This window comes from Pezoporus occidentalis, unplaced genomic scaffold, assembly GCF_034315485.1.
Source record: "Pezoporus occidentalis ecotype Australia unplaced genomic scaffold, CSIRO_AGI_Poc_V1 ctg57, whole genome shotgun sequence".
In the NCBI taxonomy this organism is placed as follows: domain Eukaryota; kingdom Metazoa; phylum Chordata; class Aves; order Psittaciformes; family Psittacidae; genus Pezoporus; species Pezoporus occidentalis.
In genome coordinates, this window is record NW_026915910.1 from 2,478,707 (window position 1) to 2,620,848 (window position 142,142).

Genomic DNA, 142,142 nt, shown 5'->3' on the forward strand with positions numbered 1-142,142 from the left:
ATCTCGCCCAGTTACGCTGCTTGACTCGTTGTGGAAATCACTTGGCCTCACCACTACCAGAACGTGCCAAGGTAACTACAGTACAGCAACAGAAACTTAGAGCAAAACAAGTATTACAGCAGCAAGTCACTGTCACTTCAGGGAAAAAAAATGGATTTACTGACATAAGGCCATGTGGAAGCATATACAGCTATTTCTCTCCCTCCAGAACTATCATCCTCCCTCTAATCATAAACTACTGCCATTGATGTCTCCATTTTTAAAAAGCTGTAAACACATTACTCCTCTCTCCCAGAGATTTTTGTTCTATCAGGACACAGGCAGATAAGCAGCTGAGTTGTCAAAACCCTCTCACGTGGAAGGCACTTTCTAGCAAGAGAACACTTCCATACCCTCAGATATCTTCCACTCAATTCAGAAGACTGTCACCAGCTGCCCATCCTCCTTCCGCAGCTCATTTCATTTGGCCACAGCCCCCCAGGGGGGCAAAGCCCTCAACAAGCGTGAAAGTGAGGAGTGAGGCAGTGCGGCTAGGCAGTGTGAGGAGAGAAAGAGAGAAAAAGCCTCATAAACCAGTAAGAAATAGGAAAAAGATCATGTATGTGAAAAGTAATCCTAATGTTGGTTAACATATCACAGCCTTAAATTCAGAGACCTTACTCCATGACTTCTGTTGGTTTAAAAGCAAAGTGCTTTGTATCACACCACAAAACTATCCCTCCTTTTCCTCTACCTTAAGCACTTTATTGTCTTTATTCCCAGTTTAATTCACAGTTCTGAGAGCAGAGTGATCTTTACAGTAACTTTAGCTATATGAAAATTTCACATTTTCTTACAAGTGACAACACCGTCATTAGAGACCAATTACAAAATGACAAGCAAAAAGATCAGAGGATAATTAAGATAGCTAGTTATTTCCACAGACAAAAGAATATAAAACTGAAAAAATAAATGCAAAGTAAATACAACCTAAGTAATTAAGTACATTTCACATTATGAATAAATCAGTTTCACAAAGCACTGATATATTTCAAGCTGTTCTGGGAGAATGTTGTTTTGGGATAGTACTCACTGTTTTGAGAAGTCTGGGTTCTACTGTAAGCAAAATTAACACAGCCGGAGATTCTCAAGATATCCCCTGCAAGCGTCTAACCATTCACCCGTTGCCATTATGCTCCAGCCTCAGTCTCACGGTCTTACCCAGTGTTGCTTGGGTGCTCTGATTCATTTAATTTTCCCATGAAGAAATAACCTTGGGCATCAGCCTACTTCTTTTCTTGCCTGACTGGATTAACACTGAGGAACCTTCATATGACAATATAGGTATTGCACTGCAAAATGACAAAACAAGTTACAAACACACCCACAAAGCTGCCAAATCACTGTCTTTGCCAGGAGTCCACACAGATTAATCACACCTGTGTGGTTTGTACCCTTCCTCCTGGTGGAGGCCGCACCTTCTGCTCTTCTGTATTTAACAGATCATAGAATCACGCAATGGTTTGGGTTGAAAGGGACCTTAGAGATCATCTAGTTCCAATCCTCCTGCCACTGAGGAAGGGACACCTACTAGACCTGGTTGCTCCAAGCCCCATCCAACCTGGCCTTGAACACCTCAAAGGATGGAGCAGCCACAGCTTCTCTGAGCAACCCTTTGCATTGTCTCACCACCCTCACAGTAAAGAACTTCCTAATATCTAATCTAAATCTCTCCTCTTTCAGTTTAATGCCATTCCCCCTTGCCCCGTCACTACTTGTTCTCATAAAAAGTCCCTTTCCTTCTAAAGGCCAAAAAAATTTCATTATCAAAATCTGATCAACTTAACATATTACCCTTCATAAACCAAAGATGACATTACTGACAATATCTTGCCCAGCTGAAAAGCTCAATGAGCAAGTAATTTTGTTCAGGGGCTGCACCCATCAAAAGAAGCAAAAGCTGTCTGCTGAACCTTGTGCTATGTTTGCTGTCAGCTTATTCAATACTGACTCACCTCTAATAGGCACACTTCCAATTACCAGGAATTTACAACAAATTGTTTATCCTAACAGAAGAGCAATTCTGAACATCTTTCTACTCATAGGGCTGCTTTGAAAGAGCTTTGGTCACTTATCTTTCCACAGTCCTGAAATGCATTTGTCATGAGCTTACAGGATTTCCTGAGATAATTCCCACCAGTCCTCAGACACAAAGTAGGTCTCCACTGTCAGCCCAAAGGCAGATATTTACTGTTCTGTTTTGATACAGCCAGAAACAAGATTTCTTTTCTGCATCGCACATTGGTATCAAGTAGGAATTAAGCCAAGCACAATTAGGCACAGCCAACACAACCTGGAAAGGATATATGATCTGCACTTGAAACAATACTGGGTAGAGGTGAATTAAAAGGTGGCATCTTAGTAATTTTTTAAGGGTGAAACACCAGATCATGTCAAGGTATAGATACCTGTTTAAACGGCTTCTTCCCTAAACACCTGGGTTTGTGCTTCTACACAGTCCCTGAACCTTTGCTACAATGGCAAGACTGAATACCCCTCTATTCTCAAACAACTCCTCAACCTAAGCAATAGTTCCCTGAAGGACATGAAGGCTGGCATGCTTCAACACTAAGAGCATCCCAGAAGGAAGAGGTGTGAATCTGTGCTCCCCAGGGGGCTTAGAAAGAGATTCAAACCATGACTTCCAACAAGCAAGAAGTGTACTCTAAACCCTGAACCCAGCACCAGCACTCTCATACTTTACGAGCTGTAGAGGAAGTTTGCAATGTTTAAGGTGGGAGGTATCTGCCTGAGCACCCAAAAGAAGTGGTATGTCTTCAGCTCTTGCAAAATCCAGTTACCCAAGATATATGACCAGCTGCTTTGTCACTGCTCTGAGAAAACACTCAGCAAGCAGGAACATCCCAGATAATTTTAATAGCGGCTAAAAGTAAGGCAGTTGTGACTGAATTTATCATTTCCTTTGAAAAGCACTAACAGACTCCTGCTAATTTATGACTTTAATGAATACAAGTTATTTATTTACAAGTTCAACAGTTACTTTCCTACACAGCTTACAGTCAAATCTTGCTATATGTGCTACAGGTTTCCATCAGAAACTTCATTCCCCTGAAGCAACATTAATGTAATGAAAAATGTTATCTGTGTGGTGACTTTAAATAAAAAAAAAAAAAGTAGACCTGTAGGATGGGGATTTTTTTTCCCCAAAAAGCAAAACAAAACAAAAAAATGTACTTTATATGCAAACAAAAGCTTTTTAGGGAATGTTATAAAGATTGAATAAAAACCTTGCAGTTTATAGATGCTCCATTGTTCTATTCTTCATTTTTCATTTCCTTCACCCATACCCCTTTTAAATATGCCTAAGAGTCTTCAGTTCTTCACCCCATATTTAAGAGGTGAATCAAACACGCATTTATCCATGTTAGTCAGTGGAAATGAGGATCTTAAAAACAGGCTCTGAAGATGCAGAGTAAGGGTAGTTCAGTAACACCAACAATGGAAAAGAAGTAAAAAAGGAATAAAGAAATAGTTAACGGAGTTAACTAAGACATTAAGATTCCCAGTTACATTTGTGAAGAAAACCAGGAAGCGTGCCAGGATCCTAAGCCATCCTGACAGTAAAGAGCATTCCAGTGAATAAATTAAAACTGAAAGCCTCAAAGGGGGACTATCTAAATCATAATACACTTTGATTCTATCCTCCAAACTCCTGCAAAGAATTTAACAGCATAAGAAAGATTCCTGAACAGAACTGAGCAGACATTTCAACAGGTTTTTAAACTTGTTTTATTTGCTGAGTTTGGATAGCATGCATTATTTTACAGCACTGGTAAACAAGTCAGTGAAGCATACTGCTTTTAGGAACTTGTCCTGTGGAATGTCTTCAAAACCGTTACCCTTTACCCCTCCACTCTAGTACATAACACTAGCTGAAGACAAGACAGACATATATCAGAGCAACTTCCTTATGGCTGAAAATACTCATAGCAGCGACTTTTAAAGGAGGGTTTTATTAAATCAAGTCATTGCACTTGGGTCATTTATTGCTATAGCGAACAAAGGCCATTAAATAATGAACATCTTTCATTTATGGTTTTAACTGATTGTCTTGCTGTGTTTATCTGCTAGAAGCTTACACATAGACACAATCTCTGTAGAGCAATCCATTCCAAGATTTATTTCATGCTCTAAGCAATCACAGTGAAGAGCTTGTATAACAGAAATGGCTATTCCATTAGGCCAAATTCTTGCTTTTCATCACTTGACTTAGAGGCATGAATTCTAAGAGTTTAGAGTCTGACAAGAAGCATTACTGCTGCACATCATTCCTCAATACAAAAGATCTGGCTCAAGTCTTCATTTATGATGCATTGCTGCAATTAAAAGTTAAAAGCATTAATCAGCTTATTAGCAATGTGACTAGCAAATATTACTTAATACCTGCATAGTATATGAAACAAATTTTATGAATAATTTAAATTAGTAACTGACAAACATGATTCAATTGCCTTTTTGATGTTTGTATTTTAGGATGCATCAACTGTGGGAAAATATACTCTCAAGTAATAATACTTCCATGTCACAGCTCAAGTGACATGCTAAATAATTACTATATTTATGACTATTCCCATGAATAGAAACATAATTACTTCTTTTACTGGTGAATTTGTCAAAATATGTCACATGTTTTTGTCGTTTAAATTCTAGTAGACTAGAAAGAGATAAGGTGATTATTACCCAAAGTAATGCATTTGACTGGCTTTCTAAAGCTGTATGCTTTTTTATTCTTTAATGAAATGAATGCAGCAATAAATATTATTGTCCTCCATCACCTGGTTTGGTTTTTTTTTCAGTATAGTTCTGGTGCACTGTGTTAAGCTCAGGGGTTAAAGATAATGACAATCCACAAGATTTCAACAGTTTTCCATAAAACATGAAAGACACTGTCTTCGACACTAGCACAATGCCGTCAAAGCAATTGTTCCAGTCACTCATTAAAATACAAAGATGTTATTAAATTTAGAGGTACACAATATACGGCAAAAGTTTGTGGCATAAATATATAAATATTGAGACATTTTGAGAGTATCAAAGTTCCAAAGGGATTTATTTGGAGACATATTATAAACAAAACCTGACTATTGTAAAAACAGATCATGATACATATTTAACCACTAGAAAGACTGATCACTTCAGTTTAGACATACAGAAGCACAGACATAACTTAAGGTTAACTTTCATGCTGTATGCTGCAATATTTTAGGCACAACAGGTTGAGTTAAGACTGGATTCTAGCCTTGTTTCTGTATTTCTTGTATTTTTATGATTTTAAAAGTTAGTTTTGTCATAACTTCATGATTCAGTTCTAAATCCCTTTTCAATCCAATAGTGCAAGTGACAAAATGTTCTGTTAAACTACTCAGATTATATTATTCGTTCTTACTACAATGCATAGGAGTTTCACCTGCTTAATTGCATTAATTCCTATTTCATTACTCAACATATAAACAGCATATTATTTATATTTCCACTGCAGACAGGCACAACAGCATAACCCTGGGTAAGACTGCCAAAATTATACAAACATCATTTATTCCCTTTTGCATGTAGGGGAAAAGTAGTGACTACAATTACGATACAGTTATTCAATCCCTTCCAATAGACTATTTTACAGATTAGTTGTAAAGATAGATCACCCTATTTATCGCATAGATCTCTTTAAAAATTAAGATACAGGTATTCAATAAAAATCTATTAAGAATTCCCTCTCCTTTCTATACAGATTCAGTAGTATTTTCAAGCAAACCAAAAAATAAGGTCTGCAATTCCAGCACAGTAAGAAATAAGGCCTCTTTTATATTGGCAAAAAAATTACACCATTATTCTTCTTTGTTTTCTTAATCTCTCTGAATAAAAGACTATAGTCCTTTTCTTACTATGTTTTTTTTCTTGAAGACTATAAAACATCAGCATTCATTATTATGAAATAAGAGTCAGTTCTCCTTGTGTTCAGCTTTGAATTCCTGGTGAGTTAAAAACATTGAGTCCATAGCTGTCTCACGTAGACATCATTGCTTTCTTCAATTTTTCTATTTCAAGCTGGAAAATGGACATTTTGAAAAGAGAGAGACATATTAAAGTAATAATAATCTAAAGTTTTCAGAGCTTTCAATAAAATTACAACCTTTACATTTCAAGGACACTTAAGCAAATAAAATTGTAACACAAACGCATTCGACAGGTTGATATTCCCAGCTGATTTTATATTATTGTGTTGTTAAATAGACAAGATTTAAAATCATTCAAAGTTCGCCTATAGTTCTAGTTCATCTCATCAGATAAAGTCACTTTGAATATACCTGTGAAAGCTAGGTTGTGGAATCACTTGACATAACCCCATGTATTGTGGCATCATCACCTCAGACTAATCTCCTAAAGCAGCCTTCATGCAAAATACCATGCTACGATTAATTTGTATTTCTTCAAACAGATTTAGAGGATACGTAGAAGCTACCTCTTCTCCATTTCCAGTATGTATTTAAAGCAACTTCATCAATTGCTTCAGAGATGCATTAAAAAGAAGACTCAGCAGAAGTTCTTTGGCAAGTTTAGAAAGTAACTTTGTAGTCAACAGGAACTACTATTTCACAAATAAAATACCTTTTTTTACCAAACTGAACTAGTTTTCTACAAGGAGCTCATCCTACTAACTACTTAATGGCATTATATTGCAATGCAGGTAGCCTTCTTCATCAATAAATTGAGAGGAGTGGTACTCATTCACAAAGAAATTTTTCAGATGCATTCTGTTCTTTTGACAAATTATCCACTTAACAGTTAAATACTTCATAAAAAAATAAAAAAAAAAAATCAGGAAAGTTAACTTTTGCCCTGTTTTTCTTTTATTACATAAACTAAATTTGCCCTTCAATTCTACAAAAGTATTGTATTAATCTTCTCTCTTGGAACATGTCCAGGTCTACATGTATCTAACAAAGGGCAAAATCTAGCAACAGTAAACTGAACTCCCATTGCAACACCCATACACATATTGTCACAAATAATTTTCCAGATAAAAAAAGTTGAACTAAAATGAACTATGAATCTCCTGGATACATCCAACTGGCTCATGAGGCATTCATTTGACCACACACTAACAAAGCAATACAAACACATTGAGCAGGCTGGTTAAGACTGTCCTGTGAACCAAATTCCAGAACACTGCCTACCTACTTCTAAATCTCTTTTCCCACCCACTCTCCAAATTGCTAACATTACCTCCAGATTACTTCGCAACTGCTTCTCTTCTTCCAAATCCTTCTTTAGTTTTTCCAGGTCTCTCCTAACAGTAAAGGCAACAGAAATACAATTAGAGGGGGGAAAAAACTTTCACAAGCACAGGCCTTGTATGAATTCCACTTGTAAAAATCAAACAACTCTCTGATGCTTCATCTTATAAATAAGACCTACATATAAGTACATGCCCACTAATAAACTAGTACGCTGATGTATTGGACCACAAGCTTCCACCAACTCTCAACACTTCTTGCCTATTACTATGCACCTATCCTTAATTTATAATCACAGTTTTAAGTAGGCTACTTAAAAATTTGTATTGTCATTTTACTTGGAGTATTGAATTTAAGCTAAAATAACCTGACAACTTCCACACAATGAACAGAACTTCTTTAGAAGAGAAGATTCCTAAAAATTCCTAAAATGTTTTATTTCATAACTATATTCAGTCAAGAAAGTGCTAACAATTATCATCAAGTCACTGAAGAAAATGCAGAACACAAAATTTACTAGTTTGCTTTAGAGACCAACTGATTCTGGCTTTTATAACCTCTAAAGAGGTATGTATCTCTAAAAGCTGGCTGGTTAGCACTAGTTATCATTTCAATAACAAAATGAATGTCTGTGCTGTAAAACTAAAATCAGAAAAGGGAAAATTTCCCCCAGATTGGTCTTTGCTGTTTTCTCAAACACCAATTACATTTTTATTCTACAAACAACCCAACACACACACAAAGATGTTGATGCTGCCAAGATCACAAGACAGAAAAGCTCAGTAATATCTTTCCGTACTACCAGTCATGTCAATACTGCAATTACTTATGAACAGTGTTACATAAGGCCAGCACATGTACTTTTATTTTATACCACAAAAATTATCTACTTTTCTCTACAGTGAAACTAATACTGTTTAAGAAATATTTTCAAAAAGCTGTAATGAATGCAGGAGCACAAAGTAGGAAGGCAAAAATGTATGCAAATTCCAAAAATAATCTGACATCAAATTTGTACTTATTTAGGACATTTAGTTGGATCAACTTCTAAAGAAAGAAGAATTAACATTAACATGGAATAGTTTTTTATTATGAAGAAGTTTGGCATTAAAGACATTTAGATTTCTATATATCCCTTTGCAGATTAAGAAGAAAATATTTACCCATGTTCTTTCCTCAGTACATCTACTAAACCCATCAATTCATTAATCTGAGTCCTGAGCTCTTCCACAGAAATTTTTTCATCATCTGTTTCTCCTTTAAGTTGCATGTCTCCAGGACAAAAGCTGAGTATAGCAGAACTTGGTCTCCGAGATGAAGATGGAGTTGGTGAACTGAATGCAGATGGCTGAAAACATAAATCAGTAGAAGGCTAAGAACATAAATCTTTATGAACTGAACACTTACAGTGTACAGATCGTACTGGTATGGGAGCTATGTGTGCACAAATTTAGCTCATTTTCCACCCAAAAGGTAAAAAAGAATGTCCAGTTCCAATGGGCTACTGTGGCGTAAGAGAGCTATTTTATACAGCTCTCCATTAAGCATTTTATGAAGGTTCCTGTAGCCACACTGCAGTTCTTTATGCTTTCAAACACTCTGTGATTTAATGGAGCCCATTAGTTCATTATGAACATTATTTGGTGTAACTTTCTTACCTGCCCAGTTGTTCTGTCTGTCACGAGACTCAAGGCTGAGCTGATATAAAGCTTATTTGAGAAATACCACCATAGTTTCATGGTATTCTATACAATCATTCTCATAAGAACTGATGTACTGTAATGATAAATGAGCTTTATACTAAAATTTCTATTACAAACTTTAGACTAAATGATATGGCTCACTTGCATTTAAAGACAATCATTTGTATTTAGATGCTTGCATCAATCTAATCTGGAAATACAAGCAAGATGAACAGAACAACCACTTGTCTGGTACTTCTCTAGCTCCTTGGTATCATACCTTTTTTGTTTCAACTGGCTTTGGTTTGGCACTTTCTTCTTCTTTCTGCACCTTCAAATTTTTTTCTGGACTCACATTTTGACTTGCCTGGTAAACCATTCATAAAAAATGAAAAGGTTTTCAGACATTTAAAAAAAAGTAAATAAAAAAAAAAAAAACACCTTGTCAGATGTTTCTAAAGATGCAATAGTTTAAAAGCAAACAAACCTCACAAACAAAAACAAAACCACCCCAAAACAAAACAAAAAAGCCCCCTCCAAAATAAAACCAAACTTAAGTTGCTAGACTATCAGTCTTTGTTCCCTGAAAGCCAGCACTTTTCTTCCCTGCAATACTAATTCAGCTGAATTTAAATCTAACATAGGAATCCTGGGTAGGATTTCAAGCATCTCTGCAGTACTTAAGTTCTTGATGCTTTTGCGAGTCTGTAGGTGCTTCCATAAAACATTAACACTGTTAATTAAGTGGCATGACTGAACTATATAACATCCCATGACATAAACTAATTTCAAGGACTCTGCACTACCTGGTTCTCATGGTCTGACAATCTCACATCTTAGCACGTGAGAACATAAGTCCCACATTACAGCAACATTAAATTACAAATTTGTAGTGGCCAAAGACTATCCGTTGTTAGGCTTGTAAGGTACTGAAGGTACTTTCAGAGCTGTATGTACACAAAACACCTGTTTCATCATCTGTGATGCTAAAAGAACTGAGTACTTACTGCAGCAATACCCCACAGAACAGAAAAAACTCTTTCAGCTGCAACACAGCCACATTATTTCTCTTTGGTACACCTCCCTCCTGAGAATGGATATTCCTGTAGACAAAGTCTAAAGGAACTGAACCTCATTTTTCACTCAGGCAAATGGCTCATAAGACTTTCCCAGTGCAATCCTGTCTCCTGGGAAGTTAGTTTTCAGTTCACTACTAGGAAAACCCACCCATTATACTCACAGGACTACTGCAATTGAACCGTGAAGGTAGCCTCCTACCAGGCATCTTGGGTCGGTTTGCAGTAGGGTGTGATAGATTATTTGAGGTAGCTATTACATCATCAAAGCTTAGCAGATCTAGAAAAAGATGAAAATACAGACCACCGTCAAGACCAGACGGTTTTGTGGAGTTCTTCTTTATCCCTTTGTTTCTTAATAAAAAAAAATAAAAAGCAATCTGAATTCTAACACAATCAGAACTGTTTCAAATATTCTTACTGGTTCTAATTGATTCGGCATACTCAGCATGAGCCATATGAAACAACTGCATGACTTTTACATGTCTGGGAAACCATATCTTCCCCCTTGAAAACAATTCCCTTGAAAAAAGGTTTAAATTCACATTCTCACAGAAGAATGCTGTAGTAACATGGCAGCATAAAACAGACCTAACAAATACATGCAGAAAAATATGACTGAGAGATGCTGTAGTCAACTATTTAAGAGAGCTTATGTTCTTGTCGCTAAACTTGCATGAAAAGCATGAAAATCCAAGTTTTGGCTAAGACGAAAGCAACATGGTAAAATACATGTTCACACATTGGTGAAAGTAAGTTAACAAGACATGAACAGCAAATATTCCTGTGCAGGGTAGTTTTTCTACATTCAGTACTTAGTCTAAAGAAAATACATGACTTCATAAATTTTATAATAAATATTTCCAAACTCCATTCTCATACTGTATAAAAACAAAGAGAGCTCTTTGCTCATAGCTCTAGGTAAAAATCTCTCTTACATCAGTAGAAGGTTTTTATGTTATACGGGAAGAGGTAACATTAGGAAAAAACCTATTAATAGGAAGAATAGAACGCACCTATTTAACAGAAGTACTTCATCTAGTTAACAACTGGACTTAACTGTTTCTCCACAAAAATAATACTTACCTGCCAGCAGTTTTGTAATGAGATAGGTTATTTTATTTACGCATCAAGATTATGATTATTATATCTCATTTTAAGACATAAATTCATTAGATTTGCTCTAGAGACTCTACATGTTTAACTACAATGCCACGCAGCATTTACTATGGGCATCAAAAATGACATTGAAGGGTTTTGGTTTTGTCTTGGGGTTGGGTTTTTTTGATGACCCTTTATTTTTCAGGACATTATGATTTATAAAATAGAACCTAAGACACTTCTTTCTCTGTTTTCACATTTATTTTGAAGCTATAGCAAGAGGTCAGGTAAGTAACAAAAAAAAAGAAGCAGCCCTAAGAACACTGAGCAAGATCATATCACTTCAGTGTTTGGATGATTTAAAATCATCTGATTAATCCAAGTTTTAATCATGCATTGTTAAAGCTGTATTTATACCTGTAGGAACTAAGTTTTCCACTGAATCATAAAATGTTAACTGATTTTATGTCTTCTATTCTGCCATACTATCCTTGAAGTCCTTAACATGTTCACATCTTTCCTATGTCCCTAAACATACCTACTTTGTCATGTTGCCTTACTGAAGTGCAAGCATTTATAACACTATCCGCTAACAAGTTAACAGTTTTGCTGCTTTTTAATCTTATTGCAGAGAATGCAAAGACAGTCTTTTGTAAACATGCAATCATATTTGCAATTAAAAAAAAAAGCAGGGAAGGAAAACAAAGGAAGTAACAAAGAGTGAATGAGTGGCAAGCGGCTGACGGAAAAAGAGGATGAGGGAGAAATAGCTATGAAGATATTTCTGTTGTAGCCTGTGCCGAAAATATTTAACTTATTAGAAGCCAAGCGATAGTGACCACGGGGTATATTTTCATGTTCTTTACTCAATCATCAGTAATCCTATAGCACTAACCCATGCTAAAGTATACAACAGGATTTACATTAGTTAGTTACTATTGAAAGGTTAACAAGAAGGCAGGAAATGTGCCTTTTCCCCCACCTCAGTAAATCTGGCCTGAAAACAACCCTCCTTTTGTCATTCTGGAGAAACGGCAAATCATTTGGCATTACATTTAAATAAGAATTGTAAGTGTAGTTGCTATTATGACTGTAATGCCAGTCCTGCCTCCAAGAACAAAGTAAACATCAGGCATGTTAAGAATATTAAGAATATATTAAGAATACCACGTACTTCTGAAAAAAAAAAAACAACCAAAAAACAAAAACAAAACCACAGAATTTTACAAGGCTTGAAGATGAAGACTTCTACAGTCTCGAATTGGATAAGATTTAAATATAGATAGTGGGATGACACTAAACTCAGGGTTTGCATTTATTATCTGTAAGAGCTTCTAAAGGAAATTGCTACTGCACCTGAGACAATTGCTCAGCTTTAAAATATTACCACCCCATTACAGCCAGAGGGAATTCTAACTGAACTTGCATTTTCCTTTTTACCTTTCCATTTTGTTGCTTTGGTATAAGGAAGAAATTAAAAGCAGGCTGGTGGGGATTAGGGCTTGTGGATTTGGTGGTGGTTTTGTTTGTGGGTTTAGGGGGCTTGTCTCTCTTTTTAAACAGCTTTTTTTGTTATTTTAGGAGAAAGCTTGGCCTCACTGAAACCAAACAGAAATACTGACAAAACCCACTGAAAGCTTACAGTTTGCACCCATTTCAATCAGTAAAAGTGATTTATCAATTCACTTTCTTACAGACAGCCTGTGAGTAATTGTCAAAGGAAATCCCACCATGGTGCCAAAAGAGCAATACCATACACCTGGGGATTAATTCCAGTCAAAACTCTTTTGAGGCTGAGCAAAAGCATTTTTCTAGGAAGATGAGCAAAGTTTAAATGGTTACTTAGGACAGACTATTAGAAATGTCTCCTCTGCAAGCTTAACACTGATCCATAACAGAACTGTTAGGAGCTTTAACAGACACAATTAGGTGAGAGGTTTTGTCAAGATTTGTGAATGCTTCACATATATTCACAGCAGTTTGGCTTAAAAAAATCTTCACGAAAAGAAGCAAAGCTGAAGGGGTGTCTAAAGAAATTGTGGTTCCAACAACTGATGTGGCTGGGGTTTAAAAACCCATGATAGAAATGAAACATATCCAATATTTTAGAAGACAAGACTTTCAATTACTTTGCAGAGTAAGAGAAGATGGCAGTTCTTTTTCGTATTACTCATCTTGCTGAGATTGCACCCCAAAAAATTAGGGGACAGATATAAGCTTTAGAATATTTAAATTTGCAGTTAAGCTATAGTAAGGTATTTGCTACAATTAAGCACACGCTTAACAATGTAATTTTCAAGAATACTGTTTTTCAAGACTCATGATACTAAATAGTCGATGCTGGATACAGTGCCAAAATATTTCTTAAGAGCATAATTTGTATGTACAGAAAGATAAAGCCATTCAACCTCCATACACCAGAAGTGCTATTGAACACATTTCCCTATAAACATTAGGTTTGGCTTATCAATAGCTGGACTGTAAAGTTTTTCTTCCTTATTTTATCCCCACAAGTTCCAAATTGAAAAGCATACTTAAAGTAACTTCTTCTGTAACAGCTAAGGAAAACAGGCATTCAAACAAGCAAACAAACAACAAAAAAAGGCATTTTACATTGAAAACCAAAAATTGTAGTATCAATCATTGCAACTGAAAACTATGCTTACGAAGTTAAGAAGAGGCTATGTGTATGGCATAAAGCGTTTGGATTTCCTTATAGATTGTTATCTTACCAAAATGGAGAAGGGTAGGGTAATTTCCTGACACGTAAGAAGGGAAACATGGCAAACAGGATAGGAAACAAAATCTGGAAAGAAAAGTCAAGGAGAGGAATGTCTAGAAAAAGATTCTGAACAAAAAAAACTATTTTACAAAGCAGGAAAAAGAAACATTTGTAGAAGAAACAGAATCGCTTTACATGTTCAGCATGCCAGTAGTACAGCTTTAGTCTTTTACAGTACCTTCATTCTAATTGAACAGAGAAACATTTATTCAACTTTTCAAATAAAACTTCAAGAGGAGGTATTTCAACATTATCAATATTTTGGAATGGTTTTGAGTATTTGTCCTTATCTGATGGCTGAGTGCCTAATTTTGGTGTGGGGTGGGTGTTTTATTTTCCTATACAGAATAGGTATGTCAACTCCTTTGGCTAAATTGCAAGTGGTTCAACCTACACCACACTTCATTGGCCAGGTAAGCTAAAAAAAAAAAAACAAAAAAAAACACCCTGAAAATTAAAAAAATAAATAAATAAATAAAAAGAAAAAAAAGAAATTTGTTTTTCAAAAATTCATTCAGTTCAGGATCTCAACCTAAAGGGAGGTGTGGAGGGATAAGACAGGCAATACAGTTGCCATACATTTTCCCCCATGTTTTAATATCTACCCTAGTTCTTGTAAGATTAAGCAATCTTGAACTTTATATAAGGACTCAATATCTATGGAACTTTACACAGCTGCTGCATGGAATATTACATCTTTAGCAGCAAAATGCATACAGAGACATAATCATTACATTTTATTGGCAGGAGTTTGGGCTAGTCTCTTTTCATAAGAGCAGTAAAACTACAAGTGACTCAGATTGTTTTAAACAAGGGCAGTTTTGTGTAACAGAATTTTTGAAGTTTTCTGTAAAAAGCAGCTCCTTGACACTGGCAGTGCTGCATCCCTGCATGGACTGCCTGAGCCTCCTTTACTGCTTTGCACCAAACAAAGACCCCTGAACAGACCTCACCCACTTTCTTGTTATGCACCCCTGCCCCATCTAGGCATCAAAATACTGAATTTCTCCATAAGCCTGTAAAATCTTATGTTAGCAAATCAGAATTCATATTTACTTTTTTTCTAGATCTGTAGAAAATTAGGGGGCGCATATATATATATATATATATGGATACCAAATATCACAGCTACTATGTTGTTACTCAGGTTATTAAAAGTTGCCAAGATTATTGCATCTAAAAGAGGAAAAAAGCAGTTACATCTGTTTTCATGGGGAGTGTTTTCCTGTAGATAAATGATACAGTGCTATAATGAAATATACCTAGCACAATCACAGAGAAACATCTTGGTAGCAGGACAAGGCTGACATTTTTAATGCTAGGTTGTGCACTGCCCTTTAATCTCTCAGCTTACTTTGGCCTCAAAGTGTTTCTTTAGCACCTTCATTCAAACTCATCTTTAAATAGAGGCCAAAGTTAAACTGCCAATTCAAAAACTTTTAAAAAGGCATTTCAAGCACATGCATAGATTTTACTGGGGAATAATAAAGGAAAAAAAAAAAAACAAACGTATAAACACTTTAGGAAAACACTGATGGTATTTGTAGCATTCCCAGGATATTTTAATACCTGCTGAAGTCCTGCTTTTTGTGGCTCAGAAAAATATAATTCCATATTAAAGCCATATGTGAAGTAACCTTTCCTTAAACAAAGTATTTAAGCTTAGAAGCACATTTAACAATGCTTAATGGAAGAATTAGGAGTATTCTTTTATATTCAGAAACTGCTTTAATTTTTTAATGCATTATTTTTATCTCCCAGATTTTACTACACTTTAGGACCAACTATTCTACAAACTGGAAATCATAATTGGCATAAAATACTAAACTAAGTTAAACTATTTCAAAATCTATTCTTACCAAAACCTTTCCTGAGATGAAAGGGTTGCATTTGAGATTTGCAAGCTGAACACTGCACATGAAGTTCACTAAAGCTTTTTCTACAGTGGTTAATCATACAAGGAAAATAATTTAGAGTTTAATAAAAATATGCCCACAACAGATGATTTCTGCATAAAAGGGGCACACACAGGACTAAAACCAGTTGTGCTGTCAGTAAAGGACAACAGATAACCATGTAATAGTTCAGAGAACCTGACCACCGTTGCGGGTAGGTCAAACTGTATCAAGGTTTCCACTGGACAAATTTAGATTCAAAAAGATGCTAGATTTGGATCAAGGTTCATTAAGCAAAGCCATAAGCATGAAATTCCCATGTACAACGCTCCATGCTGGCTCAATTTTAAGGCATGATAAAGTTGCAACCTAGAATAACTATAAACTTAATCACAGAACGCTGAAGGTAATGGCATTACTAAAAATACGCAAGTTAGCTAGAAAAGCAAAAGTTATCTGAAATGCAAGAGCAGAACGGAACCAGTCAGTAAGGAAAACAACTTCATAAAAATGCAAGATAAAAGTGGCAGCAAAAAACATGCTTTCAAATCAGAAGAACAAACCATTACCTACATTTCTCCCTTCCTGTCATCTATTACAGCACAGAGATCATTGACTACCTCCCAACAGCCTACTTACATCTGCTCATTGCTTGCTGACTCTTACCTTCAGCTACCTACAGAAGTTCTCAAACCTCTACTTTCCACTGAACAGGCATAATTTCACTCTGTGTCATTTTAAGTAAATTACTTAAAAGGCTTATTCTAACCTTGTAAAACACTGCAATCCAAAACAGAAAGGCCAAAAAAAGTATTGGGTTTGTTTTTTTTCTTTTCTTACCTGATTCTTTAGAGCTCTTTGCCACAAGTGAATCTACCTCTACTGATTTTGGTCTAAGTGGTAAGGGTTCAGACTCTAACTTTGGTTTTCCTACTGGCTCAACTTCAGATTTCGGTCGAAGACAAACAACTTCTCCATTAGATCTGTAGTAAGAAAAAAAAGCCAACATATACCTAGTCGATGGATTAAATAGTTACAACTGAAATATATCAAGAATTAGAAATAAACTAAAAACTTTCAGTGTATCTTATCATATTGTAAAGATTTACTTAAAGTCTTCTGGAGACCAACTCTAATTTTTTAAAAGCCAATTCTTCTGTTCTAGCTATTCCAGACTTGTCCAACATGCACAATCCCCTTGTAAAACCAGTCCAAAACTTTTACTACAGGGCACATTTTGGCACTTAAATCTAAACTAGTACACTACAGTGCACCAGAAATATAGTATCTTTTGAAACGTTAGGAATATTACTCAAGATTTTTTGACATCAAAATCTTCCTGTAAAGAAAAAAAGCTGCCAAGTTATTTCTTCCTAGGTATAGAAGAAAGTAGCTTGTACACTTGGCTTTTATTCTACTGTTCATTCTATGTGTATCTGGCCACATCATCCAGGGACAAATAAACCCACCAAAACATACATATAAGAAAAGATTATCTTTTTCTTGGCGCAATATATGCTACAGAATGAAAAAAAAAAAAAAAGACAAAATCTCTAAATCTTTACTTAGGAAACTCCAAAATGCCAAGTGACAAAACACAATTACATACTGAAAACCTAAACAGAAGTAATGTGGAAATGGTCTATTTCTTCAGTCAGGCATCCAGTGTTCCCAGGGCTATGCAGATAGGATCAGAGGCAGCTAAGCCCTGTTGGAGTCAACCATCCAAAGTGTGTGCCTTACCCACGCTCCCTTTCTCTACTGCCCTCCTCCTCACTCTTTTATCTCTTTAAATATTCTTCCTTACGGTTCAGCTATACAGGACCTGCTGTTAAAAAAAGATAAACCCTGACAAACGCTTGGTGCCATCCTGTATCTTGGTTGGTATTTAAGGTGCAAGCTCTTTGATGTAGCAGCTATCTGCTCCTTTATTTGAACAAGGGCAAGTGCATCGTGACATTACTTTTTCATGGTTCTCTCAAGTTAACTAAGCATCCCAAAGGGACAGTTAACCATCAGCAGTTTATTTACAGTTTGGGGTAAAGATCTAGCAATTACTTTGATGGAGACAGAAAGTAGAACTCTGTGTGGGGGATTGTACTGATGCAAAATTAGTCTTCATGAAACACCATAAGTAAATTGTTTCAAACTTATGAGAAAAAAAATGAGAAGTGGATCTAAAAGAAATGGTGAGCCATTAGTTGCTATTACCCTCCCTGCTTGCCCAGTAACTCAATTGAGAATACTCAAGACAGTATGGAGACTGGATGTGGTTCTGTGTAAGTGCTTTCTTCCCAAGAAGAGCACATAAGCAACATAGGGTGCCTCTAGCAAGGGTACTAACTGTGCTCAAACTCTTCCTTTCCATCTATCTTACTCTATTTGAAGGGTGAAACACTGAATATTGATGTAGCTCAAATCTTCATGTTTTCTTCCAACACAATAATAATTCTGAGGTGCCATGTCCACAACTTCTTTTACACCACACAACTGCTGTAGCTACAACTTCTTCATTATGGGGCAGGCTTAAAGCAAAACAGCCCACAGATAACTTAATCTGCCTCACAGTTAGTTATACTGAAATATTCACCGAGATGGATTTAATGTCTCAAATAATTAGAAAGTGATAAGTGCACACTGATAGACTTGGAGAACCAAGACACAGGTTGGTGTAGGGCAAAACTTAACCTTGCATCCTTTTCACCTTTAAAATATAAGTTTCTTCCCACCCTGTCCATGAGGAAAGACTGAACAAACCAAATAAAATATACTCAATGTATACAACATAAATTATACTGACTTGGATACAGATGATGGCAAAAGAGGCTTATCTGGACGTTTTGGGTGCAAAAGCCCTCCTCTCAGTAACCTGTTAGTCTTGCTTGGAGGAACAGGCTTCTTGGGTGGTACTTGAGGAGCTTGTGGCTTCAAAGGCTTCTGATCCAAAGCTCCTCTTTCATCTGATAAAATAAGTCACCACAACACTTTAAAACCCCACGTTATCTAGAATTCTCACAATGCTAACAGATTATAAAGCAACTGTTGTCAGAAATACCTTCTTTGAAGATCAATGTGAAAAATAGATTTGCTAGTGTCTTAAGTGATGCCTTATCAAAACACACAAACTACTTACCTGAACTTAAAAAAGAAAAAATCACATTAAAGCAAGATGTCTTTCTACTGACATGAAATAGCACATAAGAAATTATTGATTCACATTATTGCACTACAAAAGACAGCTAAGAACCAAGAATCTCTCTATACTGCTACTGCTTTCTCTTTTCTATGAATCAAACTTATCTCGGAAAGATAGTTGTGGTTTTTTTTATTTTATTTTATTGTAACTAGAGCTCTTCCATATACACAAGCAGCATAATTTACCTATGCAAAAAGGAGGCAGATAGGGGAGAATATTTATCTGAATAACTGAAATTTTTTAGATAAAGTCCACCTTCCTACAAATTCAGGATACAAATTAAGTACAGGCAATCAAACAAACAAGTTAAATTTATTGCTTAATGACTGCTTGACCTAATCAAATACTGTCCAGAAGAGCTGGAGCTTTATAACTAATGCGACATGGAAAAATTCAAGCTGTTTCACAAATATTAATTAAATAGTCTTCAATCTACATTCCCTAATCACAGCCTTTGGGATACCCGGAGTAAACCTTCTACTTTTCCTTGTAAAACTATGCTATAGCCCCTTGGGCATACATAAAGCACTGAGGATTTAAAAGATTTTTGTTAGGTTGCTGTAAGGAGTTAGTCTTTTACAGTTACTACAGTAAATCAGTTAACTGGGACGGAAGGACCGACCTTCAGCTTTGATTCTCCCCATGTTTCCCTCCTATGACTTTTCTTTCAACGCAGTATTAGTCTAATGTAAAATATTTACACATGCTATGAATTTAAGGGTTGGATTGTAAATTTGCTTCAGCTCCATCCCAGCTAAGTGCCTGATCTGCCAGTTCTATGCCTGACTTCCTTTGGAAAACTCCTCCAGATGCTGAGTGTCAAACCTCCAACTCTAAAATGGGAAAACACTGATTTTTATTCACAGGAATAATCAGAAATAAACAGACTGTAGAGATAATTCTAATTCTAATTCTAATTCTAAAAATAAAAATAAAAATAAAAATAAAAATAAAAATGATCAAGGTCAGATCACCTTTCTGCTTTGGGACATCTGAACATTAGGAGGAGATATGAACAAAACTCTCACCTGTTTGACATTCCCTTCTACTCTTTCAATATTGAGATTTAAAAAAAAGAACACTGAAGTAGTGGAAGAATTTTGCCACATGGTGGTGCTGACTGTCCGGTGTAGAACAACCTGTTAACAGTGCTAGACACTTCTGCCTAGGGATCCTATATGCAAGATTTTAAATGCCCGGTAGGAGTTAACATTAATTGAAGTTCAATTAACTTTATTTTAGCTATGCTGAACACAAGCTGAGAATTATGCCTTTTGTTTTTAAGAATAAGTGAGTTCATTAACAAGACAGAAAAACTGCTGTCATGAAATCTTATTCCTGAATTGTCATCTGTCAGTTTTCCCTTCAATTACTCCCACTCAGAATCTGAATATAAAAACCCTCCACAGCTATGTAGAAAAAGTTAATACCAAAGTTCAAGATACACCATGAGCTCAGAAACTGAACAATTTTGCTGGACAAAATGGCGTGTCTCTTTTTTGGATTTTGCTCTGCAATGAGAGATGAGGTTTGGCTAAAAATAAGCAGTTTAGTAATGGAGATAAAAAATACTAATCTGAAGACATATACACTGAAAAAAATTCTACTAAGTGCCCTCCGCTATAAACAAACACAGGAGTATTGCTTGCAATTTTTGATCACAATTCAAGGCAGGTATCTTAGTTTCCCAAAAGGCATTAAAAAAATTACATATTTGGGTTTTTTGTGATTAGAGCCACTCAATTATTTTTCTTTTTGAAAATTACAGTACAATTTCATAGTTAATAGGTTTAATCACTAGTATCAACATAGTTATCTTTCCATAAGTAAAACTTCACTGATAAATGGGCAATTCTAGTAAAACTCTACTGCTATCTATATATGCAACATGTAAGACCTGACCATCAACTGAATGCAAGACAAACTCTTCCACCATCATTTCCTCATCACAGTAAATGACAGTTCTCTGCCTTACTTATTCAAAAGCTTTCATGTTCCTAAGCATTTTGGATGATGTTCTCAGTAGGTCTTTTTTTTTTCCCATATTCCTTCAAGAACTGTTGAACTCAGCTATGCAAAGGTTAACACCATAATACAAACAGAATCAATCTAAAATTAAACTTACTTCAGGTTAAGTAAACTTAAACTTATTAAGATCCAAGTGATCAAAATTTCTAGAACCATACAGCTGATCTCAAATCACATCTGAAGATACTGTTCGAGCAGCTAAAAATAATTTGCTTGCTCACATGCAGAGGAAACATAGCTGATTTCAGCAAGTATCCTTCAAATGAAACACCTGAAAACATGCTTTGTTTAAAACATGGTTTGCAAAATCTGCCCAAGGAAGCCATGTAACCCACTGAGCAGGCTTACTTGTCAAAAAGCCATGGTCAGCCACCTGTCGCTGTTCAGAGAACAGAGTTTGTTTTTGTAATATGGTTAAGCTGCAGTAACATCTGAATTTCTTCTTTAAGACCCAGCAAGCGTGTTTGTTTAAGCTTCTGACTTTTAAACACAATCAAAACAGTTTGATGGGGATTACCTCCAAATTCCATGGGGCAGGAAAACATGGAATATAGAAAGAATTAACAGGAAAGAAGTCTCATGAGCATTGCCACTGTTAACATCTGTCAAAGGAGTGCTATGATTGTTCTGTGTATTTCTTTCAAAAACATTTTCCATCAGAGACTGACTTTGGCCAAAACATTCAGATGCAGCAGCAAATGCTTCCATTTCTAGTAACTTACTATTGCTATTCAGAACTGCAAGAACTATCACAGAAATATCTTTACATCAATTCAATAGTAACTATGTCATTATGCAGTGCAATATATGTTTTTCAGAATATAATGCAGTTACAAGAAATTTAGTTCTTGTTCTAATCACTCTAAAGACATTTCCAGAACATCACAGACACAACAACTTCAGTAGATGGTATCAAGGGAATCTATATGTCATCTTCTAAACAGGTACCTATTGAACAGAGAAGTAAAGCTAAAAACTAACTCATTCACAAGACTTTGGTCTGAAATTCTCAATGAAGAAAATTGGTCTCACCTTTTTCTTCCGGCCTCAAAGAAGGTAATTTCTTCTCTCCAGTTGGCAATTCAGGCTTTGGAGCTGAATGCAAAAAGAAACCATAGACATTTCTCAAAAGGTTTAATTATCTACTTCACTAACTAAAAATATGACATAGACCAATTTGTGTTTATACTCTCTCCTTCGCAAGGAGTGAAATACTATTTATAAACACTCATTTCAGCCCAGAAAAGAGTAGGCCTGTCTTAAAGTGTTTCCAATGTAGGCTTCATCATGATTTCAAAAAATATATAGCAACAACATACTACATGAAGCATAAAAAGTAACCTCAAGCTGCGACTATGGGTGGTTGGATCGCTAGAAAATACAAAGTTACTTCTGAATTTTCTTTTGAAGTCATGCACTGCTTCCAATTTAATATTTCCTCAAATGTGTACCACTATTCATACACTACATACCTGGACTTTTAACTGGAGGTGGAGGTTTCTTTGGTTTCTAAAAAAAAAAAACCAAAACAAAGAATAAATAAAAATATTACTCAAACAAACAGATATTAACTATTGAAGACAGACTCAGTGTTTTGTTTTGCATACTGTAATGTCTAGCTTGTTTACTAGCTGATTTAAAAGTATTTCACAAAGGAGGCAATCAATTCACAGACAGGAAACAGAACTGGAGGAATTCCTCTCATATCTCCTAGCCAGCCAGTTGCAAAAACAAAATGCAAATCAGATCAAAATCTTCCAATCAGATCAGTGCTTCAGCAGTGTGTATAAGCAGTAGAAGCACAAAGAACTAAAACCTAAGAACTACATCTATTTTAGTCCAAAGAATTGTTCTGATGGCAACCATTTTAACTTCATTATGAAACCTCAGTCTTAGTACAATGCAATTTAAAAGAATAATCAGGTAAATTTTTGACCTAAAATTGGTCACTTTCACAGAAAAAAAAAAATCTAAAGTAAGCATCAGAAGAACTATTTCAATTAACTGACTCCTAAATTACAAGCACAAGGAAACAAATTAAAATAGCAGCCTTTGCAATATAAACACTGCAGGTTCTAAATACTGTTTTGAGCTTCCTTATCACTGTATATTTAAGTGGGAAAGGTGGACAAACTACATTAACTGTATTTGCTCAAAAACTGTACAAAGTATTACAGTGCCGTAGTCTTTGGCTTGCTTTCCCAGTGTGGTCATCACTACACTGTACACTGAAACTAACTTTATTTTAAAATGCAATCACTCATCACTTTCCTTAAGCTGGTAAAATTTAATTTAAACCTCTCCTGTTGAAGGAGAACTGGCATCTCTCAGGACCAGCATCTCAAACCACCTCATCCTTAGAATGCAATTAACAAAAATGCTCTAGAAGAGCTATCTTTGTGGCTGTACTAAGGACAAGACTCACTGATAAAGCAATCACAAAAGCCTGAAAAAAAAAAACAACTCATTCTTTATCCAAACACTGCTGAAACCGTATGGGCTTAGTCTAATAGAGCCCCTCCAAAACACCTTGTAGTAAGTATTTTTGAAACAGTTGCTATGGGTGGATTTCACTTCTGTGCCCCTACCACTATTGAATAAGGTACTCTTAATGCAGAAGGATTTTATTCTAATAGGCGAAATGTAACTAAGCAAGCATGAAAACCCATATTAAATTTCTTCCTCTAATTTCAGAGAACACAAGAGCTGGTGAACATAAGTAACAAGACCATATTTTCTTTCGTTCCCTCAAACATAGATACATTATCCAGCTGTGCAGCATTTCTGCCTATATCAAAACCAATTATGCTGAGAGCTCAGCATCACCCTGCCATTACATGATTCTGATCTGTGTTTTTTATCAAGTCAGGATCAAATAGCCGATTATAATAATCGGCTATCCAATGCTTTGAACTTCAAAGCTGCTCAGCGCCAGGTGAATCCCTGTACTAAGACACACTATACAATGAAAAATAAAGGATTAAAGCAGGGTTTGTCTACAGGAGACACTGTTTACGGTAAAAGAACAATTTCTCTTTCCTTTCTCAAAGAGTAATTCTGTATTGCAAAACAGTAATACTTCCCACCTACCCCTCAAATCATGTCAGCTGTATGTTACAGCATTTATGCCATTCTTGCAAAGCTGAGAATCAAGTTAAGAAGGAAATTCTGACTTGGAATAACTAGACTTTCTGTGTATGTTAAGTAACTGAGGCTAAATGCTAAATTAATAACTATCTATCAGGTTGTACTTAGCAATTCTCTGTGAATGTCTCCAATTCCATATGAAATGGCACTAAATTACTATGAAACTCACTGTTCTGCTGAGATACATGCTTCAGCATTTAGATTTTCTGACTTGGACCTGAATCCATCCCATCTGAAGATGATGTACATTTGTGAATTAATGCAGCCATCAACAAGAAAATTATAAAATAAGAACCAAAATTACAAGACCAAGAAGTACCACATGAAACCATGTATTTCTACAATTTAGCACATGAGATGGTGGGAGAAAGATATTTCTAGATCCTATCCAAAGACTCATGCACCGCTGCCTACAGGCAAGTCTGAGCATGGAAAAATCCCAGTCAGATTTACAGGGGCTATTCAGTATTTTCAATTATAGTTGCTTACAGGACTACAGATGAAGAAGACCAACTGCTTATATATCTTTTCAAAACAGTAAGGATTGAAGACAGTAATGAGTTACATATTACAGAATGTTATCAGAACCATATCCTTTTCTATATGACCTAATCATCCTCACTAATATAGTTAATATCAAAAAGCATGCCTCTTTTTAACAATTAAGAAGTTTAAAGACAAGCATTAGCTTTTAAATCTTTCTACTTTGATATAACTAATTCAAGATAAAGTTAAAATTGCTACAATTGTAATAACATTTTAAGCAGCTTAACATGCTATGAAGAATTTTATTGTTTGCATTTCCATCTATTTTTTTTTTGATACTAAATGATACACGTAAGAACTTACAGGGAAGTCTTTATCAGACTCTTGTATTTGAACAGCAAAATTATCTGGGAAGACTCCTTCTTTACCATTGAGTTCTCCTTTCCACCAGCCTGGCTCTCCAGTGTCCTAAAATAAACAACAGGACGTTTGAATCAGGATTTACTCCTTCCCCAGAAGAGATACGGTTACAGGAATATTATTGCTTTTATCCACAATATAAAATAATTTTTTTCTGAAATACCACATTTACCAGAGGAATACTTTGGCCACCTTTCCAAAGGGAAACAGCTACAGATCAGGTTTGGTCACTTTTTGTTTGTTTTCTAACAAGCAGGAGATGTATATTACATCATATATAAGATAAGGGTATAAGGATAAGATCTGCAAAGGGAAAAAAGTATGTAAACCCAGTATGACCCAACACACAGTATTCAATATACTCAACTTCCTTAGCTGGCAACTTATTCAATAAATACTTCAAGTGGTATTGGTGTAACACAGAATTTTACTCAGCAAAAGCGATTCTGATGTGATGAATCAGGTCCACTGGTCTGAAAAGGGTGAAGAAGCAAGAGGATATACCCATTATAACCACATTAAGGTATAAGTTAAAATTAAAGAGGGGCAGAGGGAGGGCGAATTAATTCAGTTGCGTAAAAATCCATGACATGATCTTACTGGATCAAGACCTTAGTTTATCCATAGCAGAAAGTACGATGTTATTTGAATATTTTGGCAGCATAAATAACAGCTTTCCTCTGTTCCTCAGATCCAAAATACTGCAGATGTCACCCCTGCATACAGCTCCAAGTGGATTACTGCTGACATGTGCCTCTGTTAGCAGCACCAAGTAGTTCCTTCCAAAGTTCAGTACACAACAAGAATAATTCGGTAATTGATTTGGCTGGGACATGGAATAGGTAGAGGACTGGGGGGAAAAAGGTTTTAAAAAAATCTCACCCCACATTAAACTGAAGGAGGAATCAGCAAGAAAGATGTGAATAGGCGATAAGTGCTGAAAATAAAAGTCTGGTAAAGTTTTTTCCTATTCCTCCCTCTGTCACCCTTTCAATTAAGTACTATAGAGTCCAGCTTCTGAGCAGTGAGCAGTCATGAATGGGAAAATGCATCTAGTGCTAAACTTCATTTAGCCAGTGCTGAGGGTATGCTAGGAAGTCAGAGACAACTTCATGGCAAATGATCATACGTAACACAACAGAAAGTAAATGGCCAATAGGGACAGGCTTTACAGATACTTACGTACTAGAAGAAAACTACCTTTACACATGGCAGATCAAAACCCCAGATTGGGGCAGCCAACTTAAACTTACATTAATATACTCAGACTTCAGAAGATGGTTTTAGAGGGAGAGCTCTGCTCTGTATAACTCTGCTTTGCTCCCATTTGGACCAGCATATGCTTTGGATAAACTTGGGGTAAATTTAAGAGGGACAGAGAGGTAAGAGTTTCACTGAAGATGAATCAAGAGCTGTCATGTTTGAAAAAGTGGTCTCCATAAATACTCTTTTCCACTGCAATTACAGTCAGTAATACCAATAACTTGTTAAGAAAAGCATTCAGCTTTTCCATAAACTTAAACTCCTCTACAAAAAAAAAAAAAAAACAAAACAGGTATTACTTTCCTTCTGCTGTGAAAGCTGAAAACAAACAAACAAAAAAAAAATAAGAATTTTCACTTTTCTTTAGCGAAGTCATTATTCCTTAATATAGAATCATAGAATAGTTAGGGTTGGAAAGGACCTTAAGATCATCCAGTTCCACACCCCTGCCATGGGCAGGGATGCCTTCCACTAAGACCAGGTTGCTCAAAGCCCTGTCCAGCCTGGCCTTGAACACTGCCAGGGATGGAGCATTCACAACTTTCTGGTGCCTCACCACCTTCGCAGTAAAGAACTTCTTCCGTATATCTAACCTGAACTTACCCTGTTTAAGTTTTAACCCATTACCCCTTATCCTAGCACTACAGTCCCTAATGAAGGGTCCCTCGCCAGCATCCCTAGAGCCCCCCCCTTCAGATACTGGAAGGGTGCTATGAGGTCTCCAACCAGCCTTCTCTTCTCCAGGCTGAACAGCCCCTTTCTCAACTGTCTTCATACAGGAGGTCTCCAGCCCCCTGATCATCCTCATGGCCCTCCTCTGGACTTGTTCCAACAGTTCCATGTCTTTTTTATGTTGAGGACATATAGCAGCATATAAACTAACAAAAGGCTTCAGAGTACTGCAGGGATATTATGTATGGATAGGTTCTTTTGTTGTTTAAAACCATCTCTGCAACAAGATGCTCTTTCAGAAAGGAGTTTTAAATATTCAATAAATAACCTGAACTTCATTCTCCTGCTGAAAATACCTGCAGTTTTTTTTTCATAATACCTAGACCAAAATCTAAGTACTGATCCTAATTTCTCACCTTTTGACAATAATACTTTCCAACCACTACCTGATAGATAGGTCAGCCTGGTCTATCACCAGAGAAAAAGTACAAATTCTGAAGGTAAAAGGGCTCTTTGCAAAGCTTTTCCAACTTCCCCTCTAAAAAGGCATTTGGTACTGGGTGTACACTGATCTGACTGGCCTTTGAGGAATCTAAGATAACTTCCTACTCCAGAACCATCTTTAAGGACATCTGTATCTCCACCAAGTACAGAAGAGTTGACTCTCACACAAGACAAATCAGTCTACAGGATTATCTACTTCAACAGACCCTCCGGCTTTCATATTTTATACGTTATCTACCTGTGCAAAACCCACAAAAGCTACATAAATGGTTAAAGCAGACTGAACATCTTACCTTACTGATTATTTGAATGATCTCGCCTTCTTTAAAGCTCAGTTCATCATTTGAGCCTTCATAGGGAAATACTGTCCTGCAATATTCCTTGGCTGAAACAAAGCAGCACAATTAACCATATTTGCTTTCCATAGGTACTAACATACATAACACTAGATCACTTTTGCTGTCCAAAAGAAGAGCTCAGAAATTAACACTATAATAATAGTTCCCTTCTAGATGAGCCATCTGGGAGAGCTTTACATGTTCACTACCATATCACAAGAAAAAATAAAAGTCTATATTTACAGAACAATGGAAATAAATCTTTGTTATATCAAGAGTTTAAGCTCTAAAACACTTTTTTCCACAACAGCAACTTAATTCAAGTACTCTGACTTCAGAGGGAGAAGAGTCTACTAAGTTAAATTATAACAGCTTCTCTAACCCTCTCCATAGCATTATATACTCTGGTTTAAGCTACTTTAGACAAATATTGTTTGGAGCTTTTATTGAGAGTTTATATGATTTTTATTTTCAAATTTGATCTAAATCTCAAATTTGCAATCCTAATTAAATACATTCAAACATTTCAAGGTGACATCATCCTTTATTAACATGTACAATTACAGAAACTTCAAATACCCAGCAAATGTGAAATTCTGCTGTAAAACCAAATAACTGAAGCAAAGGAATTCCTTGGCTAAGCACCTGAAACCAGAGCTCATCCGAGTGATCAGCTCACAGTCACAGCCTCTTCTGCAAAAGTAGACAGAATAATTCCTTTCTTTCAATTTGGTACAGTTCAATAACTAATCCATTTAAAATTGTGATAAGGTTTTCAGGTGAAAAAGCAGGAGGATTCATTTTCCTTTCCCACACTAGAACACAAACATGAAAAAGGCCAAAATACATTAATATAGAAGGATTGATTGCAACACAATCCCTTTTGCACCCTTTTTAACCCCAGCACATGTAAAATAATTTGGCATATAAAAAGAATATATTTCTGTATCTGACAGATTAAGGAAGAGGAAGCAAACAAAAGACTCTACTGTGCTGCCATAACCTAAACACATATTTGGCACTAACAACACACACAGGTGAGCAGCTGCACCAACCCCCAGTTAGAGCGCAGCACACCACCAAGGCATCATGAGGATCATATGCAAGTCTTAATGACTGCCTGCTGCTGGATGGTAAGAAAAGAAATGAATTGCAGTTGAACCTTGTTGCTGTTGTTGTTGTATTTGTTTAATCATGACACAAATCTTTAGTTAAAAAAAACACACAAATTCTGTTAATTAAAAATTTACCTTGGTGAGGAACAACCACTATGTTAAAATGTAAAAGTATGTCAAGATTAAGAGATAGATTTATCTATACAGATAGACATAGATACGTAACCACATGAGTAATCCCAAATACAAGAACTTGCATTATTTGACAGCCTTATCTAGTGATCAAAAATGCTCAACTGTAGATTGACTATATTGCAGCTTATGAAGAATTACAGAGCCATAGGAAGAACCATGTCAGAGACAAATGCTTACATCTAGGTAAAAAAAAAAAATCCACCACACTGACTAAAATGAGATTCAACAGATATACTACAACTATCTATCAAATTTGGGGATTTTATTCATTATTAGTGAGTAAGTACAAACCAAGCGTAATACATTTCTATACCTTCTGCACTTCTCCCCTCCTCACATACACCAAGCCTCACAACAGGCAGAAACATCACCAGAAAGGGGACCTTTCACTCTGCTCTAGCTGCCAGGAAGGCTGGGGACAGGGAGCTCTGACACCTCACAGACCACCAAGGTTCCCACACATGCCAGACTGTAAGCACCAGCAGTCAGCACCAGCTGAGAAACCCAGCCAGGTACACTACAAGCATGCACAACTTTGCCACTTCAGAACCTTGGTTTGTAAACCTGATATTCTGCCAGTAGTTAAAGAAGAAAATAGTCCAGTTTAGACTTCTGAGCATTTAAATCTAAAATGGTATTTACAAAACAGTAAATCTGAACTTCGATGAATATTTTTAATAAAAGGTAGTTTGAAATTGAATCTTTTCCAAGACTTGGTTCGACCAACACAATAGCAACAATCACAAATCCTTGGGTGATATGGTTTAGTGTGAGGTGTCCCTGCCCATGGCAGGGGGTTTGGAACTAGATGATCTTAAGGTCCTTTCCAACCCTAACTATTCTATGATTCTATGATAACAATCACAAATGTTGTGTTCTAACATAATAAGGGGAAAGAGGGGTCAAATGGTGATTATTTTTTAAACAAAATATTTTTACATATTTGCTCCAGATGCCAAAACAAGATTCACAGAAATAGCAGAGCCACACCACAAAATCAGCCACACCAGTCTAAAAACTTTGGAGATCTCTGTTTGCTAACATGCTGAATGCATTTTATTGTAAACTCACTCTCTCAAAACTGAGGATTACATACATAAACTATGCAATAGTAGATGTTGAAATAAAAACACTACATAAGAAAACCAAGCTTTCTTCAAAGGTTGTAAAATGTTCTTAAATGGTGTCTATCTACTGATGTTCTCCTACAGCATCTATTACTATCACATTTAAGCTCCTCTCTGACATATTCTTCCTCTGGGGGAAGACACCCAACATAGCTACTGGATTAGTCCAATTTCTATGTTTTTAGCATGAGATGCATCTGAAATTATGCAAAGAGCTAAATACTGAATGATAAGTGTTCAGTACTGAATGTTCAGATTTTTTAGGAAGAGTTGTGCTCAGGGTTGTACATTGTCTTGGTGCACTTACAGCAATAGCACTGGAACGGTTTAAAAGCAAGATCCAAAGATAATCCCAATTTTGATGTTTAGGAAATATTTCAAAGTTGCAAGTTAGCAGGAACTTTCATCGAATCATTTGTATCATATGCAAGCTTTTGATGTATGCTTTGTAATGGCAAAACATAAATATTAACTGCTCTCAACCCATTTCACCAAACACTTCTTGACAGTAATCATCTGTTTGGAAATATGGTCATACTATTTATAGCTATCCAAGTCAGCAAAGCCAGAATATGGCTAGAACAGCAAGGATACCTTATACACTGTTAAAGCCACAGGTAACCAGGGCTCTGACAAACATCCTGTTTCAAGTGCCCTGTTGTGCTACATTACAGAACTCCTGGGCACAACTAAAGTCAATTGTTTGTTGTAGTTTTCCTATTTCTGCAAATTATGCACTCCACCTAAACAACCCACTTGCACCAAAATAAAGTATTTCCACATAAAACAAAAATATACTTGAAATTATAATACAGAAGTCAAAAAAAAAGTCTGCTCTGGAACCAGGCAAAATGAGCTGTCTACACATCGTATAATTGAAGTTAATTTTTTATATGACTTTGGCGCTCCCACAAGATGTTTTGGGTTGGCTTAAAAATATCCCTTTATTTAAAACTATGCAATTTGGGAGTTAAATGAAGTCATAGATTCTTAGAGATAATAAAAAAGACAAATAAAAAAAGTTAGAATCACAATGGAACTATCTAGGGAACAGACTTCCACAAAACATCAACACCAACTTTCTGATACAAGCAACTTCAGTTTGACAGTTATGAGAGCACACTAGCAACTCCACGGTAAATTCTAAGCCTAGAAAGTGACTTCTGTAATCTAGTGACAGAAACCAAATTAAGGGACTGTTCCATAGCAATAGATTTTCAGCATTCCATCTGAACACTAAAAGCTAGGCAGACAGTTAAGTCTGCAGAGATCAAGATAGCAAAATAATGCAAAGAGACTGCTGTAATAAAACTTCATACCCCAGCTTGATTTTGTTCTGGGAGACAATCCTACAAATATTTTGATTCATTTTCCACAGAAATGCAAGTAAAAACTTTTTTAGACTCATTTGCATTTGCAGAACTCCTGAAAGGTACAGAACATTGGTTTTGAGTATACTGGATTTTTGTGTAAGACTTAACACAAAAAATTTGACAACCAAATACTTCTCTAGAGAGCACTACCAAGTAATAGATGTAAATTTCCAGCCTTACCAAGTTTACTTTCAGCTTCTGCTTTTGTTACTTCTGACAAGTTCTCAGTTTTTGTTGTACTGGGAAAATGAACTAGCTTTGTTCCAGGGGGATGGTTAGGTAATGGCTGTATAAACAAAAGAGAACTTTGTTAGCAAAAATTCTTTATGAGGGTTTGTTTCCCCCCACCCCATTTTTTTATTAGGCTACAGAACATACTCAGGTTTTCATTAGCTGGCATGATGCAAATGACCGTCTGCAAGAGATTCAATATGCTTTTTGCTTAAGTACTTCACTTACTGTAGTTACCTCATTACAGCTACAGCGATTAGAATTTTGTCTACTGATTAAAGATAGAGCACAGATTTGAAACTGGAAGACAATCTCAAAATATTGCCAGATATACTTTTGCAATTGTATTTCAGCAGTTCCAAGTGTTACTTTTCCATTAGCCTGAAAATTGCTTCCTCCAGCACAGAGCAGAAGCACTTCTTTAACAGCTCTACTGAAAGTAACTCACTGACCATGCTTACCATGCTCTGGAATAAAGCAGTAATATTCAGTAGCTATAAACCACCTCAGCTGAAGAGGCAAACAGGTTTTAACTATTCAGACAAAAGTAAAATCACATGAAAACCCATCCTAGCTTCCCTTCACTCTTAGCAATTCATACAGAACAGGTAAGTGCCACTAGAGATTTCTCCTGAACCAAAGTAACAGAAAGGCATTGCAACCAGTAACAAGTTTCAAAGTTAACCTCCAACCAAAGTAGTTGTTCTAATGTGGATTTTTTTCCTCCACCCAGGAGACACACTGAGCTGCCAGGAAGATTCAGACAGGCTCAGCTGCATCCACTTCTTCATAGACTTACAAGCTACAAACACAGAATATGATCTTACAGTCAGTACTTACCTGAGTAGCCCTAATAATGTTACTGATGTGAAAACTCCCTTTGCCTTTAGTTAGTCTGTTCATTTGCATTTATGGTTAACTTTGCAGACTTTCTACTGCCAAAAAAAAAAATAGATTTACTCCTTAAAACCAGGTAGTGACTGTGAACTGGTGTTTGGTACCTCTGACATATCATAGCAGAAGCCACGGTCACTCATGATGCTCTTTTAAGTACATATGTGATTTAACTTGCTCCAGAATGCTATATGAAGTAAGCACTAAAATAACCCACCTATGGGATTAAACAAGTCCAACATGGAAATAGTTCTCTACATTTCCCTCTTCCAAAATGGGATGCAAGTAAAGGTATGAAAGCAAGTTTAGGCAGGCAGGGTATAAATAGCCTGAGCCCAGGCAGGATGCTGGCACCAGCTGAAACTCCCTCTTGCAGGACCATATATACTCTAGAGCACTTCAGATACATCAGAGCTCAGCCTTCCTGTGCTGAACAGTCTCTGAATTTCCCAAGTTTTAAAAAAAAAAAACAAAAAAAAACAAAACTCTCTACAGTTTCCTGATGACAGCTTTTTTCCTTACTGGCTCGAAGACTGAGAACAGCCTTCCAGCATCCCTCCATCTAGCTCCAAAGTGAGCTGAGCACAAATCCAAAGAAGTCGTTCATTTTTGCAAAACCTTCATGAGAATTACCTTTCTACGGCTCTCTATGTTGTTTTGTAAGTCTGTCCACCTTTGAGATGACCTTGGCAACAAGCATAAGTGGAATATTAAGTGCTAAACTCAACTGTTTATTTCATTGTCCTTAAGCTATGCAAAACTGGTTTTGCACTTCATTTCCCTCTTGCTGAGAAATGGCCTATAACAACTTCCCAGGCAAGCCAACCAAGAGCAGAGCAACAACATATTTCAGTGTTTATGCACAGTCAAATAACACAATTCAAAATGTCTGAGGAGACTTCATATTAATTGAAAATACTTTAGTTAGGCTCTTTATACTCCCAAGTTACAAGGTAGAATGTAGGGAAACATGCTTTTGAATGATCAATCTCACAACAAGAAAGCAAACTGAAAGCTGGGTCCTGACAGCCTAGTCTAACAGCATTCACAAGGGGATGTGGTGATACCACAGAATTCTGCTGCAAGGTACAAAGGCCGGAGAGAACAGAGGAAAATCACTGAGCCTTCATAGAAACACAGAATGGTTTGGGTTGGACCTTAAAGCTCCTCCAGTTTCAAACTCCTGCCATGGGCAGTGACACCTTCCACTAGACCAGGTTCCTCAAAGCCCCATCCAACCCAGCCTTGAACACTGCCAGGAATGGGGGCAGCCACAGCTTCTCTGGGCAACCTGTGCCAGCATCTCACCACCCTTACAGTGCAGAATTTCTTCCTTATGTCCAATCTAAACTTGCCCTCCTTCAATTTAAAGCCACTGTTCTTTGTTCTGTCACTACAGACCTTGGTAAAAAGCCTCCCTCCATGCATATGCTGAAAGGACTCTGAAGTTGAGCAACACCTTCCTTAGGAAATAACATTCCTTGAGCCTTAAATGGAAGGCAGCACACTTGTAACTTTTATTTTCTAAATCACCTGATGTTTTGACAGGATCAGAAACAAAGAGAACATACATGTCTATAGGTGGATGAGCACTGCTCTTCACACTGCTACCAATGGAAAACACATTCAAGGGAGTTTCTGTCTCTGCCCCCTTCCTAGGGACTCATGCCATGTTTGCCCTACACCATTACAATTATTTCCATGGCAGCAGAGGAAAGCAAATCAGTCAACAAACAGCATTAATGACCATAACCCACAGACAACAAAAAAAAAAATATGAAATTGTCCAAGGTTTTAAAAGCTTGCTTTCATTGACCACCTGGATAAGAACTGAAACAGTGGATTATCTCCACTGCCTTTAATTTATCCAGAGCTGCAAGTCCGTATAGAAGCTCATGGCATAAACAATACATAAGTTCAAGATAAAGGACTGTGTATTGCTATTGTGCTTCCAAGGGGTAACAGTGCTCTCAGATCCAGACCAAAACAGAAGGGAAACTAAAGCAATTCCACCATTGTCACATTATCTCCTGTCTTCTAAGCTTTAAGTTCAATATAAAGAATAAAAGTGCCTTTTCCCCTGTCCCACTCATAAAAAAGGAGGAAAAGAAAAGAGGATGCAAATTGTAGAACAGATTTTTTCAGGCTTACACAATCACCAGTTCATGTAGCTCATTGACCTAAGACATCACCAAAGCCAAAATCTTGGCAGCATTTACTGAACGACATTTACACTGGTAATGATGGTTGACACCTAGAACACCAATCTCAACATCCACCAAAAATTGGGGGGGGGGAATGGGAAAAAAAAAAACCTGAAAAACAAACAAATAAAACAAACAAACAAAACACACACAAAACAAAACAAAACATACAAAAAAAACACCAAACATTGCTTGTTTTAAAGGACAAGTTTAACTTGCATAGAAAGATTTTACCGTACTGGAGGCGTAAAACACAGTAACTTCTCAAACACATCATGTCTCTTTGAAATGATAATTTTTATATCAGCTTTGTTTTCCCTCTCTGATGCTTCAAATACCAAAACATTTAAACAGACCTTTTGGAATCAATGCTAAATATAACTTACTATGAAATAAGTTTGAGGGGGGTTGTTTTGTTTTATAGGCAAGAGCCCCATAAGAAGAATATGGTCTGATTATGGAGCCATATTGACAAATTTTTAAATGGCCAGTGCATTCAGCAGCTGCAAGAAACATTGTCTTCAGAGCCAAGTCTTCCAAATTACTTATATAGGAACCCCCTTCTCCCTCCCAAAACAAACCAAACAAACAAAAAAAAGCCAAAGCCAATATGAACCAGTATTAACCTTATCTTGCTTTTTATCTTCTGATTCATTACTGGATAATCTTGTCTTAAGTTTCACTGAGCCTTCTTTAAAGATATCTCCAAACCCAACACCTCGGACTTTCTTTGGCTGCGCTGGTCCAGATGCAGTTTCAGTCCCATTTCCTGGAGAGGCCACAGGTGAGGTAGGACCACTGAAAACAGACTCTGAAAGAAAGAAAAAAAAAAAGTTGGTCTAAGACTGGAAATTATTTGTTCTTCTTGGAAAAAAAAAGAAGTGGGAATAACACAACTGCGTGCACTGCTCTTGCTAAACATCATTTCTAGGAGCATTATTGTAGCTGTAATACCTGAGATTTGCTCCTTTTGCACTTTCAACTTCAGACCATTTGAAATGACACCAGTATTGCACTAAATACTCTGGGCTACTACGTCATTAGATTGCTCATATTGGTTGCTATTTCAGTTATCACTCAGGCTCCACAGCCTGTTAACATCAATGTTTTCCATTAGTTTTCAGAAACGCTGCTTATGCATTCTCTAAAGACATGGGCTTAGTCCAACATTTAAAACTTGTCATTTGCACAGCTATAGCTGCTGAAAGCGATAATCAATAAAGCTCAGTAATGAGTCCTACTATGTTTCAGCAGCCATGGGGAGAAGAAAAAAAAAAAAAAAAAAAATCACAACTGCATTTCAGCACATCATTTGTTGTTTCAGCAATCAAATGATGCCTCTCAGGGCACCAAACTGAAATTTTCCTTTTTCTCAAAATGCACTATCAAAAATACCTGAAAAGTTTACTGCAAATTTATTTAAATAACTTTTTAACCTGATAACACCTAAACCCTGTTTTAAAGGAGTTCAGCATTCATATCAGACATAGTTGGTAGAGATAAATACTTGTGTTATCTACCAGTGATTAAGTATTCTTTAAATCTTTCAGTCGTGCAAGACAACATTTATTCTCTCTGAAAAAAAAAATGTAGTTAAAAACCTTTTAAACTCTTCTAAGATATCTATATCTACACACACACACACACACATACACCTTTTTTCCTTCCTTTTTTTTTTTTTTTGGCTTGGTTGTTTAGTTAGTTGGTTTTTATTATTTTTTCCTTTCCTTCTCTTTTAACTTTTAAGTTGCAATCAAATCTGTTAAAACCTACAAACCAGTATTCATGGGCAAATTATTTCCACATGCAGAATGCCAGATGGTAATGTGAAAATAGAGAGCTTTTAGAAACCAAATTCAAAATAGTCTCCACATCTTTTAGTTTTTCAGTTAAGTTATTTTCTGGAAATTGCAATGAAGATTAAAGCCTCTTCCCTCCACCACAAATGTATGAGGTTTTCATAATACTGTGAAGTTACGTGGCTCTTGATTTCAGTATCTCACTTTTTCTCAACTGAGTTACTACTCAGTTATATCCCTCTTACATACCTAAAAGGATAGCTAGATATTTCACTGATAAGAAGAGGTTGCATGTTTGAAAGACCATAGCTCAGTGAACGGGACATTTACTGTTTCCCAGTGGTAAGGGGAGAACTAGCAGACACCTGAAATCCTTATTGTGAACATACTGAAAATTAAATATAACCTCTGGGGGTGTGAGGGGCTTAAAGTCATAACTATGAAAATCATAACTTTCTGCCACTAACAGTGACAGAAAATACAACTACTTGAAATTACTGTTCTGTCCCACTACTCTCTGTATTCAGGAATTAAGACCAACACATGCCCATTTGTAAATTCATCTCTCCAGGCCCCACTAATTCAAGGAACTTGACCTCCAAGGAGACAGCCGCTAAGCTATTTGAGGCTGCTCAAGTCAAACAGCTTTTGGTTTATGCTACTGCAAGTATTTCCACAAATTAGCAATAAAAAGAAAAATCAAAGCCAGGCATTTTTTCCCCTATCTCTGAACAAGCCCTTGTTAGAAACAATCAATACTGAACATCTTGTAAATGAGAGTGTCCATTACTGAAAAAAAAAAAAAAAAAAAAAAAAATCACTTTTCCCCTTGAACATTACACAGCTGTCTTCAAGCATCCATTAACTTGCATTAAGATGCTGCTCCTAAAGAACACTGCCATTCTAGCAGTATCATGTCACAAGTCCCCAGCCTTCAAACAGGTCTTCAAAGACAGAATGCCTCTAAGGTGCAGTTTCAAGGGAACAAGGAACTGCCTGTAAAGCACGCACCTGCCTGGTACCATTCAGCACTCACAGACTGCTTTCTTCTCAAGCTATACTGCCACAGCCACAAAGGAATAGCTAAATGTAAATACTGCCTTAAAAACATTTTATTGTTAGATTAAACCAGTGAAGAACCCCTTCTCAGGTTTCTTTTTAAGTTGAATCAGAACAGTATAGAGAGCCTCAATTCAAGTTTTAATTCTCAACTGAGAGAGTTAAACGCTCAAGTTCTGTGTTAAAGAACCCCATGTCTACAAAAATAAGATTGAGAAAAGCTATTAAATGAAGTAATAATTTCATATTTATTATTATTACAAATGCAGAATATACACTTGCAAGACCAACACCTCAACTGCAATTTTATTAAAAGTGCATTGGGAGCAGGACAGGTATCTTCATAGCTAGCATCAGTATTTTCTAGAATTAAATTCAATACTTCCCATTCTTAGGAAGCTTGAATTCTTTACATCTTTTGCTGTAATATAACCATTATACTCCAAATTATACCTGAGATCCAAAATGACTTTAAAGGTTTACAACAGAATACCACCTGTGTCATCCAGAGAGTCCTGTGTTTCTCCATCATCAGCCACTTCCAATTCTTTCACAAAGTTTGAAGGAAACAACCCTGTCCTGCCATTTAGTGTGCCACTCCACCAGCCTTCTTCTACCTGTGTAGAAATATTTGGCACATTATTAATAAAGCAAAAGGAAATTTTTATAAATTCTATCCATGCTTCATTTATAAAACTCTACAAACAACTTTGGGGAAGTTCAAATGACCATGATTTCTCTTTAAAGAGGCCTCGCAAAGATGTAGAAACAATAGGCAAAAAGAAGAGCAAGAAAACAGTTTACTGTCACTTCATCAATGATCCTGAAACATTAGACTAGCCCCTGCCAATTAATCCAGAACAGCAGCAAAATGTCCAACTTTCTCAAGGTAAAACAGCATAACACGCATTACACATCTAACAGAAGAAGAAAATATCACTGTTGAAGAAATAAAGATGCAACTTTTAACCTGGCTAAGGAAATTTTTATGGATTTTTGCTGTCCATCTGTCTTTTCCTGTGTCTGTAGTTTCTATCAGTGCTACTCCCGCTGGCCTCATACCCATTAAACAGTTTCAAAAAATTTTGATTAAAAAAACAAGTTTCAAAGATATAATTCATACAGGTAATATTGGATAGAACAGAAAAAAGTCCTTCAGGACATCAGAGTAACAGAAAACTAAGCTGTCCATTCCTTCTAGCAGGAGGCAACCGGCTGAATAGCACATGCTGGCTCTAGTTGGGACAGAAGGTGCAGACACTTTCACATCAGAGCTGGCCAGCTGCCGATGGTAACAAAGATACATGAGGATTCTGTGGTGGCAAACAACAGTCCTAAGGATATAGGTCTACTGGATACCAAATTTTGTTGGCTTTCCTTTTCACAAAACCACTCATTTTTGCACTGAAAAGAAACTCACCCAGGAATTAGGGAACATAATGATTCCAGTGCTCAGGTATGTGCTTGGATTCCTGTAATTTACACTGTCATTTACACTGCAATACTTCACATTTAATGGAACATTTATCAGGAATACCCCATGGTCCAAAGCAGAACATACAGCATTTGGGCATACAGAGGTGACAGTGTAAAACAGGGCCAGAAGACCGAGTAAGAATTGTGCTTTTCAAATTTATGAGCAGTTTTCAAAGTGTCTTAAATAAATCAAATGTATTTGCCTAATGAGCACTATTTTAAAACTATAATTAACATAAATTTTCAAAATATTTCATTTTGATGGCTATTTCAGGGCTGGAAAGCTGGTTTTAGACAAGAAAGAAAAGCAACAAGAGTTAAAAACAAACAAAAGGCAAACAGCAGTTGTTTACATTATCCTTTCTTAGCCTTGTTTAGTAGGTCACTATGCCTGACACACAGGCACAGTTTAGACACCAGCCTACCTCCAGGCGAGCAGAATGCATGCAAAACCTGGCAGCTACAGAGACAGATGAAAAGAGCATTGTTACTTTTAAAGGCTTTCTGATGCTCAAATATACCTTAGCTGTGGACGGTTCAAATTCAGAGTCTGATCCTCTGAAACAAATTTTAAGCACAGATTACTTATACTTGCTGACCAGGCTCCAGCATCTCATGCTTTACATATACAGAAAATTCAAACGCCTTGACTCACCCATACTACACCCAAGAGTCATGAGAAACGGACTTTTAATGCTTACGATACAGAAAGCAACTGGAGCATCCATTTATTCTTCTGCCAAGAAATAAGTTCAGCAAAGCACTTTACACACTTGCAAGGCAAAGTGACGCCAATGCCGAGAGTATCAGTAATAAAACAGGAATTTCTTGAGCATATTAGCTTTTGCTTTCTCACCACTTTTAAAAAAACTTGACTATGGACAAGCTGTGTTACCAGAAAAGCTATCTTTAATCATCATTAAAATACAGGTTTAAAAAGTTCTACATGATTTGGTGGAGAATATCTCTGCATCTCTGTCATCTGTATTGCTAAGGCCCAATTTCACAACTCATATCTTCCATTTCAAAATCTTACCACATGATACAATTTCCACAAGAGGGAGTTACAGCTTTGGTACACACACCAGTACTTTAGTGTGAATTCCATCAACTTATTTTTGTAAGATAATGAAAACTCAGACTTATAAACAAAAAGGGGAGAAAAAAAAAAAAGCTAAAACAAGCAGTTCTGCAGAACTTTACTAACAGTCATGTGAATTTTGAGTATGCTTGATAACACAGCATGCAAATACTACAAAAATAAATCTGTTATTTAGCACTGCATCTGACACATGTGGGAGGAAAACAAAGGAGAAATAAAGGTTTTACAGCAGTGATACATTTATCATGCACACTTGGTTCATGTAATTTGCACTCAAACCCCACATGTTCTTATTTTCCCCATTAAAAAAGTGACCAAATGATCTTGATCTTGATGTGACAGTTATGCATTATCTGCATATATACAAACTGCACCTTTTACACATAAATGGAATTGAATCACCTCATAGCAGTGAAGACAAGATACCGAGACGAGGTATCCCAGCATACCACACAACCAATAGAATGCATTTTCTACCTTTTTTCTCCATTTTTGTTTTATCAGTATACAGTTTTGTGAAGCAGACCTAACCTACACCTGTCAGGTCTATTCTACACCATCATAAAACCAGCATGCAAACAGCATAAAAACTTTAAGTTAGCTACAGTATTTTTTCTACCTGGTAGGATTTGGGAAAAAAAAATAATGAATAAAATAAAACACGTTTCCTTAAGAAACCAGATGAGGAAATGCTTTGATCTTTTTGTTCTGTTTGACTATTTGGTCATTTCTATTGCTTCACACTGAACACCCTCCCAAAATCATTCCAGATGTTGACATGTGTGATCTGAAACAGCAGCTTCCACAACGGTTTACTGCACATGCTGCCTCTCATAAATGCTTCCGTTGGACCATCTGAAGTCATGACTGCTGTGTACAGGCACTATTCACAAATCAAGCTGGTGAGGTTATCCAGGAGCACTCAGTTACAAAACACCCACTCACACTGTTCCTTATGAATCTGTGATTTTGATGAGCAGGTTTTACAAGTCACTCGCTCTGTTTATTCAGTTCTATAAACCATTAGCACAAATGCATCTAAAGACATGACTTCTTCCTTGTTAAGAGAACGGAAGAGTCCTTCCTGGTAAATGTCAGGATCCTGAAGAATTAATACTCTCTTCAAAAGATGTCATGAATATGAAAAACAGTCTCATAAAGCTACTTAAAAAGGACTGTCAAACACATCACCAGGAAGAAACCTCCTTCCGCAGACCCTCAGGAAGGCAGTGAGAAGAGATGGTGCAGTGAAAGTCAGAGCCTGCCACAGAATCATAGAATAGTTAGGGTTGGAAAGGACCTTAAGATCATCTAGTTCCAGTCCCCCTGCCATAGGCAGGGACACCTCACATTAAACCATGCCACCCAGGGCTTCGTCCAACCCGGCCTTGAACACCACCAGGGATGGAGCATTCACAGAAGCTTTCCACCTAGCTCTGGAAAGGTTCCTTCCACAATCACTCTGGTCTCTTCCGCAGGCTCCCTGACAGATTTCACTCTTGTAAGAGGCACTCTTCCTACATATTCAAAAGCTTCCCACAACACAAGTTGCTATTGAATAGAGCAAGTTGCTATTGAATGGAACAGATACCAAGGATGCATGTAGGTTGGAAAAGAAACCTCCACCCTAAACCCCTACTCAAATACAGAGGACCATTGCCATCACAGTCTGAACATCAAGATATATCTTTAACTGTATTTCTTACCCAGTGAAAAAGGAAGGCAATAGAAAAATAACATGTTGTTGAGTACATTTGTATGCTCCATATTTTTGTGCAAGTGGCTGATGTATATCGTATTACAGATACAGGCTTCTGTGCTGAATACTGTTACTACATCAGTTCAAAGCTTCAATGAGTTTGCAATAAAGCACAAGACTGGAAAAGTCAGGTCAAATAACATTTTTCACCTAAACTGAGTTAAGAGTATGTCAACTTAAAGGAACAGTTTTAGCATTAGCATCCTAAAGAACAGGATCACAAACAAGGCCAAAGAACTGTAAAAGTCTTTTGAAAAAGGAAACTGTAACAGATAATTTATTGCTGTGATGATCAAATGCTCCTCCTAACATCTAGCATTCATTGATTTAGGATTAGATACTGAAAGAACTCCTAAATTTAGCTTAAAAAACACTAATCCCCATGTCATTCTTCTAACATTCTTGCAATTCATTTGATCAGAGAAGCAATTTGACTTTTGGCCATATAAAGAGACTATCAGCTCTGTAAAACAGCTTACCTCTTCATTGATGTCAATCACATCCCCCAGCTTGAGTTCCAGCTCATCCTCATTCTGTGGGACATATTCGAAGAGCACTTTACACTGCCGCTTCTTTGACCCTGAATCAAAGGAAATTGCAAAAGTAAGAACTCTTGCAAAGGAAAACTAGATTTCTTCATCTCCTGAGGATCACATCTGACCAGGAGACCCACAAACCAACCCAAACAGCTATGCAGATTTTGCTGCTGGTTTTCCAGCTTGCCTGTGTCACTTTAGGCTAGCAAGCCATATCTTAGACCTTGAAAATCATGGAGCTTCACAGACTGCCGATTACAAACCAGCACTATGCTGCCAGTTACAAACATGCTATAGAAAACATGTTCACACAAGCAGGTCAGATAAACACCCCACTACAATGATTTTTCAAGGTGTTTCCTGAGCATAATCTGCAGGAATGACAGCCACTGCCAGCTGCAGTGTTAGCACCTGCTTGGAAGAAAACGTGCAAATTTGAGCTCCAGTCTTAAGCAATCCTTGAAAGAAGTAACACGTTTTGTTCTGCACAACAGGGAAATGCCAACAGCCTTTCTGTCCTCTAACAAAGACTTTTCTAACTACAGCTCTGAGGTAATGCTAACATTTGCTTGGCTCATATTTCAAAATCCAAACTCATTTTTATCTGTCAATGCAAAACCCCTCCCTTTTCTCAGTACCAAGATGGAGTTGAGAATTCAACCTAAGCTTCAATTAGCAGTGCTTAACAAAGGCAAAATTAAAATACAGTGCAGTCTTTAGATGTTTACCACATAACATTAAAGCCTCACAGGCAGCAAAAAGACAAAGTGACATCCCAAGAGAGGAGAGCATTGATGTGGCTTCCAACAAACCCTCCAGCCAAAGTGGTGTGAATCTACAATTGCCCATTTACTCTGCACATACCCTGGAGCAACGCTAACACTGAACCCAGAGAGCTCTCCTTCAAAGGAGCAGCCATGCCTTCAGACCTTTTCCACAACAGAGCAGCCAGAATGATTTTGAAGGCAACTGTCATTCTGTGCTATGACCCACACAGGATCTCTAAACTCCTTAAAAATAAATCTGCCACACTTTTAGTGAATATATGAAATATATGCTTGAAGTGGCAAAGCTTAAGCTTGTAGAAGATGTATAGTTTCCATACTCTCTTAATACTTCGCCCTCCTTCCATACTCAAACTTCAGCAATTAAGATTAGCTGGGTAAAAACATTTCAGAACACAAATACTTCCTCCAAGATCGATCCTTGTCTTATTATAACAGCACTGAAAGTCCGAAGTCATTTAGAAGACCACCTTACCCAGCATCCTCAGTACAAAATACACCAGGCATCTGAATAATATTCAGCATCTAAAATTTCTGACAGAAGGCTCACCAAATCAAGAATTTTCTACATGCTGGTATATGGTCTGTGCTCTAAAGAACATAAAAGGGGCAGGAAGCAAATAAACCAGGAGAATGAAGCTCTATGGGTTATTTCTAGTAACACATAATTGCCCACCTAATACACCCTTCTTTTAAATCCACTGAAACTCATACATTAGCCCAGAAGGATTGTTAGGTTAACAGTAATTGCAATAAATGGTTCACTGGCCTTTACTACCTCTTACAATGCTTTCAGGGCTCCTCCTTTGTATGAGATTAACTGATACCAGAGAAAAAGGCAAACTGAAAAGCCATGGCCATTTGGTATAAATCTGATCTCGGCATTCCTTTTCATATTGTAGTTCTAGCTACATGAAGAGGGGGAGAAACCAAACCCACATATGCGTTTCACCTGCAGAACTCACTCTCACTCGAGGTCTGACTTCAGTGGTATATAGTTCAGGAAGTACTGCCTTCCAGTTTTGAAAATCCCTAGACTAACCTAGAAAGCTAACCAATCTGCTTGGAAAACACCACTTCAGCCTCACATGGTGCTGCAGGACTACTGCGCTGCAAGCCCTCAAGCAATTGTTTCCAAAACAACTTGTCTGGCTTCAGGTTTTGTTTTGTATGGAGTAAACCAAATTCATCCCTTTCTTACTGTAATTTAACACACCTCCTGTATTTTCCTTTTTGCGAATAAAGGCGGCTATCTAACTGAGAGGAATAGAGCCTGCAGCTTACTACCCAGCTGATATAAAATACCCAAGAGAGCTACATATGAGAAAAAAATCACAAAGGATGCCCCCAGGCAGAGACAACCTACCTCACTGCACACTGGCAACTCCCCACCAAAGAAGCTTAACTTAGTTTTTAACATTGTAAACCTCATTTCCCCAGGTTAGGAACCAGAAACAGGAAGACAACAAAGCACTGGGAACCTTTTGAAGGGAGTGAATGATTGCCCAGGTACGGAGCAAACAGGATCTGCAGGAGCTGTTTAAACAGTCTTCCAGCAAAGAGCGAACAGCAAGTAAAATGGAAACACAGAGACTGTCATTGCACCAAGTAAACAGTTGTGTCCTTAAAGTAAGGTACTTGAACACCATTTTCTTTTAGGAGAATGAAACTAGCCAGAGAACTGCAGAGTTTGAGACCCAGGTTTTACCTATTACCCTGGCCACAGACACCAGCACAAGACATGCTGTGTATGAGATCATTCCAGGGTTTCGGAGACAAGCAGAATGAGTAGGCAACCTCTGAACTAGTATCAGATTATCTTCATAGAATCATGGAATCCTAGTTGGAAGGACGGATAAGGATCATGTTGATTCCCTTTCAGAGCCTTGTTGCATTAGGCTAGGAACAGCATTAATCTTTCAGGATAGATTTTTAAAAGCCTGCTGATGCAAACATCTAACAGGCACTTAAGTCCTGCTGCAAATATGCATATAGAAATCAGAGGCACTAAAAGTGATTTTTAAGGTAATATCCTTTGTTGCCTAGAAGATGGTTTCAACAAATGTGTTAATCTGATGGTCCCATTTAGGGATTTAAAAGACAACTAGAGGTTCTTCTCCTTTCATGGGCAAAACTTCAAAGTATAAACATACCAGAAACAGTAAATTCTGAATTCTTTCTTTTAAAGAAAGCTTAAATTGTAAATGTTTGCGATCCCTTGTAAGAGAAAGGAAGCCAGAGTAATTTAAAGCAGTGTCTCTTTTAAGACTGAAGTGTCTAAATATAAATAACAGGTCAATTTTCTGGATGCAGGGAACACTAAGTTTTCTGCTCAAGATTTTAGTCACCTTCATTTAAATACAGGCATTAAAATGTAGAAGACCACACATAGAGAAGTACTAAGTCTGTACTCCTGACCATCCTGAGGGCTGCAGTTACAACCAAAGGAAGGCCACCATAATTTTTCTTTGACACCAACTCCACCTTATTTCACACTAAAAGCAAGCCTACCAAACAAGAGGAACTTGAACTGCAGAATGTTTCCTTGTCACAAAACCCTGAATTCCCAGCAAAACTTCTATGCTTAAAAGAAACATCCAGAGGAAGATTTTTGATTATCATGAAGAGACCTTCAGTTCTCACTCAGGTACCTGACACAATACAAGCACAGCTCACATGAAGTTACAGATCAAGTCTCTGGAATGTGGAAAGGGCTAAATCCTGCTCCCAGGAAAATTCATCCTTATTGCTGCTGTTGAGGAGTACATGTAAGTTTTCTGCCCATGCATCCAGAAGCAGAATTTGCTTAGAATCAAAGCTTTTCCTCCTATGTCTCTAGTTTTCCATACAATCTTAAAACAAAGTCAGACATCAAATAATTCATGTTTATTAAAAGAAAAAAAAAATGCACATCAGCAGTTTACACAATTAAAGGAATTGGAAAGACTACATACTCTTCTTGAAGCTTTTGGATGGGGGATGAGGCTGAAATCCTCCTGCTGGAAGCCCATAGCTGCTCATACGCTGCACAAGACTGGCTACATTGCCAGCTTTCTCTCGCCTGACTGGTACAGCATCATCCTTGGGTTCTACATCCTTCTTAACTTCCTGAAACAGAGATTTAAAAGACTGAGAGGCCACTGAAATTATCAAGAGGTCAATACTTTTAGACAGGTACTCCATAGGCTAACAGATTTCAGGTACTTACCATCTGGTGTGTACTGATGTCTTATACTCAAAAACCCATGGTATCCTGCAACTAAACGTACTAAAGGCCTTAAAATAAACTTAACCCTTCCATACAATCATGTTAGTAAACAACTAAGCTAATGTGCTGAGAAAACTGAGAAACAGGCAGTACTTTAGCCATCCACTCCAACCCTAAGTAGCTTTGAGCCCAAAAGTCTCCTATTACAGCTCTTAAGTCACAGCTTATATTTGAAAACCTTTTTAATAATATAAAGATTACTTCAGTGACAGACCCATAGGATAGGGCACTAAATAAAATATTGTAATATATAAAAATATATTAGGCAATCATCTCTGCTTCAGAAAGCTCAAAGGTTTTTGTTACAGAAAAGATGCAATCGTACTGCTGAAAGACATGAGTGGAAAAAAGTGAGATACAAGAAGCAGAGTGGGAGGAATTGAGAGGAAAGGTGTAAGAGGAAAGTAACAGACCATTTTTCTCATAATTGTCTCCCACCTTCCTATCTTTCTAAATTAAGGTGTTAGGATTGGAACTGAATGTGCTAAGACTAAGAAGCCTAAAAACAAGAAAGCATCAGTTCTTGACAGGAAAGGCACTGTACACAGCACTTACTCTGCTGCATGAGGTCGTTAAATGAGATTCCACCAGAGAACTGATCCTCTGAAAGAAGGAAGTCATCACTTTGCACAAGAAGAAACCCATTAAGTCAGATCAATGGCCCATCTAGAGCACAGCAGCTCTCAGCAGCTGCAATCCCAGATGCTCTTTAGAGAGCTAGCCTGCAACCCAGACCCTCCCTCGTTCCCAGAGCATCCGTAAGGGCTTCATTAAGGAGATACATCCTCTCCATTCTCCCTTTCAGGTCTGCAGACAAAGCTGTCTAATCCCTTTTTGTACCCACGGTCCAGGCTGCCTCTGCAGCTTCCTTAGGGATAGGCATCAGATATTCACCCTCTGCTACTTAGAGAAGCTCCTCTCATCTGCGTTAAGCTGCCACTTTACTAGCCCCAGTGCATGCTCCCCATCACTGCATTTAGTTTATCACTACCTTCATGGCTGTGTAAACCTTTATCATATTCCCCCTTGGCTTCACCCTCTCAACTGAAGACTCCTAGTGTTGTCAGCCCCAGTCTCTCCAGGCAGCGGCTCCATCCCCTTAACTTTCTAGCTGCTTGTCCCCATATTGGTTTCAGCACATCTGATGACACCTGCATCCTGCTGGTGTTTTGGGCTGTCACTGCACATTGTTCTTTCAATTCTCCTCTCCATCCTTCCAGGAGCTGGGGAGGAAGAAGGTGGGGGAATGAGCGAACAGCTGCAACGTTCTGAGTTACTGGCTAGGTTTAAACCACGACATTGCTGAACAAAGCTAGTACCACAGCCTGCAGGATCCCATTGCCGACTCTTCTCTACCCTGACAAATTAGTGATAAGTCCTTTGCTTCTTATTCTTTAAGTATCTTCCAACCCATTTAAAAAAAAAAAAAAAAAAAAATCTTTCTTCAGTTCCACAGCAACTTCATTCCTTCAGTAACTTGGAGAGCTTCAAAGACTTTCTGAAAACCCAACTGTTACATCCACTGAATCTCATGCACCTGTGTGCTTAGCAAGACCCTCAAAGCCCATCAGCTTTTTCCCTGCAGCAGTACAATGTCTTGAGGCGAGCAAGCACCCATAAGGACTCTTTGTGATCCAGTTCAGAACAATTCTTGCATCCACCACCAGCAGCCACTGGTTAACAGCTCCACTGGTTACTGCAGCTGTAGCTGCAATAAAATAATATTTGAAAACAATATTGGCAATGCATATATATATATGCTTACTAATGTTATGTGAATGTGAGCTTTAAAACAACAGAATCCATGAATTGGTGAAATGCCAAAAACATGAGAAACATATACCAGGACTTATATGGTGCTCTCTGGAACATTAAACCCTGGGCTACTTAGAGCAGCTGTCCAGCTGAAAAACTGAGTGGTCTGGAAAGCTACTGATGCTTTCAAACTTACTGAAAACCTCTAGCGAAATAGTCCAAAGCACCTTCCTATTTCCCAAAAGAGTAAAGCAAGTAGAATAAGCAAGACTACAGGCAGCACAATTTTTCCTCCCACTCACCTACATTATATAAAAAAAGCTTTTCAGAAAATGTGAGTAGTTCCTGCTGTTACTCACCGTCTCCAGGACTTCTGCCCTGGAGATCTTAGCTCTGCTTAGATCCATCTTCCAAGTGAAGCCCCCTTCCCCCCCAAAACACCAGGAAAGCACAGCATCTGGTCTACCTCCCATTCAAGCAGACATTTTACATTTCAAAGACTGTCATTCTCAGTCTTACTGCTGTTTATTGTCCAGTTATTTGCAAGTCTGACAAACAGCTGAGAAGTGCTCCACCTCCAAAACACCCTTCAAGCTGCCTTACTGCAAGACCATTCTGCACAACTGAAAAACATATTGGTGCTTGAAAACTTGCCTAGGGTGGCTCTGTCCCTGAATTTTCTAAATTATAATCTTTTGCCATGCAATTTATACGGCCTCCAAAATCTTCCAGCTGCTCCAGGAGCTAACACCTCCCCAGTTAACCAGTTTCTTAGTCGTAACACTTGCTGGTGGAGTCAGCTCCAGGCTCCTATCCTGGATCTGCACTTCACACAAGACTTTAGAAGAAGCTGCTTCAATAAATTTGTGAAAAGCAAGAGATGCAAAAGGGAAATGGGGATGGCATACAGTGGCAGTCTGGTGAAAAATACCACCTCCCTCTTTTCTTTATTTATTAAAAGAAAAAAAAAAAACAAACAACAAAAAACAAAACCACACATTACTTCAAAGCGCTAGAACAAGCTGTAAGGTAAACATCACCTTCACCAGTAATTTGAAGTAAACAGGCAACACACTTTTAAATTCAGAGGTAATATCAAAGGCAGCAAAGTAATTGACAGGTTACAAACAACAGGGAACAATTTGAGACAAAAGCAATGACCACTACAAAAGACTGAAGACCGAGGTGTGTCATGGTTAAATTTCATAAGGTCAAGTGCAAAGTCCTACACCTGGGCTGGAGCAATGCCAGGCACAGCTACAGGATGGGCAGAGAAGAGATTCAGAGCAGCCCTGCAGAGAAGAACTTGGGGGTCTTGGTCAGTGAGAAAATTGAACATGAGCCGGCTTCAGTGTGCACTCGCAGCCCAGAAAGCCAACCGTATCCTGGGCCGCATCAAAAGGAGCATGACCAGCAGGTCGAAGGAGGTGATCCTGCCCCTCTGCTCTGCTCTTGTGAGATCTCACTTGGAGTATTGTGTGCAGTTCTGGTGTCCTCAACATAAAAAGGACATGGAACTGCTGGAACAAGTCCAGAGGAGGGCCACAAGGATGATCAGGGGACTGGAGCACCTCCCATATGAAGACGGGCTGAGAAAGTTGGGGCTGTTCAGCCTGGAGAAGAAAAGGCTGCGTGGAGATGTCATAGCAGCCTTCCAGTATTTGAAGGGGGCCTGTAAGGTTGCTGGGGAGGGACTCTTCGTTAGGGACTGTAGTGACAGGACAAGGGGTAATGGGTTAAAACTTAAACAGAGGAAGTTTAGATAGGATATAAGGAAGAAGTTCTTTACTGTAAGGGTGGTGAGGCACTGGAATGGGTTGCCCAGGGAAATTGTGAATGCTCCATCCCTGGCGGTGTTCAAGGCCAGGTTGGACAGAGCCTTTGGTGGCATGGTTTAGTGTGAGGCGTCCCTGCCCATGGCGGGGGGGTGGAGTTAGATGATCTTAAAGTCCTTTCCAACCCTAACTATTCTATGATTCTAAAAACGGACAGAGGAATGCTTGAGCAAGCATCTTTTTTGCCAGGCTTAAGTCAGTAATCGAAGTAGTGATGGGTAGGAAACTCTCAGAAGCTTAACATAAGACTAGCAATGGCAAATTTGAATAGAAAGTATAGATTAAAAAGATCTAAAATAATTCTGTGAGTAATCTTGCAGTCAGATTCAAAGGCTGAAGACCTATTGATGAAGAATTTTGTCAGTAGAAGACAGAATGGTCAGACACAGAGAGACTGGTAGCAACAGACTATGAAAGTTGAACACTTGAATATGCACTTAGGAGAAGCCGTCCTAATCTGAGATATACAAAAGAAAAGAGGATGCAAGGAAAAGATCAAGGTGACTACAGCAGCAGAGCTGCAAACCAATCAGATTTACAATGAACAGACCTGGGTAATGGACAGATACTAGCCTTGCTTCAATCAGACAACAGTGACATTTTGCTTCCTCTATCAGAAAGTACTCTGACTGTAGCATCACATGAAGGTGCTTTGCAACAAGAAGGAAAAACAGCCACACAGGAGTCTACTGCTACAGCAGCTAGTGACAAATCTAGTTTTGACAAAGAATTACAGAAGAAGGGGTTAGGACGCAGTGCATGGATAAGCCAGCAACTGCATTTTCCATATTTAACCTACTGCTCTTTAGAACAAACTCGTAAAGCAAGCGATATTTCACACACACACACATACACATACATATTTCTTGTTTAAGAGGAACTACAGCATTAATTATCCTTCCCCAGGGCATTAAAAACCACATTATAGCCAAACCAAGTTAAAGCAAATTCAGGAATCACTGGTCTCTGTACTTGCATATGGTCCACTATACCACAACCTGTATGTCACATCAGTCCTCAAACAGTAAGAAACTAAGATACAATCTAAAAAGCACCTATCACACTGCCAACAGCTTCACCCTGAGCATCACTGTTATGACTCTGAGCTTTTGGACATGTTAATATTTTACAAAAGAAGTGATTTTGAAACAAGACACCAGTCTGGATCTCTGAAAACTGCCACTAATTGATGCAAACATTAATAAATGACCTATTAATTACAGAATCACAGAATGGTTTTGGTTGGAAGGGACCTTCAAGACCACCTAGTTCCACCCCCCTGCCACGGGCAGGGACACCTTTCACTAGACCAGGTTGCTCAGACCCCATTCAACCTGGCCAACCTGTGCCAGTGTTTCATGACTCTCACAGGGAAGAATTTTTTCCTAATATCTAATTTAAATCTACCACCTTTCAGCTTAAAACCATTCCCCCAGTAATAAGAGTCTACAATTAACACTAAATGTTAATAAGAGATTGCAATTCTTACATGTCTGTCCAAACAGCTGGCTTGATTTTCAGTGGCTGGCAAATGACACTGCCCACAGGTCTCATCTCCTGGGTACCACTATAACCAACCTAAACATGCCCAAGACTCCTATTCATTGGCTTCACAAGTAAGGTATTTTTCTTTCTTTGTTTTTGTTTGGTTTTATGTCAGTCTCACATATCCAAACTATCAGAGAGAGACTGTGCTGTGATAATACCAACAAAAACCACCAGAGCACTTCAGCTTGTTCTGAGATGAGGCCACAACAGCTGCCAGCCAGCAAAACCAAAGTGAAAATCTGACATTAACTGCAGCTGGAAAATTTAATATTTTTATGATGGGAGTCCACTGCAGTTCAAGCCTTGTCAGTGTTTCCATTAGCAACACAGATTTTATGCATTTATGACTTGGCAGTATAAGGTCACTACAGACTGTCTATTGGCATAAGACACTCAACCACCCACTCCTTCTGTTGCAAACTACAGCACAAGTCATAAAGGCTTGAAGTTTTCATGATCTCCACTAGACACATTTCACAACAATTTTGTCGAAATTGCTACAGGCAGATATACAAAAATGTGTACAAAAAAAACCTTGTGCTGATCTTAAGGGCATTAAAGCTGTTTTAATTGTACCTGTCACAGTTTAATGATTTCTCAGGGAAATTTATATATTTACATAGAAAATCTCAAAAAAAAAAAAACCACTGAAATACAGCAATGTGAAACAAGACTTATTCTTCCTTACATGCAGACAAAACCTAACATCTACACCCTTATGATGTCTTTTAAACAAATAAGCAGGCATTCCTGACCTATTTTAAGCTAGCAAGCAAGCAAGCAGCCTTTCCACCATCAGCTGCTTGCCCACACAAGGCTCCAGCAGGCATGGCATGATCCTCCCTGCCTCCCTCAGCAGAAGAAAAGAGCACTAAAATCAGCAGGGCAGTGGAGAAAGAGAAAGCAGGTCAGATCACTTGGAAGGACACGAGGAATAAATAGATGGTTGTAAATATGAAGTCTATTCCTGAATTACAAGGCAAAGCGAAACGATCCAGCAAACCTAAATCCTTAGCTAGATTCTTCAAGCATAAATATTAAGACTTCAGTTGGCATCTCCTCCTATATTATACCAAGAATAATCTGTAGACTTATTACATTAGTTCCACGGTAAACTAGGAAACATCAGCTTGTACAAAAGCATTTCTATTACTGACTGAGTACACTTTAAAGCAATATCAAGCAGCACAAAATGGTCTCAACCTCTAAAAGATGTTGAGATGAAGAATACACAGAGGTAAATGACTGAGCCCTCACATATGAGTATCTCATCTCCTTTCGCATCAGAAAAGCAATGAAGAACCTATGGACTGGCAAATTAAGTTTATGATTATTCTTTTTACTGGAAATAAGGAAATCAGAACTGAACTTGTCACTGTTTTAGAGAAGAGAGGAATTGGAAGCTTGTGATAGATCTACAGGCCATAGGTCTGTGTATACAAGTGTATATCTTCCCCTCAAAGCCTACAAAACTAAAAAGCTTGTCACTGAAAAGTAACACATGTGTGCAACTTTATATAAATACATATAGAAATCTGTACAGTTGCATACAGGTAAGAGTCGGCCATAATCTGTTCAAGTGCAGTGAAACACCGTGGCTCCTAGAAGGTAAAAATCTTCACATTGCTAATTATTTTAGCACCAGTTACTTCTCACATTCACAATTTCAGTTACAGCAGGACACAGGAAGGCACAGGGTGGCTTTAACAGCTCCAGTTTCTTAAGCCTAAAATATCCTTTCATTTCGCCAGTGTCTCCTCCTTGAATAGAGGACTTGTTTTCTCATCCTCAATGCAGGTGCCCACAGAGGCTAAATATTTAATAAAGGCAAAGAAAGAAATATTAATAATTTGCAGCTATTCCTGTCTGCCTCATTCCTTTGCCACACTTGCCCTGAACTGAAGGGACAGATCAAGAAAACTTATGAACCAAACTAGCTGTGAAGATCCCAAGCTCCTTCCCTGGAGCATTCAGGAGGTCACAGCAGGTTCCACTTCTCAACAGGAAAGCTCAGCTGGGAGAGGTCACAAGCTGACCCTGATTCTCCAGAGAATTAAACATTATTCTTGAAAATAGAAATAAATCACTTTAAGGATGAAAGTACTTACCATCTGAAGAACACTAACTTGTCTTGGTTTAGGAGACAAATTACCTCCTGGGCAGATTAACATGGTCATGGGTTGATTTTTCTTTTTGGCCTGATTTATGGCCAAGCAGGGACTCTTTAACAGTAAATCACTGGGTTTATTTTTAAGCGCTGACCCATGCTCAGGCTGAAGCAACAGCAAAGCAGCATCATGCCTCATAGCTTTGCCTCTTTGAAAAATGAAATTGCTTCATATTCTGACTTTTGTATGCCCCAGTCAAAGGCATGTCTGTTCAAGACTAAGGTTAGGAAAAAGGCTTCCGGCTGACATCAATCCCTAGCAGTTTTCACAGCAGCTACAGAAACATACTGCTATAGGAACAATTTTGCTGTAGTTCCTCCATAGAGCACACCATTTACTCAAATCACAGAATCATAGAATAGTTTGGGCTGGAAAGGACCTTAAGATCATCTAACTCCACCCCCTCTGCCATGGGCAGGGACACCTCACACTAAACCATGTCACTCGAGACTCCATCCAACCTGGTCTTGAACACCGACAGAGATGAAGCATTCACAATTTCCCTGGGCAACCCATTCCGGTGCCTCACCACCCTCATAGTAAAGAACTTCTTCCTTATATCCAATCTAAACTTCCCCTATTTAAGTTTGAACCCGTTACCCCTTGTCCTATCACTATAGCCCCTAATGAAGAGTCCCTCTCCAGCGTCCCTGTATCCCCCATTCAGATACTGGAAGGCTGCTAGGAGGTCTCCATGCAGCCTTCTCTTCTCCAGGCTGAACAGCCCCAACTTCCTCAGCCTGTCTTCATACAGGAGGTGCTCTAGTCCCCTGATAATCCTCATGGCCCTTCTCTGGACTTGTTCCAACAGTTCCATGTCCTTTTTATGTTGAGGACACCAGAACTGCACACAATACTCCAGGTGAGGTCTCACAAGAGCAGAGTAGAGGGGCAGGATCACCTCCTTCGACCTGCTGGTCACGCTCCTTTTGATGCGGCCCAGGATACGGTTGGCTTTCTGGGCTGCGAGCGCACACTGAAGCCGGCTCATGTTCATTTTCTCATCGACCAACACCCCCAAGTCCTTCTCCACAGGGCTGCTCTGAATCTCTTCTCTGCCCAACCTGTAGCTGTGCCTGGGATTGCCCCGACCAAGGTGTAGGACCTTGCACTTGTCATGGTTAAACTTCATAAGGTTGGCATCAGCCCACCTCACAAGTGTGTCAAGGTAACTCTGGGTGGCATTCCTTCCCTCCAGGGTATCAACTGAACCACACAGCTTGGTGTCATCAGCAAACTTGCTGAGAACTCACTCAATCCCACTGTCCATGTCAGCGACAAAGATGTTGAACAAGACCGGTCCCAACACTGATCCCTGAGGGACACCACTCGTTACTGGTCTCTAGCCAGACATTGAGCCATTGACCACAACTCTTTGCGTATGGCCATCCAGACAGTTCTTTATCCACCGAGCGGTCCATCCATCAAATTGATGTCTCTCCAATTTAGAGACAAGGATGTCGTGTGGGACAGTGTCAAACGCTTTACACAAGTCCAGGTAGATGACATCAACTGCTCTACCCCTGTCCATCAGTTCTGTAGCCCCATCATAGAAGACCACCAAATTGGTCAGGCAGGATTTCCCCTTAGTGAAGCCACGCTGGCTGTCACCAAGCACCTTGTTGTTTTTCATGTACCTTAGAATGCCATCCAGGAGAATCTGCTCCAAGATTTTGCCAGGCACAGAGGTGAGACTGACTGGTCTGTAATTCCCTGGGTCATCCGTTTTCCCCTTCTTGAAAATGGGGGTTATATTTCCTTTTCCAGTCTTTGGGAACTTCACCTGACTGCCATGATTTTTCAAATATGATGGCCAGCGGCTTAGCAACTTCATTTGCCAGCTCCTTCAGGACCTGTGGATGGATTTCATCAGGTTGGATGGATTTTATCGGTTGAGCATGGCTTCGGGAATCCCCCTAAATGTTTCTTATAAGAGTTTTACATAGAGCTATCCATTTATATTTAAATTTTTGCATGCTTCAAATATAAGAGTACATAAAGCAAGGATGCAGAGTCCTCATGGATAAACTTCACCACTATCAAAGAGTGCCAGAAGACATCTGTGAACTCTCTGCACAGCACAATTTCATAAATGTTTGGACAAATATTCTCAGAACATGGAATTATTAGTATTCATGCCTGATGCAGATTCAAGTCATAATTTCTAACTTTTCCCCCCAAGAATAAAATATATCTAGCTGCAGAAGAACTGACTCAAGCCAGGCTCACACTTGTCCACTTTGCAGATAGAACTCCAGCATTTCTTTCTATTAAATCACACCCACATCATGTCATTGGTTTCTTGTTAAACAAATTCAGCATAAGTTTAATAAGTTACCAGTATCTTTACATATATTATGATCTATGCTAAATATAGAATCATTTGGGTTGGAGAAGACCTTTAAGACCAAGTCCAACCACAAATGTGATGCTGCAAAGTCCAGCAAAAGAAGTGATGTGGTGACCAATCATACTGCCTCCCTGTTAGAAAGAAAGGCATCATTAGTCAGGCAAGGTATGACTTCTTTCCCATAATGCATAAATAATGTGGAATAAGTAGGAGACCTGGGAAACATTAAAAAAAAAAAAAAAAAGGAGTTGGAGTCATTTCAGACTTACAGACTAAACCCTGAGCCACTGAATAAATGTATTATTTGAAGGTGAAGAACAAGCAAAAAACTGGACTTTCCTAAATAAAGAACATAGGAGGAATGTAGAAGCAGGCTTGGAATTTCAGATCTTGTTACAGGTATATATGTGTGCGTGTGTGTGTATATATGTTGTTATACATGCATATATTTTATTCTACATATACATGTAAACAAAATAACTTTTTTATTGTGGAGAAATGGGTACCTCTAAAGCTTCTGCCAAATAAGTGTCAAAGATTCTGATCTGCAGTCTGTTAACATTGGCAAAATACAAGAGACCTAGAAACGTGTAGTGTTTTAGCATCCTAAGCAGCTTTTGCCAAGGTTAAAAAGACTCTTTTCACCTGCTTTTAACATGGACCTAACCCCAGATGCATAAAAGCACAGCAGTTAGATCACCAGGCCTACCAACAGTGGAGCAAAGCATCCTAAATCAACAAGAGTAACTAAAGGAAGGACAGATTTTTACATCAGTGTTTCCCAACCCTTTAATTAAGAAAAAAAGTCTCTTTAAATACTTCTAAAAATAATACCTAAGTATTTGATGGTGTTACCACATTCACAGCCAGATAAAAACCATCTTGAAATGTTCAGTACATTTCTTTTCTATTCTAATTGCTTACACCTATGAAAATTTAATTAGATTTCTTGTAATTGTTTTATAGACTAGCAGTTAATGTCCTGCCAACCACTGGCACAAAAATAGTGCTTTAGAGCAATGAAACCAAAAATCTCACATGGCAGAGGCCAAGACATAGATCCAGATTCCCCAGCACGTGGTGTTTCATCAAGCTTCGCCTACAAGGGAAGGCAGGAAGACACATTTCTTCTTCTCCCAGTTAAGTGTCTACTGCTGGTCCAGAGAAATGTGTCATCCATTAACCACTATGGGTCCAACTTTTAATTCAGACCATCCCTTGCTCCTTCTCACCATCATCTTGGGTTCCTGCAGGGGAGAAGAAAGCCAAGTACAGCATCCTGCATCTCTTTTCCAGGGCATCCATCTCTTTCTATTCCCTGTAAAATCTCCAGCACTTGCGGCCACCTCTTCACAAAGCTTAAAGCAAGTTAAAATATTACCACATCTGTGTCTCACCATAACTCTTGCCCAAAATACAGAATTAAATGCTTAAGAGATTTGTTGAATAAGGGCTAAAAATATAAATATTAACATCTCAGTGGAGATCAAAAGTGTTTTAAAGTTGAAGTTTTATCAAAGATTCACATGTTAATTAACATTTTAAACTGCAAATGCATTCTTGCTTCCTGTTCCTGTTTTGTAAGTAGACAGGTGACAGGGCAACTGCCCATCATCATCAGTTTTTAACAGTCTGAAAGCTTATTACACCAAATACAAATGAACTCACACACATTCCCCAGAATAATGCTTTTAGGAAGAGAAATATCCAAAAGGTTGTTAAGCCTTGAAAACATTTACCACATCTAACTTTGAGATAAGCTCATAATATGAAATAGAGCCCAAGAAAAAAAACATTCAAAAATAAATTCAGTACTGAAAACACAACAGTAGAGGGGAGCTAACTTCCCCCCTCCAAAACAATGACCCATCCAAACAATAAGAAAACAGAATTCTCAAGTAGTGCAAATGTTCTGGGATTACAGGACAGTAGAGCTAGCCTCACACAGTAACTTTCATGTTCACAAGTAGATTACTTCATTCAGCCTCATAAAAAAAAAAGCAAAAGAACAGATTTAATATTAACTGTGCTGGGTGTACACACATGTTGATTTATTAGACATGTCTAAGTACTAAAAATACAGCACTAGGATGCATGCCCAGAGCCTCCAGTATGTAACAAACGTTACATCTTACAGTCCCCAGATAAATGAGGAATAATACCGAAAAGTTCGGTTATCTGCTAATTCCAGAATACATATTTATGGCTGTATCTTAGAGTTCTGTATACAATGAAGGTCCAAACTTAAAAGTAAGTTTTCTGCACATGCCCAGTCAATTGTCACTGATTGAGACACTTGCAATGCTTTGTGTAGTTTACCCAATGATGGTTGCAAATGCCATCTGATGGAACACACCCTGTTTGCAAGCTTTCAGGTAGGCAATGTTTACCTTTCTCCCATGCTCAGAGAGGAAGTTATAAAACTAAACACAAATCAAATGTAAAAACTAAATAAGGAAGGGCAAAAGAGCAGATGTTTCATGTGGTTAAACGAATAACTACTTGTACATACCTGTTGCTTCTTCCCAACTAGCTTGTGCAACAAACCCTTACACCCAAACCAAGCAGCACTACTGGTATCCAGACTGTGCAGCTACAGCAGAGTAACATCCCAAACTGATACACCATTTAGAAAAGCCAAAGGCACATGTACAATCAAGGAACATGAATAAGTAAAATCAGAGAGTTATTAGCATATTAAGCAGGATTCACATAAGTCATTAATTACATTTTATCCTCCATCCTTCAGAACACTACTTCAAGTTCCCTTCCATACCAGTACTGCCACTGAGGCAAAATGAAGGAGCTATTTCCATTTCTCACATGCTCTTAGAAGCACAGTATTTATAGACTCCCTATTTCCAAATATATTTTAAAATTCTAAATATTAAAAGCACCACCAGTGTTTTCTTTGTTCTGTCTTCACATTCAACCATGGAAAACTTCACAATGCTACAGACTTTTACAGTGAAACAGCAGTTTTCAAATGCAAACTGAAACCTTCTTGACAGGTAATTTTTTAAAATGAGCTCATGTGGAACAAGGCACGGGCCACGTTTTCTTCACTGAAATAGTTAACTTAAGGCAAGAATCTTTGACATTTCAGATCTAATACTCCATCAAGATAAAGAATTCACATAACCACATCACTTTCTCATGTCATATCTTCCTAATCACCATACCTACACTGCTTTGGAATATGCAATAATTCACACATCCGAAATCAACACAATAAGGCAATAAAATACCAATGCTATACCATCCCATCATAGACATGACACAAAAAGACAACCTGGGACACAGGTGTCCATGAGCTGTGTCAGTAGTAGCAGCTGTACAGAGCAAAGTCTCAGACCATCTGCAAACTCAAACCAACCTCAAGACTTTGTTTTCCCTCTCTTCATCCCAAATAGTCAGTTTATGGAACTCACAGGGTCAGGGCCCAACTGATCCAAGCAGTCAACTCAATTTAATTGCAAAAGTCACAGGAAAAAGAATCATCCATGCTGGGCCATTTATCCCACCAAAACCTCTTATATATGACTTTACTGTATATATGACTTATATATGGCTTACTTATATATGACTCAGTGCTTTGAGTATATCTGACAATGTTTTCAGCTAGATTTCTGGGGTTATTTTAGTATTAATTTTAGACAGAATGGTTGCCTCCATATAAGGAAGGCTCACCCAAGCCATTTATCCTGATATTCCGATTGGAAAAAAGCTGTTTCCTTGTTTATTCAGGACAAAATAGCTGGTTAGTAGAGATCTGTCTCTTGCCCACAAGCACAGGAATCATTGTCACCATTCTTGCAAATCCCAGGCACGTATCAATGGATGGGATTTAGCAGAAGCAGCTGAGGCAAACCCACATGGCACCCCCTGATAACACACTCTGCAATGGCACTATTTTCTCCAAAAGCCAGAAGAAACAATTATTTGCACCACCCTGTCAGCAACAGGTCTTAAAGCACCAGCCTGAACACTCAACTTCATTCCTTGCCAGGAAAAAGAGCCACCTTACACCCATCATTTCTCTCATATATGCAGCACTGAAACCGAAATTGCTTAATATGGCTTTCAATCTCACATGTTATCTTTGTTTCTGAAAAACAAGAACTGCCAGCTCTGAAGCGTTACCTTTTTACCAGCAGGGCTGCCTACCTCTCCCTAGGAAGCCAACAATACTTTCAAGCTCCTCAATCTCACCACTCTATGCAAGCCACTGTGACTAAACTTTCCTCAGAACAACAATAAAGCAATGGAAAAAGCTGTATAAACTATCATTTGCCTGACAGTAACTGATAAACAAATGCCTATCTAATTTTCTCCAAACTTCACCTGTATGCAAAAAAATCAGACAGGACACCTAGTGGAGGAACAAACCCCAAAGTTCTGGACACAGATGTGCGTTTTATTCCGTGTTATAGACATCCCAATTACTTCAAGCTTATGTATGGCTTATCTTATATATGTTATTTAAAAGCTTAGGCACAATTACATGCTATAGTAACATTCAGAACAACCCAGAAGAGAGGGACAGTGTCCCACCCACAATCCCTCCCAACACCATGATTCCTGTTTTAAGTTCTGGGTGAGGTCAATTTCTATTTTTGAAAAGGAATTACGGAAGGCGCTATTCTAGAAGGAGTTCTCAGCCAAAGCTGCTCTCTCCAGCTCACAGCATGCTCAGTGCTTAACAGCATCCCACCAGCAAGAATGTAGGAAGGAGGCAGCAAAGACACAGCCTTAAGAAGGTAGGTCGGCAGTGCTAATACCTAGTCCTGGTGTAGGAAGGCTTTTAAGGGAAGGAAAAGGGGATTGGGTTTTGTTTTGTTCACACAGACAAACACAGAGACCAGGAAGTTGAACAATAAAGTACCCCTTAAAATAAAATCACCCTTTATAAAAGAACTTCATGCAAGCACCATGGTGTTCTGTAGTTCTCAAGGGTCTCTGTACACTACAGAAGGGTAGATAAGCTAAACTGAACTCAAGTAATTTTATTATACAACCAACTTTAAGGCTAAGGATTCACATAGTATATTAAATTAAATCTAAAACTTATACTGCAGCTACAACTTTCACATTTGCATTGCTGCTCACGTTCATTACCCTGAAACACAAAGTCTGCTTATGATATTTGCTGTTAAGAACGTATGGAAAAATAAAGCAAGCTTACCGCTTCCAGGGACATATTTGCTCAAACACACCCAGTGTTGCAGAGCTTTTTTATTCTGGGGGAGGAAGAAAAATGTCACAGCGAGCAAAGTTCACATGCTAACCTGAGGAGGACCAAGGCTCAGTGCTGAGCTAAGTGGGAGCAGCTGCAAGCACCTGCATAGGCAAAAACTTTTCTCTGAACCAGCTCTAGAACAGACACATCCTTGTCTGATCAGGCAGCTGAAGAGATGCAGATCCCAGACATGCTTGTTGAAGCATCCAGTTTGCTCACCAGAGTGCCCCCAAAGCCCACCAGCAAACTTTTCTACCTTAACTGATGAAAGCTACTAATTAATCTACCCCCTGCTCCTCCCTCCTTCAAGTTACTGCCATGACAGAACTGGTTTTACTACCGTGAAAAGCTGTATTACTCACAGTCTAGCTAGTTACAAAACTAATATAGCAATGAATAAAATTAAACAAGGAACTCTATTGATAACATTCTCACCTATGTATGGACGCAAACTTCAGAAATGAACAGAAGAACGAACACCAAATCGTCACTTCCAGCCGATTAACACAAGAGGTGGCTGGAAAGTGAGCAGAGCTACTCAAATACATAAACAATCCAGAAAATAGAAGAAAAAAAAAAAAACAGCTTAAAACGCCTTCCTTATCCCACACACCTTCACATCTCCAAAAAGCTCACACATTCAACCTAACAGCATTATTGTGCTACTCTAGCATATAATGGAGATGAATGTGTGCATGCACATTCCATGCTGTGATGAATTCTAGGAAGGAAAAACCACTCAAAGAAAACAATACAAGTTTGCTAGGTTTCCACAGCTAATTCTTTTCAGGAATTTATCAAGTTGTTGACTTTAAATTGCCCATACAGGAAGCGGGAAAAAAATGGTGATAATAGTGTCAGAAACAAGAATGCTAATTCAAATATTTCAACCCCACTAAAAGCACATATGCACATAGTTCAAAGTGGAAACTTCCAATCAGGTTTGGTTAATAGAGTTGGATATTTATGCACCCTAAATCCAACACTGCGTTACAGGCAGAAAAATCTTTAAAAGGCCTGCTGCTGAAAAGCAAATTCAAGGAAATCAGCTTCACAAGTAGGCAGTGTAATTGCCTGTACTTCGTTTTGTTACTTACTTGTTTGCAACTACACAGTCACCACAAGCTTCACCACCACCCCTGAGCTCTGGTTTCAGAACTGCTTTGGACATCCCACCCCAACTTCTCTCCCAACCTTTACAATATTCCTGTTCTCCACCCAAGGCATTATCACTCTAGTATCTGAGGATGTTTTGGGGGTTTTATGGGGTTCCCCTGAATTGAGTCCACCTGTTCTCTTTCTTCTAATGCAAAACAGTGCAATTGGAAGTCAGCACCAAGACAATCTCAGGATGCTGGTTAAGCCAACAAGTGATGAGCTTGCAGAAAATCCTTGGTCCTGGTTGGCACTAGGAACCAGGCACTACCAAGCTCTGAGCCTTCTTCAGGTTCTCACTGTCAATGGGCAAAATGTTTGGGTAGAAGCCAAAAAAAACCCCAACCAAAATCTTACCAGCAGATGTTATAAGGTGCCAAGCATCACAGCAGCATCCAGAGGAAACTTCCATGCATTCACTTCTGCATTTGAGTATTCCAAAGTCGTGAGTGCTTAGCTGCCCTACTTGCCCACACAACAAATTAACTCATTTGAAAATAGTGTCGGCTTCCTTTGCTGCACTTTTAACAGCAAAGACCCAATTGCTATTACTACACAAACCATAAACCCTAAATATTGCAAACTATTTTGCATCATTTGGAAGACTTGAAAAAGAGACAGACATAATCAAAAGGTATTTCCTGCATGACTAACAATTCCAAATGAAGTTGACAGCACCTGTTCAAACAGAAAAGACACATTTGTCAAAGCATGCAAAAGTCAAAGTATGAAAAGTAGTGCAAAATGTCAGTAAATCCTATGTATTAGCAGACCCAGAAAGAGGAAACAGAGGTAGAGTTTGAATCTGGGGCACTCAACACACCCAGGCAGCATGAAGTGATAATCCTCCTGTTGAGCTTCAAAAAGGCAAGAAACAGCTGCCTGACAGCCAAGGATAGCCTGCATCTTACCACAAAGGCAACAAGCTCTATTCATCCCCTCAGACAGGATGAAGAGAAACTAACAAAATGAGTGAAAACCAAACTAGCTGGACTTAGCACCTCTCCCTCCACTCACACCCCCCAATTCTCCTGCAGCTGTCTGATGAAAAATCAAAGCCTTCTTTTAAAGAACTCATTTATCTTCTCTAAAAACATCTGTCACTTGAAAACATGTCCATCTTCACCTTATTTAATCTGTCATATATTCATTATGCTTTTAAATATTTTGTACATGAAGAAGCCAGGCAGATCTAGTGAATAACCCATGTGCTTTCAGCTTCAAATGCTAATCTCTTCCAGATCAGCATAGATTATAATTTCCCATCCAAACTCTGCAAGGAGAGATTATACTCTGGCCTCACTTCAATTCTTAACAAACCAGCATATATATACCACAAAAACCCCAAATTTATCCATATTATGAATTCAGGCCAGATCTCCATTTAATGCATGAAATTATGCTCATAACAAGAGAATAAGAAGATTCTTTTAGTAAGGAATAAATATTCAAGTGCATTCTCAGAGATTTGCATCCAAATATTCAAACCTTGAGGCAACTTTCAGTTCTGTCCAGAGCAATTTGCTCTTTCCAGACACATTTCTACTGACTTGACCCAAGATATCTACCCCATGCACTCAAGTTTCCCTCAGTCCTCACAGCCTAGTGTTGTTCCAGATTTTTCCACCTCACTGCGCCTTTCAGATCATTAGTCTGCTTTCCCTGTCCTGTGCGTCATGAGAAATTAGCAATATCTGTCCTTCTTCCACATCCTTCCTGTCATTACCCCTCCCAATGAATTTGCTACACTTCTCTACTCTTAACCCTGCAAGCCCTTGCAGGAGCTGTTCCTTCTTTGACTGGCAAGACATTCCTTCTCACACAAAGCTCAGTGGTGGTGGCCACCACCACCTGGTCATGCTGAGCTACTGGGTAAGGCAGCAAATGAGTAAATCCAGTTCCCAAGGAACTTTCCTCGTTCACAAGGCCAAAGTACAACCTTGTTCAGCTTATTTTCACGTTCTTCCTGAAGTTCACTCACAACCTGCAGGTGTTAACACTGCATCTGGCCAAGCTGAAGCATTTGAGTTCAGTTGTTGAGGCCTGGTATTAGCACCAGTCTGGTCATAGTGATGTTTCATAGATCTCAGCCATTCAATAACCTAGAGCACCACAAAGTGAGCTCATTTGAGGGGGGAGGCAGAAAAAACCCACTTCCCAGAAATATTCTCTCAAACTATCACTACCAGTAAATTAACTTTTAAGAAGAAACTATAATCAGATTGGCCATGAAGAAAACCACAACTTTAACTTCTGTAACAATTAATGCTTTTAAATCCTATCATCACTGCATGACAGCCTTCCAGTCTATGCACACCATCCTAAAAGTTCCCAAAACCAGCGTCATAATTGCACTCAACTCTACACCAAGAAGGCAAGTTATCCCCTGCTGTCATGAAACAAAAGAGGTTTTTTTTATTCTGCACAATTTCCTTTCCACTTTTCCAAATCCCTATGCCACCTAGAAAACTAACTGCCCCCCATAATTCAGGATATCCTAGCATGCCATACACACACTGAACAGCTGTGTAGTTAAAAATACCTGGAGCTGAGATGCATGAAGACTTTTCAGGATGGAAATAATCTAAAAGCCACAGCTGCAAGAGGGCAAGAAAACACCCAACAAGTTTAGTATTTAACATGGAAGCAAGCCACAACTGACCCTTCTTAGTTGTTCAGTACCAAGCAAATGATCTTAATGACACAAGAACCAGGGAAGAGCCATGCTGGATGCATTATTCCCATATGGCATTTGAGTGCTAATTAAATATATCATCAACACAGTAATCACTGAAACACCACTTAAGGTAAAATTACTATTTATACAGGACTCAAACCCAAAATGGATTTTGAACTAAACTATGAGCAACATAAAAAAAATTAGACAAGTGAAAGGCATTCATAAAAATTCTCCTTGGTAACAGACTGTGAGAACAACTAGATTATTCCAGTCAGTTTTAAAAAGTAGATACTTAAACTTCTCTGCACTAAATAAAAAACGACAAATTTGCTTTTTCAGGCGGATGAACAGAAAAACTGTCAAATTTAATGTATCCCTTGTAAAGAAGTGTTTATAGCACTGGACAGACTTTTTCTTAGGTTTAACAATACAAAAAGATCACAGATCCATCAGATAATTCTATTTTGCAAAGAATTAGTTTAACTTTAAAAAACTGAAATATCTAAATTCTCTTTGATTTTATGGACGCTACACTAAGGAATCCTTGGAAGCTTCTAAAAAAGGTTAGAAAGCATAAAGAAGTAAAACCTAACTTCTCCATAACACTTGCATAGTTTAGATGAGAAAATATCTGCAGCTCAGCAGATTTCAGAGCAGAATAACACACCTAGCTGCTTTGCAGGCTTCATTTTAAGTAACTAATAAATAGGTGCATATTCAATATTACATTTAGAAAATCTGCAGAGAAAACAGAAAAAAACTTGAACAATACAAACAAGAATTTCAACTAAAATTAGGACACAAAGAATAAATATAAAAAGTTAAATAAAAGGTTCAAGAAGCAATATCTCGCAGCAGAAAATTGGCAGAGTTTGTCACATAGCACCTGGTGAGACAGAGCTCCCACAAAAGAGGCTCGTCTTCAGTAAGATGATGACTAACCCAAAGACACAACAGTGCTACAACCCAGCAGAACACTTACTTCACCCTTCCTGTTTCAGATACTTGCTGCTGACAAATGGGGAGCCCAGCCAAGAAACCAAACAAACTGAAAGCCAACCTGATTCCATAGTTACCTTTCAGCTGGGTACATTCCCTGCCCTGTCCCTTTGCATGGTCACAAATAGGCAGTGCCAGCAATGGGGAGTCCAGGGTAGGGCAGAATTGCTCCTTCAAACAAAGCAGGTTAATCCAGGGTGAAGTACCCACAGAACTGTAGCTCGAGGATGTAGTTTTTCATTATAGCTGAGACGAGTGGTCTGTGACCCCACTTTCCCAACTCTCTCATTGCTTCCTGTCTCCTGCAAGGGTAGGCTTGGAGGTTTTTTGTGGTTTTGGTTTCTTAATCAGTTCATCTCACTAAAGCAGGTAACTATGGCTACAGAGAACTGTTAGTGTACTGCAGCTAGTGGGAGATAGAACATATAGTGCAAGGGTACAGACCAAAAGAAATGCTGAAGTGAATGAGAACAGCAAGCTTAGACAAAAACAGCTGTATGTTTTTGGTTTCTTTAGTATGAAAAAATGTACTAAAAAAAGGTAATAATTTAAAAGGTCATCCAGTTTAAAAAAAAAATCATCTTGTTACAAATAAACTGATGTGTGTGCTAGGCATTTCAACATAGTTTCAGTAGTAACTAGCCTGCTGTACAATCACAGTAAAAACAAGTCAATACAGAAAACTCACCTTCACAAAATTGTCAGGGAACATGCCCCTTTTGCCATTTAGCTCCCCTTCTAACCATCCTTCTTCTTCCAGCTTTTTCACATTCCTGATGATTTCCCCAACTCGGATTGTTAACTCATCATCATGCACTGCATCATAGTCATATTCCACAATATAGTCCACTAAAAAAAAAAAAAAAGCCCACAATGAATGCAATTCAGACCTGGAAATGCAACCTGAAAGTCATGCATGTACAGAAAGGCAGACCTAGCAACAAATGCTAAGAACAAGTGCTTCCATTGCAGCACCACTCATTTGGGAATTGTGGTGTTCCACGCAATTTTGGAGAGGAAGAAAACTGGACAGTAGCCTGTTCAAATAAAGTAAATTTAAGAATATGAGAGAGGGTCATATGTTGATAGTGGTGGGTAGGATTTCGGACATGTGTGGTGGAAGGGATTGCTGGCAGTGTTCTTTTTTATCCCTGCCGACTAAATCCCAGCCTAAGATTTACCAATTATGAATCACTGCCCACAGGGCAATCATTTGTTACTCAATGCATATCTGGGGCCAAGGAAGGAGAAAGGTTCAAACTGTGCACATATGGTACGTACATGCAACGTTTTTTTAATTCTCATACTTGCAACTGCTACTATATCTGCAAAAAACTGGTTGCTGAGCACAGAATAGTTTTGCCTGATTGAACCAAGAAATGTAACATAGCCCGAAGGCATCCGATTGACAGTATCATACAAGTTAAATTGCACAGACATATAAAAGGCACTCTCCTTCAGATTTATCTGGTTTTGAATGAAAAAAGAATAAGCAAGAAAACTTGGATTTTGATATAAGAAAGTTTACCCAGAGGAACATAGCATTATATTTACATACTTGTCCATCTGTTGCACAAAATCCATGAGAGTTGCTTACTGACAGCTCAAGTCTTGTTTGGCAATAAAGGCTTGTTTGTTCATCAAGAAATTCTGTTTATGCCAGAAACTTCTACTGACCTGCAGCAATCAAATTATCTTCCCTCACTAAAATCCAGTTAGGATAGCCAGGCACTACCAAGCATAACACTGTGCTCACTGAAACCTCCCTCTGCTCTGCACATCACAACAAGCATGCAAAGATGAGAGAACAACACTGTTAAAAGACAAAAATCCTGAATGGTAATAAAAACTTTTTCCCAGGTTATTCTTTAGTCTATCAGTGCATAATAATATCCAACAACTGATTCGCAAATTAAGGAATCAAATGGGAGAAAGTATTATTTCCTGGTACTGAACTTACAGCTCCATTAAATCCATGTATAATTCTGATCTGTGAACAGTTTTGATCAAAAGTGTTGCTGCATGCATGTTGTGATATATCCTTTATCCCCCTGTTGCCGACAGATGAAGTCAGAAAACCCTCAGTAAAAAAAAAAACAAAAAAACAAACAAAAAAACAGAACTACATCATGGTGCCATGAATACAAGAGAAGCCAGAATGATTTATTTGGCAAATTATTTTCTGAATACATCCATTGATAAAGGAGCCAGTTGAATATAAACACGAAGACCTAGTTTTGATTTTTTCCTTTAAGAAAGAAAATTTTTCTTCATCATGAATAGAAATCATCACCAGATATCTGCTCATGATACACACTCTGGAACTCCCTAATATGCTTTTTGTACTGTATATATTTGCTTTTTGTAGTGCATACGTTTATTCTTGCCAAATGTATTCCCTGAGCTTACTTCAAAGCATGATTTCCCCATTATTGCCTGCAGCAAGCATAGTAGTTTTGTCTTGTTTCTGCACTGTCTTTGGAGTTGCTGACATGAAATATCACCTAGATAGAAAATTCTGGCAGCCACAGATCATAAAGACAACAGCCATTCATCACTTACAGTCTGGAAATAAAAGCGTCATCTTCTAACCAACTCAACCCAAGCATTTTAGAAACCTACAGATGCATAAAAATGCAAGAAATTGCCACGTTACATATTTCTCTTATGATAAACTCTGGTTTTAAGCATATTTCAGTATCACACTACAGGACAGTTTTACAAACTTAAACATGGAAAATGGCTCAGAACACACTGACAGTCATAGTAAATGCTTACAGCATTGCAGACTATGACTCAAACTGCCAAACACCTGGTTCTTTTTCCACAGAAGCAGTAGGTAACCATACCCACACTATGTCAACATGAACTAATTATTTTGAAAGATCCTTTATTTTCTCAGGGGAGCATTTCTATATTTGTGCTTGAAATGCACAACACATTTATTTTGGTCACGCCACCTTTGCTGACTGTAAAACATTGACTTGGTCATGCCAACAACAAAAGGAGGATCTCAAGAGCCTCCCAGTCATCATCCATGTGTCTTTGCTTCCAAAGACAAGTAGCAGTAAATTAATATCAGCTTTTTATGTTTGAAATTTAGGTTCTGGATTTCCTCTTATCAGTGCTACTCAATACCACCCTCACTCTCATGGACACACATACAAAACAGATCTAAACTTTGTAGTCTCACCTGTAAATTGGAGGGGTCATGGGGAATGTTAAGATTGTTTCATCCCATACTTTTTTACAAATTGGTAATAGAAACAGCAAGAAACTACACATCTCACTACTATGTGGTCCTCAAGAGGAACACTTAGAAGCTTTAGCAAGCAGCACTGAATTAACTGTCCAGGTAATTTGGACTGCAGTGTGATGGCAAAAAACCATTCTAGTACCAAAACAGTCCAGATTAAATAAGCCTCTGAAAGGTCTTCAAGTATAATATTTACCCAAGTGAAAACAGTGCCCAGTGGTGACAGAAAGTGTTTCTAAGGAATCACACTCCTTATAATAAGAATAATTAGGAATCATGGCAGTCCACAGTTTATACTTCTGAATGCTTGAAGTAGTTCTGAATGCTCTTGAGTTATACCTCTGAATGCTTCAACTTCTTGCTTAAAAGTTTTACTCAAGAACAGATGTGACACTAAAATCATTTAGCAGTAAATTGGACTGCAGTAATATAAGCTGGTCAAAACATTCAAAAAATCAGAAAGTCTTAACTGGTTGAAGGTGCATCAGAAAACCTCGGCAGCACAAATTACCAAACACACCTATCTTACCTCCCCTCTGCTTTTTACATGGGTTTCTCAATTTCTAACTGAATTCAGATCCATTATCTGTAGCTTAAAAGTCTATAATGACCAAGTACTGGATAGAAAATAATCTTCTCAAGCTTGAGTATGAACACAGAGGTTAACCATGCTTTGCTTGCACAGCCAGCAGGATCAAAACTCACCTGAGGAAGACAACATAATCCCAATTTTTCACAGGCAGCATGGGCCATCCCAAACCACTTCCTTTGTCTTTTTTGTCTTTATCCTAGATCTCTAGCAAGTGACAATCTTGTTTCAGCAAGAATTCAAATATAAATTTGAATTTGACAGCACCTGGCACATGCTTCCAATCAAAGGAAGAGGGAAGGAAACAAAACCAACCAAACACACACAAACCAAACCAGACTCAGGTCCATTAGGATATTGTAGAAAACAGATTGTAACAGATGAAGACCTGACAGAGCATATTTAGAAACACAGGACCACTACATTTAGCACCCTGGTAGCAGTCATTTAGCGACCATGTAGCAGTCAAGGTGCTGGAAGCTCTGTTCAATGAGACAGAGACAGCTGGGCCAGTGCCACCCAACAGTACCAGGGAGGTGATGGTGAGAACCAGCAAAGATATATGAAATCTTGTCTGACCAACTTGACAGACTTCCACAATGAAATTACTACTTCACTGGATGGTGAGAAATCAGGGGATGGTGTCTCCCGTAACATTCTCACATACAAACTGATGAAGTACAGGTCAGATAAGTGTAAAGTGAAATGGACTGAAAACTGTCCAAAATGTCAGGCTCAAAGGGTTGTGATCAGTGACACCCAGTCCAGAGTCACCAGAGCTGTGCCCCAGGAGTCAGTGCTGACTTGTTCAATATCTTTATCCATGACCTGGATGATGGGACTGGATGCACCCTCAGCAAGTCTGCAGATGATTAAAAAAATACTTATAGAGTGGCTGACAGAGCAGATGGGTGTGATGCTATTCAGAAGGACCTCAAAAAGCTGAGCAAATGGGCCAACAGAAACCTCACGAAGTTCAACGCGAAACGCCAAGTCCTGCCCCTTAGGGAGGGGCAATCCCATGCACCAGTACTGGCTGCGGATTGCTTGGCTGGAAAGCAGCTTGGCAGAGAAGCACCTGATGGACATGAGCCAGCAATGCACCCTTGCAGGAAAAGGCAACCAACAGCATTTGGGCTACATTAGGATTACAACCACCACTAGCAGGACAAGGGAGGGAATCCTCTTCCTCTGCTCAGCTCTGGTGAGACCCACCTGGAGTGCTGGTTCACTGTTCTGGGCTCCCCAGGAAAAGACAGACAAACATACTGAAGTGAGCCCAACAAAGGGTCACAAAGATGACTAACAGACTAGAGTATCTTTATGAAAGGAAAGGCTGAAAGTGCTGGGAGAAGGATCAAACTGATCTTATTGATAAAGGAGTGGAGAAGACTGAGCACTGCGCAGCAAAAGCATGAGAAGCAGAAGGCACTAGCTAAACACAACAAACTTCACTTAAGTATATATATATATATATATATATACACACACATACATAAATACACACACACACACACTGAGAGTGTGATCAAACAATGGAACAGTCTGTCCTGAGGGGCTGCATAGTCTTAGAGATGCTCAAAACCCAACTGGACACGGTCCTGAGCAACCTGCTGTAGCTGACTGCTCCTAGAGGAGAGTTGGACAAGATCATCTCAAAGATGCCTTCCAGCCTTAGTGATTATGTTACTGATTTGAGCCAAAGATATACCTTAGGTGGCAACTTTCTGCCATCCAACATAACCAGAAAACGTCCCAGACAGCGATTTTTGAAGGTTTTGACCCATTTTCAGGGGCAGGAGATTGATATTAAATCAACAGTGTTAAGTAAAAAAGTACTGATGGGACATCTTTCAGAGAAATGTGGTTATAGCAGGCTTTATGGGAACGGCCTGTTCAGCTCAAGGTTTTGAATAAGATGACAACTTGACTAATGAAACAATAAACTGGAATAAACACATCAAAGCCAGTCAGCCCTGTCAACAACTACAGACTACGCTGTTCCCCACAGCAAGGACAACAAGCATCCTAACAGAACAGAACTGCCTCCTTGGCAGAACAGCTCCCACTGTTAGCCAACACAGTAACGCTGCCTGCACAAGGCATTCAGTCACTGCTGGCACAGGTGGACTCTGCTTCTCCAAAACTGACATAACCGGCTTTTCTGCCAACCACATCCCCATGCCAAAGCAGAGGGCAAGCCTCCTGATAAGCACGGCTGCATAACACCCACCTTCACTGATTTTAAACAAAGGAAGTCTTCAGCTACTCAGACTCTTTCTGAAGGTGGCTGTTAAGAGGTAACTAAGGCTCTCTGGAGCCCTCCAAAAAGAAATCTATAAATAAATGAAGGAAAAGTGGAAACACACTGAAATTCTAGCATGCCTGTGCCTTCAATAAGAATAACCAATTGTCAGAGACTCATCCAGGAAAGAGAACAATTTCACATTCTCGGTACTTTGTTTAGGATATTACGATACTATCAGAATCCAGTGACCTTTCTGTGGTTGCCAGAAAAAAAGATACAAACCAGATACAAAATAAAGCCCATGAAAACCCACATTTAAAAGCTTATAAAATGAAAAAAAAATAAAAAAATGGTGGTATAACTGAAATCCTTGCATATAACTCTCAAACTACTCAAGAAGCCTTGCTGAAACTTGCTGCAGACCTGGAAGGACAGTCCGACACTAAGCAGCAAGAGGAGCTTGAGGTGTATGCATGCTCTATAAAGGTCTCTTCAGAGATGTTTTAGGTCAGTTCATATTCTAAATCATTTATTGGAGCATGAATTCTGGAAAGTTGTGTGGCCTCCAAAAACATCTTGCCAGCAGAACTGCAGTTACACTAGAAACTGAGATTTTGCTTTCCCAATTTATCCTAACAGACAGTCGCTAACTGCCCAAACCACACTTTATTAGCACTGTTATTTCCACTTATCCATCACAAAAAAAAAACACAACAGTTTAGACTCCTATAAAACCAATTTAACATTGGTTATTATGTATGAATACATAGAGTTACTAAGGTATTTAATTTTTACTAAGGTGTTTAGGTTTATAGCAGATAGCAAGCTTACAGCGGACACAAAAGACAACAGAAGATACAATCTTGTCCTTGTAACTATCATACTTTTCTTCACAGCTATCTCAAAATCAGATGTTGGTCTAAAGGAGAAAGCTCCTTCCAATTATTTTTCCCCAGAAACATACCTACAATTTGTGAGATCCAGGTGTTCCAGCCGCTTTAATAGCAATACCACAGTATAAATTTGGCCACTGAAGACAGACCTTAACACTGAAAAAGTAGCTCAGGTGTTTAAATGCTGAACAATGGAAACACCCCCAGAAGTGTTAAACATAAGTAGTGGTTATAAGAATGTTTTTTCTCACTTCAACACCACATAATTAATCCTCTGTTACCTGACCTGAGTCATAGAATCACAGAATCATAGAATAGTTAGGGTTGAAAAGGACCTTAAGATCATCTAGTTCCAACCCCCCTGCCATGGGCAGGGACACCTCACACTAATTCATATCACCCAAAGCCTCGTCCAACCTGGTCTTGAACACTGCCAGGGATGGAGCATTCACAACCTCCCTGGGCAACCTATTCCAGTGCCTCACCACCCTAACAGGAAAGAATTTCCTTCTTATATCCAATCTAAACTTCCCCTGTTTAAGTTTTAACCCATTACCCCTTGTCCTGTCACTACAGTCTCTAATGAAGCATCCCTATTGGCCCCCTTCAGATATTGGAAGGCTGCTAGGAGGTCTCCATGCAGCCTTCTCTTCTCCAGGCTGAACAGCCCCAACTTTCTCAGCCTGTCTTCATACGGGAGGTGCTCCAGTCCCCTGATCATCCTCATGGCCCTTCTCTGGACTTGTTCCAACAGTTCCATGTCCTTTTTATGTTGAGGACACCAGAACTGCACACAATACACCAAGTGAGGTCTCACAAGAGCAGAGTAGAGGGGCAGGATCACCTCCTTCAACCTGCTGGTCACGCTCCTTTTGATGCAGCCCAGGATACGGTTGGCTTTCTGGGCTGCGAGCGCACACTGAAGCCGGCTCATGTTCATTTTCTCATCAACCAACACCCCCAAGTCCTTCTCCACAGGGCTGCTCTGAATCTCTTCTCTGCCCAACCTGTAGCTGTGCCTGGGATTGCCCCAACCCAGGTGTAGGACCTTGCACTTGTCATGGTTAAACTTCATGAGGTTGGCATCAGCCCACCTCACAAGTGTGTCAAGGTAACTCTGGGTGGCATTCCTTCCCTCCAGGGTATCAACCGAACCACACAGCTTGCTGTCATCGGCAAACTTGCTGAGGGCGCACTCAATCCCACTGTCCATGTCAGCGACAAAGATGTTGAACAAGACCGGTCCCAACACTGATCCCTGAGGGATGCCACTCGTTACTGGTCTCCAGCCAGACTTTGAGCCATTGACCACAACTGTTTGTGTGCGGCCATCCAGCCAGTTCTTTATCCACCAAGCGGTCCATCCATCAAATTGATGCCTCTCCAATTTAGAGACAAGGATGTTGTGTGGGACAGTGTCGAACGCTTTACACAAGTCCAGGTAGATGACATCAACTGCTCTACCCCTGTCCATCAGTTCTGTAGCCCCATCATAGAAGGCCACCAAATTGGTCAGGCAGGATTTCCCCTTAGTGAAGCCATGCTTGGCTGTCACCAAGCACCTTGTTTTTCATGTACCTTAGCATGCCATCCGGGAGAATCTGCTCCAAGATTCTGACAGGCACAGAGGTGAGACTGGTCTGTAATTCCCTGGGTCATCCGTTTTCCCCTTCTTGAAAATGGGGGTTATATTTCCCTTTTTCCAGTCGTTGGGAACTTCACCTGACTGCCAGGATTTCTCAAATATGATGGACAGCGGGTCCTCAACTTCATTTGCCAGCTCCTTCAGGACCCACGGACTTGTGCACATTCAGATTTTTAAGATGGTCTCAAACCAGTTCCTCTCCTACCATGGGCCCAAGGTCTTCATTCTCACAGTCCCTGCATCTGCCTTCCAAGACTTGGGTGGTTTGGTCAGAGCCTTTGCCAGTGAAGACCGAGGCAAAGAAGTCATTCAGAACCTCAGCCTTCTCCAAATCCTGTGTAGCCAGTTCTCCCGAGAGCTTCCTGAGGGGGCCTACATTCTCCCTAGTCTGTTTTTTATTTGCTATGTACTTGTAGAATCCCTTCCTGTTATCTTTAATACCTCTAGCTAAGTTTCATTCTAACTCGGCCTTAGCTTTCCTAACCTGGTCCCTAGCTTTCTAGACAACATCCCTGTACTCTTCCCATGCCACCTGTCCTTGCTTCCACTTACTATAAGCCTCTTTTTTCATTTGAATTTTCCTCAGCAGCTCCTTATCCATCCAAGGAGGTCTCCTGGCCCTCCTGCTGCACTTCCTTCTGGTTGGGATGCAACACTCCTGAGCTTGTAGCAGGTGACCCTTGAATATCAACCAACAGTCTTGGGCCCCTCTGCCCTCTAGGGTTGTATCCCATGGAACCTTACTAAGCAGGTTCCTGAAGAGGCCAAAGTCTGCTCTTTTGAGTCCAGGGCAGTGAGCTTGCTGCACGCTCTTCTCACTGTCCTGAGGATCTCAAATTCGACCATCTCGTGATCGCTGCATCCAGGGCTGCCCTGGAGCATCACATTTCCAACGAGCCCTTCCCTGTTGGTGAGCACGAGGTCAAGCATGGCACCTCTCCTTGTCGGCTCCTCTATTACTTGCAGAAGGAAGTTGTCTTCTACACAATCGAGGAAACTCCTGAATTGCTTGTGCCAGGCCGTACCATCCTTCCAACAGAAGTCAGGGTGGTTGAAGTCACCCATGAGAACAAGGGCCTGTGCGCGTGAGGCTTTTCCTATCTGTCTATGGAGTGCTTCATCCGCAGGTTCTCCTTGATCAGGCAGTCTGTAACAGATCCCCACAGTAATGGCTCCCATAGCTATATTCCCTTTAACCCTGACCCACAAACTCTCTGGACTGCTCACCTGTCCCCAGACAGAGTTGCATACTCTCCAGCCTATCCCTAACATAAAGGGCAACTCCCCCTCCCCACCTGCCAGGCCTGTTTTTCCTAAAGAGCCTGTAACCTTCCATTCCAACACTCCAGTCATAGGAGTCATCCCACCATGTTTCTGTGATGCCTATTATATCATACCCCCGTAGACGTGCACACATCTCTAATTCCTCTTGTTTGTTCCCCATGCTACGGTCATTTGTATAGAGGCATCTGAGCTGAGCTCCAACTGAAGCCAGCTCATTGACTGGAGTTACTGGTGACAACCCATATGCTCAAATAAGGAAACCTGGTGGACTTCCATTGCCCTTAGAATTCTAGACCCTGCTCCCAAACCTGCCTGAGTTTTGCCCTGGCAAAGCTCTCCTGGTTAACACACGTGCACAAGGTGAGCACCAGGGTTTGGCAATCAAAGACAAATCCCTCCTGGACAAGAGTCTCCACTGCTCTGAAGCCAAGTTCTTTTGCTCTGCATCTGCTCCTGTGATTCACTCTCTTGTTTACACAACAACTCACAATGGCCACAATAATCAGTTCTCCAAAAATCAAAATATGCTTTTGGGGTACATATGTGGGTTTGGTCTTCCTCACACTGAATAGAGAAGTACCTCACATCCACCACTATTAGGGAAAACACAGTGACCACTAGTCTTGTTCAAGATGTTTCTTTCCTTCCTTTCATGCCCCAGTAGCCATCAGCATAAGCAGCAGCCTACAGACTGAACCCTGAACAGATGGAAACATACAGTATTTCCTACTTACCCTCTCCTGGTGCCCAATACAGCTATATCACCAACTCAAAGTGGGAAACCTGTAAAGTTGTACTTCTAAGACAACTTAACCCGAGAATGCTGTGATCCCACCCCCTCTTCTGTGTGAATTCCCATGCTCCCTTCCCCCTGCTCTGCATTTAAATTAGTATTTATTTATATTCCTGCTGAATCAGTTTAAGAAAACTATTTAGTGCCAACTTTCTGCAAGTTTACCTCCCTAGAATGGCTCACTGCAGGGTCAGAGATAGAGGACTGCATCAAACCCAACTTAGATCAACATCTACATCGTTGCTACAGTCCAGACCAGGAGCACGCTTCTTCATGAAACTTCAAACCATTCTCATCTATTGTACTTCAGTTCATGGTGTGGAGCAGTCTCACATCAAGAAATCTGGATTTACTTTCACTGAAACTAAATCAAAGATATGCAGCCCAGAAACACTCAATGCATGCTGATCTTTAACTGATGTTAAATCCATGGGATGAGACTAGAATTACAATGATATAAAACCACCCAAAACATGCACCACAAATGCTAGGTCCCTAACACCAGCAGTTTCTTCCTATGGATCCACTCATCTCGCCCCCTGGCACTTGCTGCTTTGCACCTAGCTGGAATCTACCATGAAACCACATGCTAACATAATGCATAGACAACATGAGGTCACTGGATTCCTGTCAAATCCAATGGCAGGGCTGCAGTTCCAAGATATTAAGAAATTAAACAAGGAAAGAGTATATTTAACTAGCGGACACCATACAGTCTACAGATATTTTACAGTACAGCTCACCACAGCCTTAAGTCAATAGTTTTAAGTCACAGTATACAGAACTGCAGACACTTAACCAAGCTGACCCATGTGGAATCATCACATTCACATTCCACGTGGAGGAAGTGCAAAACAGCTGCGTTACAAAGACTACTGAAAGCACTAAGCATCACAGGCAAGATGTTCCACCCTCACAAGTAGCTCAGAAGGAGGTCAGGTGCTTCCTGCTTGGGATCATAAATAGCAGTGACACATAGGACAGCCATTTCTACCTGTCCCTATTCCCACATGAGCCATACCAGTTTTGCCAGCTCCAGCCCTGATAAACAGCTCTGTACCAAGGCAGGCACATTACTTCCTGCTCGTAAAGCTTTGATCCCCTATATGCTAGGCAAACAAACTGCTGCTGTCACAAGGAAGGGATGTGGCAGAGGAGGGACTCTGCAGTTTAAGATAATGCCAACCTCATATACCAAATATTGACTTAAGGTCTTTTTTTAACCAAAGTGCCCTGAGCCAACAGGGTTCTTGCATTAGTTCATAATATAACAATATACTGCCAGTGGAACTGAGAGATTTCCATGCTATTCCATGTACATTTTCTTTTAAGCATATACAAATAGTTCCCAATCTGCTGTAAACTGATTATTCCTGTAGTGTATTATTTCATCTAGTAGTGGATTATTTCAGAGTCAGAGAACCTAAACCTGTAGAATTTATTGGTTCAGGTGCTGGGCAAACAAAACTTGCTTTCAAGCACTAAAGATGCCTTCAATACACACACTGTTGGACCCAAGCTGATTCTACATAAAAACAGATCAGCCGTGTCCATCCAAACTCAGGGAGCACCACAAACACCCTGCTGCCAACCAGGAGGCACTTGGTTTGGATCCCAACAGGATTTGCTCCATTTGAAGCAACAGCCTTCATAGACTTAACAAGACATCCCATGTCTCAGGTTTTTTAGGTGCAGCATTAGATGAGCAATGGCAATCCATCTCTACCCTATAGAGTCAGGCCAGATTCCCAGCAAGCCCCCTTTCCACTTCCCCAGCATAACAGCTGATCAGACAGACACCTGTCCTGGCCTAAGCTTGCAGTCATGCAGTGCTGTGCTGGGACAGCTCAGCCTTCCAGTCCCTGCCCTCCTTCCTCTCTCAGATTAAAAACCCAATCTTTTTAGAAGGGAGTTTAAAAACCAACTCTTTCCAATCAACCAATTTTTCTTGGTTATCAAGAAAATATATCATTCTTCTGGAATACAGTGTATCTTTCCCTATCACAATTCACCAATAAAAAGCTGCTGGATATATGTGAGAGCTTACAGTATTAGAAACTTAATGAGTACTTTCCAGTGTTTACAATAAACATATTTTAAACCGTTACAAAGATAGCTTTTAGGAAACAAGAATAAAAAAAAAAAGAAAATTCAAAATAAACACATATGAGGAACCCTCACCTCCAAAAAACAGCAACAAAACCACTTTCAATCACTGTTTAAAATTCACAGCATTCAGTATTTCATTTGGGACTTGCCCAAACTTCAGCAACAGCAGCCCAGTTACCATCATCTTTCCATTTTGATTAAATACTACAAGCTTAAAGGGAAAAGAAAAAACTACCATTGCAAGAGGGGAAGAAATAAATTGGAATAAAAAGTAGTTCTGTTATTTTCTCTGAAGTATGGGGTCCCACCGTATTTTATACTTTCTAATGATAATGGAGAAATTATTGCATCCTTTCAGTATATAAAGGGGGCTTATAAGAGAGATGGAAAGATACTTTTTACGAGGGTATGGGACAGGAGAAGGGGGAATGGCTTTAAACTGACAGAGGGAAGATTTAGTTGAAAAGAACTGTCATGGTTTAAGCCCAGCCGGCAACCCAGACTGTCTTCCCCAGCAAATTCTTTGTGCACACCACAGGATCTTTATCTCTTTCTACAGTATGTAAAAGTTCTGACTGGGCTGGGCCAGCCCTGTTGGCAGATCCTCTGGTGTTGATCAGCCAGGCGGCCTTTGGTAAATGTGTATCCCAATGTTTAAAAGTCCTACCACCCATTGCTCTCAGTGTAGTTTTTCATTGTACCGTTTAGCTTGCTTAATTGCAGCACCTGTTTCATGGTCGTGAATAACCTGGGCTTTAGTGTCCATTGTTAAGTCCACCCCTCTATCATAAGCCCGTCTATACATTGCATCTCTGCCCTGATGGCCTTAAGTGTCATGGGCCCACCAGACCAAAAATAATTCACCCTTATGTTGCCAATCTAAGTCCATCTGAGCCACTTCAATCTTAGCAGCTTTATCCACTTGTTGGCTGAGATCATAGAATCATTAGGGTTGAAAAGGACCTTAAGATCATCTAGTTCCAACCCCCCTGCCATGGGCAGGGACACCTTACGCTAATTCATATCGCCCAAGGCCTCGTCCAATCTGCCCTTGAACACTGCCAGGGATGGTGATCCCTGGGCAACCTATTCCAGTGCCTCACCACCCTAACAGGAAAGAATTTCCTTCTTATATCCAATCTAAACTTCCCCTGTTTAAGTTTTAACCCGTTACCCCTTGTCCTGTCACTACAGTCTCTAATGAAGAGCCCCTCTCCAGCATCCCTATAGGCCCCCTTCAGATACTGGAAGGCTGCTAGGAGGTCTCCATGCAGCCTTCTCTTCTCCAGGCTGAACAGCTCCAACTTCCTCATCCTGTCTTCATACGGGAGGTGCTCCAGTCCCCTGATCATCCTCGTGGCCCTTCTCTGGACTTGTTCCAACAGTTCCATGTTCCTTTTATGTTGAGGACACCAGAACTGCACACAATACTCCTGCCATAGTTCTCTACTGTGAGGGTGGTAAGGCACTGGCACAGGTTGCCCAGAGAAGCTGCCCCATTCCTGGCAGTGTTCAAGGCCAGGCTGGATGGGGCTTGGAGCAACCTGGTACAGTGGAAGCTGTCCCTGCCCATATTCTCTTTCAGGATGTTTCACAACAGACGTTCTGTGACTTTCACAGATTTCATGTGATCCCCAAGATCTGTTAGATCCCTCATTAAAGTTTCTCATATTTAGAATTTTACACCTGCAGCTGACAGGCAGGTCTGCAGAATTTGGCCAAACTAAATTAATATCAGCCACTGAACGCTCCTCTCAAAAGATACGTTTTCGCTGCTATGCCACTGACATCCCAAACACAAGTTCTCAGCTAGTACAATCACAAGCCAGCTTCAGCTACTGTCAAAGTCAGTGTTAAGGTAATCTGAGTAAATTTTGCTTTTTTCTTCTTCATTTTCCTTTCTATCCTGCAGTGTCTGCTATTTTTCGTTACTGTTTTTGTAACTTACTTTATTCTGCATCACCCCTTTCTAGCACAAAAATTCTCTGCTTAGAACAATAATCCCTCTACATCAATAGCTTGCCTTAAAAAAAAAAGGAAAATAAAACCAAAAATAGCAATCTACCCATGAGACTGTCTAAAGGCAGGAGCCTTGCTTCTGTCAGCATAGAACTGGTCCATCTGAAAGCTGCCCTGGATCCACCTGTCATTTTTAGATTGAACAAGTCAATGGTACATTCTCCAAGAAATGACTCACCACAAATTCTTAATAAAATATTATGTCTAATTTTACAGCCCAGTAAGACTGGCTGAAATAACTAGGAAAATGAACAACTGAAAACCGTGAAGAATGTACACTTTTTCTCCCAAACTCTTTCAAGTATTGAGAAACTATTGCATTCTAACAGTAATCATCTCAAACATCAGCTTCTCAAGCTGGCTCCAGCACGATTAGTAAGATACTTTGTGAAGGAAATTGAAGTGTAGCAGAAATACTGACCAGCAGTCTGCCCTGAAGCATTAGAGATGTCAGACAAGCATGCCTCATTTTCCTGCTTCAGGCTCCCATAATTGTTTAGACTGCATTCAAGTGGTTACCACCGTGTATAATAGAACACACTTAAAAAATTAAACATGTCAATTTTCGCTTCCTTAAAGCGAATCATCTCCCCTTAATTTTACAACATACCCTCATAATTTTACAACTGTATCCTGTAGATAAGTCATCATTACTAGCCAGCTGGGAAACAAAACATTTTAGTGATACATTCCCCACTGCAGGTATATTAAACCAACTCTAGAAGCAGCATCTGATCAAGCTTTCACCAACATTATCAGAAATACTTGTCTCAAACTTAGTTGCAAACTTACAAAATGTTAGGATTGTGGATTTGATTTACCCCTTGCTTTTAGGAGCAGGAATTGCCTGCAAAAGGCAACATGAAATAGGAAGAATTGCAGTAATGTCTCTACCACACACAGGTATTTAGTATTACCTTGTAAGGATAGAAGAGGACAAAATGTTTTTTACCTGGGAAGTTATGCTAGGAAGCAGCACAAAACATCACTTTCTGATTATCTCCTTCAGTCTGATTAGAGCTCACTGCAAGAAACCAGCCTGGAAATGAGAGGTAAGACCTGCAGGAAAGGTAGCAGAAGTCTTCACAAAGATGAAACACTGCTACCAATTTAATACGCAGAGAAAACCAGGAATCTTAGAGGGCACAGGGGGACATATTTTTAAAAAAGCACACTACATTTTCTGAAGTCATGACTTAGACACTGCTCCATATATAGATTTACACCTCTTCCTCTCTTCCTTCCTTTAAGTCAATTTTATAACATCTCTTTGGCAAAACAGTCAAGGCGAGTCACAAACCACCAAATTACAAAAGCTGCTAAACTAAAGTCATGCCAAAAAGCTCTGAAAAACAAAAAGACCATAGCTCATTCAGATTTAGTTCAAATACAAAGCACCAAATAAGCAATAAAAGTACCACAGGGTCAACACCTATTCACAGGTTTTTCCCTTAAAACCTCTAATAGACAATTAGCTTGAAAATATTTGAAGCTGAAGAGTCTGTGGCTTATCTTGGTTAAAATTCTTTTTACAAAGTCACAACCCAAAGAACCCAACCAAACAGACAACCAAACAACTGTATTTGAATTGTATAAAAGTTTGCCTCCTTGGATATCAGGACCTCATGATACTACAAAAGCTCCAACTCCTCCTGCAGATTTTTTTCAGGACTCTTCTAGCCAAAAATGACAGCATAGTCATAGCTCCAGGTTACGAATTCACAAGTAACAAAAACAAGAAAGTCTCTGAAAGCTTTGGGTTTAAACCAAAAGAAAACTCCTTTCACTCTCAGTAAAAAAAAAAAGGGGGGGGGGGAGGAGGAGGAGGAAGCAGGTTTAATAGACAGTTTACAATTTGGCATATATCTAATTCAGAATGACAATTAGTATTTCTGCAAACATGGCAAGAATCTGGCTTTGAAATACATTTATGGAAACTTAAAAGCATCATTGGGAACATGCACAAAGTGTTGCCTTCATCTTTAAAAACAGACATGATGCAATAGTCTAAATGGTCCCAGATTGGGATCTTGCAAAAACCACAGAATACACTTACCATTAAAAAAAGGGTCAAGTGATTCCCTCCAACTTCGTGTTGTCAGCACAGTCCCTACAAATTATGGCATTAATAAATTTAATTTACTTTTTAGTGTGGACATTTTAGTCAATACAAAAAAAAATTAATTGATGATTGAAATGCATAGAGAGAAATCCTTATGCAGTAGATTTTTACAAATGCCATTGTAATGGCAAATATTCAAGGACACCCTACAATCTCAGTCAGAGAGTTTTAAAGGAGATAAAACAGCTTCATTAGCTCAATTATGTTCTAAAAGTTCAGAGATCAAGTCCTTTAAACACCCATTCGTAACTTGAATTTAGAAGGATTTAAGCATATTTTGAGATGATGATTTAAACCAACATGGCTCACAATACTTCAAATCACAATAAAACAAGGTCTGAAAGTGAAGACACTTTCTCTAGGTTATTTACGCCAAACCAGCCAGAGCAAGGCTAACCTCAGATCACTCAGGCACCTCGTATCACTCAACCTCAGAACCTCAGCTCACTCAAGGCACTGCCTACCTTAAGTTTTGAAAGTCTTCAAAAGATAAAGATAAAACAGGCACCCTGGGCAACTTCTGCTACTCAACTCTCATAGTAATCTTTCCCCATTACTTCCAATAGGAATTACCATTGTCCTAATTTGCAGCCACTGATTTATATTTTTTTCACTGTGCCTCCAAGGAAAGTGTCTTTCTCTTCTCCAAGCTAAACTAACTCCTTGCTCACTATATCCACCAGCCTGCTAACCACACTCAACTCACTGCTTTGTTGGCATCTCCTTTGCATTTGATGGGAGGGAGAAGCAGAACCAGACACTGTTTTAGAGACAGCCTTGTGAATGCCAAGTAGTGGGGAATACTCACTTCCCATGACCTGCTAGATACTATCCCGCTTGTGCCACCTAGTAGACAGTGAGGTTGTTCTTTCCTAGATGCTGGATTATGTATTTGTCTTCTTGGGATTGCAGGAGGTTCCTGTTGGCCCATTTCCCCAGTACTACTGCAGCACATCAACCATTCCCTCCTCATTCACTATGAGGTTTTGGTTTTTTTTAGGTACTTGATCATAGTATTGAGCATTTGAAGAAAACAGGCTTGCATGAGCATCCATAGGAGCCTATCCTTCTGCTTTGCGCCCAATAATTCTTCCTCTGTACTCCCATTTGGTTGAGACATGCCAGAAGAGTAGCATCTCCAAAATAAAAGCTGTACTATTTTTTTTTTCCACAGAGTCAGCACTGAAACATCAAAATCGCAGCTCTCTCTGAGCAAAAGATGGGAGGACTGCCCCAACACTCTCACTCATGTAACATGATGGTTAGCTAATCACCAAATATGCAGCTTGGAAACAGCTATAGAATGTGCTATGTCTTGCAGAGCTAATTGATAGTAACACAGAACAATCAGTATTTGAAGAATTCAGGAAGGAAGCAGAGGCCTTACGAGGGGTTATGAAAAGCTGTCCGGGGTAAGGGATACCAATGGCTGTGATCAGAATACTAAGCACCTGAACCTAAGTTCATAGAAAGCTAACCATCAACTCCACCATTCTCAACACATTCACTTGAATTAGTAGTTTGGATTTCAGAAACATGAAGGAAATTCATTTGACTGTCCCCAAATATTTCACAACTACCGGGCATAACGCTGGAAACCCAACTATCCACATAAAAAGTAAAATCAAGAGGAGAGGAAAATCAGCAATATAACCTCAGCTTTTTAAAAAACACAGGTCAGGATTTACCACTTCAATCACTGCTCAGAACTGCAAAAGCATGATACAGCAGCGCACAGCAAGACCCAGCAGCTCTGTCTTGATAGGAAATCAGCACAGTTGTCTTGCTGCATGGAGATGGCAAGCTGAGTCTTATTCTGCTGACACCACATCTCACATTTCATAAAGAGCTTTATTTCATCTGCTCTGCATCCAGCCTGAAGCTTCCTGTTACTACTTATCTATCAGGGCAGGTTTTCTTCTACTACCCTCACGTTAGAAGCCATTTATATTACAATCCATGCATATATTTTATGATTCTCTCTCAATAAGGCTGCAGCATTAAGACTGAAAGAGCAAACCCTCTTCCCACAAATGAGTAAGATGATGGATACATCGAAATTAAAGGAAGCTATTTCATGCACTATCAACTGTGCTTTTACTTGCAAAGAAACATACTGTTAATTCACATACAGCCCTATAGCTCTTGCAGCTACAAGAAATGCCTTCAAACTCTCTTCAGTTTGCAAAGGGCTGCATCCAAGACTGTTTCTAATATTCCTACTCCCAGGCACCACACCTTCATGTCTACAGAAGACTTACTCCCCTCAGCACATCCACTGCCTCCATTTCAGAATGGCATCTCACTTTACTGGGCTTCAGAACAGCATCAGCTCTGATAAACACAAAAGGAAGTGTTGCTTGGGACACTGAGGTTTTAAACAGCCCATGGCCTGCTCTTCAGATAGTCATCTGAAACTCTGCCAGTGCTCCCAGGCAGCTTACAAATCTAGCTAAATTTGTATAAAGTCTTGTACTAGAAACTCTGAACCAAATAATATATTCTTCACTTAACGACTTCAGAAACCAAACAGAGGGGCTCTGCTTTTCAGGAATGGTTGCTTCAGTCATTTCCAGAAAATAGAGTTTCTTATAGCAATTCCAGCAGTCTGAGGATGAAGGAATGACCCTGCATGCTCTCTCCCTACTCATTCCCATACCACTGCCTCTCCCCTTGTGCTCACAGCTATGCTGCTCCAGGGTGTGCCTGTTTAGTTTGCTGCCAAATTAGCCAGCTGGTTCCCTTCCAGTTGGATTCATCTCTGGCCAGTGTCTTGAACTAGATCATCCCATGGACACATGATCACTAGATCTGCCAAAAGGGAAGATTGAAGAACGTAATGAAATGGGCATCATCCAGGGGACTGACCATATCAAGAGGTGATGGATCTAGCACTTCCCTTGGCAGTTTGTTTTAGTAATTAATAACTTCCCCAACAGAAATATTTATATATTAAGATGGTGCAGACAGCAATATAATTTACCTTATGTTTTAGGCAAGCTTACTCTAGTTAATCTTGCATTTATTGATTCATGACAGTACAAAACAAGACAAACTCCATAAAAGCCTTCAAGTGAAGTGATGGGAACATTAAAGTCCAGCCCAACTGCAGAAATCAGGAAAGACAGAGGCTTTTTTTTTGGGTTTGTGTTTTTTTTTGTGTGTTTTTTTTTTTTTTTTTTTTTTACATACCGTGTTCAATTGTCTTCTCAAAGAATACACATTCCTGAGGATAGCCAAAGCCCACAGAAATACAAAAAGCACCTCAATAACGAGTTCTAGCTGTATAGAGACTATATTCTTTTTAAAGGTATCATTATACCAATTTAAAAAAAAAAAAAATAATTTAGAGGCACATTTTAAAAAAAGACACTTGACTGGCTTAAAATGGATATGGGAGGATGACAATGAGGTTTAAAAAAGCATTTTAAAGAACAGGAACAAGAAAGATGTGAAATAATCATTTTGCTGGATCCTAAACACTTAGGGAGAGCAGTTAACAGACAGAAGAAACTTACAAAAATCTCAGTTTGGATCTAATGCAAGGTAACTGCAGGCTAAAAAGGAAAAGAAGCAGCACTCTCCATTCCCTGGCTCCTGAAATAAAGTCCACTCTCTTGCACAGGAGCTAATGGCTGTACAGATTAAGGTCATTCAGACTACTGACATGATGGCAAACCTGATACAAGAGTTTCTTCCACACCAACCAGCTTGTCAGCTCTTACCGTGGACTCACGACCCCTAGAGCCATGGCAAACCAGGAAAAGGCACCACAAAGCTCTGACGCTTTTTGGCAGCAGCCAAAATTTATCTCTGCTGAAGCACAGTGTGAAACTGCACCACAGGATGACTTCAGGAGAAAAGAGATTACATTCAAAGCAGCCTCAAAAATTCTATTGTAACTAAATATAGAAATTCAGAGTTGAGTGATGCGATTCTCCTTTACTAGAGAGTGAAAATGTCATGAAACTAGCAGTTTCATCTCTTCAAGCAGCAAAGATGGAGACTTTTCTCCCCTTAGCCCCAAAGATGCATTAAATGGAAATTACTTGAATATTCTGAGAAGTTTGCTTATTGTTCTGTTTTTGTACTTTCCTGAAATGAAGAAACAATGCAGCTTGGGGGAGGGTAGTGGAGGAGGATAAGTAGAATTAAGGTAAACTGGTTTGTTTCTTACAAAACCACAATTGAACTAAAGAGCTAAAATTGGAAGAGAATTTCTATAAGGCAGAACTTTAAGACTGCTGCTAATGTGCTGTGGCTGACACCACAGTAAGTAGCATCCTCATGCTCTTCCTGCTTCCGTTCACTCTTCTTGAAACCATGAGCTTAGCCTCAGTTTCTGGAGAGCCAGCCTGGCTAAAAAGCAACCCAGGAAGATGGGAGAGTTTGGAGTGATTCAGTTTGTAGAAGCAAGGGAAGAGGACAATACTCACTAGCCAGAGGTAAAGGATGAGACTTTATTTCCTCACCAGCTTAAATAGATCAAGCTACATATACAGTCAAAAACATCTGAATAAAACTGACCACTTAGTAATTTTATCCAAGAGGTAGAAACTGATGACTTAAGAGTCTTCTTTAAATGGTAAGTCAGGAAAGTTTTCAGGAACTTAAGCAAAACTGCCTTCCTTAAAACTAAAATAAAAATCATTAATAAATCCAGTCCACAAAAACCCACTCACAGCAGCTGAGACTCAGCTGCTAAAGAAGAAAGACCAAAAAACCCAAATTAGATTACTTAGTACTGCTTAACTCAAAACCACTCACATATTCATCCTTTGTCAAAAAGTATCATGTTCATGGTCATTCAGGTGCTATTAAGAAAAGAGCTTAAGTCATTTAAATAATTTAAAATAATACTTTACCTGGTTGAAGGAATAAAGATGATAAAATTAATTTTGAATTTCTTTCACAATAATGTCAAATTTAAAAATCAAATCTTAAAATCACAGAGCTCTTCAGCACTAAGGCACACAAGCAGACAAAGCTCTGCTTCCTTCTCCAGCGATCAGTGGAGAGCTCCAGCTGCAACCCACCACAAGACAGCACTGTCCACATTGCTGAAATAGTTCATTTTTTTTATAATTCAAAATATTAGATTCTAATGTTTTCCACTGACAGAAATCTGCTTAATACCTTCAGCATGTTATAGGCAATATATATGCCTTTAAGCAAACTTTATATGCTAAATGACCTCATATTATATTCTCTCCAGTATAAATCACCCCAAAAGGGGAAAGATTTAACTCATCTGGCAGACAGACGCATATTATGACTTCTCCTACAGCCCAATTTAGGACTCTGGTAGTGGCCGGTCTTAAATTTTTCAGGAAATGCAGATACACTGTTCAAAACTATCTACAGAGCTTTGTTTTCTTCATTCAAGATTTCTGGAAAAGCAACATTTCATACTGATTTTATATGAAGAAAGCCAATTCTGCATACAGCTAAAGCAACAAAACATAAAATCACCTAAAAAGACTTGCTCTCATTAGTAAAAGAAAGTAAACAACTGTGCTAATGCCACAGCATTATTCAAACAAATTGAAGTTTAGGCTAAGAAACATATAATAACTTAGGTAGAGAGGAACATACAGAGGACATCTAGGTGAGCATCCTTCTCAAAAGCAAAGCTACCATCAGAATTAAATCTTTGGTATGCTTTTATTTAACATAGCAAGGGAACACTCTAGAAAAGATGTGACTGAACAGGTAGTTTTAGGTTCAGTCCTGCTAACAATCACTGCAACAGGACAGCCAAAGTCAATGCACAAGCAGGGTTACACTCACACCATCACGGCAACAAAGTTATGTAAAATTATTTCTCATCACTGCATGCTCAAGACAATAACGAACATCAACATATAGGTGTCCCCTTCACAGCAAGCAGGACATCCTAGATACTCAGTAAATTCACAATTCAGAATAGAATCTAAGAACTTAAGTTACTTCAAGCACCTTCATTGCTGCTCTTTCTTAACAAATAATTATTAAGAAACTGGGTTAGGGAAATACCAGACAAGCAGTCATATGTGACAGCATCTCCAAGGAAGCAACATGGATGGGAAGAATAGAACAATGACAACCAGACAGGGACAGATCAGGAAGCCGCCTCATTTAACCCCAGACAGTTCAGTGCTCTGGACCACACATTTCCTGTGTTTATGCAACAAAAACCCACTAAGGGACAAAAAAAAAAACACACAACCTAACACAGGCAGGGTGGAGAATGCCAGTGAAGGTGAAAAGATTTCAAACACCCTACCTAGCTGAAACAGAAACTCTAAGAACTGTTAGGACAACAAAACAAGTCAAGACAGCAAATTAAATTATACCCCTGCATAGTGTTGAGTCTTGAACAACATGCAGAGTCCTGAACATATCTCCACAACAACAGGAAAGTGCTGAAAAAAAAATAAGATAGCTATCCAGTAAAAGTGACCAGCACTCAGAATGGCTGGCACAGGAGGAACATAGATGTAGAGAGTCCTTCAGTTTGAAGTCACCAATCAGCCACCATTTCTCAATAAGCAAAGGAGTCAGGCAGAACAAGCAGTAGCTTCTGGGGAAAAAGCTCGTGCTGAAAAGACATATCCCACACACCTTCCATTCATGCTAAACAGACTCTCACTACCACAGGTGGTTGTGGAGGGTGAGAGCCACATTTTTCTTTGTCCCCCTTTGTACAACTCCCTAATGGTCCATACCCATGCATAAACAGGTCCAGTGAAGCTATAAACACCTTTGAGCAAGTCCATTAATTATTAATTGCCAGACCATGGTTTTTAATTTTACATATAAAATAAGAACTTTCCATGGTGGACCTGCCTTCCATATCATTTTCCTCCCTACCTGCCACACAGACAGGATTCCCAGCTCAGCAGCTCTTACTTTCTTGGAAAAAATAGAAAAGACCAGAGCTGAGCTGACAGAATCACTCCACCTTTTCACGGGATTTCTCCTCTACCTTGACCGAAACCCAGTATCCATCAATTCCTCCCAGTTATTGTAATTCGGTTTCCCAGCAGCTTAGGCACCTGTCCTCCAGAAGACACCTCTCCATCACCTCTTCCCTTAGCGTTTTGTCTAGAACTGAAAAAAAATGATAAGAAAGCACTTTGCTCAATGTTGCCTGTGCAAGAACAGTTGGCATGTCAACATTAGGCTCATCAAGTACCCTAGTGCAGAAGGGTTGCAGTACCTTGTACTTCTGATAAGTAATTTTTTTTTTTTTTTTTGGTAATTTACTGTGAATAAAGATCAATATACACTGCATCTTACCTATTTCTTAGTAAAAACAGTAGTGGAAGGACCCTTCATCTATGCTATCCTATTTGTTTGGGAATGTTTGGAGTGGATTTATTGCTTTGGGGCATTGCAGGTTTGTTTCAGTTTTGTTTTCATTTTTTGTTGTTGTTTTCCATTTTGTTTGTTTTTTTTTTTAAATCAACAAACCTCGAAGTAACATTTTAACTGGATTTGTAACACTCCTGGTGGAAATTGAAACAATGTGTCACTATCTCTGTAACAACATGTTAAAAGTATCCAGGTATCCAGTCTGCTTCTGAAAACATTGTAGACTTCTATTGTCAAAATGAAGGTGAAGAAAGAAAAAAGCTTCACACAAATTTCACAATGAACTTACTAAGTAGTTCCTATAAACCTAATATATTTACATATATTTACACTCATTCTGTTAGCAGTGAAGAAATGTGTGGTTTCTTAAAAGTATTCCAAAGTTATAACATTTTCTAAAGATAAAATGAAGCAAATTCAAACATACTAACTCATGGGAACCACAAATCAAAGCTCGCACAAATTTTTGGCAATTAAGAAAAAGGGGCGGGGCAGGAAATGCATATAGCTAAGAAGATACTATCAGAAGCCTGGTAGATTTCAGTGTATTAATGTGGAAATATATCAACTGTTGCTGGGATATTTCATTCTTAGTTGCGAAGCCATACAAAAAACTAGTTGAATACTGCAAATTTAGCTCAACCTTCGTGTTAACATGCACGTTATTTAGTCAAACTGTTTCTCAAGTATAATTAGGAAAATCACCTGCTATTGAGCCATAAAAGTAAACCAGACACTACAAAGCACCAATACAGGGAACTCTACCCCTCTAATTGGATATCAGCCCTAAGGCAGCAAAAAAATATTTCAGTCAAATACTTTTTCCAGAACAACAGAATATTTTTTCCTTCAATTAATCCATTATTCAATAGGATTATGATTTTTCAATGTAGAGCCATTTATTGAATCCACATTATTAATATAGTACAGAATGTAAGAATTAAAATGACTGAGCTTAAGCATGTAACTGAGCATTACTAGTACCTCTATACTGTCTAGTGTTTGCCACCCCCAATATCCTCATCACCCCTTAAGCACCTGAATGACAAGTGCGCTTGCAACCTTAATTTCCAACTACTACAAGAACATAAAAGAACCCACTCCAAAGCATTTTGTACTTCTGCCTTTCCCCTTTTGGTTTCTCCAAAGTCATAATGCCCTGTTCTTACTTCTCTGTAGATCTCAGAAACCCCTGAGCTTGCCAGACACCTTGACAGTCCCCACGAGCCACCTCTTACATGTAGAATCTATTCCATGAGCTGACATTAAAGACAAAAAATCTCTTATCAAGAGCTGGCTCTACCACGATGTCAGTAATAAAAGAATCAAATAACGACTTCTCAAGGTAAACGTGAGGCCAGCACTAAATATAGTGAGCGCAGTGTGAGCTAAACTTTGCTCTTTTTCTACTTCTTATTTTCAGAGCTGTTTTACTGTACATTCCTCCTCACTTTCAATCACAAGACAGTAACACTTAAAGATCTGAATAAAAGATGAAACCTTCATAGAAAATCTATTTCAAAGGCTCTGGGATCATTCTGCAATTGTTTATAGAGGTTTGCCAGTGCTCTGGGAGAAGCAGTTCTGTAACTGCACACGCACACAAATTGTCATGGTATTAACCACCCATGCAATAACAATATTTGATACAGAGTGCATGCACCCACTTAATTCACTTACCTCTGGAGCACTATTAACGTGCTCACTACTGTAATCAGGAGAGAAAGAGAACGAAGCCACTCTTAAGGATAGGAAAGGTAAGGAAAAAAATACATAATGTAATATAGCAATCATTAGTCATAAACAGGATTTGGTCCTTTATTGACAGTCTTATATTGTATTCTTAACCGTTTACTAATAATTTGAATAACTCAGACATACCATCTGTAAATCCTCAGGTATTTCACATTTCAGCATTACAGGGTCTGAGTTTAAAATGTTTAATTAGGACATTAACTTCTACACTTTAGGAACTACCATCACAGGGCACCACAGTGATCTGGATATACACTTCTTCCTCACAAGTGAGAGAATGCAGTCCCCAGACAAAGAAACTGTAATTCTTACCTATTCAGAACAGTCACAAGGACCACCAAAAAGTGAGGGGTTTAGTTTAGTTTGTATCAGAACCTAAAACACCGATTTCTCTTTATATTTTCAGACCTCATTTTAACTGTGCTTTGTCTATGTAAGACAACTTTCAGTGAAATGAAGACATTTATTTATAATCAGGAAGAGTGTTTAGCACTTAAGTGATAGCTTGATCTGCACACCACACACTTCTTCCCTTCTTAGGCCAAGAGGGAGGAAGCAAAGCTATCCAAAACCCAGGTATCCTTCCACTTAAAAAGCTTAAATCACACCCAAATGTGGCACTTTTGCACACAACAGCACCAGCCCACACACACCCCAGCACAATATACAAAAGCCACTGTCACACGTTCTTGCACACACCCCTCCAGAAGTACACGACAGCAGAGCAAAGGATGCAATACAAGTGATACAAGAGGCAGACAAAATGATCAGTGGACCTTTTTGGACCACAGTGGGGGAACTGTGGAAGGAAAGAGTAGTGTTTGAGTCACTGTTTCATACTTCCCTATGCACTCTCCTATATTAAAAATCAGACCCGGCACAACTGACTGTTTCGAGCGTAAACCCGAACTAGCACATTATCATAGAATCACAGAACGGTTTGAGGTCGAAGGGACCTTAAAGCTCATCTGGTTCCAAACCCCTGCACGTGCAGGGACACCTTTCACTAGACCAGGTTGCTCGAAGCCCTGTTCACAGGAATACCTTGATTCGCTGTAAGCCTGCTTTTAAGCCAACAACTTGGTGAAGAAACACATGAAGAAACACAGCCCAAACTGAAGCCGAGTAATAAAAAAAGGCAAAAAGGCTGACTTCCATCAGAAAAACTTTTACTCCTCATCAAGCCGCTCCAATCAAGCTCCCTCCAACCAGCACAGCATCAGTGTTCACTACACGTCCGAAAGCCACGTTCTCCCCACCGAAAACCACATAACTCCCAGTGCTGCACCCCGCCGCCTCCCGCCCTGGGTCCCGCCGCAACCCCCACGTCAGGCCGGGCGGGAGACAGCGGCCCCGGCCTCTCCCAGCCCCGCCGCTGCTCCTCGTCCCGCCGAAGAGCCGGCGTTCACACAGGCACCTGCGAACACCTGTCGCCGCCCGCCGCCACTCCTCCGGCCCCGGCACCGGCTGCCGTCTCCTGCCCCAGCACCGGGTACCAGCCACGCTCCTGCCCCAGGGTCTGCCCGAAGCGGCGCTCCCCGGCACCGCAAGTCCGCGCTCTCCCCTCAAACAAAGGGCAGCGGAGGTGGCCCCGGGGGAGCGGGAAACGGGGACCCATCTCAGCGCTGCCGTAGCCCCTCTCCACTGCACTCACCCATGCTGCGCCCGCCAGGGCTCGGAGGAGCGGCCCCGGGTCCCGTCGGCGAGCTCAAGCCGAGCACAACAGCTCCATCTGTGCTGCTTCGGACTCGAAGGGGACTGCTCCGAGCCGCTGGCTGCCCACGACCGAGGCTACCACAGACCCGTCCGTCACACCCCGCCACCGCCTCGCCTCGCCTCGCCTCAAGCGAGCTCCGGCACCGGCAGCCCCGCCCGCCGCGGGGGTCGCCAAATCCCGCGAGAGCAGAGCACCACCGCCTCCACGCCGTGTCGCCGTTGCCTGGCGGGATGACGTCACCGCCAGCTCGCAGACCCGCAGCCGGTGTGGTTCTGTATGCAGCTGCGCGGTCGCTCCTGTTCGGGCCCTCCTGAAGAAACACCGTGCCTTAAAGCGGCTATCCCCTTCCCTCACAGGGTGTCCGCAGCCCGCGCACCCCTAGCTCCCCTTCGGCAGAGCCCCGGCCTGCCCCGTGCAGCAGGCAGCTTCTCCAGTAGCTTCCCGGCTGTATCCCGTACCCGAAAGCACCCGCCGTTCTGGGAGGTTCCCTTTGGAAGACTTGAGGACGGGGCCGGTTATGGCGGAAGGATCAGGCCGTGCTTTCTGGCCCCGGGAAGGTGGCAGGGTGCGTGGAGGGAGGCTCGGGGAGGGAAGCGAGTACGTCCTCTTGGCCGTTGATGGTGATAACCTCCTGTGGGCTTGTGCATTGCTCTTGGAGAGTTTGTAAGACAAAAGTATTCGGTTGTTTAGTTGCTTGTTTTTACTTAAGAGAAGAGGAAAGTCTTAAGAGCTTTATCAGGCTGCCACTGGTTAGGGTTTTGTGGGAAACGGGAATGAGTGGAAACGACTACTTAGAACTAAACTGATTTAAAGACAAAACAGTGACCCCGAGGCCAAAAGGACAAGTAAACATGGTCTGGGTTTGATGAAAATCAGGGAGTATAACACAGCAGGCCTCTCTGAAATGAAAATACTCTGCCTTCCCTGCTGCAGACATCCTTTTATGAGTGGTTCAGAATGAGCCACTGCAGCCAAGCTCAGGACAAAATTAGCCTAAAAAGAATGTCAAGTATTTCCAGGAGTCAGCTTTTAGTTAGCATCTTTCTCATGGCATATAAACAGAAAATGAGTCAGACAATGAGTACTGAAGACAAAATGTGAAGTCTGAGGGAGTAAACAAGCATATGAGGTGTTGTATATTTTATAGTATGATATTTTATCTCCACTGTACTTTGAGGCAGACTCTGCTTCCATATTTTCATACAGCAGAACTGTACAAGTAGTACTCAGAATTTCCTTGGTGCAGGTATAGTGTTTACCACTGATAAATGGCACCATGATACTGCCTTTAAAAGGAGACTTTCTTTTTAATAAAAATACAACTTCCCTGCAGCCAAGATTTACAACAGTTAATAGCAAGGGGAGGTTTGGGACAGAAAGGGAACTGGGGGTCTGATGTCACTCCCAACAAAAGAATTATTCACTCCCAACAAAAGAATTATCCTCATCTGTCTTTCCTATATTTTTTTTCCACTTCCTCTGAAGAGCTACATGCTGGAAAAAAAAGGATAAAGCATGAGAGGAATTATAAATTTGACTTTATGCAGCAAATTATATCCTTTCAAACCCTGCCACAAGGCAAAGTATGCATGAAAAAGAGGTGAGAAATAAAATATTCATAGTGTACACCTTTACAGAGGGTTGAAGGAGCGTCAGGTAGCCTTCTTTCAGGAAACTGGTCTGGACTAGGGCAAAAGATCATTTCAGAGCATATTAGTTAACTTTACAAAATGTTCATTTTTTTGAGCATCATTGCTACCACTGGATGAGCTCTGATGCTGACAGCTGCCTCTGTTCTCTTCAATCTGGAACATGCTGGAGAGCAAAGCACTGGTTCTCAGTTCCTATGTTGAGGACTAATAAGACACTGGTGCTCTCAAATTCTCTTATTTTTACATATCTTGTTGACTGTGGCCAGGGCTGACTCAAAGGTTCTCAGCAATCTAAGTACAAAACCTGAATTGTATTTAGAACCCATCCGCTGTGATGATAGTGCACCAGCATATAGCCAGTCCTCTGCTTTAGCCTTCCTCTTTGAGTACCAGTGAGGCAGAAATGGGATGATTCCTGAGGGAGCCCAAAAGTGCTTTTCTGTCTGGATGACTGGCTACAATGCTGCTGTCTGCAGCCCTGTACAATTCTCTGTTTTGCCTCTGTCTTCTTTAGGGCTTTGGTCCAAGAGTTATGTAGCGCTGAACGGCTGTGTATCTCAGAGGAGCACAGGGACCTGTTCCAGCATTCTTACACTAGTTGACCATTATAATACATATAAAGAAAATATGTCTGGGCTAGGCTATTAAATATTAACTTATAGCTAAACTGTTTAGCCATGCGACTACTTTGTTTCTTTTCCATATGTTCTATGTCTGATGTCATGTGCTAAATGCTTATTTACCAGTCATTACCTTCTGAATCACCTACAATGAGTTCCTTCTTTGCTTTCCACTTTAGTAAAAGCTGAAAACACTTATTTAGCGATTTTCACTTGGATGTAATGCAGTAATTGGTGTTCATGTGGCCCTTTGAAAACATAACCTAGCTGTTATACTGATAGGGATACAGGGAACTCCAGATCTTGCTTTTTATTCAGTCATATCTTTTAGTTCAAGCAGAGTGTAGAGCATCAATACTCTGACTCTCCAGAATTATAAGGAAGAGATTCTTCCCTGTGTGGGTGGTGAGGCACTGCGCAGGTTGCCCAGAGAAGCTGTGGCTGCCCCATCCCTGGCAGGCTGGATGGGGCTTTGAGCAACCTGGTCTATTGGAAGGTGTCCCTGCCCATGGCAGGAGGATTAAAACTGAATAATCTATAAGGTCCTTTCCAACTCCAACATTCCATAATTCTATGTTTGTTTCAGGGTGTCTTCAAATCCAGTTAGGTTCTGCAGAATAACTGATAATTTTCCTTTGGGGTGGAATTTTTCAACAAAGTTTTTTAAAACTGAAATATTATCATTTTAATTGCATTATGATTGAGCTTAATGGAATATCTGAATTTCTGTATTGATTTTGAGAGAAGAGTCGTGACATGTTCACAGAAAATACTCACTGTTAACATCAGTAACTGCTATCATTTTATTTAGAAGAGAGATCGTTGTAGAGAGCCTTCTGTATAGGTTTATAGCATATGATAAGTTTGTCACTTCTGGAGATGCTTTTTATTTTTTCTCACACACACACAAAGAAAAAAGGAATAATTATGAACTCTCTTCCTAGTAGCCCTACAGTGAGCATTTCACTTGAACTTTTTTTGCAACTGTGGTAGTCTTAAAATTACTCTGTTATTTCCAAATAAAGAAACCTAAACCCGGAACTTTCAAAACTTCTCCATAGAGCACAAATAATAAAGGAACTGACTCTTTTTTTTTTTTTTTTTTTACCAAGTTACGGTTTCATGCACACTTGAGTGGTACATGTAGTGCAATAATTGTACATTCCCCTTTAGCCAAATAGTTTGCTCCTGAGCACTCCAGATGAGTCAACTTTTCATGCTTTTAATACTCTATTGCATTTTTCACAATAACTTCTTGCACAATAATACCTGTAAAAATTGTCTGGAAACATACAGCCTCCAGCAGTAAGGAGTTAAACAGTCTTGGTGGTAAAATTTCACCTTTTGTTTTCAGTAGCAGTTCCTACCAGGTAACATAACATTGCTAAAAAAAAGACAAGACGGGTTTGTGCTTCGGAAGTTAAAATATTAAGTTTCTGAAGTTAAAAGATGAGAAAACTCCCTCTGCTGGTTTGAGGAAGCAGCAGATACATTTCCTTTTAAAAGAAACACAAAGTGTGGGAAAATACTTGTTCAGCACACACAGTGTTTTTCCCTTCACTTGCATAGTGGAGAGTAAATCTGCTTATTCCACAGAATGAGTTAGAGACAAAATATAGGAAGAGCAGTTGTGTAAGTAAAAACTGTATCAAAATGTTTGTGGAGAAACTCCATCCGCATTGTGCTGGTAAAAACCATTTCATGTCATTAACGGTATAACCATCTGTGTAAGCGTACATGTAGTTTTAAAGATACTCTATTTGATTTAAATACAGAGGAGTTTTCATCTCCACAGCTTGGTTGTAGTACATCACACTACTTAAGAAAAAACAGAAGAAAAAGCGAATTGTACTTTTCACTAACACAATTGTTTTTGTTTTTTTTATTGTAATAAGCAGTCACTTTCCTGCTTCCCTTTTAGGTACGTTTGGTATTTTGCATTTGTATTAAGTCCCTTTGGCAGCCACTGTTTGGGATTTCCTTATATTAACATCTAGCACAAAGAAATCTCATCTTCAGGGTCCAATGGGCTAATGGTTTCCTTCAGCATCTGAATAAATCAACAGCTGTGGCCTTCAGCCATTTTGTCTTACCAAAATAAGAGTAACGGAAAAATGGCTTGTTGTTGTAACAGTTCTCATACATGCTCCGGGAGGAGGATAAGAAGCCTTTTCTTTGCACAGATGACTTCACAGAAAATGTACAGTATTAGCAATGTAATTTTCCCCTCACTCCATCAGTAACAGCAATGTAGTCCAAAATGTAATCATCCAAAGACACAAAGTTTGCTCAAAAGGTAGTAAGTTTTATTAAAGCATTTGATACATCATCATGAATACTTCAATCATTGTAATGCACATGCATTATATGTTAGGGTGCATTTCTGTGCCACAGGTAAGTCCATGGTGTCAACTGTTAAGTGCTCTTATATGCAGTGGCAATCACCAATACCTGTACAGCCCATTTGTGCTGTAAGTGTGGTGCCAAAAGCAGCTGAGCCACTGTCATGGCAATTGGGAAGTGTCACACTTTGACACTGGACTTCTTTTTCTGGCTCTCGCTAGTTCTAGTGCTCACCCAATGGTTTTGCTCAGTCAGCTCACCTTCCAGATCCAGCAGAAAACTTTTAAATCAGGGAATTGTCAAGTCTTCAGAGCAGTCTGGACTTGTAGTTAAACTGTGTTCAACTGTAACTAAGAATTTCACCAAAAAGACTGCCCAGGTGCAGAAACTATGCACGTGTTACTTGCACTCAGGGAACTATTTTGAGTATGATTGCCTTGGGGGCTTTTTGTGGGTTTATTGTGGTGTTGGGTTTTTTTTAATGAAAGTACAGCAAAGCCACACCCTGCAAGCCCCACAACATGAAGACACAATATTCTCTGTAGTGATCTGTGACAGGGGACTCTTAAAGCCTTTTGGAGAAAGGATATGGAGTTACCTGTATGTTTACATTTTCCTGTAGTAATTTTTCTAAGCTGACACACAGTAGTGCATTTTCATCAATATCGCAACCTTAGAGAGGTCAAGACAAAGGACTGCAAACATACTTGTCTATCGCTTCATGCTTTAAGCTTAACACAATGCCTCTTGTCTCTCCATTCCCAAACAATGTGAGATTGTCATTAATTTTCTTGAAACTGGTGTCCTTTTTGTGAGTGCTGCTCAGCCGCTTTTGAGTTTATAAATAGCGTTCCCAGGGGGCAGTCTGTACATCTGTGGAATCCCCAGAGTTGACCAAATACCCACCGTTTAGAAAATTCTATAATAAAATATTATTTCTCCTGACAATTACACACCCTAACCTTCAGTTATACTAACTGAACAATAGGATGTGTTGCCATACTCTGTAGATGCTCCTGTATAACTATTTCCAGCAAGCTACTAAACTTTACAAGAAAGTTGGTTTCCTGCATTTTCAATTCTGAAAGCTATCAAGTAAATTACAACTAACAAAACCATTAGGCATTACTGCAGAGAAAATATTGCCCAGATCAAGAAAGGACACACATTTCTCTTTCCCACCCGCAGACAAACCAAACTTGGTCAATTTTGGTTGTTTCAAAAGTCAGAATTTTGATTGGATCTAATAAATATGAAATATTTTCAGTGTAGAAGTGTTAGCTCTCGTCTTACTAAGGTACTTGTGACTGTGAAGAAGGGCCCCTTGGCAGAGCTTTGAGGCTTTCACTTATTATTTTTTTGTTGTTGTCATGCAGAGTAGGAACTTAGATATTTATCTACATTCCTGCAGGCTTGTATATCCTCTCCCTCAGGGCATTGATGCCTGCTGCCAGCAATGCACATTAGGTTTTCTAGACAGACAGCAAGTTCAGCCTCACAACAGGCTGAGCACTTCAGAAGCACCTGGTAGCTTTATATTTTCCCTCCTTTAACTTTAAAGAAGTTAAAGTATTGGGGATTATTCATTTTACCAGAGCATTTTCCCACAAAAAAACAGCAGAAGATGAGTTTCCTGTTTCATTCACTGACTACAAGTGGAAATTTTTACTCTATTTCCCTTTTTACAGTTATCAACATTTCAGCCTGAAGGAGGAAAAGCAGTTTTTATTCTGCTTGCAGAGATAATGAAGTTAGAGACACAAACAGAAGGTTGGATTTATGTCTCAACAAGTAAAATGTTTTTCAGTTCCCGTTTTAGGGGCAGTGAGCTGAGTTTATTTCTACTTTTCCGGATTAAGGTGTAAAGAATTTTAGGCTTTTAGTGTGCAGTCAGAGGAAAGCATTACACATTAATTACCCAGAATAGTTTGGACTTGCATTTGCCCACCTGGAAGTGCACAGAGGGATGTGTGACAGAAAAGGGAAGTGTGCTCCAGCAATGGTATCTGTGTTGCCAAACGGATATCACCAAATACACTCACAAACCTGAGTGTTTTTCTAAGGAAGCAACATTTAGCTATCTAATCAGCTGCTGTGTGAGTTAATTAACCATAGACAGGAGCATGGATAATTCATACTTTTCCTACCAAAAGTAGGCACCTTCCCCAAAACACCCACTCAGACAACAGTGCAAACACGATGTTTTCTATTCTTTTTCACTTCTCCATCTGTGTTATTTCTATCCCAGTTTACTTGAAATGTCAGTATCCCTTCTTGAATATAATTAATCCTTACGACTTGGCCTTTCACATTAAATTCTTTCCTTTTTAGAAATTCCAGTTTATAATTGTTCCAGAGTTCCTGCTGTACTCAGGAACTCCCAGTCTCTCTTCATGACCTTTTGTCACAAACAAGAGCAAAACCAATTAGACACATTGGTCTGTTAAAAGACCATATTTTTTTTCCCAGAGAGCACTTGGAAAACAGGATCAGTCTGATATAACGACAGATGGTAACATCAGATTGGTCAGAGGCAATTTCCAATCTCAGCCATTTTCTACACCAATTAATCACAAATCTCTCACGGGAAATCAAAATTCCAAAGCTTATTCTTGTTTCAGTTTGAAAATACACTATTTCTTGCAATGAATGTTCCAGAAAACGCTTGCTTCTGGAAACAAAAAGTGGTTTAAATATCCTGTGTTTTTCTTTCAATGTTTATATTTGTCTCATGGCATGTCAGTAATGACCAGATTCAGTGAGTTTAGTCCTCTTAAACATTTCTCTGACACCCCAGGTGACTGATCCATTTTCTTCTCAGTGCATGAAAAATCCAAGTGCCAAAGCCTCAGTGTTTTTAATTCTTGCCGATCAGCTCTACTCCAGTGTTATACTGGAACATTTTGTTACTCTAGAGCTAGTGGCCAAAAGGAATGCAGGAATACCCATGCATGAAATTCATCCTTGTTATAATATTGAGAAAAGAGCTAATGTAATTCTAGAAAAGTGCAGCATGGTACTGTTCATGTACCCAGACATTTCAGTCACTAACTGGAACATTCTTTTGAATTTTAGGATAAACAGTGAAGCTCATTTCACCCAATTTTAGCTGCATGTTTCAGTTACTCTGCTGATGCTGATTCATTTGATAATCTTTGGAAAGAAAGAAGCAGGCACTGATTGGAAACAGTTTATTGGATCCTAAAATAAGTGCCTAAGATATGAGTGATAAAAACCCTGGAGAGGTGCCAGCATCTTTCTGGTGGCTGTAGAGGGAATCCATACAACTAGCATAGACTTTGATGACTAAATTTTGATAAAGTGATGGATGGATTACATGGATACATACTCCTCTTACAGTATGTCTGTATTATTTTCCCCTTTACATTCTACTAGTAAAATGTTTCCCTTGCAAACAGAATCAACAGTGCATTTTGGACAATCTAGAATTAGATTTAGTTTGCGTTTCTGGAGATTGCTTCATATACCCAAAAGAGTGAGACAAGACCTAGACACAGTTGCTTAAAGGGGAAGTCTTAAAGTGGAAAGTAATAAAATACTGGTCTAATCCAGTTATGCTCTTGCTATTTTTGAGCCTCTTGGGGTGAAAGATAACCGTTCAAACTGCAAGGTCCTGCACTGGTCCTGCATTTAAGCCAATGGTGAGGAGTTGTTCTAAAAGAAAGGTGTTGAGGAGAAAAATCAGAGTATACTCACTAACATGATGCAGCCATAAAAGTGACAAATATGGTTCAGTTTATCAGGAGAGGTGTTTCCTTTATGCTGATGCCATTATTTAACTAGTAAGACCTACTCTTGAAAAAAGAATGCAAAGCCATTCAAGAAAAGTAAATTCAACTTGGAATAAGTAGGGAAAAGGTCCATTTGAACCACACTGGAGTGTGAGCAGTCTAAAAGAGCTTGTTTAGTCTCACAAAAAAAAAGACTGAGAAGGGGGGTATATGCTCTCTGTAAATGCAGATCTGAGGGAGAGGAAATGACTACAGTTTACAAGCAGCATGGCTCAGAATTGGTGGATGCAATATGGTGGTACTTGTGCTTAGACTGGGATTTAGAAAGGAAGTATTACTGCAGAGCATAGCCATGATGTTCTGAAACAACATTCACACAGAGGCTGGAAAGAAGTTACATTAAAGATTCCCAGGATGAATCTTGCTCATTTTATGTAATGGATTATTATTATGCTGTTTGCTTTACTAGCAGGAAAAAGGATTTTGCCACATTACTTCCTAAGGCCATGTATATACACGCACACATATATATAATGTATCTTTGTGTGTATGCATACATTTGCTGTATGTACATATACATCTATGATAGAATCATAGAGTGGTTTGCGTTGGACCTTAAAGCTCATCCAGTTCCAGCCCCCTGCCATGGGCAGGGACACCTTCCACTAGACCAGGTTGCCCAAAGCCATGTCCAACCTGGCCTTGAACACTGCCAGGGATGGGGCAGCCACAGCTTTTCTGGGCAACCTGTGCCAGGGCCTCACCAAAAAGAATATCTTCCTAATGTCTAATCTAAATCTGTCTCTTTCATCTTGAACCCATTCCCCCTTGTCCTGTCACTATATTCCTTTGTTAAAAGTCCCTCTCCAGCTTTCTTGTCAGCCCCTTTACGTACCAGAGTGCTGCTATAAAGTCTCCTCAGAGCCTTCGCTTCTCCAGGCTGAAAACCCCCAACTCTCTCAGCCTATATATTTATTTTTCAAAAATTCTATACACAAGGGTCAAGTTCTTACCATTCCACGGGAAGCAGAGTGCAAAGGCACCTGTATACATTTATAGGCTGGTACAGTGCTTTACAGAGCATGGACTTCACTATTACCATTTTGCCTTTGACATCCAGATATTCAGGAATAACTGCAAAATAGCACACAGATGCCAGACCAGTCTTAGCATCACCAAGTCTGTGTACTGGTGACAGCAGTCAGTATTATCACAATGAGCTAGGTAGCTCTGCTGTCTCCAGGGGGTTATCATGGTCCCATTTGCGGGTTATCATGGTCTCTCTTTTTCAGGATGAACAGTCTTCAGACTAAAGGGCAGGCAGAGGTGCAGACTTACAGTAATAAGGAATGAAACTGTCTCTCCTTCCCTGAAAAAAAGAAAAAGAAGACTGAAATCTTGTATAAGCTTTGGCTGTGCTCCCATACATGAACCAGGTGAGTTACCACACCAGCCCAGAAGTGCTTAACCAGTTCTATCTGACAGCTGCTGATTAACTTGCATCGTCTAGCAGCAAAGTGAGAGGTGCCATACAGAAGCCAGACGCTTGAACTGTCGCCACTTGTGCAAGCTGGTGGCCTGGAGTATCTGTTTCTGTGGGGCTATCAATCCAGCATCTGTCACAAACATCTAGTTCTAGTGAGGAAACAAAGGGAAGCCTGAGTGATACATCTTCCAGCTGCAGTCCCAAAGAAGTGTCATAGGAGGGCAATAGAATGCCTCTTCTGCAGTGAATGAGTGGGTATTATTACAAGGCACATGAAATATGCACAAGGTCGAATTTCACCTCTACCAAAGACAGCAGACACCAAATGTCTTTAACTGAAGGAAGCTCTGCAGTTTTGCTGTTGAAAGTCCTTGAAGAAAGCCGTAGTAGGATGTCATAGCTACGTGTGATAACAGTGTTGTAACTTCCATTAGGCATGATAATGAATGCGACGTAGTAATCTCATTCTTCTGTACTCCCATGCTGTATTTTCAGAGAGTGAGATAGAAAAAAAACAAGAGGCATGACATCATTTTTACGTGGTAATTTCTTGCATTAGAACAGAAGATCCTTTTTCTTTTCCATTTACTTATTTTTGTAAGTACAACAGCACTGCTCTATGCAGTTCACCATCTCCTTTTCCTCTACTTTGGCTCCTTTCATGTGTATTTGTTGGGGTTTTTATAACAGAGCTTATTCTGCTGTGGCCTGCGCCACTTTTTCTCCTTGTCCTCACCTCCACACAGACCATTTATTCTTGTTTAAATTATTTATTAATTTTATTTAATTCTGTAAGGCCATTTGCAAAAGAGATGGTATTTAATCCACAGGTTTGTTCTGTATATCCTACTTGTTTGTAGAGAATGCTGATAATCTTCTTTGTAATAGGCTTTAAGATGAGGATTGTAACTACATGATTGTGGAGACAGTGTTCTCATGGGAGAATGCATAATTAGTACATAAACTGTGAATAATCCTGAAAGATACAGCAAGGCCATGAGAGGACCAAAGAAGCTTAAGCAAGCAAGATAAGAAGAAGCTGGAATTCCCTGAGTTAATGAGAACTGTGGACTGTTGGCAAGCTTTTGAGGTCGAGTTCTCACACCTGTGCTTAACCAATTATATGTTAGTCACTAAGGGACTTCAGGACATGTATCCAATCATAATATGCCAAATCACTGTAAGTGCATGTAAGAAATAGTATATAAGGAGTTAAGGCTTTGTAATAAATTTGGCAATCGCTTGATCACATTGATCGTCTCTGCGTTGTCCGTGACTCCCGCGTCAACAAGTGGCACCCGAACAGGGACCCTCCGATCGGTAACTCGACGAAGACGAGTTTGAAGGTCCGACGAAAAGGAGGGGGCGGAGAGCCGGCCAAAAGTCAGCGCTGCCCCGGCACTGGGAAGTCAGACGTCTGCAAAACTTCGGGAATCTCGCCCTGATCAGGTGAGCGGCCAGGGAGGAGATGGGGCACTTGCTATCCAAAGAGGAACAGGCAGTGGTGAAGCTCCTCCAACACACTCTCTCTAAGAGAGGACTGCAATATGATAGTGCCGCCTTACAGAGGCTGTTAAAGTGGTCCCGTGATCGCGAGGTTAGTAAAGGGACCAAAGATGTGCAGAAACACTCTACACTTTGGAGATTGGTGTTAGAGACTTTGAAAGAGATGAAACTGGAAAGGGCTGTGGTAGCTTCTGTATTTGCCGCCACAGCTCCAGAAGGGGCTGTCTCCCCTAACCCCCATCATAGTGCTGTGGCTATGACTTTTGCACCTCCTGTGTTACCTGGAGCGGCGCTGAAAAAATCAACGCCCCAAGTCGATGAAAGCAAGAGCCAGGTCCGCAGATGGCCACATACCGTACGAGAGACACCCAACAAGAAAGACATAGCTGCGAACAACAGAGACCCTGAGTTCGACCCAGGATCAGACTCTGAGTCCCCTGAATCCGAGCCATATTTGTATCCTCTGCTTCCAGACTCTGACTCTTCGTCTCCCGGGTTGGTCTGCTCAGCTCATCAGTGACTACTCACTGGCCTTGGAGACGCTCAGCTGCAACAATTGATGAAAAAGCTTGAAGCCCTCGAGACTGGGATTGAGACATCTCCATCGGTGCCTCCACCTTATCCTCCGCAAAACCCCGTCCTTAAAGAAGGCAAACAGGGGGAGGGGGTGGGAGAGGTGTCGGCGGGGCACAAATCCTGCACACTGTTGGCACAGGTTAATCAAAGATGCGATTATTACAGGTGAATTTTCTGCAATGGGCCTCTGCATATCCTGTGTTTACTACACAGCAGGGGGTAAAGAGTGGGAAGCTTTTGATCTCAAAATAGTTAAGGAGGCCTGACAAGCGGTGACCACATATGGGTTAAAATCCTCTTATACTCAAGCTGTATATGTTATGATTTTTTTTGCGATTGACAGGAGACTTTAATGACTCCCCTGCTATAATATATGGTCAGGCATTAGGTTCAGGTTATATGACTAAAATTCCAGGTATTCTGGTCCAGTAGAAGGATTTGGAAACCGGCATTTGGAAAGGTCCTGTGGAAGTAAAACTAACTGGTTGAGGTTATATGTGTGTAAATTACAGATTCTGGTTTGCAGTGGGTGCCAGCTCGACCGGTGAAACCCTGGAAAGAGTCAGCATCACCCTAGGACACCCCCCCTTGTCAGTGATTGAATGAATTGAAATTTGAGCTTAGGACATCCTTTTATGGATGTTTTCAGTCCTTCTTAAAGTGAAGGGAGCAATCTTTTTTACGTTAAAGTAAACAAACAAACAAAAAAAAACAAACCAAAACCCACCCCCACGCCCCCCTCCCCCAAACCTCCAGGGAAGCGAGATCAACGTGGGATACAGCCGTATTGTGTGATTTTCTGGTGGTGGGAAGGTCTCTCGTATGCTCTTATCAGGGGTATTGGGCATACTGTGATGGACCGTGGACTTGGGACCCCATATACAACTCATTTGATACAGTCTCTCTGTGATACTCATGTACTAGAAGTTGGTAAAAATAAGTATGTCCAGGTTTCTATCAACCTTTGGAGACCTTTATAGATATTGCTGGCCACTTCTTCCAACATAGGCTGGCCACCTGTGTCGGAATGAGTGTGCATTTTGGTCAGTATAAAAGCCCAAGCCTCATGCGCTGTGGGGGAGGCAGAGCCTCTGCAGGGACGCCCGCTAAGGTTGAGCCTGCCACCTCGCACTGCAATGATGCTTCTCGGAGCTGTTTTTCTGTTAGTCTCCACAAGTTCCTTGTGCCACGTTCTGTACGTGGGACTGTGTAGTGGGAGTAATGATTGTCTGGATTTTGTGCTTCAAATACTGTAGTTGTGTGGAGCCTGCTTGTGGGATCCCATACGTGTGTGTGTGTTGACGGTAGATGGTGTTCTGTGTATTTTTTGTTGTTGGGTTCATGTAAAAGTTTTTAATGGGTAGCAGTTTAACATTTCGGGCAAGAAAGGGTTAATGCAAAAGTGCGGTTGCCGGCAGGTATTTATGGTTGCTGCTAAAGCAGGCAGGCAGCTGTAGCTGCTGCCGAGCAGGCAGGCTTTTATAGCTGCTGCTGAGCAGGCCAGCTCTCATAGCTGCTGCCGAGCAGGCCGGCGTTTGTAGCTGTGCAAAGCAGGGTGAGCGACTTTTGGAAAAAAAAAAAAGCTGACTTCCGATTCAGCTCCCGGTGCTCCACCAGCGGAATGGCCAGGATGGATGCCAGAGCAGAGGAGTGAAGGGAAAAAACAACAACAAAAAAAAAAAAAAAACAAAAAAAAAAAAAAAAAACAAACAAACAAAAAACAAAAAAAAAAAAAAAAACCAAAACCCAACCTCTCAATCTATTGAGGTATTGAGGCAGTTTGTAGAGACACCACAGACAAAGCCTAAAGAGCACCCGCAACACAGTGGGTGCATGGTAGGCGCCTTGCTTAGTATGTTTAAGGTAACCTGGGGGTGAATCCAAGACTTGGAGGACTAGATAGATCGGTTGAAATAAGAACTGCTAACTGAAAAAGCAAGAGGGTAGTGCAACCACAAGCTTTATGAGCTGTCACCTAAGCAGCATCAGGGTGGCAGAAAAAAAAAGAAAGAAAAGAGGCAATGATGCAGCAAACTCCTCGACTGTTAACAATGTGCAGTTTAACCTGTCTGCTTCTCAAGAACTGATAACCTGGAGGAGGGGCTATATTTGTGTCCTCCTCCCTACAGGTCCATGGCGACTGCCTGCAAAGTTTGTCAAGCCTTGCCATGAGCTGGACAGACGAATGGAAAAACCTGATGCCTCAGCTACAGGAGCTGACCGTGAATACCCCAAGCAGAATGAGATAGAGGAAGAGAAAAATGAATGATTGCAAAACATCACTTGGGGGCAACTGAAAAGTAACATCCTGAATATGTGTGCTTGTAAAGTAGCTATTATTAGAGGTTGTGATTTTGTGTGTAAAACCACCTGTATTTACTAGCCAGTTGCTAATGAGGAACTACACCTTGTATTGTATAGATTTGTCACTTGTAAAAGAGATGTTAGAGTATGGAAATTTGCAGTAGCTGCTAGAAAATGCTAAGGCAAAAGCTGGAAAGATTCTAATACAATGGTAGTGTTATAAAGCAGGTGATGGAACAAATTTAAGAGGGGGGGAGAATTCCACTGGTAAGAAATTTCTTTGGCTAGTCCCTCGCTGCCATCAGCATCTTCAACATGCTGCTGCACCCTGTAATAGCTACTCTGCTAATGTAAATTTGTGTGTGCCTTGCTGTAGTAGCGACTTGGTACTGGATGAAGCAGGTGAAACTCTGCATTGACAACAAGGTGCAAGGACTGAGGCTGACAAAATGCCTGCTACCACAGTCAAGGGCAAGACTGGGTTGGCCTCTGTGTTTGCCACCAAGAAGAACCTTTAGCTCCGCTGTTGGCTGCAACGCAGCAGGCGTGGAGCGGTGGGGACACATGCCATGCCAGACCTTGATGTGAAGGGTGGCCTCCCCTGTTACCAGAGAGCCATACAGCAGAAAAAAGGGGCAGGCCCAGCAGCCTGTAGTTGGCATATGTTGGAGATATGATCTAGGCCAAATCCCCTGCTCAAGTAGGGTCACTCAAACCATATCTAAAACAAAAAGGGGGAGATGTGGAGACAGTGTTCTCACGGGAGAATGCATAATTAGTCCATAAACTCTGAATAATCCTGAAAGATACAGCAAGGCCATGAGAGGACCAAAGAAGCTTAAGCAAGCAAGATAAGAAGAAGCTGGAATTCCCTGAGTTAATGAGAACTGTGGACTGTTGGCAAGCTTTTGAGGTCGAGTTCTCACACCTGTGCTTAACCAATTATATGTTAGTCACTAAGGGACTTCAGGACATGTATCCAATCATAATATGCCAAATCACTGTAAGTGCATGTAAGAAATAGTATATAAGGAGTTAAGGCTTTGTAATAAATTTGGCAATCACTTGATCACATTGATCGTCTCTGCGTTGTCCGTGACTCCCACGCCAACACATGATCTTTAAAGTCCCTTCCAGCCCGAACCATTCTATGATTCTATAGTACTTGTTTCTGGAGAACTAGCTATATACCTGTTGCCTTAAAAAACTCAAATCATTTCCCTAACGCAGTTATAACAGTCACAAATATATTTTAGTTGCCTCTGGTTTTGCCTGCCTAATTTGTTATTTTATAAATCACCTAGGTTTCATATAGTAACTTCCACAGCCGATTTAAAACAGTTCGGACATCAGAGCCCAATCTGATCAAAGCAGCAGAAGGGCAATACCAGAGCAGGAGAGTGGGAAGTCCATGGCCTGGGATGGCACAGAGGTAAACCTGAGAGAAGATGAAAAGACCGGAGCCTGAAGTTAGAGGGAGGAGAAGGCTGATAAGGAATTGTAGGCAATACAGCACACACAGGCCAGGCAAACAAATGTCTTTTCCAGGAAATGAGCACAAGCGTTCAGGAGGAAACTTGCCTCATACCAGTCTTTGTATCACCTACATCTGACCTAAACTTCTGAGCTGCAAGCCTAATGATTGAGTTCTAAGGGAGAAAGAGAACCCCATCCAGAAATCATTAAGAGGATGGCTACTCGGAAGAAGGGAGCCAACAGGTGGAATCTGATAGCAGGGAAGGGACCTGGGGAATAGATTAGCAGGAAACGCACCTAGGGAAATAGATTAACAGTCATGTTTGAGGCAGGCATATGAAAGATACTGGATTTTCATTTAAGTTTTTCATATATGGAGCATATATAGTAAAAAAGCCCACAAAACAAAATCCCAGGCCTGTGAAAGAGAGAAATTACACAGTTACTATAACATAAGAAAAACCTGAGCAAATCAAACAAGCCAAAACAAGCCTGAAGTGACTCGTCTGTCTGATCTCTCACATAGCTTGTAGCTTTAGTCCATGAATGTACATATTAAAAACAGAGAACGAAGGAACCATAGTTAAGAGAATCCTTTGGGAAAATTTGGTCTTGGTGAGGAGATCACCGATGAAGAGGAATAATGGTCAAAAAGGGACAGCTTGCTAGAGAAGCCAGAAGAGAGAAGGTGCTCAGGGTGGCTGAAGGATACTTCAGACTTGAGGCATCAGCTTTTTTATACTGGGAGGAGAGGCAAGGCTCACAGGCTGCCAGTGTGGGGTGTTAGTCCTGGAGGCACAAACCAGCCTGCAGTTTGTTTGCCATGAAATTATAGAGGCAAACTTCAAGTTGGTTTACTTTGTTTATTGCTTGACATTGTGGAAGGTGCACTCAGCATTACATGCTATTGTGTTTATCTTCACCTTTAATAAGATACTACCATTCTAAACACTGACTCATTATTGTGATAGGAAAGGAAATTTTCCCAGGTGTCTGGGCTGGGGCTTAAACCAAGCTTCACAACAGCCCTTCAGAGATCATCAAAGCCAGCCCTTATGGCTGCCAACCAGGGTCTTCCAATAGTATTGCAGAAAAGCTCACAGTACTTATCATTGATTTGGCTGTTGTCAAAAGGCTGTAGCTGTGCTAAGCGCTGTGAGAGCAACACCTGTCCCCAAAAAACTTTGAGTCCAAATTTTGGGAAATTACCTGGGGCCACAGTTCTGCCCAGGACCACAAATATTCCAAGAAGTACAAGGAAACAGTGCTAATTCAGCCCAAGCAGAGAACCAAAAGGACTTAATAAGTGGGATCCAGCCACTTAGAAGCAAAGTTTAGCCCAGTAGAATCTGGAGGCTGTAGGCTTCTCCTTCAACACGTAATAAACCAACAGCCCCAGAGTGCAGTTCTTGCAAAGCCTAGTAACGTTATTTCCCTATGATGTGTTTTTTCTGACAAAGCTTCTTTTGTGTCCCTGTGGTTTTTCTACAACAGATATTTATAGAAACTGTAGTCACAAAGCTGCCAAAAGCACTTCCTGTAAATTACATAAAGCGTCTGTCTCCCTTCCAGTATCACGAGGACCTACTCACAAACTTCCCATTACTTTTGAGACCTTTATTTTGCAAGATAGAAGAGCTCTGACTGTTACCGTATGCTATATATGTGCTCAAAGAAAACACTGCTGATCAGAGAGGACTGAGGCAGACAGTAACAGGCAGAGAGTAACTGGAATAGTGACAGTGTTCATGTTGTCACAGGTGTTTTTGTTGGTGGGTTTTTTCAGATCTATAAAATGTTTTCTTGAGCAGATTTTTCCTCTGAAGATGCTTAACCAGATACACCAGCATGCCCTGTATTGTGCTGCTGATGTGTCCCAGGGCAGAAGTGCCTGTGATTGTAACCTCTCTTTAGTATCTATCAAAATGGTGTATGCTCCCTCCTCACCCAGTATCTTCACAGTAAAGGAGATGCACATTTCCCCCAGTTAGATCTGGGCTATGTTCACCTTTATGGGTGAGGAGACCCTTGTGTTTTCCCAGCAATACAAGGTAGTTTAAAATACACAACATTCTGAAATAAAGCTAATTTGCCTGGGTTAATTTTACATCCAAGCGAACAAAAAAATGGTTGATTATAGTGTTCGAGAGGAAAACATGAGATTAAAGAATTGATCTAATCTGCATTGTAGTTAGTAAGAAAACATCCACTTATTTTAGTGGGAATGAGTTTGGGCCTAAATGTGCACGTTTCTTGGAGTTCAAAGGAAAATGAGATCCAAGCAAAAGGTATAAAAAATGTGGAGAGCATGTTACATAGTAAACAATCCCATGAGCTCATGCTGTGTCCTTTCTTTGCCTGCCTTTGATGCTGGAGCTCCCATTTTATTCATACAGACTTGATCCTGCTGCCTTTGAATTTAGCGGAAAAATCTCTCCCTGACTTTGTGCAAAAACTGGCTTTATGTACTTACATGGCTTTTATAAGGAATGAAGCACTTTTGTACTTTCATTGTGTGACAGGATCCTAAACTCCCCCAGTGGAGGAAGGAAACAACCAGGGCTGTATGACTTACACCAGCTTTCAGCTCCAGGCAGGCCCAGGGACTGCAGAGGACCCACACCCCCATTTTCCATCTGCTGTCCTTTTTCCTGTCTTCAGCAAAATACCAAAGCAGACAAGAGCAATGGTGCAAAAAGGGATTAGTGGGGGCCCAAGCACAGGAAGGAGCAAAAGAAAGATGAAAGGAGAGGGCTATATGGAGGGATATAGAACCGTAGGATCATAGAAGAATGGTTTGGGTTGAAAGGAACCGTAAAGATCACCTAATTCCTGCCACGGGCAGGAACACCTTCCACTAGACCAGGTTGCTCAAAGCCCTGTTCAACCAGGCCTTGAACAGGTTGGGCCATCCACCGCTTCTCCGAGAAGCCTATTCCAGGGGCTCACCACCCTCACAGTGAAGAATTTTTCTCTAATATCTAAACTAAATCTCCCCTCTGTCAGTTTAAAGCCATTGCCCCTTCTACTGTCGCTACAGACCTTTGTAAAAAGTCCCTCTCCATAGCTCTTGTCAGCCCCTTTAGGCACTGGAAGCTGCTGTAAGGTCTCCCTGGAGCCTTCTCTTCTCTAGGCTGAACAAGCCATAGCAGAGGTGCTCCAGGCCTCTGAGTACCTTTGTGGCCACCTCTGGCCTTGCTCAAAAAATTCCAAGCCCCTCTTATGTGGAGGGCCCCAGAGCTGGATGTAGCACTGCAGGTGACATCTCACGAGAGTGGAGGGGCAGGATCACCTCCCTTGACCTGCTGGTCGTGCTCCTTTTGATGCAGCCCAGGATATGGTTGGCTTCTGGGCTGCAAATGCACATTGCTGGGTCATGTTCAGTTTCTTGTCAACCAACATGCTCAAGGCTCTGCTGCTTTCAATTCAGTCTCTGCCCAGAGCTTATATCTGTGCTTGTCACCCAGGCTTCTGCCAGCAGCCACCTGCAATGGTAGCCTCCACCAGATGAGCAATCACTTTTATAAGATTCTGGGGCAATGATTAACAGAGGATAAAATCCTGCTGAGGCCACTCACTAAGTGAGATTGGTCCTGGTCTGTACAGCTCATTTTTTGAGTAAGATTTACAGCACTATAGCAAGGGTTAGGAAGTGCCAGTGGAGGCTGTCATGTCCCAGCCCTGGCTGTTGTCCCACAGTACATGGAAAGGTACTGGCTGTGGAGTGAGCAGAAGGCTGCAGGCTCCAGGGAATGGAGACTGATAGTGGAGGGCATTCAGTGGGAGGGGAGCAGAGGGGCTGTGAGCATTACACAGCTCATTATGGCTTTGAGATTTCCTGGCAACATCACACTGTTCTTAATTTAGTTTGGAATCAAGGTGATTTCCCAACACAATGTTTTGCTCTTAAAACCTCTCCCTTAACTCCCCTTGTGTTAATTTATTAACAAATTAGGGCCTTTTCTGTAGCAGATGAAGCCACTTGCATTCACAACTATACAACACTGGTTTAAAAATAGTAGCAAGTAATTTAATAGCTCAAACACAGGGTGTCTACTTGGAGAATAAATATGTCTCCAATGTTAGCTCAGCTCTTCAAACAAACTAATAATTGCTTCCAGAGATAAAATATTTGTAAGCTACTACTACAGTGCTCTTTCACTACAGGGAAGAAAACGCACTTTTCTCTTTGGAGCAGGCAAATGGCAACAGAGAAAGTTGTGCTCCATAATTAGGCTTCAAGAACCGTCAGGTACCTGTATCTCTGACAGCTCAACATTAAAACCGTATAGGCAGAGCATTCATCCATGCTGCTGTTTCCCAAGCCACCCAAAAGAGGTTGTGAATTTGTTAAATTAGTTTATGAAAAACACCGTGTTTCTGCCTCCGAAAGCAAATAGCCCAGGGAGATGTAAAATGTCTTGAACAGCGAACACAAGCCTGCAAGTGATTTAATGGCCTGAATATTGCATATTCTTCAAAAGCAGCGGAAGAGGGAAATGGATGTGTCAGTTAGCTCATGTCTTCACACAGAGATGTGGTTTTTCTTCAAGTGGCTGCTTCACTTCAAAGTATCTGATCCTACAACTGCTAAAACTGACAGTCAGTGAAGCTGCTTCTTCATGCCAGGGCAGGTTGGTTTGGGGACTGTCTGAAAATAGCAGAGGTAGCACATTGCTTTCCAGAGATTGCTTTAGGGTTATCCAGTACAACGTATCACTGGCTCTTGTTTACAGAAACATCCCTCATTCTAACAACAGCAGCATTTCCGATCACAGTTTTAGCTCAGCTTCTCCCATTCTTGACATAATTTGAAACAATTTTGTACTAAAAATAACCTGGCAGGAAAAAATAATCAAAACAAAGAACTCGTCATAAATCTGCATTGTTTCCCTCTCAAGGGATAATAACACTGTGATATGGCAATAGGCCACAGCTGTAAATAGCCCCATATCTACACTGCACACCTGCTGCATCAGAACAGCGCATTTCTGTTCATAGTGGCACAATCCGAAATTAACTTGCCCTAGCAAGCTCAGTTAAAATCGGGATGTTTAAAAAATGGAGATCCTCACTAGCACCGAGGAGGACACATGAATTACATAACCTGCTTCTGAGCTTTTAACATCTTCAGTGAGAACCTGGTATATGTAAATCCCAGGACTGCTCACATGTTTTGCAGTAAACATTTGTCTGGATTAAACTTCTCTGGACTTAATTTTTGGCCAAGGGGATACTTAGAATTTAGAAATTAGGCAAGCTTTGGAAGGGCAGATTCTCTCCAGCCATGTAACATAAACTAGTGTTGTGTTCCCCCATATACAGCTGAAGGCAATGCCTCCCTGTTGTTAGAACCCTACTGCCCGGATCTCTTGCCCAGGAAGAAGACAGTTGCAGGTTTTTCCTGAACTGCTTTGAATTCGCACCTCACTGTAATTAACTAGATCATCTCAGCAGAGATTCATCCTCCAACCCTGCTAAGGTAAGGCCCCTATGGGCCCATAAACACACAGTGAATGCAATCAAAACACTTTCTGTGACTGGAGGGGTGTGTGTCTTTATTTGAGACTGGGGAGCTTTAGGGAACTGCCTGCTGGCTTTTTACGTGTATCTGTAAAGCCACCATTTGGTTACGAACAGAGACCTTCAGGTAGCTCCTACCGTCGTCGTGAGCATCCTGCTTGTGGTTACCATCCCAACATTGATCTGGAAACCTCACATAAAGAATTTGGGCATTGTGAATTCAGCTCCTGCAGCATCAGTTTTTCAGCAAAATCTGCCTTTGCAGATCTGTCTTAGGAACATTCCACAGATGGTAGAGCCCTTGTAGTATGGTTATCCTGGTTCTGTACCTCTCTTTATTATTCAGAAGGAGCCTCTGTACATAGGAAAGAAGTTTTAAAATGATTGTCTGCGAGGACTTCCAACAATCAGAACTCATGATCCATGGGGATTATTTGTAGTTTATTGTGAACTGTGTCTCATTTGTCCTCCTGAAGAGGAAGGTCAATGACTCACTGTTTGAGGTATAACATAATGATTTTTGCCAGATCAACTTCCAACAAAGGAGAGCATTTAGTGTAAACGAATCAGTTACTGTACAGCAGGTCTTTGACTAGCTCGTAGTGAGGCAGAGGACAGAGTTTAATACGCTAAACACAAGCTGGAACAGTTCAGTCACTTGGGACTTCAAAACATTAGTGCAAGTGTACTTTCTGTAATTCAAGCTGATTATTTTATGTCCTTTTGCAATATACAGAAAAAAAAATCCAGTTCTTCTTTTCAGAAGTATTTTTGCATATATAAAGGCTGTTACAAACTTCACCATCCATTCTCTTTTCTCGAATTGTCTAGAAGTTTCTAGAAATGGATTCATTGTCTACACCTTTTCTGAAGTGTTTTTACCAAACCAAGCACACTTATTCCATTTGCAGCCTTAGCAATGTTATCTAGAGTGGAAAGATCATTTCAACATCTTACATGCCATAGGCTAGTTAAACAAATCAATTCTTTACAAGTCTGCCTTGTCTGTTGTTATTTAGATGTTTCCTGCATTTTACAAACACTGTTTTGATATATTTTATATATTAATATAAATGCAGTCAGACTGATTGGTCACAGTTCCTGTGTACCGACCTTCCTTCTTTTTTACCATACTCACCATGCTTGCTCTTCTCCAGTGCCCTTGAACCTCATCTTTCCTCACCACCTTCTCAAGGATGATCACTCACACCTCATTCTGCTTACAACAGCTACTTCAGCATTTTAAATAAACTTCCTTTTTCTTAAGTGACTAATGAAGGAAAAAAGGCATTAAACCTATCAGCCATTATTATTCCTCCCTTCCCATCACATAACTCTTCCGTATGTCATGACTTTGGAAAATGTCCTCATGTTATTCTTCATTCAATTTCCTTGCTGCATCTTATTCTGATCTTCATTTCACACACACACACACACACACATGTTTACACTGGTCATAGAAATTCAACCAGTATCTACGTTATGTCAAAATCCATTTGATACAGGACTTAAATGCAGTAACTTAGCTTTTGTCTGTTGCGTAATAGTAAGCAAATACCACTTAAGCAAAATATCACAGACTTTTTACAATCATGTCACTTCTATATTCAAGGGGGCAACTATGCCTGTTTCCCTTGAGCTCCTGATGAAACTCCTCCTTACAGCCAGGAAGATGAAGGTGTTATCCTGAGCCTCAGTAAAATTGTGTGAGCATTTCTCTCTCACACAGTGAAACCACCAACTATTTTCAATGTGTGCAAAGTCAGCAGGGAGATGGCAGCTAAGTGCAGTAAAAGGAGAAGGAATATTGCATCTACTGTTGTGCTTAGTTGTTGAAAGAAAATAAAAGACTCAAGGTTAAACGCCAATGGTGAAAATAGTACTTTGCTCAAAGATTATTAATAAACATGCAAATGAGGAACATTTTGACCATTTAAAACCATATTTTCAGTCTTTTTGAATACCTGAAACTTAACAGTATGATTAAACAGCTGCTGTGGCTAGGGTCGAATAAACCCAAACCCAAGTATTTTCTGAATGTTTGTTTCCCACACTAACCAGGAAGCAATATTTGACAGTTCTGAATTCTGAAGTGTTTCTTAGTACTGTTTTTCCCTGGGTTTAGATTTTTTCTTTTTTTTTAATTTCTACTGGTTAAAATGTTTTTATTTAAACAGAATTGAGAGATTTAACAGTAATTTTTGTAACATTTCTCTAATCATTAATCAAAACACAACGTTAGCCTGTTCTAATGTATTTTTATTAGTGAGCAAAAACATGAAAAGCCCAGATGCCTGGCTGCCTCTGTGAGCTGAGGGCAAAGTTTGAGCCACCTGGTATTCACTCATCACCAACTTTAATACTGTACACTTCCCATCTTTAAAATCCCTTCAATCATTAACTGATCTCTCACAGTTCAGCTATGCAGGTAGATTTATTTCTTCCTGTCTTGCAGACAAAGTGATACAGTGAGCTGAAAAGCCGCAGAGGGAGTCGTTGTCAGTGTCCCCATTCAGAACACGATTTAATTAATCTTTACCTGATGGTAAAAATGGCTGCGTCTTCCTTTTCACTCAGTGTGTCATCCACCTTGCTCACATTTTCTCATCTTTATTACACACTTTTCTCCCCTTACTTTTCACAAAAGAAATGCTGGGATTTTTTTTTCCATCTTCTTGGTCTCTTCTTTCCCCATGAAAGCTCTGACCCAGGGGAAAGGATCCTGTGTCTTGCTTTTGGATAATCTCTTCATTTCTTGGCAGACAGTCAGGTGAAAAGCAAAGCAGAGAGCTTTGGCACAAACCAGAGGCTCAGTGCTTGGCTGTTTGGGAATTTTTTAATTGTTTCTAGGGGACTTTTTTTCCCCCATCTCTTCTTGGGAATGTTTCACTTAAGCTGCCCTTTAGTCCAGGGAGAGAATAAGAACCCATTATATTAAAGGCTGAAGTTTGATGTTACAGCTATTCACAGGAAAGTGGAACTTTCCTTTTATTGTTCACAACAAACATTTTCCTTTATGAGAAGCATAATAGAAAGGCAGGTCTGAAGCTAGGGAAAAAGATGTTTTGCCCAACTTTAATCAGATATGAATTGCTTGTGAAGTTTTACGAGAAGCATATTGTTTGAGCTTATGAACACCGCCTGATACTTCCTTTTCTTCTTGGATGCATCATTACAAAATAAATATGGGAAAAGATAAAGTGTAACTATTCTAATGTTTCACCAAAAAAAAAGTCCTGTTAAAAAATAACTGGTGATAAGCTGCTGGATCCCTGCACATGGTCTGACTGCTCTGTGTGAGCTGCTCCTGAGTCTGTAGCACCTCTGCGTGGGCTGAGCCAAGAAAAGTGATTCCTCTTCTTTGATTGCAGGATTCACTGCTAGCCAGCCATCATTTCCCACCTGGCATGAAACATCTTAGAGGTGTCCATGCTAACTCTTTAACTGCCAGATGTCCATCATTTGATGGAAATAAATCCCTGTGCTTTTTGGAACAAACATGACCTGGAACATTCCAATTTTAACACTTTCCAAGCCTTGAGTGCTATTAATAACAGACAAAACTTACCACGTGAGTCCCCATCCACTACCAACATGCAGCCTATCCTTGAATTCACCACAGAGAAGAATGGCTGTTTTCTCATCCCGACACAATCAGCTTTGGCTGACACTGCAGACCTCCTGAGATGGAGAAATGATGCAGAAGGAGCAGGAAAACCTTGGGCTCCCCATGCCCCTACTCCATTCTCTGGCTCCTTCTTCACCCATGCTGTGGGGCAGCTAATGAGAGTATCTGAGCTTTGTTTTCTGTCTACAGCTACTCACTATGGATCAGCATCACAAAGCCAATGTCTCCTGTAGGACACAGTCCAGTCTTAGAGTAGAGGGTGAGATGCTCTCAATGTGGCTCTTTCTGTATCATGGCTAGCTGATGGCATAAGCAGTTGTATCTGTGGGGGAAAAGGACTGTTCAGTCATGCTAGAATTAGTCTTACATGTACAGGTACTTTAGCACACACACACTGCAGGTGCTGTATGGAACTGTTCCTCCTTTCTGGCAGAATCCATATACCTGCATGATACGCATACAGGGTTTGCAACAGCTGGAGTTCACAGGATTGTTGAGCTTCAGCTGACAAATGCTGAGTCCCTTGGCAGCAGCTCTAATCTAAATAGCCTTTAGATTCCTAATTCAGTGATCATCAATCACGATCTCTATAAAATAGGTATTTTCTAAGTTATACACAGTAGGTGTGCTCTCTTTTTCTACATTCCCCTGTCTGTATAATATGTCCATGAAGCACAAGGTACAGTCTTTTCAGCAAATCTTGCGGTTTGCCTTCATGCAAGCTTACTCTGAAATAATTACATCAGTGTTCTTATAAATTGCTTATTACTTCAGGGAAAGTCCATGAATGAGCATGTTTCTTTCAGAGTAAACTGAATTGTCAGCCAACAAAAGAAATAGCCTGTATGGGAAGGTTGCTAGAGGGAAAGAATAAAGCTGATCTAATTTAGGCAGATTCGGAAAGGTAAAGTCTGGAGGCGTGAAAAGCTAAAGCCTACTACATTCCTGGAAAACCTCTACTGGAGCAAAGTTCATGGGGAATTACATGACTAATGAATGATGTGCTGGAAAGGGCAGAACTAAAAGGATGAATCGACTCTGTGTGTCCTTAAGGAAAAAAAAAAAACTAGTCAGTGTTCAGATTAAACCAGTTTTGAACTATGCTCACTGCAGTCCCCCGCATTGCTTCAGGAGATGTTGTCAGGTTGAATTCTGATTCATTTCAGCAACACAGTTGAAATCATGAGTTTATTGCATCAGGGCAGAAAGGGAGAAAATAATTTCAATAAATAGATTGTATCAAACCTTGGCCTTGTTTTTCCTCACCAAATGCCAAAGTGAAATTTCACAAGACTCATTTTTCAATTGAAATTGCACGGCTTGTTCTCCAGCCATATATTGGACATTTCTGTCATAAGGGATAAAAAACACTAGTAAAATTCTTGGTTTAGGTATTAGACGATATAAAAAACCCCATCTGTTATTCATACAATCTACATACGCCAGTGGTGCAGAAGGATTTGGGCTGTGCTAACAGCTAATGGTAATGTTTGCATCATGCATGATTTTAGTGTAAATGCTTGTGTGTACAAATGCACTTATAGAAATTCAATTTTACAAGTTCATATAAATATATATATTGCTATAATTCAGTCAAGCAAAACTGGAAGAAAGTGACTCTCAAAATACCATGAAATTTTTTTTGTTTTTTAGAATCAAAATGATTTTCCTATTCAGAATGATTTAATAAACTCATACCACAGATTAAATTGCTTGAAGAGCATTACTTGTGAAATGAAGCCTTTTAACCATCATATAATTAATGCTGACATGCACAACCCTTAATTAACCACAAGGTTTTTCAGAACCTGATGTTTTCAGTGGGAAATTTCTATTAAAATTTCTCTAATATACAAAAGTCCACGTCTGAAGGAAATGCATGAATAATTTGCCTTCCAGCATGGCTCTCTCTAGAGATATGTATCTCTCTGTGCATTCTTTCTTTTGGGTAAATACTGGGGAAACTCCTCAAGCAAAACTGGATGCAGAGTTAGCCTTATGCCGAAATGTGTTATCACAGCCCCTTTTGCAAAGACACTTGGACGCTTTTGCACATTCATCAGACTGAGCAGGAGGGTTGGTCCACACAGCCCAGTCTTGTCATTGTCCAAGGTGCTGTAGCATTAATTCAGTCAAACGTCAGATCTCACAAGGACTCCCCCGACGAAGGAAGCATTTGGCAAAAAATCCCCCATATTTTTCCTTGGTTTCTCGGTTATGGCATTCATTCAGAAGGGATTTTAGATGGAGAAGCTGCCTGGAATAAGAACGTTGAAAAATCAAAACGGTTGTATTTATTATACCAAGGTTCACCCTAGCTCTCGAGTATGAAGGAAAGGGAGTCACAGGAAGCATTCATCTTTCCATGTTCCCCTCAGGCCTGCCGCTATGATGAACCAAGCAGTAGAGCATCCCACAGTTGATTTCTCCCCTTGAGCTCTGCACGCTGCCTGTCTCACAGCCTCTATCCAAGTATGTGAAACCAAGTGCCAAGCACTTTGGCTGGGTCAACATTGTTATCTACCCACATTCTGTCCAGGCAAGATATACCCAGAGATAAGGAGACGCCATCTTTTCCAGGTGCCACCTAACCCCGTAGTGCTTCTGCTGAAGCATTGGCCAAAGGCACCACATACATTCCTTGGCCCCTAGTTTTAATGGTTGGACACAATGATTTCAAAGATCTTTTCCAAACAAACAATTCAACAATTCTGTACTTACAATACACTTGTGTGTGGCACTGCACATTATCACCCCCCTCCCTGCTTCAAGGCTGGCATGGAAAACCTGATGCATCCCATCATGCAAAACTGTCAAGTTTGCACACTATAACCAGCTGATTTGTGTGGGGCAGTGGGTCAGGGCCAAAAGGAATCTGATATTGCCAATGGTTGTACAGAGGTGCTGCAGACTAACTGGGGGAGACTGAGTGAATGTCACCAGGAAAATGGAGGGCTTGCTGTCCATGTACATCTAAAATGAAAGCTGAATGGGGCTGGCTGCAAACAAATATGTAGGAGGGTGCTTGGAAAGATGTCCTGTGCTTCCCACACTGACTAACACTTGCTTCTTGTAATCTTGGTGTTCTCCATTGCATTCTGGCAGAGAGACAAAGACAAGACAGGAGGCTCAAGCTGATTGACAGCAAATATCACTGCAGCCTGTGGTGACCCAGTTTGCAATGCTCTCTGCTTTTCTGTGAATGCAGGAAGGTCTCCACAGGGATGAAGGGAAGCTGATGGTCCTACCAAGTGTTTGTCATCTCCTGCCCCTGACATGCATCAGTTCTGTGACAAGGAGGTCAAGTTAAAATTGAAAACAAGTCTGTATTCACAATTCAGACCAAGCTGATGCAGAGCAGATTAAGACTGACCCAGCTCAGACTGATGCACAGGCTTCCCAGGAAAGGGGTTGAGTCCCCATCCCTGGAGGTATTTAAAAGACCTGTAGATGTGGCACATGATTTAGTGGTGGACTTGGCAGTGCTGAGTTAACAGTTGAACTCGATAAACTTAAATGTCTCTTCCAACCTAAACAATTCTTTGATTCTATGATCTGCTGTCTGACTTGCTCCAGTGTTTTTCTGATAATAGTTCTTTACCACCTCCACCTTCTCCTTAGCCATACAGGCCCTTCCAGAAGGGGATTATGGGCTGTTCTCATCTTCCATCACCTGCAGCTTCATGTTCCTTTGGGTGTCTCCCACTGGCAGCATGCTGAGAACAGCACTGTCACAGTGTGCCTGTTCTTAGACAGTACATGTCTGACTTGTGACTGGTCTTCAGTGTAACACCAAATAACACAATAAAACCTTAGAGGAAATGTGGTGCAAAAGAGATATGTCACAAATCATAGGCAGGCAGGTAAGGCACTCAAGTGACAGCTGCTTAACCAAGATGCTGCAGAGGCAAGTTTCAGCCCAGGCTTGATAAGGGACCATAAACCCACAAACTAAACCCAAACAAATAAAAAGTTTTAAGTGAGTAAACATTACATGTTGGTCTTGAAATGCAAAGTAAGCACACATAATGATGGTGCATTTCAATGTGATGGGCAGAGATAAGGCCCTTTTTGGGGGTATGCGGCATGCCACATTTCACATGTGGTTGCTTTTTTAGAGGGAATTTATGTTCATTATTTAGGTACTACGTAGCATCTGGTCATTCCTATCAGGGATCTCATATTTGCACTGAACAAATACAGAACTGAAATATTTCATTTGTGTTTTACATACAGCCCTGTCCATGGAATTGCAGATACGTCAGTGTCAGGGAAAAGGGGTCTGATGTCTGCTCTGTGCCACAGGGACAGCTTTTGTGTCAGGAGTGTCATGCTCACATTTCACCTTTTCTGCATATTCTAATGAGCAAGCAACACTCTTCCTTCCCCCTTGCACCGCACTGGGCAAAACATTCCTGTGTTGTGTGCAGGAGCCAGGCTATACCGGCCACACCGCACACGGGGCGTTCTTCACGTAACCTCTCAACTGCTTGGACCAAATTGGAAAAACCTGCGCATTAGGGAGTAACAATTCCTTGTCCTCCATCGTTTAGTCAGTAGGTGGCTCTGCAAGCCTTGGAGTTGCGTGGTGGAGATGAGGGAGCCTGGCTGTGCGCCCTTCCGCAGTTCCTGCTTCCTGCCTCAAAACCTGCAAACCACCACGGGTTTTGTCTAACCCTTGTTCTTTCTGACATCTTTCCCACCCTGACCTTGTTCTTTTCTGACAGATGTCCATTCATCCCATACTGTTCTCCCTGGAGGTCCAGCCCATGATAAGCACAGTCATTGACTCACATCCCATCGCAGCTGCGCTATGATGTATTTGGATGAACGCCGATAATATTAGCTGGGTGAGCACATCAGTGTGACAGTTCCTGCAGCTGCAGTGGGCCTGTGCAGGCAGCACTGCAGCACTGTCCTCCTGCCTGCAGCATTGAGATACTTCACATGTATTTACTATGCTGCATCATGTCTCTGCCAGCATTGGAGATAGAATCATAGAACCGCACAGTGGTTTTGATTGGAAAGGACCTTAAGACCATCTAGTTCCACACCCCTGCCGTGAGTAGAGGTGCCTCACACTAGATTAGATTGTTCAAAGCCCTGTCCAGCCTGGCCTTGAGCACCGCCAGGGATGGAGCATTCACAACTTCCCTGGGCAACCCATTCCAGTGCCTCACCACCCTTACAGTAAAGAACTTCTTCCTTAGATCCAATCTAAACTTTCCCTGTTTAAGTTTTAGCCCATTACCCCTTGTCCTGTCACTACAATCTCTAATGAAGAGTCCATCCCCAGCATCCCTATAGGCCCCCTTCAGATACTGGAAGGCTGCTATGAGGTCTCCACGCAGCCTTCTCTTCTCCAGGCTGAACAGCCCCAACTTTCTCAGCCTGTCTTCATACGGGAGGTGCTCCAGTCCCCTGATCATCCTCGTTGCCCTCCTCTGGACTTGCTCCAACAAAGATACGGCTGTTAGCTGAGGTGCACTCTCTGGCACTGAATAGGTTAAATCAGCAGCTGCCATCTAACATACTACAGAAGATACAACTCATAATAGTATTTTATCATATTTTTCCATACCTGATGCTGGAAGTCCCTCGAGGTCCAATCTGCTTGACATTTATTTCTATCTGGCAACTCAATTTTACTGGCCATGCACAGTCAAGCATTGCATTTTATAGATAATACATTTAGGTTGGGGATGCAAGCCAATTTAAAAAGCACTTATGCAAATTTGAGTAACACGGGCTTGGAACAGTCACAAAAAAAAGGTGCATCCTTTCCAGCTAGAGCCCTTTGCAGCAGATTGCTATGGAGATACTAGGAAGATTTGTCATGGGTGTCAAAAGTTTTTCATGTAAACAGATCATTACCAACACAGTAACATCCAGGATGGGCAAAAGGGGTTACAGCTTTACCTGATACCTAAAAAGATGGGCTTGTTCTCTAAAATAAGAATCATGTAATTGTTTAGGTTCTAAAAGACCTTTAAGGTCATCAAGTCCAACAGTTAACCCAGCACTGCCAAGTCCACCACTAAACCATGACCCTAATCACCTCATCTACATGTGGGATGGTGACTCCACCACTTCCTTAGGCAGCCTGTTCCAATGCTTCACAACACTTTCAGTGAAGACATATTTCCTAATATCAAATCTAAACCTCCCCTGGTATAACTTGAGGACATCTCATCCTAGCACTTCCTACTTGGGAGAAGAAGCCAACACCCGCCCCACTACAACCTCCTTTCAGCAGCAGCAATGCTGAGTTTTGGCTCCCTTGTCAAATTCCAGGCAAATCAGGGCAAGAGCATGCTCATTTGGCCAGACAGTGATTTCCTGGCTGAAAGCCATTCCTTCAGGGAAGCTGGCAGAGCCCACCCAACACACAGAACAAACCACACTTTGCTTATTCCCACCTGCCCAATGCAGCCCAGCATTCAGCAGGGTCAGTTTCACCTGGGGATGTCTCACAGGCACTGTGTAGCACAATGTGGAAGGGAAACGTAAAAAGCTCCAGTTCACATGCATTCACAAAGATGTCTGCATCCATCCACAGAGTCCTTGCCCTGCTTTTAACCCAGTCCCATGTCCTCACTCAACTACAGATCCCCAGATGGATCTGACCATGGAGAACATGTGTCCACAGCGTGGCTGGGCCAGGGCTGCAGTACAGGCTTCCTAGTGCAAACACACCTTCAGAGACCAGTTTGGTGGAAATGCTGTGGACTAGAGCAAGAGAGGCACCAGGTGCCTTCCCTTCTGTCCCACCTGCTCTTCTTGCAGGAGTCATGGTCACAGTGGGAATCACAAGTCAGGCATCATGGCTGGATATAGCAGAGCTTCTGTGTCGCAAGAGCCCAGATTGCAGGATATGTCCCTGGAAGTCCGACCCCTAACTGAAGTCACCTCTTTGTCAAGTCACCTATGTCAGCAATCACTAGGTGGCTTCAGTGGCTGCTCAGGTTTCTAGCTTTCACCACACAATTTGCAAAAGGCCCCAGCATCTCTGGAGCAGCCCCATAGCTCTGAAAGGGCTGCCCAAGGCACATGCAACCTGCTGCTGCAGGGCTGCTCAGGGTTGTCAGCACCCTGCAGACCTTTCCATGCCTCACTTCTTCATGTCTGAGTACAGGCAAGGAGATATCCTTGCACCATTCAGTCAGGCTGTGTAGGAGGTATAAGGCAGGGCTCAGCAGCCCTGTGACTCAAACCAGGAGAGCACTGCAGAGTGCTAGGGCAGTGCTTTAGTGGACAATAGCCTTAGGAAAGAACAGCAGTTGCTCCTTCCCTGTCCATCTCCTCAGCTGTCTTTCCGCATGTCCTCCAGTCACTCCTTTTCTCTGGTTCCTGTCTCCTTCCCAATGAGCTGAGCTGCAAATCACTGTTTTGCCTTTACAGGCTCCAGACTGACACCAGGACCAAAACCTGCACTGGGGCCCTTCTGCCCTGGCTCAGCCTTGTTGACTGAAAATAACAGCAAACAGAAACTGGGCTCCTTGCTGGGTTTCATCATTACTCATCAGTTTGGGCAGGATAAGACAGGGTGAAGGTTGCTCAAGGATGATGCTTGATGCCACAGCGGCCTCAAGCTGTGGCAGGGGAGGTTTAGACTGGATATTAGGAAAAGTTTCTTCACAGAGAAGGTGATCAGGCATTGGGACAGGCTTCCCAGGAAAGTGGTGAAGTCACAGTTCCCGGAAGTGTTAAAAAACCTGGATAAGGCCCTCAGTGACAGGTTTAGTTGACTTGGCAGTGATGGGGTAAAGAGTGGATTTGAGCTTAAAGCTCTTTTCCAACCTAGATGATTCTATGATTCTATGTAAAGGGCCAACCTGGGGGACTAGAATCTTTGGAGGATCCACTGCCTAAGGATGCCATCACAACTCATGGCAGCACAAAGGAGTCTTGCTCTCAGCATTCAGGCCTGGGGTGGCATCCAAAGTCATCCCGAAAGTATCCTAGGCTGGGCTGACCTGTAGATGGCAAAGCTTCTCAGCCATTTTTAAATGAACAATGTGTTTTTGATGAAGCTTTAACCTATTAACAGCTTTACCCTGCTGTGCAGTGGGTTCCACCACTTCAGAATTATGATCTTTATTAGCCCCCAAGAGGTGTTTCAAAGCAGCCCTAAAGGATAATGGTCTGTGTCTAAAAACCTTGACATAGCAATTTGTCTCAGAACCCTGACTGCGTTATCACTCAAGGGCTGAAATCTGTAATCAGAAGCTCAGCTGAGCCTCCACTTTCCTTAAAACATCTCCCTCCTTGAGCACCATCAACACATCAGCCTGATGGTACAAAGCAGCAGCTCCTTCATCACTAAGCAGCACCAGTACAGCTATGCATGGCTGCGATTTTAAGTTCCAGTATGGAGACATCAAGGGCATTTGGAGCTGCTTTTCTCAGCAGTAAAACCCCTGTCCCTATTAACAAGTGACATTTACTCCTGGCAGTAGCCTCCAGCCCCAAATTACCATTGGGATACCTTAAACAACAAGCAGAGGCAGGGCTGGTGGCATGCAGTGTGAGAGCTGGATTTTGGGTCTGTGCTCATGTAACTCCTGCACACGTGTTGGATGGTCAGAACAAGGCACATCTAGAGACACCCTCAGCAGCAAGGGAAGGCTTTCTTTAAGAAGATAACAAACCCCAGCAATCAGTAACAAGTTTCCACATACCTATTGTATTGAATATAGACATCTGCCATGACCTGTCCTGGCAGCTCCCCCTCTCTGAGCAGCCCTGAAGTCCCTGGAGTCTGCTTACTTTTATCCAAATGCTGCCAGGTATCTTGGAAGCCAGATTTGTCTTCAAAAATGTCTGTGTTTCCAAAACAAAACTGCACTATTCTGGTTTCACTAATGTTGTTTGAGGTTTCCTTCCAATTCCTCATGAAAATAATTCCGCAAATTAAGGAAATTGGGCTTCCTGGTCTGCTCTGGCATTGTGAGCCCTCTTAGCTCCCCACTGTCATGTCTCAAGTTGCTGAGACACGGAGGGATCACCGTACTGGATTTATGGAACACTGTGCCAATTTTCTGGAGCACCAAGAAGCAAGGTTGTAGGAGAGAACAACAAGGTCTTACACTAAGACAAAGCCCAAGACTTTCCATATTCTTCTATTGCATTGCTCCCAGCAGCTTCCTTCCCTTCCAGAAAAAAAGGGCTTTTCTTGAGGTCTTCCCATGGAATGGCAGCTATAGGGCAGTAGCCTACATGTCAGAGCCTCTCAGGGTATAGGATAACCCAGGCTTGACATAAGGAATGACCTGTGCAACACCAAGTTAGCCTGAAATGCTGTAGATAGCTCCAAGCAAAACAGAATACTTGGTTCCCTTAACTGGGAACTGGAGAGAGAGCTGCTAATTCCTGCACTGTTCAACTCTGCCACTAGGATGAGGGCAAAACCAAAGAACATTGCTGGTAAAAAGCTGGGGATCGCAGAAAGATTGGTGGGATAATCAGTAACTGCAGTGACAGAGCAGTTGTACTGGGGCTTGATTTTCTTCCAACAGTGTAGGATGAATAGCACTCCATGCGGTGGGATATAGCGGGGAAAGAACACAAGCAATGCCTGTAGCATGGAGACTCAATGTATCTCAAAAAGAATTTGAGGGATTTAGGGGGATCATCTGTACCAGCTCACAGTGTGATATTGCAGCAAAAAGGACTGAGGCTGAAGAACAGATGGGAAATCTGTGCTTTAGTCAAACACAAGCTGTTGAACTGAACAGAAGGAGCTGGTTACATGTTATAATTCAGTGTCAAACAAGAAATCAAACTAGATGTGCCAACAGAATATAAGTTTATGATCTGTCAAGGGTCACACATGGTGTTTATCATAAAAAAGAAACCTGAAGACGTGTCTTTGAAGCCCCATGGCTAGTGCCCATCCTCTGAATCTCTCTCCCTTACTTGAGAAATAATAAACAGTTTTCATTCCTTTCCCCTTCCTTCCACTCCCCTTTGACAAGGAGTGGGCTGGCTGGCAAAGCTATGGTTGTATAAGGCTGCACCCAGTGCTGTTAGCAGGAAAGCTACTTTTGAGCAGAAATTCTGATTACAGCACAACCTTGTTGTCCTGCTGCACCTTGTGCTCAATCCTGCTTGGATTCTACAGTCGGAATCTTCTGCAGATCCTGCTGCTGTGGGACCCAGTGCCATGTGAAACATGGGTCCAAGGATTTGCTCCAAAGTTTCTCCTGTTCCCAACTATAATTGCCTTGGGTCTCATGTAGTTCGCTCTACAGTAATGGTGAGTCACTGCTTCAAAGGGGCTCAGAGCTAGGATTCGGTTTGGAATGGCATGCTCCTGGCATGCTGGCAGCACTTGTTAGCTTCACATCAGAGCTGCTACTCCCGAGACGTGGGAAGTGACATGTGGTTCATCTGGGAAGCTTGGCAGTACTTTCACTGCAAGCGGTTCAGCTGTGCTCCTCAGGGAGAGAGTAGGAAGTGTCCTCATTTCCCCAGGAGCACGAGGCACAGAGTACGTTTAGCATGTGTCCATGAGAGCCATACCTTCACCTGGCTGCTGCGACCAAAGGACATGTCCTTCCCTCGCACACAACCACATCACAAGGGACACAAAGTAGTAATACATAAGAGATCAAAAATGTTTTTTTGCTGGAGGGCTAGGAAGAGAAGGGTTATAAGGTCCTTTCCCATCCAAGCTTTTGGGAATTCTGCTGGAGTTGCAGAGAGAGCCTGTGTGTCCCCTCTGGACAAGCGCTGAGCTGCCTCAGAGGGACAGGAGGAGCTCCATGGAGGAGTGCTCTGGACTGGGTTGCCAGCAGGTTCCCTGTGGTGTGAGAGAGAGCCTGAAGAGCAGTAGGGAAACCATGTGAGTCACCAGGTTTGCCTCCTCAGCCACGTCTGCCTTCAGGTTCTCAGCTGTAGGAAACATCCTTCTTTCCATGTCTTTTCACACCCATCTCTTGATGGCAAAGCCTAATGTCACCACAAACACAAGGAAAACCCAGAGAGCTGTGGCTCCCTGTGGTAAGATCTCCATGCTGACCTGCTTGGGTACCCAAAGAAGGTACTTGCTTGCTACTCCCCAGGAGACTACTGAGGGTTTTCCACTGCTTTATGTTCCAGGACAAGGTGGGACAAGCCAGTTGGGCCACTGGTCCCCAAAGGACACTGTGCCACAGCCAGTGCTACAGCCATGCCCCCAACCTGGGCACTAGCAAAGCTGTTGCTCTGCCTGGGCCAGCTCTTTGATCTCTGAGCATTTTGTTCACCAATATTGTCTTTCTCTCCCTCTATCACACACATTTTTGGCATTACTGATGCTCATTCATTTTTAACACTGAATACACTTTTCCTGCTCAAAGCTTTTCCTAAACATCAACTAATGAAGCCTCCACACTCCCCGTGGAGACTGGCATCAGACAAGATTATCCCCATGGCAGGGATTTGGCCACGAGCATGAAACAGGTCAGCTCCAGAGCTGGATTTGAGCCCAGAGCTAGACAGCACCAGGGTTGTGTCCAGACCAAATGTATGCTTCTGGAAGGTCTAAAGCCATACACAGTATAAGGGATAAGAAGGGTTGTCCTGTCTGTCTGTACTGAACTTGTCAGCTACCATTGCAGAGATGTTTTGTTCACAGCAGAGACCATGCTGTGAACAGTTATCATCCACTTTAAGGCTATAAACAGCACCTCCTCAGTGAAGGATATCAGCCCAAAGCTTCTGTGTCTGAAGGATAAAATCATTCACCAGCCTGTCCAGGTTCCTGTTGTCTGGGTGTGCCTGGCCCACGGTGCTTCCCAGACTCAAGGAGCTATCTTCATCTAAGCACTAACTGCCTTCAGCAGTATTATTATTATTAGAATCACAGAATCATAGAATAGTTAGGGTTGGAAAGGACCTTAAGATCATCTAGTTCCAACCCTCCTGCCATGGGAGGGGTTGTTACTATTATCATTGTTATTATTATTGTCTCCTCTGTCTGACTGCAGCTTCCTAGAAATTTCAAGGCATTAAAGCAGAACTGGAGAGGGTGGGGGAGCACCTCCATGCAAAACTGTTCACTGCTTTCCAGACATCAGCTTTGCTTGCAAGTGGCAGCCAGATCACATAAGTCAAAACTGAAGAGCAGGAGCCACTTTGATCTGCAGCACAGAGCTGGTGCACCCCACCACCGCAGCCCAGAAGGTACTGGGGATGGCTTGGCACAGAGGGATGGGTGCCTGTGCCTGCAGGCTGCCTTGCACGTTCCCAGTCAGTCCCACTGAAGGATGCCTCACTCTTTATGTCAAGCTATTGCTTCATGTGTCTTCTTTACTGGGTGGCATTTCAAGGAACATGTAAGTGTCGCTGGTATATTAAATGAAGGACAGATGAAATATGGTGAAAGGCCCATAAAAATGAAATGTGTGAGTGCCTCACCCTGACTCTTTTCTAGCTCACATTTTTCGTTCTTTGCATTTACAGCATGGTAGGAGCAAAACCAGCAAGGATGGAACAGGGCAAGAGTGGGCTGGGAACAGGGGAAGCAAGTCATTTGCCTAAGCCTAAAAAGCCTGTAAATTAGAGTGGCAAAATTCTTATTTCAGCGCCAGCATGACCCTGTTAAGAGGTATGTTTTATTATCAGCAGCAGATCCAAACTGTTCTCTCCCCTCCAGTGTAGGAGATGCAGGGGCTGGCCATTCCTGCAGCTCCTCACTGCAGCCCCTCACTGCAGCCCCATACATCTCCCCGGTGATCCCATTGGCACTGCCAAGGGGCTGCATCCCTCAGTCCCATGTATAATGAGAGGCAGCAGGGATTCTGCATGTGTTTACCACGGTTCTCCAGCAGCAGGAACACTGTAACTACTGCTCCAAGTGCTGTTCTGTTGTTTTGCTTTCCAGGTCATGAGGAGCAAACCTGCCCTGCACCTGAGGCCACAGGGCTTGGGCTGCTTAAAATCCTTCTGAACAGGATGCTGTAGGGCAATGTCAGCTCTGATGCTGGTGCTCTTAATTACCCCACGAGTCCTACCAGTGCCTTGACTCACACCATTTATTTGGAGTGTCAATGAGGAGAAATAGAGCTTTCTTTGGTAAGGCCTGTATAGGCACTGCAGTACTGGGAGATGTTGTTATGGGGAAGTGCATACCCACAGCTTTAGCTAGCGTTTATCTGAAGACCAAACACACAAACAAAAAGTGCAGCGGATATTTCATGTTTAGATGATGTGCAATGATGCAGAGTTATGTGTGCGCCTGGGGAAGCTAGAGGGGGGTCGGCAGCGTTGCTTTCCTAGACCATATGTTAACCCAGATTTGATAGAGAAACACAGCAGCATGCAGGAATAGACATGCTTGGAAGGCAACATTTATTCCCTGAGGCCTCATCTCACCCTGCAGGATTATGCTTGATAATCCCGAGGTGATAATGGCAGTGAGTTTTGCTTCATCACCGTCTTTGCTTCGGCCTTGCTGGAGGGGAGTTGTTGTGTCACATCCTGATCTCAGCAGAGCAGGAACACTTCTGTTCTCAGTCACATACACAGAAATGGTTTTCTAGGTTTTTTTTTTTTTTTTGGCTTTGATTTTCATCTCTTTACCCTGAGATTGATCTACTGCAACGAGCCACTGAGTGTAGGTATAAGAGACGATACTCGGCTAAATGTACAGAGGAGCACAAAGAAACATTAAAATATGACAGAAACCAATAGATTTATACCAGTTTGCACTCCTGGTGATTTCAGCCTGTTCATCAAGCCAAAGTTGAGTTTAGTTTCACCACTTTGTACACGAGCATCTATAGAACTGACATGTATAACCCATAAACAAGTATATGCAAGAATATTTCTGCACCTCCACAATTTACTACCTTACTGAAATTGTCCCTCTATGAGTACGGCACAGGTGTCGACGTTACACATCTAATAAATTCATCAACCACTCAGTTCCACATGCAGACACACTGTATCTGTTAAAAGTGGGACGGAATACAGAAAGAGAAAAGAATTAGTTATCAACAGCACCCTCCAAAATGAGGGAGTGTGTGAACAGCCAGAAGGCAAAGCGGAGGTGGGAATCTGGTGTCTTGGAAAGTCTGGAAGCAGTTTTATGTGTAAATCATATTTTACTGTCTTGTCCACTGTGTCATGAATCTCTCTCCAAATCTGCATGTAAAAATGCCACCACCAAATTATTAGCTATGAATTAAATGCTGGATTCAAGCGAGAATTACCATAATGTGCCACAGCATCCATAAATATGAGATTCAACAGGGGCATAATGGCCTTTTGTTTCCCTCTGCAGAATTGTATGCATGACCCAGTTTTTTTCTAATACTGCAGTGGCAGGAGAGACATAGCACTGTTAGTTCAACACAAAACGGGGAAGGAGGAAGGGCTCTATTTTGTGATGAACAGTAAATAAAATCTTGGACTGCAGAATAAAACCAGAGAAAAGGTGCTCAAGTCTCTTGTTTCAGCCAGCAATATTTGCAGCAGCATCTCACAGTTACTTATAACACTTTCTGGAACTGTTTGCTGCCAATCTCAGAACTCAATTTTCATTTTAGGTACTCCGCTTCTACATCCTGGATCTCTTGCTTGCATTGCAGGTTGGCTTGACCTGCTGGTTTGGGTGGAAGTTGAAATCTGTGAGCCGCAGACCCTGGTGCTGGTGGGGTTTGGAGGTGCTCAGGGCTCTTCGGAGGGCAATGGAAGTGAAGAGTGCTCAGTGGGCTTGGACACCAGTGGGGCATCAAAGCCAGGGGGTGTGTGGCCCTCACCCCTGACAAAGAGCATTCAACCTTCAGCCTCCACAGTCATTGGGACAAGCCGTGTGAGACATCCTGGCCAGCCCTGGCTGGGGATGAAGATTCTGGTGGCTGAGAAACACCTGCCCTGGGCAGAGGTACATAAATATGGGAGACGGGGGGAGGATCCACTTTTCTTTGAGAAATTGCTGTGCTGGTTTAAGGGAGAGCTGACAAAGAGAAAAAGGCAACAGAGCATCTACCTATTAATGTCTCTACAACATCCCCCAAGAGCCTAGGGAATAAATAAGTACAATGTGAATTCCTAAGGCACAGACACAATGGTGACATTATGCACATGGAACTCACAGCACAGAAACCTACTTATGTATGTCCTTACAGAGGTAATCTGGGAAGAGCAGAGGAAAGGAAGGCCATGATGGGAGGACATTCGGCTGAGCCTGGGACGTGGCCATGGCAGGAGATGTGAGGAGGAGGTAGAAGATGTTCTTCCAATTATCAGGAACAGTCAGAGTGAAAGATGTTATTTTAATTACCAATAACTGGAAACAAGACAGGAAGAGACAGTCCACCAGGTCCCTAGGCTGCCAGGGATAAAGTTTCAGCTCAGATGGACAAACAACTACATAGACTGGACTGTGACCACGAGTTGATGCTGGGAACTGGAGTGGAGAGCGATTTCTGGGACAGTGATCACAGAGTGGCAGAATTCATTCTTCTCACAAACAGGAAGTGGCCAGAGCAAGGGCAGAGGGACACTGAACCCGAACTGGCTGATTTCAACACACGTGGGGAAGCCGTGTGTAGCTCCTGGGTAAGCAGGAGCGTCGGCACAGCAGGGGAGAGCCCTAAAGGCACTGGGAGGTTTATCCTGCAGGGAGGAAGACAGAAAACACAACCACAGACCCCAATACCAGTGGTCCTGCTGCAAACCCAGGGCAGAGGGAGTCTGGAACCGTGGGAGTTCATTACGTATTTGCAGCCAAAACAGCCCTATTGCAAAACCATGTGAGAAGGCATGAATGAGTTTCGGCTAACAAGGGTGGGAAGGCAATAGAAAGATCTATAAATACGTCAGAAGGAAAAGAAAGAGGAAAAAGTAACCAATGGATGACTCAGAAAGGGCCAGTGCTGTGTTCAGTAAAAAGGGTCCTTGTCACCAGCTGAATCACTTAAATTACATGTTAATCAAAGAGGTGGAGGTGAGCAGAGAAAGCAATTGTGATGCTTCGCCCAGACACCCTGAGCTACGAAAAGACCTGAGGGGCAGAAACAGGCAAGAACAATATCTCTCTTTAAGGAGTGGGAATTATACACCTTAAAAACTTAACTTTGAGCCTTGGAAAACTTCCAGAACAAATGATTAAACAAACAGTTGATACAAAGCCAGAGGAGAATATGGGGATAAGAAGAGAAGGTGAATTTGTCAGAAATAAAATGTTTAACCCAAAGTAATGCTCAGCTGAGGTTCTCTCTTGGGCAGCTGAAAAGTTCTGCGATTTAGGTAAAGCTTTTGGAATTGTCCCACCTGACATCTCACAAGTTCTCTTAAATTAAGGAACAACTGAATAAAAGACACTTGGAGTCACTGCTGATGGTTTTCAGCCAGGCAAGGAGGAGATTCTGAGCAGTGTCCTCCTGGATAGAGCATACAGGAGCTTCTATTCAATATTTTATACTTACTGACTTGAATGATAGCCTGGGGAATGCATGTCTAAAATATGCATCCCGTGCCGAACACAAGCACCCAGGGGGACTGGATGAGAATTCAAAATTACCTCGAAAAACTGTAGAAAAAGCCTGAATCGAACAAGATGAAATCCAATAAATAACAGCACAAACTGTGTCCCTTAGAGGAATGATATCAAATGTGCAGCTCCCACTGGGGAGCTCTTATCAGGTGTCAGCACAGAAGAAAGAGAGGAGGTATGGCAAATCACAAAAGGATGGGGATGAGAAATCTGTCACTGGGAAAACACCAGCAGAAAGCAGCAAATCTCTTTCTAGGATGCAATAACAGGACTGTTGTGTGTAAGCCAGAGGAGGCTGCCTTTCTGCCATGCTGATAAGCTCTCGGCTGCACTAAGTCTCCTACTTAGGATACACTTTGAAAAAGACGTTAATTAATTTAAAAAAAAAAAAGATATGAAAAAGTAGAAAGGTCAAAGGATTTAACTTTATTTTGTCAGGAAGGACAAGCTGTGATAAAAGCTCTATAATACAGCCAACTCTTACAAAGAGCAGATATTCGAGTGTTGCAAAAGGAAATCACATTAAATTGCAGTAGGGCAGCTGCTCCATCCCTATTAACCATCCAGCAGCCTCTTCCGGTCCCTTTTTCACCCCAGCACACCTGCTTTGGAGTGTAGAATCTGGAGCAGCACACGGTGTTCACTGTGTGGGTTTAACACTGCTGAGGACAGGATCAGGGGAGAGCAGCCACGGCTCTTGCAGTGAATGAAGCCGGACAGGGGGCTGGAGCTGGATGGTCCAATTTAAACAGCAGATCACGGGTGTGTGGCCACCCTTGGAGTGGGCCTTCTAGCCCCCTGCCTCAGCCTCTTTAGACTCTAATCTGTTTCAAGCTGTTGGATATGCATAAATTGAAAATAAGCCCAGCAATAATTAAAACACTGCAATGCCTTTTGCTTTGGGGTGGATAAGAAAGAAAAAGAAATCTGATTGGTTTTCTGGTCTGGTTTTCCCCAGTTTTTTTTACACAAAAACCAATTCTCCTTAATTACGATTGTATGTTCCTATGTTCCCGCTCATCTTCCTTGCTCGTGTTAATGTGAGGATTTAAATACACTATTTAGAACTGACATGAGCCAATGAACTCATCGTTACACTCACGCTCCCAGACTGCAAGGACGATGCATGATTCTATAACAGGCAATTAAAAATCCTGTTATGGGACTGTAGAGTAAGAAGTAGATGATACATAAAAACAAGGAGTATGTTTAATTTATAAATCCAAGTTATTGCATGCTGTGAAGTGCTAAGGAGAGAAATGAATAAAGAAAGGGCTTTGTACTGTGGCTCACTATTAAGCATTTCAAACAGCAATATATGTCTGGATGTCAGAGCCTCCCAGCAGCTTTGCATCTCTGGCAGCCTTCTGCCCCCCCTTCCCCTGGGGCAAATTGTTTCCTGCTTTTCCAAATCCAGTGAGAATTTTTGTTTCATTAGCCAAAGAAACCTTCACCGCATCATTAGGGACTCTTATGCTGGTGACCTCGCCTTGGGGCTGGGATGCAAAGTGGAATTATACAGTTTCTCTATTAAAATTCAGCCCTGGTAATTAAAGTTTAATAATAAAGACCAGCTCAGCACACAGATGCCGCAGGGATGAATTTCTTGGGTGTGCTGCTCTGCGAGGCACCGCTCTCCTGGAAGACGACCACTCCCATTTAATTTTCAGAGGGAAAGCAAGAGGTATATTGTGCAAAACACACGTAATTGCATAGATGGCAATTGTAGGGACTTCTTTGTCTTTCTGAGAAGGACTGCTGAAGTGGGGTGCAGCCCTGGTGCTAGAACCCCTCCAAGGAGGGCTGTCAGGTCAGACTCAGGGTCTGGAGAAGTGCCTGAGCCCACCTCCCTCTGGATGGGAATGCTGAGGTTCCTCCATGGGGCTATGCTCCGCACACGTGTGTCAGTGGTAGGTTATTATCCTCTGCGGAGCAGTGCCTCCAGCCACAGCAGCTCTGGTGACAGACGGATGCTACGAGGGATGCTAGCCCGGGACGACTGGAGCCCAGCAGTTTGCTGAAGGGGGTCAGAGGAAATCCCAGAGAGAAGTCAGGGCGAGAGATAACACAAGGGCAAGACTTCTCCGACCTGCAGGGAGGGCTGGGAGAGGAAATGGTCCATTAGCAGCTCTCTGTCTGGGAGAATCAAAGAGCCATTGTGCGCTGGTCTCTGCATCCAGCTTTCTCAGCATGTTTCCACCTCCCCGGGGACAGTGCTCCAGCCTCTCACCTACTTCTTACGTCAGTGCATTTCCCAGCAGATTTCCCCATCTGTTTATCATCTGGTGGTGAAGGATCTCATGGGGAGCTCTGCCCGCTCTGCATCTGCTCTTGTGACAGGCTCCGCTCTGTCTGCGGGAGATGAATGAGCAGCCCTGGGGTGGGGAAGTCCTGGGAATAAATACTCTGGTCTGAGGGGGACCTTTCTATGGTGAGGGTGAAACCCTGCACGGCTGCTGTGGTAAGCTGGGGAAGAATGGGAGATCCCTGTCAAAGGAGCCAAGGGGGTCTTTGTCTTCATCCACAGAAAACAAATGGTATCTTCCTACATGTTTCATTTCATATGGCCTTTAAAGACACTGTCATCACTTGGGTAATTAATGGAGAAGAACGTTATTCTGCCTTGGCTCAACCAAAGGTGATGACCATTTCCAAACACACTTGCACATGGCAAAGGAAGATGACTAACAGATCCTGGGCCAAACATAACCCACACCAAACTGGTTTTGAGGGTCTGCTTAGCCCTGCATAATGAGGGGAATCAACCAGCAAGCAAGGGCAGAGAAGTCCAGACCACCAGAAGCCCAGCTCTTTGCCACACACAAGCATGTGGCCCCAGACTACTCAGAAAGGCTGCACAAACAAGATGTGTGTTGAGGGATATCTCACTAGGAGGCCAAATGGACCCCCAAGGCCTGAGAGGACATAGTCTCCCTTCCCACTTGATGGTACTGTGGCCACCAGAGAGAAGCCCCTGACTTCTGAGTGGTCTGCAATGAAGCACTGTCAGGAAAAGTCCTGTCTGATGTCCTCAGTGCTTGCACAAGTTCTCTCCCTGAACTGGATGATGTAGATTTCCTTGTGAGATACAATTCTGCTGTTATGTGTTATTTCACCGGCCTAAGCTGCGTCAAATGCCTGAGCTTCCAGCCATCTCAACATCCCAAATAAGCAGACTTCCTAAGACACAGGTAGGGCCTGGAAGGAACTTTTCAAACCATTTCAGAGTAAAAATCCATTTGACTAGGGCAAGCCCATGAGGCATCTTCTGGCTGGTCACTCTCTCTTTCACCTGATACTTCAAGGGCATTTTTGAACTTCATCAAGGACAAATACCAAGTCCAGCAGAAAGACCTGAGGGTCTTGGTGGACACCAGGTTGACCATTAGCCAGCAGTGCATCATTACAGCAAAGAAGGCCAAAGCCCCTTGGGCTCCATTAGTCACAGCATTGACAGCAGGTCAAGGGAGAGGATTCTTCCCCTCTGCTCAGCCCTGATGACAGCACGCCTGGATATAGCATCTGGGTTTCAGCCCCTAATACAAGAGAGACAGGGACACATGGGAGTGAGGCCAGTGAAGGGCCACCAAGATGGTCATGGCACTGGAGCACATGGCCTGGGAGGGGAGGCTGAGGGTCCAGGGTTGGGGAAGGGAGAGCTTTGGTGGGGATCTGATAATGACCTCCACTACTTGCAAGAAAGATGAGGATGATGAAGGCAGGCTCTACACAGTGGCACATGAGAGGAGGACAACAGACATAAGCTGAAACAAGGGAGGTTCAGACTGGATATGAGGAAACACATTCCCAGTATGAGGACAGTTCAGCACTGCTCCAGGATGCCAGAGAGGCTGTGCTGCCTCCAACATCAGAGGTTCCCAAGACCTGACTGAGTAGCCTGGTCTGACCCCAGAGCTGGCCCTGCATAAGCAGGAGGTTGGGCTGGAGACCTCCTGCAGCTCCTTCCCACATGAGCCATCCTGTGATCCTACAGTGCCCAAAGGCACCCTGTGCCCAAGACACACAGTGCATCTGGAGCTGAGTCACTGCCAAACGCTGGCCTTCCTGTCTAGGAACAGGACTGGTGACTGATCCTTCTCCCTTGCTGTGGGACCTCCACCAAACCCACAGCTACCAGATGGCTAAAAGCTGCCTCCCCCCAGCACTAGCAGAGACAGGGGGAGCAGGGAGCCTCCCAGTGCTCTCCCAGGCATGCTTAACCACAACATATTGTTCTGGGCATCGCACAATAACCCCAGACAGAGCGGGGCATCGTGGGGGGGTGGGATCGGGATCCACAGTCATGTCCAGGCTGCTGCGCATCACCCTTAGGAACAAAGCCTTGCGGGAGAGGGCAGGGGGCTGTGCCTGCCAGTCCTCCCTGCCTAGTGCAGGCCACAGGAGGGGTGAGGAGCGCAGCCCTCCTCCCTCTGTTGCAATCAGCATTTGATTATCCCAAACCAGCAGTTGTAAAAGTCCCCCACTCATCTGGTAACAATAATGAGCAGGGGAACAGCTTGTCCCTTGCCTGGCACCACATCATTCATCAGGCAATGCAGCCAGAAACGCACGTCCCCATGCTTCTGCTCTGAGTCTCTGCCACTCTTGCCTCTTGCTTGAATACAAATTGAACCCAGCAATGGAAAACTGGAGGTCCACAAGCACTCCTGTTCCTGGGTCACATTCCTGTCACTCCATGACTTTAAGACCTCAGCTCAGCACAAATGCTGTTATATACTGTGCATTAAAAATGGGCAGGGGCACCTCATACCAGACCATGTTGCTCGAGGCTCTGTCCAACCTGGCCTTGAACACCGCCAGGGATGGAGCATTCACAGCTTTCCTGGGCAACCCATTCCAGTGCCTCACCACCCTTACAGTAAAGAACTTCTTCCTTAGATCCAATCTAAACTTCCCCTGTTTAAGCTTGAACCCATTACCCCTTGTCCTGTCACTACAGTCCCTAATGAAGAGTGCCTCCCCAGCATCCCTAAACCCCCCCTTCAGATACTGGAAGGCTGCTATGAGGTCTCCACGCAGCCTTCTCTTCTCCAGGCTGAACAGCCCCAACCTTCTCAGCTTGTCTCCATATGGGAGGTGCTCCAGTCCCCTGATCATCCTCATGGCCCTCCCCTGGACTTGCTCCAAGAGCTCCATGTCCTTCTTTATGTTGAGGACACCAGAACTGCACACAGTGCTCCAAGTGAGGTCTCACAAGAGCAGAGAGGCTGCTGCCTGGGAGAAATGCATAGCCTGAGGCTTAAGACCAGTGAACTGAGCTCAGTTCAACACTGCAGGACAGAGGCAATAGCCAGCTTTCCTAGGGGCCCCCAGTAAAGCAAAGAGAAAGGGAGAGCTGACCATTTCTCTGTGTACTTTGGATGTATGGTTGTTTATTGTTATATCATCTGCTTTCCTGTTTGCGTTGCCTCTCTTCCTTTCAGTGAAATACTGTTCTCTTAATTCTCTCTGTTCACAAATGGGGAAGAATAGCTGGGAAGGGAAGTAGGGGAAGAAGAGCTGGAGCATGGCAGTGGAAGAAGGAGACCAGAGGCAGAATGGTGGGGAAAGGCTTGCAGGGCAGGATAGTTCCTTGACTGCCCAGGCTGGTTTGGCTATATTTTCCCACGTTTCTGGCCAGAAACTAGCGATGTGTTTGCAAGGATCCTTAGAAAGAAGGGATTCCTTAACTGCTCTCTTGCTGCTGCCAGAAAGATTGCATTTATTACAGTATTACCCCTAGACAGGACATCATCTAGAGCTTTTAGAGCTGTGACCTGTCATTTCAAAGACAACTTGCCCCATAGACACTTAAGAGCTTAAAGAGGAGGTTCACAAAGGTGAAATGGAAAGAACTGGGCTAAAAGCAGCAATGTGGTAGCTACATGGCTAGCCCTGTACTACCTCTAAGTAGGCTTATCCCATAGGCATGGAACTGGCTATCCAACCATCCTCCTGCTACCCAGACAGCAAGTGCCCCTCAGTGATAGGGCAGAGCTCAGGCTGAGATGAAGTCTGTTTGGCAAGCTCTTAGGTTGGTTCAAGATGAACTGCTTAAGCCATGTTGAAGGTGATTTGAGCTCAGGGAGTGGGACTTATCCTCTGTTCTCCCTCTCATGCAGCCTGAGTTTACCTGCAGCGGCAAACAGACCACAAACCACCGCAGGAGAGGGTCTGAAAGCTGCCAAAGGAACAGAGAACTGCCTAGTCTCTAGGAAGGACCTGGTAAAATGGGAGGGATGTGTTCTTCACGTGAGCTGGCCTGTGACCCAGGTGCTGCTCTGCACATCAAGCCCTGAGAAGGGACGTTACCCTCTCCAGCAATAACCTGCACTAAAGATGCTCTCTTCCAGGGTAATTTAGCACCAGCGCTAATTCTAAATTTCCTGGAGGAGTATTTGCACGCAGCAGAAATGTGTGAAGGCAGGAGAGTGCCAGACTGCAGGGAGTTTTCTGATGGCTCTTCTTGC

The 142,142-nt window shown here is 40.9% G+C and overlaps 2 protein-coding genes and 1 long non-coding RNA gene across 4 annotated transcripts in view; all 3 read right to left on the reverse strand.

The window, feature by feature from the left end:
• The window catches only part of ADGRF4 (adhesion G protein-coupled receptor F4), an 8,901-nt gene extending 8,696 nt beyond the window's left edge, over positions 1-205 (reverse strand). Inside the window, exon 1 of the mRNA XM_062638451.1 lies at positions 1-205. This exon is cut by the window's left edge and continues 1,679 nt beyond it. The gene's annotated coding sequence lies outside the window, so the exon portion shown is untranslated.
• Positions 206-3,771: 3,566 nt separating this feature from the next.
• Positions 3,772-94,558, reverse strand: CD2AP (CD2 associated protein). 2 transcript variants are annotated; one of them, XM_062638452.1, is made up of 18 exons: positions 94,258-94,558; positions 67,223-67,383; positions 46,492-46,645; positions 42,696-42,796; positions 38,376-38,496; positions 35,648-35,832; positions 31,873-31,978; positions 27,838-27,929; positions 25,049-25,153; positions 22,525-22,561; positions 22,085-22,147; positions 18,629-18,788; positions 16,669-16,811; positions 10,215-10,330; positions 9,255-9,341; positions 8,456-8,640; positions 7,282-7,345; positions 3,772-6,102 (listed from the first exon to the last, which is right to left on the reverse strand). In XM_062638452.1, exons 1-18 carry the CDS (start codon positions 94,259-94,261, stop codon positions 6,061-6,063), a joined length of 1,926 nt encoding a protein of 641 aa, XP_062494436.1. In that variant the 5' UTR covers positions 94,262-94,558; the 3' UTR covers positions 3,772-6,060. The 2 variants fall into 2 exon arrangements, with proteins under 2 accessions (XP_062494436.1, XP_062494437.1); XM_062638453.1 differs by lacking the exons at positions 3,772-6,102; positions 7,282-7,345 and having other exon boundaries at positions 8,505-8,640; positions 9,255-9,319; positions 10,198-10,330.
• A 6,842-nt stretch (positions 94,559-101,400) lies between these two features.
• On the reverse strand, positions 101,401-119,260 carry LOC134173941 (uncharacterized). Its single transcript, XR_009968448.1, has 3 exons — positions 119,127-119,260; positions 104,474-104,656; positions 101,401-102,745 (listed from the first exon to the last, which is right to left on the reverse strand). It is a non-coding gene; the product is annotated as an uncharacterized LOC134173941 (long non-coding RNA).
• Positions 119,261-142,142: the final 22,882 nt, after the last annotated feature.

Coding starts and splice junctions, on each gene's coding strand:
- CD2AP (XM_062638452.1), bottom strand. Junction 35,833..38,375: donor GGACTCTCTGGATGACACAG/GTGGTATTCTGT, acceptor TCTTTCTTTCAG/AGTCTGTTTTCAGTGGTCCT. Junction 22,148..22,524: donor ACCTCCAGTTAAAAGTCCAG/GTATGTAGTGTA, acceptor TTTTGCATTCAG/CTCCAAAGCCTGAATTGCCA.